Raw genomic sequence first — 144,179 nt, 5'->3', positions numbered from 1 at the left:
TTTATAGAGGAATAATTATTTCTCATTTTGAAGAATAGTTATTCATAAGGAATGACTATTCCTTGTAATAAAAACATAACCAAACTAAAGAATAATTAAACCATAGGAATAACTATTACATTACAGCACCTATTACAGTCTACCAAACATGCCCTAAAGAATAACTAAACTATATGAATAACTATTACAGTACAACACTTATTACAGTCTACCAAACATGCTCTTAGTAAAAAAGTGATTGCAAGAAAATTGAACCTAGTTACGTAGGTCAAACATGAAGTTTTATCAACGGTTTCCCTTTTTGCTTCATTCCATATATTACTACCTTGAATGATAGAAATAGACGGGCACTTGAAATTGAAATGGTTTTATAAGTTTGAAACTTTAGTTGACAAAATTAAAATATATAACCTAATTTAAAATATGGTATAGATGTTAGGTCTTTTATATAATTTTCCTAAAAAGGAAAAAATATATATAATTTTTGAGATTATATATTGTTATAAAATAAAAAGTGATGTTATTAATCATTAATGCAAGAGGGGGAAAAATAGTCTTTCAAAACCATCATCATCCTCTTCACTATATGGTATCTTAGAGCATCTCCAGGAGCTTATCTATATTTTTGTACTGTTTGGACAGTGAACAGTGACATTTATCTTTTACCTACCTAATTTTACAAATATATCTTCCAACAAATTCTCTATCCTTTCTCTATCTCATTTAAATATTATTTCTTCATTCATTATTTATTCATTTTTTAACACACATATTCCCATACCCCATCCCTACTCATTTCTTTGCTAATTTTTTATTTAGTTTTATTCTTTTGTTAATGTACAGTAGCCCATCAGATTTGATGAGCTACTGTTCATGAGCCAAAAAAAAAATCATGATTTAAAGAATCCATTAAAAATCATTTTTTGAGTCTCATTCTCTATATATTATAGAGATTATTTTGCTTTTACCTAAGTTATTGAAGATGCGTTTAGTCACGCATACTATTGAAACTAAAGTATAATATTCTAATCTCAGCAAAAAAAAAGAAGTATAATATTCTAAATAACATACCATGTAAAATTTTCTCAAAAAAAAAAAAAAAAAAAAAAACATGTAAAGATGAAGCCTATATATATTTGATCTTAGAGGAGGTCTATACTCTATAGAGCACCTTTTTTTTTTGGCTATGAGTCTATATAGTAGAGTCTAGAACTAATAATACCCTGTATAATCATAAAGTACAATTAAGTACACTAGATCCAACTGGATACAATATCAATTCAGACCCTTGAATCCCTGACCTCTCAATATCTGTTGAAGAAACTTTTTTAGCATGCACTATTTGGAACCTTTTCTAGAACCCAGGGGCTCTAGCTCATACTTTAATATTACGAAAAAAAAATTACTATTACTTAACAAAGAGGAAAACTTGTCATTGTCCTCTCTTTCTTTTTCTTTTTTTTTCTTTTTTTTTTTCTTTTTTTTACAAGATAGAATTTCTACTTTAACCTAATTTAAGTGTATATGTGTGTGGAGCTCCCTTCTGAAGATTTGAACTCTGACTCTTACCCTCATACCCCATAAGCATTTATACTTGTGGAGTAACCATCACACTAAGAATGCGCAGCCTTGTCATTGTCACACTCATCACTGTTGATGCATAAAACAAAGTAAGTATTAAATTTAAGATCTAAGTTATAGGCTCCATTTATTGCTATAACTGCCAAATTTGTTGAGTTTGGCATCTTAATTAGTGCCATGGACGGTATGGCCAAATTCAAAGTAGGTATTAAATTTAAGATCTAAATTATAGGCTCCATCTATTGCTATAACTGCCAAATTTGTTGAGTTTGGCATCTTAATTAGTGCCATGGATGGTATGGCCAAATTCCTTTGCAAATAGACCTATACACAACACTTTTCAAAGTACATTTTATAGTTGTTTAAGATGACAATTTGTTAATGGTAGATAATAAATCAAAAAGTCTAAAATATCAAATATTTGATAGAAAATTTCACACGGATCCCTCCAATTTTTATTGTGATGAGTTCAAGTGAGGTTAAACATGAGAGAGGTTGTGATTCTACCATGTAAGTTTTGGTAGCTGTGTAAATATAGGAGAGGTTATGATTTTTGTCACAATTATTTTACATGACAAACTATAATTAGCTGTTTGTTAATTTTACATAAGTTAATCACTTTTTCTTCACTACTTATAATCAGATAAATAAATAATTGTATCTTTTTTTTTTTTTGCGGGGATAAAACTCAAATTTTTTATTTAATAATAAAAAATTTTACAAATTAAACAAACTAGAATCTACTATAAATAATTGTGATATAATTTTTGTTACTAAAATTTTTTATGATAATTTGTCCATTTACTAGGGGTGGAAAATATAGTGAATGTACTTCGTACGTGTACATGTCACGAGCATCTTGATGCCTCTTATTCAACAGCCTAGTATGTGTTAGCCTTGTTCATATTCTTGCGGTATTAGATGGTCTAGGTTTATGCAAACTTCAAGGCTAGTACAACTGTTAAAGGCCGTACAAAACTGATGTAGTATATGATTCTCAAAGAGAGTTCCATATTGTCCGTTGGATCTTTTCATCATTATCAGCGAAAGTGAAAAGGAAAAACCAAAGGGAATATATAATATATAATATATTTTTGCACATATCAGGATTTGTATCATAAGTGTATAACCACTGAGAAATTGACAGGTTATGAATCCTACAACTCTGAACCTGTCACCTGTGGCACAAGAGTGTCAAAAAAAAATCTGGTTCTCATTTCCGACTGTCCTTATTATCCATGAATGGCTGCTGGTACAGAAAATGCATGTTAATGTGTCTTAATCACAAATGTTGTTGTCTGAAATTTTACGACAATTTGATTTTTATTTTTTTTTCCTAAACAAACATGCTGAATAGAAGAAGACAAAGATGAAGAGGTGGAAGAAGTTAATCCCTTTAATATGAAGTTCTGCCTACTAAGAATTTAGCTTTCATTTTTTTTTTTTTTTCAATTTCTTAAATTAAAACGAGTTAAATATGAGTCGGGTAATAGCATATTATACTCATTTTTAATTGAGAATCTTGATATATTTTATTTTTGTTAAATTTATATCTTATTTTAATTTGAAGTAAAGTGTACTGTTTTAAACATGATTCATTATGGACGAACGTTTATTATAAATATTAACATTAGACAAAATCTCATATCTCATTTTTTCTAAAGATAAGATTAGAGTAACATATCCTATCAAGAGTTGTCTTGAAAAAATGGAGCATGAAAATGAGAACCTATTGCTTTCTTTTTTCTTTTTTTTTTCAATTTCTTAAATTAAAACGAGTTAAATGTGATTCGGTCAATAGCATGTTATACTCATTTTTAGTTGAGAATCTTGGTACGTTTTATTTGTATTGGATTTGCATTTTATTTTTATTTGAAGTAAAGTGTACCGTTTTAAACATGATTCATGACAGATGGACGTTCATTATAAATATTAACATTAGACAAAATCATATATCTCATTTTTTCTAAAGATAAGATTAGAGTAATATATCCCATAAAGAGTTGTCTTGAAAAAAATGAGCATAAAAATGAAAACTTATATAGGCCATGTGCCCTGCATGTGTAAGCACGTGCATGTGTTGTTCGTAGTTTATTCAGGTATAGCATATGTGTTGGTTGTGTTCCTCAAAATCTTACGCTACCAACTATGTTATTTAACATTGGAGCTTTAGTAAGAGACAGATCAAATTGTTGGTGTGTGTGTGTGTTTTATTGTATTGGACCCAAGTTCTCTTTCACTGGAGAAGTCACAAGGCACTTTATCATATTGTTATGCTTAATTTTCTATGATTATGAGTCTCGAATTTTTTTAATTTGATTTGAGTTTTATAAAATTGAATAACGTAAAATGAAATCCTTCACAATCTTCAGTCATAAAAGCATTGATGAGACCAACTAAAAAAAGTTGAATTAATTCTACTATTTTACGTCCACAAGCATTTTAAACCACCCTAAGTGTAACTTAGACTTTCCCTCAACATCTAATCAGTGGAAAAATGCCATTCTTTCAACGAATTCCTAACAAGTGTTAAAGTTGTTTGGATTGGATGCTTCAAAATATATATATATATATATATATATATTTGCTGCAAGGTCCCTAGGAGAGCAGTGGGGCATACAAAGCAGTGAAGCACAAGCTAGGAGCTAGGTGTCCAAGGTTTTGTGGCTCATGCATTTTCTTGTAGCTTTTGATTCTTTCTTCACCTTCATATATTGTTGTTCAAGAGAGTGATGCGTAAGGTTTTAAGAACTTCATGATTGTATTGATTGTCGTTTTTACTAGACCCACTTCCCCTATGTCTCTTTCCAACTCCACTTCCCTTTGTGGAGGTCATAGATGCTTCTCTTGTCTTAAAATAAGGAGAGAGTAAAAGAATCTTTTCAATTATTATCCTTTCAATCACAAATTTTGTTTATTGAAAAAAAAGGAAAACTCCAAGTTATGAGGTCATTGTGAAATTTTCTGTATAGATCCCTTTGTTAATTATGTAAAGGATTAATTAATTTTTACTAAATTAAGCCAATGAAGTAATTACAATTTAAATTAGCGAATCTCAGCCAAACAAATACCAAATAAAAATAAAATAATAAACAATACACACACATATTTGGGAGAAAATGGGCAAATGCCACTTTCAAAAAAAAAAATCCAACATTTTGCTCTCTTTCCCAAACTAATTAGGGAAATGCCCCTCTTTTGAAACTCAATTTTCTCAAAATCGAGTTATAAAAATTAAAACAAAAAAAATTCTAGAGCCCTATAGTGGTGTTTTAAGGAGCCTATAGTGACGTTTTAAGGACCTATAATGGCGTTTTGTAACTCGATCTCCATGAAGTCGAGTTACATGCAATTTTTTTTCTTTGTTTTACCTATAACTCAAGTTCAAAAAGCTCGAATTACAAAATGCCACTATATGTCCTTAAAACGTCACTATAAGCTCCTTAAAAACACCACTATAGGGCTTAACTCGATTTTCAGAAAATCGAGTTTCATAAGAGGGGCATTTTCCTAATTAGTTTTAGAAATGGGGCAAAATGCTAGATTGTTTTTTTTAAAAGGGCAAAGGCCAATTTTTTCCCACATATTTGGTAACAAAGTGAAAAACCAATGAAGAAGAAGAAAAAAAAAAACTAAAAAAGCAAAAACAATTTGAGAATAACCTAGCCCAATTAAGGAAATTCACTATAGGAAGAGAAGTTACAATCTAATTCAAACTTTTGACCCTGGACACTACCAAGTAGTTAAACTTGCTAATGTGACCCACAATACCTTCAAAACTTCTGAACTCTTTTACATGTACCCCTTCATGAACAACTTGTCCAAGTTCATGACTAAAACATCTAATTGACTTGAAGGAACCTCATTGAAAATTTAAATACTGTTGTGATACACTAGATTGATTAGTTCTATGACTTCAACTCTTGATCACCTAGGCGGCAATACTATTGTGAAAATTCACCTCTTGACCTCAAGGGTTGATTGAACTCTAGGTTTTGATTCTCTCTATAAATTGCACGATTGTGACCTCTCAAACCTTGTGAAGACTTGTTAATAAAGTGTTTTTTAACATATTGTGCATGTCGGACATGAAAACTTAGGCAGCCGACTTCAATAAAAAAAAAAATCCTATTTCAATTGATTGAGAAGCAATTGAAAGGCAGTTGAAATCTTGATTGAAAGTCTTCTTTGGGACAAAATGGGCTTTTGCCCTTTTCGAGCAAATTAATTAGCTTTATACCCCCTTTCCCAAACTAAATAAGGAAATGCCCCTCTTTTAAAACTCGATTTATGATAAATTGAGTTAGAAAAAAAAATTTCTGAATAAATCGAGTTAGAAAAAAAAAATTCTAAAGCTCTATAGTGGCGTTTTAATGAGCTTATAGTGACGTTTTTAAGACCTATAGTAACGTTTTTTAACTCAACTTCAATATAATCGAGTTATAGGCAATTTTTTTTACCTATAACTCGATTTCATTGAGGTCGAGTTAAAAAACGTCACTATAGGCTCCTTAAAACGCTACTATAGGGCCTAACTCGATTTATCATAAATCGAGTTTTAAAAGAGGGGTATTTCCCTATTTAATTTGGGAAAGATGGTATAAAGCTAATTAATTTTCCTGAAAAGGGCAAAAGCCCATTTTTTCCGTCTTCTTTGAGCTACATCTTGTACCTTTAATTTTGGACATTTGACAATACTATGCAGACTCGATACTTATTACAATATCATGAAATTTTTCAATCTAAAACATAACACATTGATTTAAGAAAACAACTTTATTTGCACTTATTGTAAGATAATTAGAGATTGTATAATTTTCTATGATTATTGGTCAGGATATAGGGGGTGGCTAGGTATAAGAAATTAATAATCAAAAGAAAATATTATTGAAAAAAAAAATCATTTGATTACTGTAGGGGGGCGGTTTTGGGGCTCAGGCCCAACAGGCGGGTGGTTCTGGCCCAAAAGTCCCTCAACAATGAATTTGTAGAGAGTAGGTTACAGAACTGGGTCTTTGACAGAGGAAACGTAGTTATGACCAAGCCATACAACCAGCTGGACGTAGGGATATTCCTTCAAACTTTTGGAATAACGGTCCCTGGGGCTGTTTTTTCTGCTTCTATCTCCTTTCTCTTTTTCTTCTTTCTGCTCGCGATCCCCTTTCCATGGGGATTTCCTTCTCTTATATAGCATCCTTCCTAAGATCATGACCCTACACTTGTCAACCATCTGACCCTCTACTTGAGTGCCTGTCTCATAGGTCATCCTTCCTCTTTTCTGTGAGTTGCACTGGCCAAGATGATTCTGCGTTCCTGTCCCTTCCACATTAATGCGGCTGGAAAAGTAGTTCCTTGGCATTTAATGCGGCAGTTGTGGTTGCCCCCCTTCCTGAACGTCACGCACTATTCCTTCGTATTGGGTGACCTTTCACCAGGTATGGAGTGCGAATTGGACACTCACTTGGCGAGTCCGAGGAGGTACTCCTCCTCGGACGCCCCTAAGCAGGCCCGGCCCATCATGGTTTGGATGGGATATCCTACGCCCATGCCTTTTCTTCTTATCGTGGTTGGGCTTGGTACATGTACTATGGCCCAACATCAGCTGACGGATTTTACCCCCCACAATTACCTTGTACCAATTAGGTCTTGTGAGGAGGAGTAATAAATTCAAAAAGTGTTGATTGGTTTGTTTGGATAAAGGAATTTCATGATAAGCATTTGAATTTCAGTTTTCAATTTAAGTGACTTGAAGAATGTAAGAAATGATAGAGTTTATTTTTTATTATTGTATATGAAACATTGAGTTTTATTAATATGTGGATTTGAGATGACTATTACAAATTTTTTTTCCATGATTAAAATCTCTCTAAAATTTACATCATCATAGACTAACATATGTTTTTTCAAATCCTTAAATTCAAACTCAACCTATAATAATTTTGTTAGGCAGACAATTGTACTTTAATTGAATAGAAGAATGTGACAAATCAATGTGGGAGTGTAGAGAAAAAAAATGTGTTAGGAGAAAGGAAATATAAGTAGTCATGCATCCCCCTTTTTCCTCAATCCTCCCCCAACACACACTCAAAGAAAGTTTTAACAATATCTAAAAAAATTTAGGATAGTTATTGCAACAACTTCTTTAGGGTTGTTAAAGGGACAAAGTTGACTTAAGAACAATTTTTGTATATAATGCCTCCATAGGAAATGCACTATAACATGTGTTTATTATTTAGGCAACAATGAATAGTTAAAATTTATATACTCTCAAAACACCTAATAATTCCAAACCATAACATTCAATACTAATTGGTGATCAAGTGTATGAAACTCAACAAAAGAAAGTAGCGGTGTTTATCAAAAACAAAAGAAGGTAGGGTTTTAGCCACCTCCATCAAACTGGTGCATGTGTAAATATTTTGGCAAGACATAACTCCGATCAACAAGAAGATTTTGGCATCTTAAAGAAGTCCCTATAGTTGATGCTTTAATGATTTTGGCTTGTATTGTGGAAGACAGTGGTACTGCGCGCTGTAACATTGTAATTTCATCTTAGTAATAATGAACTCCCCTAGTTCCCAAAAAAGCAATATTGAAAGATCTAAAGTCAATGATACAGCACTACCGTTGCCTCTTTTAGTATTTCTTGACAAATCTTGTTGCCATGGTCACAGTGACATCTGTATGATACAGATGATAACTGTGAAAGTTGGAAAGATGAAATTTGATTAAGGCAAAAACTTTATATTTGATCAACCTTGTAGTATTATTGTATTATCCCAATAACTTTATATTTTGATTGTTTTGTTGAGCTATATACTTGTTTCATGAATTTTATTTTTTTAGATTACATGATATTAAGAAAATTAAGACAATTATTCTCTCTATCGGCATTATATTTTAAACCAAATTAATCAAGATAACATTCTCACATGCTAAAATATTAATGTCTAAATATTTATTTTAATAAAATTTAAATACCCATGGCCATATGCATTTTTTTTTTAAATGTGAATTTAGAGTGTCAAAAAACTGAAAAAGTGAAAAATATGTAGGCTTAAATATCTAGCTCCAAAGACCATGTCAAGTATTAAGATAGGCATAAATATATTTTTAGTCCCTACATTTTGCACTTTTTCCATTTTGGTCCCTACATTTTATTTTTACTACTTTTAATCCCTAAACCAATTAATGCATGACATTTAAGTCCTTATTGTCAGCCAACTAATGAGAAAAGCTGAGGTGGCAGACGAAACACCCTATTAACTGACATGGCACTGATGTGGCGATTAAAATATTATCTAGCATTTTTATATGCCACATTAGAATTTTAATTTTTTATAAAAAAACCAGGTCAGACAATTTAAACCAAAAAAGAAAATAAATTAAAAAACAAAAATTAAATTTTTTTTTTTTTTTTTTTTTTAATTTCATTATTTTTTTGTAAGAACTGAAGTTGTTCTTCGTGTTCTTCCTTAATCCATGAAATAAACCAATCTCCAGCAACCAAATCTACTCCATCAAACACACAAAAAGAAAAAAAAAAACCCATAAAAACTAACAACTCCACGTTCTGAATCTAACCCAACTGGTTCGTGCTTTAGAAGCCACATCTTGCTTACTCTATACACAACAATCGCCCAAAATTCTTTGCAAATCAACGTCCACGATCGACCTCCTCTACCTCCCAAAATTTCAATCTCTTTGTATAAATCCCCTCCCTCCATCCCATTTCTCTCACACATTCTCAAAATTTCAAATCAGAAATCCAATTCATAGTTTCAATCTCCGAAACCCTAACCCTAATTCTCCAACTCCAATGGCTCGTACCAAGCAAACCACTCGCAAATCCACTGGTGGCAAGGCACCGAGGAAGCAGTTGGCCACCAAGGCTACTCGGAAGTCCACTCCAGCCACCGGAGGAGCGAAGAAGGCCCACAGGTTCATGCCAGGGACCGTTACTCTCTGTGAGATCCGAAAGTACCAGAAGAGTACCAAGCTCTTGATTCGAAAGCTCCCATTCCAACGCTTGGTTCGTGAAATCACTCAGGATTTCAAGATCAATCTCTGATTCCAGAGCTCCGCTGTGGCTACGCTACAAGAGGCCACTGAGGCTTACCTTGTGGGACTCTTTGAGGACACCAATCTCTGTGCTATTCATGCTAAAAGAGTCACCATCATGCCCAAGGATATTCAGCTCGCTAGGAGGATCAGGGGAGGGGTTTTTTTGTGTGTTTGTTTCTGAAGAAAAATTCTGGGTTTATGGGTTTGCTAGAGATTGAATTGGTTACTAAGTTTATGACAGTTTTTTAGACCCCTTAAACAATTTATTAAACCTAGTTAATTAGCCAAGTTGTTACTTAGTCAGATTAACAAGTCTAGGTTATCACAATAATAAAGATCAAATCATGCAAAGCAGCGGAAAATAAATAACACACGATATGATCACCCAAGAAACCAAACTGGTAAAAACCTGGGGAGGATTTGACCTAACTATCCTCAAGGTAAACTTGAATCCACTATCTTGAAAGAATCGAAGTTCATACAAAAGGACTTACAAGCACCCTCGCTCGACTTCCTAATGCTACCCACCAGTAGAACTTACTGACACAACCACGTGAAAGCTCCAAATCCACGGACTCCTTCTTTCTTTGGATTCCTCCAGCTACAAGCACCCCCGCTTGTGTATTCTTTTATCTTTAATTGCAGCAACTGTTTTGATCATCAAGGTTTAGAGAATGTCTCTTCCTTGAAAACCCTAAGTTTGTGTAAAGGAAAGCTCCTCTAGATCTCATAAGAGATTTACACAAACCGCAATATGAGCAACACTAAAACGTGGCTAGGGTTTGCCTTTTATACTTAGGACAAATAAGAAACCCTAAAAACGTTTTAAACACATAGGGCTGAGTTGGATGAATCTGCAGAAAAGCAATCTGCCCAACGTTCGATCGGTCGAGCCTAAGCTTCGATCGATCGAGCCAGGCCGAAAGCCATACTGCTTTCTGCTTTACACTCGATTCCAACTTTACATTGACATACAACTTTGAGCTAGCTTTAAACACTTCTAAACACATTGTTTTGATCATGGTTTGCCAACATTACACATTAGAGTTCTAAAATACATAAAGTCCTAAACTTTAGAACCTAACAGTTTATGAGTTTATTTCTTCGATTTATTTATGATTTGGTTTGGTTTCTTGGATTTATTTCTTGTTTTTCTGGATTTAATGGAGTAGATTTGGTTGCTGGATTTGGATTTGGGGTTTGTTGGAGATTGGTTTATTTCATGGATTTAGGAAGAACACGAAGAATAACTTCAGTTCTTATGAAAAAATAATGAAAGTTAAAAAAAAAAATTTAAGTTTTGTTTTTTAATTTATTTTCTTTTTTGGTTTAAATTGTCTGACATGGCTTTTTATAAATAAAAAAATTAAAATTAAAACGCTGATGTGGCATATAAAAATGCCAAATAATATTTTAATTGCCACATTAACGCCACGTCAACTAATAGGGTGTTACGCCTGCCACCTCAGCTTTTCCCATTAGTTGGCTGATGGTAAGAACTTAAATATCACGCGTTAATTGGTTTAGGGACTAAAAATGGTAAAAATAAAATGTAGGGACTAAAATGAAAAAATTCCAAAATGTAGGGACCAAAAGTGCATTTATGCCATTAAGATATACAACTCCTATATGCCCATTTTATTCTAATCTTTTCCCAATATGACTGCTTTCCGTACCATCCTTTCTTTTAGTATATATATTTTTAAAAATTACAAATCAAGTGAATTTTTTAAAAATTAAGCTATGGGGTTTTACTCGCATATGTCTTGTAAGACCGTACTTAAAACAATAATAGATGTAGGGTCTCTCTTTGGGGCCCAGGCCCAACAGGTAGGTGATTCTGGCCCAAGGAGCCCTAGACAATGAATTTCTTGAGAGCGGGTTACAGAACTAGGCTCTAACGAAGTGAGTGTTAGTTAACTTTAGGCCATGCAATGATTGAACGTAAGGATATCTCCTTCATGTCCACTGGATATCCGGTCCGAGGAAACGTGTGGGTGCACTTCTGCTCTTGATCGAAGGCTATGGTCTTTCCCTCTTTCTTCTTTTCTTTTTTCTCCTTTTTTTGATCCCCTCTTCATGGGGATTCCCTTCTCTTATATAGCCTCCTTGAGGTCATCAGAACCTTACACTTGTTGATCATTTGGACCTTCACTTGAGTGCCCGTCCCATCGGACATCTCCCCTATCTTTCTGTGAGTCGTAGTGGCCAAGGTAACACTGTTAGCCTGTCCTCTCCACATTAATGCGGCCAGAAAAGTAGCTTCCCTGCATTTAATGCGGCAGCTGTAATCTCTCCCTTGACATCCTATACTCTCTTCCCTCTCCCAGGCTTGTGGGACTCATCCCTGCTACCAATACTCGTTGGAGTGATTCTTTATTGCTGGTAGGATGCATGTTTGAGCCATACTTGGCACGTTCAAGGAGACATTCCTCCTTGGACCTCCTTTTAAATAATTTTGGGCCATAAGAATTGGGCCGGGAGCCCTTTTTGGCACCCACGCTTTCTCCTTGGACTGGGATGAACTCTATAGGGGGCTCAAGGCCCATTATTTGATCTGGGGACTTCACCCCTACAATAGCCCCTCAAAATTCTGGCTCTTTCCCTCTTATCCGAGGAGAAAATGCGGGATTTTGACATTTATGGGGTCATTTATTGTAAATTCTTATTTCACCTGTGTAGAGGTACAGCCCCATGTGCCTCACTACTGTTAATGGCGTTTCATAACTCACGAGGCGCTAATTATTGCGCTTGACGGCTTTATGTCCTTCTAATCCAACGATGAGGCGCTAGATCAACGGTTGATATTTTTCCCATTTCTCTGGGCGGGAGTGAGCCCGTTCAGTTTCTCCCCGCTATATAAGATTTCCGAAGAGACTCGCTTCCATTTTTTGAAAAAGCACTCAAACGTACCAGAGCACTCCGGCATTCCCTTTTGCAAAGCATTTGAAACTCGACATACACTCCCTCGAAGATTCCCAGCGAGTTCCTCACCTGTAAGTGCTCACTTCCCTTCCGTTGCCTTTCCCGACATTCTTCCTTAAATAAATCTTCTTCGCGTCACCTAGGGTTAGTGGGATGGGTAAGCTTGAGAAACTGGTAGACTCTCCGGTCGGTATGGAAGGCTTCAGGGCTAAATACCGTATTCCGTCGGGAGTAGGTCTAAAGTATTGCTCTTTGGAAGAGATTTTGATCAAAAGAAAGACGGGGCAGGTCGTCATTCCAATGATAGCCTTTGTGGAGGGAGGAATGACGATCCCTATAGGGAGAATAACTAGGGATTATTTGCGTGGTCATAGGTTGGCCCCCCACCAGTGCGCCGCGAACATGTTCCGGATCCTAGGGTGCATAGACGCTCTGAACGAACAGATGAACCTCGGCCTCTCATGGCACGACGTAGTTCACCTATATGAATGTCATAGCCTCAACAAGTCGTACTACCTGAAATCCAGGTCCAACAAGGTGAGGCTGATATCCTGCCTTCCCAAGTCCAACAAAGGCTTGAAGGACGACCTTTTGATCGTCTCCGGAGTATGGCACGACGGTATTCACTGTCCAGTTAGGGCAGGAACACCAAGTGGGGTATTGTAGGGTCAGATTCCATGGAAGGGATCTTAGTCTCGAGTTTTCCTTTCTTTGTTTCAGTTTTGGCTTTGCTTATTTGCCTCCTCGGACTAACGTAACCCTTCCTTTTGACTTTGCAGACAAGGAGCGAACAACTCCTCGGCTGAGTTTGGTCAACGTCCAGGCACTCAACTTCCTCTTAAGGTCTGAAATCTTTGTGAGTGAGGACTGGCAATTGTGTGCTGCTCCTCTAATCTTGGACTACGAGCCCCTTTCGCGCACTCTAGTGGACGCTAGTCAAGCCATCAGAACTGGAAGTCCCCGGTTAGCATGCATCGACGTCTCTATACCAGGTTTTCTTGCCTGGAGAGACTTACCTCCTATCCAACTGCCTGCTCAGCGTGTTCTTCCCGCGGCAGTTGTCCCTGGAGAAGGAGCTGATTCCTCGCACTCGTCCCTTGAGGATCAGATAGACCAATTCCACTTCGCTGAGGAGGGAGAGGTATCGGCCAGGCTTGTAGAGATCTCGGACTCCGATTCGGACATAGACCGTGCCTCAGCGGCTCCCAACCTTGGTTTGGTAATTGCACAAGTTGATACTAGCCAAGAGATCAAGGAAGAAGGCATGGATTTGAAGCCAAGGTCTAGTCTCAGGGGTCTCCTGTCCAACAGAAATAAGGGGCAATCTTCCAGAGATGCCCCTAAGGAGCAGGCTATATCCAAACTTCCTCCTCCTCCTCCCTCCACAACTGACCCAGCGCTACAACCTCTTCCCAATTTGAGGCGGAAGAGGCCAGTGGAAGAGCTAGAAGAGGGTGAGATTGGCCCCGAGAAGGCCAAGCAGCAAAAGAAGGGCAAAGAGCCCAAAGAGAAAAGAACAAAATATGTTGACAACCGAGATGAGGCGGCTTTGAAGAGGGAGCAGCGGACCTGGTCCCCACGCCTGGAGTTGGACGGCGCCCCTATCTCATGGGACGCGACCCTGTGGGAGTCCCAACGAGGACAGGCATCCTATCTGGCTGAGGCTTTGCAGCAGCCCCTTCTCCTGCCCCGTGACATGAAAGGGCTCCGGGAGACTAGGCAGCCAGATCTCTTTATGTCGCTGAAGAGAGATATGGCCATGGTGAACCGAGACTCTTCCCTATTCAGCTTCTTCCTATTGCACCTATCTATTTACCATTTTCTGTTAATCAATTTCCCATTACTCTCATGCAGGTCACCCAACAAATTTTTGTAGCCGAGGAGTGGGCCAAGAAGGCTCGTGAAGACCTGCATGCTGAGGTTCAGTCTCGCATCGCTGCGGAGAAGGCTACCAGCGCCCTCAGGTTGGAAAAGGATCGCCTGAACAACGAAGTGAAGGATGCGCAAAAGGCTTGCGTTAGCGCCGAGGCCGAACTCAAGACCACTACCAAGCAGGTTGAGGATCTGCGCCAACAGTTTCATCTATCCGAGATAAACCTCGCGACTGAGAAGCAGATGGTCTCAAACCTCAAGGCCGAGCTATCAAAGGCCAAAGAGGCGGCTCGCGTGGCTAGAGAGGCGGCCGAGGCTGTGGTGGCAACCTCATATGAACGTGGAGTAAGGGATACAGAGGCTAGGCTGACCGAGGAGGTGGCTATAGTATGTAGGGAATACATTACGATGTCTTAGGGGGTGGCCTTGGACCGGGCGGCAATTCCAGCGGACTCCGATCTCAGGAAAGTTGAGAATATCTTCTTTCCAGAAGATATCTGTGAGATTCCGGACTCGGTTCCTCCTGAGGAGTCTCTCCCTGCGAAGGTCACAACCTCGGATTCCCATGTACCTGAAGCTGAGGAGGTGTAATTGGTTGCAAAGGACAAGTCGCCCGAGGACACTCTCATAATCAGGGACGTTGTCGCGCAAGCCAAGGAGGCTGTTCCCGAGCCCAAGGCAGGAGATGATCAACCTGAGCCATCAACCCCTACAAAGAGTTCTACTCAGGACCAAGCCTAGGACATTAGTGCAGGATTTTTTTTTTTTTTTTTTTTTTTTTTTTTTGTAACTGCCTTCTTTATCTTTTACATTTTGTTCTACTGAAGTTTGTAAAACACTTTTTGGAATTCAATGAATGATGTCATTTTCCTTTGGATTTTTTTGCACTGCTCCCTTCTTTCTGCTTTCATTATGAATGAATGCCTGTTATGCTACTAACTGTTGAGAACCAAACGTTATTCGAGATTTAAACAAGGTGGTCAAGCATGAATGAATGTGTACGAAAAAATGATAGTCAATAATTAGATAAGGCTGCGTCAAGGTTAATTTTCCCCAAGCTTGTGGTCCGAGGGATCAGGTAAGACTTAGGTTCTGTTTAACACTTGGAGAAAATTGCACAGTTGTTAATTTCCCCCAATCCTGTGGTCCGAGGGGCCAGGCAGGACTTGGGTTCTGTTTAACCCTTAGTTGAATTTGGTATAGCAGCTAATTTCCCCCAATCTTGTGGTCCAAGGAGCCAGGCAGGACTTGAGTTATGTTTAACCCTTAGTTAAATTTGTATAGCAATTAATTTCCCCCAATCCTGTGGTCCGAGGAGCCAGGCAGGACTTGGGTTCTGTTTAACTCTTAGTTGAAATAATTGCACAGTAGTGTGGCGCCAAGAATTACAACTTTCATTAATAGTAGTACATTTTTAGGTTATTTACATTCCAAGGGCGTGGCACTACACATTCATCCAAATCTTCTAAAAAGTAGGCCCCTACATCGGCTATGGAGGTGATACGATATGGGCCTTCCCAATTTGGTCCGAGTTTCCCCCACACAGGATTTCTTGCTGTGCCCAGGACCTTCCTCAATACCAAATCTCTGGGTGCCAGGGGCCTTAGCTTCACCTTGGCATCGTAACCTTGCTTGAGCTTTTGCTAATAGTAGGCAAGTTGGACCATTGCACTCTCCCTTCTTTCCTCGATGAGGTCCAAGCTCTTTTCCAGAAGTCCTTTGTTGGCAATGGGGCAGAATGCGCTGGTCCTCTGTGTTGGGAAGTTTATCTCTAGAGGAATGACAGCCTTGGCCCCATAGGTCATCGAAAAGGGGGTTTCCCCTGTGGACCTACGAGGCGTGGTTCGGTACATCCAAAAAACATAGGGCAACTCTTCCACCCATCTTCCCTTCGCATCGTCTAACCTCTTTTTCAACCTATTGACTATAATTTTGTTGATGGCTTCAGCCTACCCATTACCCTGAGGGTAAGCTGGTGTGGAGTATCTATTGGTAATTCCCAACTCGCCACAATATCTTCTGAAAGCTTTGCTATCAAATTGGAGACTGTTATCCGAGATCAAGGTGTGAGGGATTCCGAATCTAGTGACGATATTTTTTCAAATAAATTTCTTGGCATCAACGTCTCTAATGTTTGCCAGCGGCTCAGCTTCGACCTATTTTGTGAAATAATCCGTGCCGACAAGAAGAAATCTTTTGTTCCCCGCTGCTTTAGGAAATGGTCCTAGGATGTCTAGGCCCCACTGTGCGAATGGCCAAAGGCTGGACAACGGATTAAGGGTTCCGCCTGGTTGATGTATATTCGAGGCAAACCTTTGGCACTGGTCGCACTTCTTTACAAATTCTTGTGCTTTTTTCTGCATGCTCGGCCACCAATAACCTTGTGTTATGGCCCTATGGGACAGGGACCTACCCCCCGTATAACTTTTGCAAATCCCTTCATATAATTCCTCCAAGATAAGTTCAGTGGCATTTGGGTGCACACACAGCAAGTACGGTCCTGAGAATGAGTGCTTGTATAGTTTGGAGTCCTCGGACAACCAGAATCGAGAAGCCTTTCTTCTAATCTTGTCGACCTCGTTCTTATCTCCTGGTAAGGTGTCTTGCTTTAAGAATAGTACTAGAGGATCCATCCAGCTAGACTCTGCCCTGATGTTGTGAACCCGTACTGAGTTGGTCCTCGCCATCATTGGGCGGTAGAGATCTTCTACGAGAATAACCCGAGGAAGTGGCTAAGCCGAGGAGGTGGCAAGCGTTGCAAGAGAGTCAGCATGGGTGTTCCCGCTCCTGGACACGTGCACCAGGTTGAAGCGACAAAAATGGGCCCGCAAGCGCTTTGCTTGGTGTGGGCTCTGCAAATTCAGCTACTAGATCCGCAAGAACCTAACCCTTCACGGCGGTGCGAGGCATGTACCTAATGTTGAAGGCGCCCAGAATCATCCCCCATTTTGTTATTCTACCCATGTAGTCGGCACTCCGAAGTATGGATCTCAGCGGAAGTTGGGTTAGTACAACAACAGTATGTACCTGGAAATAGTGGGGGAGCTCTCACGTGGCTTGTACAATTGCCAAGACGGCCTTTTCGAGGGGGAGGTAACGGATCTCCGCCTCGTGCAGCGATTTTCTTACGTAGTAGACGGACCGTTGTATGCCGTTGTCTTCTCGGATCAGCACTAAGCTCACTGCGTGAGGGGCTACAGCAATGTAGGCAAATAGCATCTCGTTGGCCTCAGGACTGGACATAATTGGTGGCCGGGTCAGGTACTCCTTAAGCTGCTGGAAAGCTAAAGCGCACTCTTCAGTCCACTCGAAGCCTTTCCACTTGTTTAATAGGAGGAAGAAAGGCATGCATCTGTCCGCCGAGCAAGAAATGAAATGGTTTAAAGCGGCAATCATGCTAGTGAGCTTTTGGACCTCCTTTGGGTTCCGAGGAGGCTGCAGGCTATAAATAGCTCTAATTTGGTCAGGGCTGACTTCGATGCCTCTGTGGGTCACCATGTAACCCAAGAATTTTCCTGATCCCACCCCAAATGAACACTTGGACGTATTTAGGCGCAGCCTGTACTTTCTCAGAATTCGAAAGACATCGCCAAGGTCTCTAACGTGATTGGGCACTAGTTTGGATTTTACCACCATGTCGTCTATATAAACTTCGATGCTCTTACCCATTTGCTATTCAAACATCCTGGTCATCATCCTTTGGTAGGTTGACCCGGCGTTCTTTAAGCCAAAAGGCATTACTTTATAATGATAATTTCTGACGGGGGTGACAAAAGCCATTTTTTCTTAGTCCTCAGCAGCCAGGGGTATCTAATGGTAGCCTTGGAAGGCGTCCAAAAAACTCATTCAAAGGTGTCCCACGGTTGAATCTACCAATCGGTCTATCCGTGGCATGGGAAAAGGGTCCTTCGGGCAGGCCTTATTTAGGTCCGTGAAGTTTATGCAAACCCGCCATTTCCCACTCTTCTTTTTCACCACGACTGTGTGGGCCAGCCATTCGGGGTAGAATACTTCCTTAATAGCCCCTGTTTTTTTCAATTTGGTAACCTCCTCCCTCACGGCGTCTGCATGCTCTTTCGACGGTCGCCGAGGAGGATGCTTCTTAGGCGTTACTACCGGGCTAACATTAAGGTGGTGGCAAATGAAATCAGGGTCAACCCCAGGGGCCTCATAGGCGTCCCAGGCGAACACATCCACATTCTATCTAAGAAAATCAATTAGCGTCTCCTTTTCTTGGGGCAGTAATTCTGAGCCGATCTGAAAAAACCTCTTTGGGTCTGATCCGACAAGAACTTTCTCCAAATCCTCGCAACTCGCTTCCATGGTTGATCCCCCATTACCCGAAGCCATGGCCGGGGTCGTTAACTGCCATAAGTCACTCTCGGCTGAGGTGGAGGGCTCAGTACTCGGTCGTCGTGAGATTGTTGTCACCATGCATTGCCGGGCCATAGCCTGGTTCCCTATTACTTCTTTCACTCGACCTTTCGATCGATACTTCACCTTTTGGTGTAAGGTTGATGACACAACCCCTAGGGCATGGAGCCACGGTCGGGCTACGATGGCGGTGTAAGAGGAGTATGGATCTACCACTATGAAGTCCACCTCCACCACGTCCGAGTCTGTTTGTATAGGCAGCCTAATCATGCCTTTCGGAGTAACGGTTTTTCCCTCGAAACTCACTAATGGGGAATCGTATGCTGTCAGGTCCTCCGGTTTCAGCTTCAAACCCTTGTACAAGTCAGGATACATCACCTCCACGGCACTGCCCTGATCGACTAGCACCCTCTTCATGTCGTATCCACTGATCCTGAGCGTGACAACTAGGGCATCGTCGTGGGGTTGGAGGGTTCCCACTTTTTCCTCATCCGAGAATCCGATTAGGGGCATGGCCATCCCCTTAGCCCTCTTGGTCTCCCTGTCGTCAGCTTCGAAGGGGAGTCTGCCTACCGACATTACTCTGTAAGGATAGGAGCCGGTCCTCCCCGGTGCGGCGAGAATGACATTTATCGTGCCAACAAGTGGTCTCAATGTGCTTTGCCTTGTTTCAATGTTCGACTGCTCTTGCCATTTGACAGGGTGATGCAGCAAGTGTCACAACTTCCCCTCTCGGACCAGCCGGTCTAAGTGGTTTTTCAGATTTCTGCAATCATCGGTGGCGTGGCCAATCTCTTGGTGATACGCGCAATACAGATTCTAGTTACGTTTTGCGGGATCACCTGCCATCTTGCTTGGCCATTGAAAGAACGGTTCGTTCTTCACTTTCTCTAGGATCTTATGTAATGGTTCCCGGAACACAGCATGGACTGCCTGTGCTCCTATGGATCCAGACTGCTCCGAGTAATCCCTTCTCGGTCGATTGTTGCTGTTAAAGCGGTCCGACCTGAAGTCCCTCCTCTCCTGAGGGACAACCTTCGCTTTGCCCTTTCCCGTCTGTTGGTCTTCTTCGACTCTCTTGTACTTGTCGATTTTGTCCATGAGTTGGCGCACGCTAGTGACCGGTTTCCCTGTCAGGGACTTCCTTAAACCATGCTCTGTCGGCAGGCCCCTCTTGGATGTGCTAATGGCGACGTCATCGTAATTTCCCTCTATCTCATTATACATTTCCCAGTACCTATCTGAATAGGCCTTCAATGTCTCTCCTTCTCGCATGGACAAGGATAGGAGGGAATCTAGGGGCCGAGGGACTCTGCTGCTGGTGATGAAGCGGGAACCAAAAGCCTGTGTCAGCTGCTTAAAGGAATTTATGGAGTTTGGCTTGAGGCCATCAAACTATCTCATCGCCATAGGTCCCAAGCTGGACGGAAACACCTTGCACATCAACGCCTCGTCCTTGGAATGAACGGCCATCCTCTGGTTAAACTGGCTTACATGCTCTACCGGGTCCGTCCGACCATTATATATGGCAAAGGTTGGTTGGTGGAACCGCCGAGGAAGCTCAGCCCCTTCTATCCTACGCGTGAAAGGCGACTGTGAAATGCAATCCAGGGCCTTACTCATGACGTCGTTTGCCAGGCCTTGGTAAGATGGGCTTTTGTGGCCGCGTTTGTAAGGTTATTCTTCCTCATAGGAAAAGGTTTCACTTGGAGGGGTTCTTGATCTCCGCCTGTACTCATTGTCCTCCTCATTGCTAGTGTCCGAGTCGGGTGAAGGACGTTTTCGTTGTGCTCGGCATAACTTCCTCTTCAAGTCGTTGATTTCTTGCTGTAGAGCCTTGTGATCGTTTCGCTTATGGGATGCGTGACCTTTCCCTTTCGAGCGACTTCTGCTCGTGTGGGAAGTGTTTACACTACCCTCTCGCTGCTTGTCTTGATCTTTCTCCCGTTTGAGGTTCAAAAAGTTGTCTTGCCATTAGGAGTCTGTGTGTCCAGTTTGGCGTGGACCTGATTCTTCCATTTCTAACGGTTTCACTTGTCGAGGTACAAATTCTTCCCACAGACGGCGCCAATTGTAGGGTCTCTCTTTGGGGCCCAGGCCCAACAGGTAGGTGATTTTGGTCCAAGGAGCCCTAGACAATGAATTTGTAGAGAGCGGGTTACAGAACTAGGCCCTAACAAAGTGAGTGTTAGTTAACTTTGGGCCATGCAACGATTGAACGTAAGGATATCTCCTTCATGTCTACTGGATATCCGGTCTGAGGAGACGTGTGGGTGCACTTCTGCTCTTGATCGAAGGCTATGGTCTTTCCCTCTTTCTTCTGTTCTTTTTTCTCCTTTTTTTGATCCCCTCTTCATGGGGATTCCCTTCTCTTATATAGCCTCCTTGAGGTCATCAGAACCTTACACTTGTTGATCATCTGGACCTTCACTTGAGTGCCCGTCCCATCGGACCTTCACTTGAGTGTCCGTCCCATCGGACATCTCCCCTATCTTTCTGTGAGTCGTAGTGGCCAAGGTAACACTGTTAGCCTGTCCTCTCCACATTAATACGGCCAGAAAAGTAGCTTCCCTGCATTTAATGCGGTAGTTGTAATCTCTCCCTTGACATCCTATACTCTCTTCCCTCTCCCAGGCTTGTGGGACTCATCCCCGCTACCAATACTCGTTGGAGTGATTCTTTATTGCTGGTAGGATGCATGTTTGAGCCATACTTAGCATGTCCGAGGAGACATTCCTCCTCGGACCTCCTTTTAAATAAGTTTGGGCCCATAAGAATTGGGCCGGGAGCCCTTTTTGGCGCCCACGCCTTCTCCTCGAACTGGAATGAACTCTATAGGGGGCCCAAGGCTCATTATTTGATCTGGGGACTTCACCCCTACAATAGGTATGATAAAAAAGGAAATAAAATAAATATTTCATACATCTCTTACAAGGTAATGACCCATCAATATTGTCTCTTTTAAATGTAACTCTCTAATTTTTAGTGTCTTTTTTTTTTTTTTTGCTGAATCTCTAATTTTGAGTGTCTTAAGAGTTTTATTATTGTCTGATGTATAGCTTACTTATTTCTAATCCGTGGTGAAAAAAATTTCTTCCTCAATCTATGCATGTGTAACGTTAGCGAGAACAATGGGGCATAGATTTTGAGAGAGATGCTTGTATTTGTCTGAGTCTCTGTGAGAGAGAGAGAGAGAGAGAGGGAGTCTCGTGATGAGTGGACATCCATGTTCTTCTAAAAGGATTTCGGAAATCTTTAGGAGCCTATAAGAGAACAACAAAACCTAATACCTAATCTAGAGCTAGCAATGTATGGTCCAGAGAAAAAGGTATAAGTAATTAGCTAGATACAAGTAGAAAACACATTTATGTGCATTTCGATTCCAAGGTCCCCCAATATTTGTCGTGATTTATGTTTAACACATTTATAAATTTCAGCACGAGTTTGTACTACTACACATATTTATTGTCTTAGACACAAGTCCACAATAACTCTAAAAAGTATTCATGAGGCATATTATTATGAAAATCATAAACTTATTGGACATGCTACGTGTTTTTATTTTAAAGCATTCATTTTAAGTTTTTTTTTTAAATTTTTTTTACTGTCAAATCAAAATAATGGGAGAGAAAAAACAACAAACAAATTTTGGCTCTTGCCAAGAGTGGACAACCTTAACCTCAGATATAGATTGCAATTCTGAACCAAATGAAGTGTGAAATGTGGCATGCACAGCTAGCAAAGGTGAACATAGGGCCATCAACATTAATATTACTGCATTATATAATGTATTTTGTGACAACATTATTATTAGTTTTTTGGCCCAACCATATATGTTATTTACTTTATGGCTGGATGGTCTTGTTATCATATGCTTAATAATATATATTTTGGATGCGGCCGATTGACTTGGCATTCCACTCCACTGAAGTTCTGATAATGATGTGAGTAGAAGAAGACAATTTTAAACAAAATAAAAATAACATTATAGCATGCTAAGCCATAAAAAGAAAGATACAGTTTGGAGTGTCCTTTTGAAATTACAATGGTGTATCTTGGAGGAGTCAATTTTGTAATCCACACTTGACATCACGTTCTAAAAGAAATTTTATTATATAAAGCAAGAAGTGAAAAGGGTTCATAGTAAGGTAGTGGCTAGTGAGGTGTTTTTTCAAGAAAAAAAGGAGGAGACAAACATGGAAGTAGGTAAAGGTGCCATTAGAGACTCTCTAGTGCAATGGACATCTCACTTACGAGCACAACTTTGGAGGCAACTAATAATAATAAAATTAATATTGATCTTAATTAAATGGATTAAACAATTGTGAGACCTATACCATCAAATGATGGTGTGTGCATATTTATGTGTCAAAAGAACATTGAATTGGTGACCATTACAATCCAAGAGTTTTGTTTTCTTTTTGTTTTGGGGTTATTTATTTATTTATTTTTATGAATACAGTCCAAGAGATAACTAAATAATGAATCTTGTCTATTTTTCTTACCCATCAAAATAGTTTAGGAAAAAAAAAATTTTATCGATTTTATAATTAAGTACCCGTTTGGATCACGTCCAGCGTGTCCACGTCTGGCGTTTTTGGCTTTTTTTTTTTACCAGCGCCTATTGCATTGTTCATGGGACATGAACAGTGCAAATAGGCAAATGAATAGTGTTTTGGTGCGAACAGTAATTTGGAAATTTTTTTTTTCAGTTTTCAGTAAAACAAGCGGTATCCAAACACACCCTAAATAATTATTTTTTTCCTCTTACAACAAGTGAAGAAGGAAAATTTGAATCTTAGTTCTATTCATCGAGAGAATGCTACCGATTTTCAAGATTCATGATAAAGAAACTTGGATAGAGTGTGAAGTACATACTATCTGAAAAGTAATCCCATTATCAATAACATCCACAAAGTCGGGTCATGAAAGTGAAGTCTCTAGCTAGCTTTCAAGTTGAATATTATTTTTTTAAATATAAAATTCGGGCTAGCTATACCTTTTCTTAGAGAAATCAACAAAAGTAATTGAGACACAATTCACATTCCCTGCCATAAGATGTGTCAATAGCTTTATTGAGTCTCTAGTCAGTTTATTATAAATATTTGGAAAAAATTATATTTTAAAGCTTCTAGTTTAAGAGAACAAATTAGACTCACAATCTATATTAAACCCCAAATACAATATAGTTCCACTTAACTGGGTTAAGATTAGAAATTTTTTTTTTTTTTTACTTTTTGTTGATATTATAGAGTTTGATTTGATACACTTTCAAACTATATGAATTAAAAACAATTTTCCCTAATAATGAACACCATTGTCATGCCACCGTCATGCTAGCATATATAATGGATAATTTCCAAGGTCTTTACTCCATATCTCTAGTATTGTTGATTAGGTACAGTGAGATTAAGTGAATGTGAAGCATTAAAGTTGGGGTAAAGTAAGTACATATATCATTCAGGTGAATGACAAGCATGATTATTAATTTTGTCTAATCAAGCAAAGAAAAGCTGGAAAGAATTTTCTCAGTCTTGTCTTGTTCTCATGGGTTCTAGTTCTTCTTAGTCTGAATTATGTAATACATGACCTCATCGATTATGACCATCGACTGTATTTTATTTACATGAATTTGTGCCCTAGTTAATATTGGAGTTGTTTTAATAGTTGACAACATTTGTCACGCTTTGGGGAATGGATAAAGTGATAAACATCTAGCTCCAGACAACCTTTACTATTAGCATTCAATCACACGTTTTGATAATTTTGCATTAATTGAGTCTCTTCCCTTCCAAATTTGAGCGTTGTTAGAAAATAATAAATTTAATCACTTAACTATAAGTCTAACATTCCCCCCTTATCTGTGGGCCTAAACTTTCCCTTTATAAGTAGAGCCCAATAAGTGGAAATTTAACATTTTTAAATGGGAGGTAGAGTGAAACTAGGAATCGAATTCATGATTTTTTGGTTTGATACCATGTTAAATTACCGATTGTCCCAAAAGTTTAAACTGTTAGAAAATTGTGAATTTAATCAATTAACCATAAGTCTAACACACTCTCTTTATATAAACTCACCGCCTCATCACACTTGAGTTCCCCCTAGAACACAAAGAAAAGAAAAAAAAAAAAAAGTTTATAGAATCTTGTGGTTTTCAACTTATTAGTTATTTCGTAGACGATACGTAAATTTAATCAAAGAGTTTGGGTCAATTTTTTCGATATAGGAGATCATGGAGTCTACACTAGGATTTGATGTATTGTGGAAAATTAATACAACTCGGCTTTGTTGTACAAGTGTCTTATGCCTGAGACATTACACTCGGAAAGAAAATGAGGGGGAGAGAGAGAGAGAGAGAGACTAGACCTAATAAAAGGAAAAGGAAACAATTGCAAGTGTATAGCACTGTAGCTCCATCAAAACAATCAAGTGTACCATGATTCATGCATGAGAAATAACACTGAAAAAGAAAATGAGAAAGAGAGAGGGAGAGAGACTAGACCTAATAAGAGGAAAATAAAACAATCACAAGTCTCACACTTTAAAAGGGTTAGAAGGCTGTGACCAATGGGGTTCACCAGATAAAGAACCATAAGTTACATGTAAAGTCATAAGTCTATCATTCATAATACATAATACTCAAAAGAAAATGAGAGAGCAGAGAGGAAAAACATTACGAGTGTCTCACACTTTTTAAGAATTACAACTTAGAAGGGTGTAACAAAATGAGGTTCACCGGAGTAATAAAATTTAGCTATATGATAGAAAAAATTATGTTTACGTGGTAGTAGTTTTTTTTTTTTTTTTTTTGAGGGGAGGGTGTTTTTGGTATCCTCCCAATAAAGCAAGTTATACGAAAAGTCTTACAAACATGTAACCCAATTGATTAGCACTTTTTGGTTTTTTCAATTGAAATGTCTAGTGTTTAAATTATTGTTTTCTTAATTATATGAATTATAAATAATAAATAAATAAGACAAAGCCAATTGTGACTTGGAGTGAAACACAAAGAGCCCCCACCAGAAAGTGCTTGCCCATCAAAATTTTGCAAGTGGTCCTTCTAAGGTTTCAAATAATTGAATCGTTATGGGAAACCAAATTATATCTGTGACTATATAGGCCCACGACTCATAGAATAGAAGTTAGCATGTTTATATAACAAACAACCAAGCTAGAGTATGGGATATTTGGCTTTTTGAACTAACATTTCAAGCTAGGATGTTGATTGGTCGCTTTGTGTGAGATTCGCATTTCTATACTCAACAAAGCGACTTATTAGTACTAGAAGCAAGTGCATTGCCATTCGATTAGGTGCTTTCACCATAAAAAAAATGAGTGACGCACATGAGTCATTAGTGGTCCAGCTTTACCCAAAATATGTTTGAATTTTGGACTGTGACTCTAAGATCAGATTCATGATTATGATCATCATTTCGATTTTGGATTCAAATTTGACTTTGAGATTAATGGTAGAAACTTAACTTTGTCCCACTTTCAATTTCAATTGTCTATTAATACCTTCCCAACTCTCTCCTGAGTAGAATATTTTACGGAACAATTCTGCAGAGTCACTTTCTCAGAAAATGTGAGATGGGATCACATATTTGTGGATCTTACATGTTGTGACAAGATGATGGGTCTCACATATTGACACGACAACACCTCCTCACCCTCTCTAAACAGATAAAGAGGAAAAAAAAAATTGATAGTTCTTTAAGAGCGTAGCAAAATGCATGCTTTGATTGCCTCTAAACAAATAAAGAGAAAAAGAAATTGATAGTTCTTTAAGAGCATAGCCAATTGCATGCTTTGATTGCACAATTAGTATGAGTGGCTAAATTTGCCATCGATAAATCCTCAATTGGAGTTTGCCATTACCCTCCGAATTATCTCGAATTTTCCACTATTAATGTATACAATATAGGGGTGGCAATTTTTATTCATATTCATGAACCTGTCCATTACCCACTTTATTTGGATAAGTCTTAACCCAACCCATTTGAATATTTGGGTTAAATGGGTAAAAATCCATTTGATTATTTAATTAGATGGGTCTAAATGAATAAATCCACTAATAACCACTAAACCCATCTAAAATTTAAATTTAAATAAACCCACAAAAACCCATTAAACCCTTCTAAAATCAATCACACTTTACCACCTACTTTTCGACATTTCTTACATTTTCTCATCATCCAAACAGACTCGTAACAAACACTACTACTACTTATCCAAACAGCATCTCGCTTGTTCTCCGCAATAACAACTTTCTGTCACAGATATCCAAATCAAAACTCAAATCACTGTCTGCCGTTCATTCTCAAAAACACTGAAACTGAGCTCTAAATCAACTCTTACGAATTGAATTTTCCCTCTCTTACTTTCTCTCCTCCCAAACACAAATTAAGTAAAAAAAATTGTCTTCTCCAATGTACCGCATAGGCTACGCTTTTTCCCCCAAGGATGGGCAACGCTTCATCTAAAATCTTTAATCAATCAAGCCAAACAACGCAGAATCGATCTCATCGAAATCGACCCCACCAAACCCTTAGCTCAATAGGGACCGTTCAATTGCATCATCCACGAAATCTACAACTCCGATTGGAACAACCAAGTGCAGCAACTCTCTCTCCATCACCCAAACATCGTCGTAATCGACCTGCCGAAAGCAATTGACCATCTCCTTGTATTACAATGTCATATCATTTTTAAAAAAAAATTAATTAAAATTATAATATTTAATATAAATTATTTAGTAGATCTATTTTAACCAAAATTAATCCTTGTCGCAAGAGGTCCAACATTAAAAAATTAAAAATTAAAATTAAAAAAAAAAAAAAAAAAAAAAAAAAAAAAAAAAAACTAAACAGTGCATCCAGCATGGTGGGCTAAACCAATCTGTGTGCCCACTTCTTGGGACGAGTAAAGCTGGGCTGAGCTCAAATCTATAAGTCCATAAGTTCTGAGTCTTCTGACCATAAATTTGAATTGATTGCCTCTGCTAGTGGACCATAACTATTTTAACAATATCACTGGTCGCAGTATAAAAAGGTGATAGCTGGCTAGGTTTGGACCTAGTAATTGGACTCACCCAGGTTGGTACATGCACCTTTAAGCTGAAAATTTGGGCCTCTTCAAAAAAAATAAAAAAGCTGAAAATTTTGGGCTAAGCTTAGTAAGACTTGGGCTGATATTTTTGGGGTTTTAGCTGACCTTTGGACAGTTTTTGGGTTACAGCTCGACCAAATTCTTATCATCCTAGAGTGTTATAGAGAAAGTTTCGGATCCAATTTTGCCTTTACTATAGAAGGATGGCAAACAACAGAGGTGATTCAACATTGGGCCGGTCCAACTTTAGATAGGAATCTGTGATACTAAAAAAACAGACACAAATAATCTGGTTCTAATCTCTCCTACACTAAAACCAATTAGTATCTTGGTTTGATAATTAAAAACAATCATGGGATGGAAAACTTAAGTTAGGAATAATATAAATTATTTAAATTGCTTAATTTTCTTTCTAGCTTTATTGAGTGTTGATAGAAGATAAATTTTTAGTAGGAATGGCAATGAATTGGTGCAGTGGGACTGTAAGCTTTGCCACTTCGCCTCTAAACCAATTGGTTATAAGGGAGACACGTACTCTCGCAACTCAAACCCATTACCTTGACTTTGATACCACTTGTCAAACCATGAGTTATAGCACTTTGCCCCTAACCAATTGGAGATAAAGGAGAGACACTTAAATCTTTTATGGAATTCGAGATTGCACCAGTGAGCTTATTTTTAGAGTTGTTGTAGGAGATGAATTGTGCCCCCCAAAAAAAAAAAAAACCCCCTCTAATTATCTTACATATTACCCTATTAATTTTTTAAAATTCCATTCCATTGGTTTATTTGCAAACCCTAAACCCGTTTATATAACTATGAATTGGGTCGAACAAGTTGGTTTAACCTAAAATTGACCTATAAAGTGCATAATCTGACTGGTTTAGTTACCTAAGGTATAAAACCTAACGAGATCACCACTTCTCTTTGTAATGGACTTAATAAGTTTAAAATTCTAAATCCAAACTCTTCTGAAACCCTTTTAAAATTTTCGAAGTCTCACTATCAAAGTTGGGTTGGGTTGAAAACTCCACTAATCCTAACCCATTGTTATTCATGATTTTGAGATATAAATGAAACGAAGCTACCCATTGCAATGAAACTCATGAGTCACTATTACTAACTTTTAACTAAGACGTTTTTTTAATTAAGAATTTAATTGAAAACACCTATGAAAATAGATCTTCATCTATACTATTATTTAAAGGGCTTCCCTTGTTTGGATTCCTCATTTTTTAATTCAAAAATGCCCCTACACCTCTATGTTTAAGTAGAGATAAAACTAAAGGACAATCTGATAAAAATGCAACACTAACTCCCACTAAAATATTGCCTAAAAAATAAGACCACTCTCCTATTAATTTTCAAATTAATTTATTCACTTATAAATTAAATTTTCAAAATAAAAATTATATATATATAAAATAAAAAAACATTATTTTTTTTTCTACAAAATAGGACCACTAACAAAAAAAAAAAAAAAAAAAGACTTGTCGCACGCGCGAAGCTCATGTGATGAGGCTAGTATTGTTTAATGAGTATTATTTCATAAAAAGTTGAAATAATTTCGTAATTTTCATTAATTAACAAGTTGAAACCTAATGATCTTATGGACCCTTTATCTCAAAAAATTTATCTATACTATTATTTAAGGGACTTCTCCTATTTGTATTCCTCCTTTTTTAGTTCAAAAATGCCCCTACACCCCTATGCTTAAGTAGAGACAAACTAAAGGACAATCCGGTAAAAATGCAACACTAACTCCCACTAAAATATTACCTAAAAAATAGGACCACTCTCCTATTAATTTTCAAATTGATTTATTCACTTATAAATTAAATTTTCAAAATATTTATATCTATACTACTATTTAAGGGACTTTCCCTGTTTGAATTCCTCATTTTTTATACCTAAAATACCCTCATCATATCAACTTATAAGTTTTTAATTACCGAGGATAAATATGTAAATTAAAATTCTTACACTTTATGACCCACAAACTCACGTACACTTTGCAGTTTCTATCTCATTTTCTATCTCTCATTCTTCTTCAGATTGAAGACATTTAGTTTAGCTCTACATCCTCCTTTCTTTTTCTTTAGATTAAAGACATTTACTGTCAAATACTCCAATAAATTAATAGGACCACTCTCCTATTAATTTTCAAATTGATTTATTCACTTATAAATTAAATTTTCAAAATATTTATATTTATACTACTATTTAAGGGACTTTCCCTGTTTGAATTCCTCATTTTTTATGCCTAAAATACCTTCATCATATCAACTTATAAGTTTTTAATTACCGAGGATAAATATGTAAATTAAAATTCTTACACTTTATGACCCACAAACTCACGTACACTTTGCAGTTTCTATCTCATTTTCTATCTCTCATTCTTCTTCAGATTGAAGACATTTAGTTTAGCTCTACATCCTCCTTTCTTTTTCTTTAGATTAAAGACATTTACTGTCAAATGCTCCAACAAATTTTCAGGTTCTATCTTTTGCAAGTTCTTCTTTGTTTTCTTTTCTTTTGTTTATGATTGACTTTCTTTGAGTTCTACTTTTTTTTTTCTTTTTATGTGTATCACGTTAAATCTTTTTTTTTTTTTAAATGTAATTTTGAAATGAATGGTTCTTTCATATACTCTACCACTGTACTATTTAATGAATTGTAATTTCATGTTGTAGGTATTGTGATCCAAAGACAGGATTGTTTTATGTTACAAAAGAAGCATTCAAAATCATTCGTGAACAATTAAACAGTATGGCTTCTCTTACCTTCTTTAGTAGCCTTTGTTTAATTTCCTTCCTCATTTTTTTTTTTTTTTTACCATCATTGTATATGTTTTTGGCGTTAAATTTTTTTAGTTTTTTTTTACCATCATTGTATATGTTTTTTACATTAAATTTTTTTATTTAGATATGTAGCAACCTTGAGTTCTACTTTTTTTTTTTTTATGTATCACGTTAACTCCCTTTTTTTTTTTTTTTTTAGATCTCCATTAGTTATTTATTTAAATAGTTGATGATGTGGTAATAAGATTTTAAAGAGTCCATGATAGAGTTAAATTCTAAAAAATCTTTATCTTTATTCTGAACAAATTTAATAGGATTTTCAGGAAAAATAATCTCATCAAAATTTAAATCAAACACAAATTCTAACAAACTTATGCTATTATCTTTAAATAACATGCACGCTAACTTTGGTTTGCTGATTAAATTTTTTTGTTTTTTTATTTAGGTATGTAGCAACCTTGAGTTCTACTTTCTTTATTTTTTATTTTTTATTTTATACTAGGATTTCTTTTTCAATTAGAAGCTTTTGCATGTTTATCCAAATCCAGTTGATAATATAAAAAAAAAAAAATGATAATGTAATAGTTTAAAAAAGAAATGTGGGATAGTGTCTGACACTTTTTTTTTTTTTTTTTTTAAACGTGGGATAGTTTTTCCTTAGTTTATGGGAGGGGTAATTGTTTTCTTTCAAACGTGTGTAGTGGGAAGGTTTTTTTTTTTTTTTTATTTATTTATTTATATCAACGTTGACTATTTAGTGGGTAGTTAATAATCAGTAGGTTTTTTTTAAAAAAAAATTTATCTATTTACGATTTTTTTTTTTTTTTAATGTAGCAACCTTGAGTTCTACTTTCTTTATTTTTTATTTTATACTAAGATTTCTTTTTCAATTAGAAGCTTTTGCGTGTTTATTCAAATCCAGTTGATAATATAAAAATTTTAAAAATGATAATGTAATAAATCAAAAAAAAAATGATAATGTAATAGTTTAAAAAAGAAACATGGGATAGTGTATGACACACCTTTTTTTTTTTTTTTTTTTTTTTTTTTTTTTTTTTTTAACGTGTGATAGTTTTTCCTTAGTTTATGGGAGGGGTAATTGTTTTCTTTCAAACGTGGGTAGTGGGAAGGTTTTTTTTTTTTTTTTAATTTTTTTTATCGACGTTGACTATTTAGTGGGGAGTTAATAATTAGTAGGTTTTTTTTTTTTAATTTTTATCTATTTACGATTTTTCTTTTTCTTTTTCTTTTTCTTTTTTTTAAGATCTCCATTAGTTATTTATCTAAATAGTTGATGATGTGGTGATAAGATTTTAAAGAGTCCACGATAGACTTAAATTCTAAAAAAAATTTATCTTTATTCTGAACAATTTTAATAGGATTTTCAGGAAAAATAATTTCATCAAAATTTAAATCAAACACAAACTCTAACAAAATTATACTATTATCTTTAATTGCCACACACGCTAACTTTGGTTTGTTAAATAAAGTTTTTTTTTTTTTTTTTTTAAATACTTGGTTTAACCCATTTCTTTTATCTCTCTCAGGTTCACGTACGCACAAGTTTTTTGGATTTGCATTGAGGAGTCATTGGAATGGAATATTAGATAAGTTCAGGTGAGAGATTTTACAAGGATTATTATATAATTTAAACCTCACATAAAGTGGTTGTTATCTAAGAAATTGTTGTAAAAAAATTTCTTTTGTAACAGAAACCATATTTATCATTTGTATAATTCTAAGTCAAATTCAATTTAAAATTTTTTCCATAAGTACTAATTTACTACTCCATAAAAAATGTTACGTACTTTTTTCTCAATTTTAAAGGTTGTTGATGTTCTTGATATATTTGAAATTTAAACTCTTTTTAACCTTTGTTATGAATGTGTAGTAATTGGCTAACTTTTAGGACTAAAAAACTAAATTTTTGGATTAAACAAAAATTGATAAATGTTATTAATATTTTTTTAAAAAAAGATCAACATCACCAAAAATATAATGTGTATCTCCTGCAATAAAATTTGAATCAGCTGAGTTTGAATTCCTACCCACTTTATTAACCCATCTGGCCTAAACTTTTCTATATAAAGATTTACTATCACTCCTGAAGTTTTTAGTTTTTGCCACTTTACACTAAGGCATTTCAAACCGTTGATTCTTGGGACGTGATCTATATGATTGGTGTGGAATGGCACATGGTGTTGGACCAGAATCTCAGTTTGTTTTTTATATTAAAAAAAAAAAGTCTCATATAAATCATAATTTCACCCGTGTATTTGTCTGTGTCTAGCAAATTGAAAATTCCTTTTGTAACCGAAACTATATTTATCATTTGTATAATTCTATGTCAAATTCAAATTAAAATTTTTTCCATAAGTATTTATCAACTACTCTATAAAAAATGTTACGTACGTTTTTCTCAGTTTTAAAGGTTGTTGATGTTGTTGATATATTAAACTCTTTTTAACTTTTGTTATAGATGTGTAGTAAGTGGCTCACTTTTACAACTAAAAAACTAAAATTTTGGATTAAACAAAAATTGATAAATGTTATTAATTAAAAAAAAAAAAAAAAAAAAAACAACACCACCAAAAATAACACGTATCTCCTGCCATAAATTTTAAAATTTAAACTTTTATTTACTTATGTTATGGATGTGTAGTAAATGGCTAAATTTTAGGATTAAGAAATTACATTTTAGGATTAGACAAAAAATGATAACTGCCATATATAAAATTTGAAAAAAAGAACAACATCAACAACACCAAAAAAAAAATGTGGATGTGTAGTTACTTAATTTTAGGATATTTCCAAGAGCATTTCCTTTAACAAAAATCTTATTAATTTACTACTTCATAGAAAATGTTATGTACCTTATAAAATACAATATAAGTATTGATAATGATAGTCTGTCTGACAATTTAAAACTCATTGGATACTCACTAATGTAAAAAAATTAGTAGAAGCATCCAAATCTCAATCCAAAAATGCAAGCCATGTATCAGTATGTCCCACGTAAAACAATAATATTTTTCTTTTCAAACTTCGGCACCTCTTTGCATATTTGTTTGATATTATATTTATATCCGGTAAAGTGAGAAATTAAATGTACATTCAAATCCTTTAAATACCCTTAAAGACTTTCATCTTCCTCATCACCTCCACAACTCTCAAATTCTAAACTTACTAAGCCACTTCTTCTCTCTCTTTATTTACACACAGACACAAAGTTACAAACAGACACATTATTTTCTCATCCAAATTAACCAAAATAGCATAGTTTTGTTTTAAAGTGTGTGAAATGAGTACAGAAAATTTAATCTAATTTTAACTATAAATGATTTTGTGAAATAAAGTAAAAATTTTCTAAATTATATTTTCGTCATATTGATATAACAAATCATAACCTAAATTTAAATTGTAAGGACTCAATTTGTAACGATTCCAAAATGGTATTGGGTTCGCACGTTAAGGGCCCAAACAATATAATTTGTAGAGCGTGGGCTTGAAAGGCTAGGCCTTGATCACCGGATAGCGGTTAATCATGGTACTCATACAAATGTGAACCATGTTTGCTCAAGAAATCTTTCTCCTTGGCATGGCCTAGGAGGCTCTGGTTCTTGGCCTTTTTTCCCAGCCCCTTTCTTTGAATTGCTTACTTCTCTTTTTATATTAGCCTTTACCCTTCCTCCACGTTCACGTGTAGGTTCGGCTTTCCAAGGCTGATACTTATCCCATCAGCCCATACCCAAAGTGGTTGGGGGTGGTTGTAAAAGCTGAAAAGCATTGCTCTGTCTAGCGCAGAGTATTTAATTGTAGTAATGGCAGCCTTTCCTTTGTCCTTTGTCGCCATATTATCCAAAGGTCCTTTCTCCATTAATGTGGAGGTGCTCAGCTTTTCCTTAAACTGTTCCTATACCGTACTTGCCCTTTCTTTCAGGAGCGCGTTGGGATGCCGAGGACAGAATCATCCTCGGCTATATCTCTAGGCCATTTAGACTTTCACTGTATGTCCTCGGCTATATTCCTCCTCGACTCGGGCCTTGGGCCCTAAAGCAAAGTGGGACGGGGTCACAAGTTCTCTGGCCCCACATAAATATATTCTCAAAACTTCTACCTAAAATAATAATTTAATAATTTTAAGAAGTGTAACTTATTTCTCCTATTTTACTAAAAGTTTATTACAATTACACATATTATTACAATTCTTACATGTGATTAATTTGTTCAAAATTAGATCACTTTATTGAGGTTTTAATACACCCTATTTGTGACAAGGAAAAATCTATTAATTATTGTGTATGTATGCGCAGCGACCACTATAAATTTAATATAATTTTATATAGAAATGAGTTCGCAAAATACAGCGATGATGAATACCGATGACATAGAATGTCGTCGAGAACGATGGAGATATTATGCTCGCTTGAGAAGACAACGAGAAGACAATGAAACCAGAAATATTCGATTGGCAAGACGTCGTGCTAATTACTCAAGACAAAGACAACAAACTTTGGGTGCTGATCACATTTTAGTGGGAGGCCCAGCAAATTTAAATGAAGAAGATGCTGTACATTCTAATTCAACATCAACAAACCCATCACTAATACCACCTAATCATGAGGCTAGACGAAGTCGTCGGCTTACACATATCCGTAACTTGGCACGTAATATGCCAGCTGAGCATAGGGCTATGCAAGAGGTCGGTGGTGAGATTATAGTTTTGTATCTTTAAACATTTTTAATTGTCTGGAATCTTATTATTTTGAGAGAATCCATAGTTTCTGGCATGTTAGTTATATGTCAATGTATACAAAGATACTAAGTCAATGTTTATAATATTAATTAGGTCTCCCTCCAACCTATCCAACTATAATGGCAAATGACTTTGAGGCTGGACCAAGTCATATAAATTCTAATGTTAATACTGGTAAGTTTTATATAATATATTTATAAAGCTTTAACCATTATTTTTTAAATATAATTACACCAATTGAGCATTTTATATAAATACATTGCAGTTACAGAAATGATTGAAGGAGTTAAAAATATAGTTCAGCAAAACCAAGGGGATGCCTATAGAGAACAAGGTTCATTACTCAATGTCACCATTTTTATCTTTAATTTCATGTTTATATCCTTCTATAAAGCTTTCATCATTATTTTTTATATATATAATTACACCAATTGAGCATTTTCTATAATTACATTGCAAGTGTAGAAAGAACTAAAGAAGTTGAAAATATAAATGATTAAAATCACGGGGATGGCTACAGAGAACAAGGTTTGTTACTCAATGTCACCATTTTAATTACAATTTACATGTTTATCATTATCAATTTTATTATTTGTTAACAAGCTGCATATTCGAAACATTATTAATATTTTGCTTATTTCACAACATAATATTTGGTACAATTTTAATATTTCCTTTCACAACTATCATACCATTCTTTATCACTAATTTTTTCCTCAAAATAAAAATTAGGTGTTGACAACACATTTGATAGTACTGCACATGTAATAAATTGTATGCGAGGCAGATATAATTGTGCAAAGGATTTTAAAGAAGGTATAGAGACCATTAGGTACCAATTACCACAACCAAAGACATGTTGCTTTTGTAATGCCCGTTTGTTCCATTGAGAGACATCCTCAATGTGTTGCAAGGATGGAAAAATATCCTTACCCAACATACCAATTTGTTCTGAATTTAGGGAGCTCATTTGTGAGCAAACACCACGGGGCAGACATTTCAGGCAATATATACGGTTTTACAACAACATGTTTGCATTTACCTCAATGGGTGTGCATGTGGATGAAAGCATGGCCTTGAATAGTTGAGGAATATATACATTTCGTGCCCAAGGTGCCATCTATCATAGAATTGGTAGTCTTTTACCACATACACCTCTAAGTGTGCGGCATCTACAATTGTATATCTACGACACTGATCTTGAAATACAATGTAGAATGTCTTAATCTGTAGAAGCTCACGAAGATATTGTTCGACTTATTCAAAGGATCTTAGATATGCATAACCCATTTGTGGAGAAATTTCGTCAACTATCTCGAAATCCAAATTTACATAAATGTAAACTCCTCATTAAAGAACAACCTCTAAACCAGCCTTAATATTGCCTTCCTAGTGCTTCCCAAGTGGCAACTATCATTGTAGGAGGAGAAGAAGCTGGTCATTTAAGTGGCTGAGAAATTTTGGTTCAAACGTTTGGTGGTAATTTGATCAATGTTCAAGATACAGCAGGATATTATGATCCATTGCAGTACCCAATACTTTTCCCATTTGGAACATATGGATGGGATATCAACACACGCGACGCTAATAGAAATAAAGTGTCATGTCGTGATTATTATGCATACATCTTTCAGGTAACAATTTTATTATTTTCAAATTTTTTTACTTCAAAATGCCACTTACACTATAAAATGACTGAACCTACATCTACTTTTACTAATGTCCAAGATTCGCGACGATGCTCTATCAATGATTTGGTATGGAGGATGCCTTTCACAACAATATGTTGTTGATAATTATGTAAAAATTGAAACACACAAGCTTAGGTGGTTTGAGCACAATCAAGATTCTATTAGGGCAGATCTGTACTAAGGCCTACAAGATGCTTTCCATGAAGGAGAGAGTGATACTGGTAATGTAAACTTTACAATTAAAATTTACATTACTTTATTTATGGAAAATTGGAATCAATATTTATTAATGACCTAACTTTTTCATCTTATATTTAGGAAATGTTGGACATAGAACCATTCTATCTTCATCATTTGTGGGAAGCCCGCGTGATATGATCTAACGATTTCAAGATGCAATGTCATTGGTTCAAAAGTTTAGGAAACCAAATTTATTCATCACAATGACGTGTAATCCAAGATGGGAAGAAATCCAAAATGAGCTTTTACTCACACAAATTGCACAAGATCGTCCAGACTTGATTGCCAGAGTTTTCAAATCGAAATTTGAAGAATTGAAAGATGATATTGTGGTTAAGGGGGTTCTCGGAAGAATAATTGTATATGTGCAGGTTTTTGAGTTCCAAAAAAGGGGTTTACCACATGCACACATGCTTATAATTCTCAATGAAGATGATAAATTGCATAATCCAAAAGATTACGATCGAGTTGTTAAAACAGAAATACCGTGTAAGGCGGAACAATTTCAGTTACATAAAACTGTACTGAAGCATATGATACATGGTCCTTGCAGAGTACAAAATCCAAGATCACCGTGCATGAAAAATGGGCGATGTAAAAAAGGATACCCAAAACCTTTCTCACCAGAAACCTACTAAGGCAATGACTCACATTCTGTTTACAAATGATATGATACTAATAATCCTGTGCCATTGAATGATCATTGCAGGATTATGGTAGACAACACTTGGGTTGTTCCATATAATCCTTGGTTACTGCTGAAATATAATTGTCATATTAATGTTGAAATATGTTGCAGTATCAAGAGTGTAAAGTACTTATATAAATATGTGTATAAAGGCCTAGATCGTGTCTCTATGGAAGTTAGACCAGGCCCAAATTATGATGAGGTCCAATAGTATATTGATGCAAGGTGGGTATGTGCTCCAGAGGCATGTTGGAAGATATTTTCTTTTCCTATGTATCGAATGTACCCTGCCGTTTTTCGTTCGCAAATTCATCTTCCAGATAGACAATAGGTACGTTTTAGACCACATGAACCTATTGCTAATGTTTTGGAGCGAAGTAAAAAGACAATGCTTACTGAATTTTTTTATATGAATATGATTGATCATGATGCACGAAATTATCTATATAGAGAGTTCCCTAAGCATTATTGTTGGGATTATAGAAACAAAACATGGACACGAAGAAGATCTCATAAAAAAGTAGTGGGCAAGATATATACTGTTTCACCATTTGATGGAAAGAAGTTCAATCTGTGTGTTCTTCTTAATCATGTTAAGGGGCCAACAGGATTTGAAAATTTATTGACTGTGAATGGGATAATCTATCCAACTTTTAAGCTAGCAGCTGAATAAAGGGGTTTACTACAGAATGAAAGCAGCATATGACAGTGTCTGCTTGAGGCAAGAGACATTCGAATGCTGTCAGCTTTAAGAAGATTGTTTGCAACAATATTGGTATTTTGTTTACCAATTGGAGTAAGAGAATCGTGGAATGAGTTCTATCCATATATGGTAGAAGATTACCCATCAACATCTGTTACAACAAAGACACATCGTACAAATAAACTTCTCAATGATTTAGAGGCATTACTCTTGCAACATGGAAAGCATATTACAGAGTATGATTTGCCGATTTCAACTAGAGAATGTGGCAATGATTCAGCTGTACTAAGACTTATACAAGATGAGTTAACTATTCCTAATGTAGATGAAGAACTCACTTTAATTGAGAAGTTGAATAATGACCAGAGAGTTGCATATGAGACAATCATGACAGTTATTGATCATAAAGAAAGCATGATATTCTTCGTCGATGGGCCAGGGGGAACTGGGAAAACATTTTTGTATCGTACAATATTGGCAACCTTGAGAAAAGCCGGTCACATTGCAATTGCCACAGCTACATCTGGCATAGCAGCAGCATTACTCCCTGGTGGAAGAATAGCGCATTCCAAGTTTAAGATTCTTTTAACTCTCGATGCCTTATCTACTTGCTCAATAAGTAAACAATCAGACTTAGTTGAACTTATTAGACGTGCCACCATAATTATTTGGGATGAAGCCCCAATGGTAAATTGACGTGCACTCAAATCTTTAGATAGAACATTTAGAGATATTATGGAAGTAAATTTACCTTTTGGTGGGAAGGTGTTAATTTTGGGTGGAGATTTTCGTCAAGTACTTCCGGTTGTTCCAAATGGTACAAAGGCAGAAATGATTGATGCATGCATAGTCAAGTCCCCATTATGGAAAGATGTCAAAGTGTTACATTTGAAGTAGAATATGAGGTCTATTAATGATGAAGAGTTTGCTGAGTATATACAACACATTGGTGATGAGAATGAACCATATAAAATGGATGATTTGATTAAACTACCCCCTTCAATGGCAATGCAATGGGAGGGTCAACATTCTATATACAACTTGATTGATCAAGTTTTTTCAAGTTTGCAAGAACATGCCAATGATGCAAAGTATAGGGTTGATAGGGCTTTGCTAACACCTATAAATGATGATGTTGAACAGCTTAATGCAAAGATAATTTCCCAGTTTCCAGGAGATGGGCTTATGTTATATTCTTTTGATGAGGTTGAAAGAGATACGTAACATCTATATCAACAAGAATTTCTAAATTCTATATCTCCAAGGGGTTTACCACCACATATATTAAGGCTAAAAAGGGTGCTCCAATTATGTTGCTGCGCAATATAGATCCAAAAGCCATATTATGTAATGGTACAAGATTGATATGCCGGGGATGTTTTAACAATGTAATTGATGCTGAAATTTTGACTGGACAATATGTGGGTACACGCATTTTTTTGCCAAGAATCCCTTTGAAGACAACAGAAAATGTACACCTGCCATTTGTAATGATTAGACGACAATTTCCTATACGTTTGAGCTTTGCACTTACAATAAACAAAGCGCAAGGTTAGACAATTCCAACTGTTGGAATTTATCTTCCTGATCATGTTTTTAATCATGGCTAATTATAGGTGGCGTTGTCAAGGGGAGTCTCCCAATCCACCACAAAACTATTGGTGCAAAAAGGAAGAATACTTGAGGAGGAAGGTGTTTACACAAGAAATATTGTGTATAAAGATGTTTTGTTCCCTTCATCATAGATATTAATTAACAATTGAAAAGAACTATCTTACATATAGATTTATTTTAATAATTTACAAATTTTAATGGTTATGCTATCTTCGTTTTAATATTTCATTTCTTGAAGTTTTTTATATATACAATTAATTGGTAAAGGAAGGATGTCCAACTCAAATGTGAGGATTGATCAATGGGAGAAGTGGAAGGATGATCAATCAATATCGAACATGGAGGCCATTGATAACAAGGTATATTTCTTTTTAATGATATCTTAAATCAACATCCCTTTCTATTGTTTTATCAAAATTAATATTGAAAATGTCATGTTGCGTATGGGTTAGATTTGAAAATTGCAAATTTATTTACCTGGTTGGGGATTCACTGTTTGAGCTGACAAGAAAGAGCTTTGGAAAGAAGTGAAACGAGTTTTAGAGTCACAAGAATTGGAAAGGTGTGTTACGTTATTTTTTAAAATAGGAAAATAACTAATTGATAATCTTAATATACAAACATTTTTTTCCTTCATTTTGAAGTTCCAAGAACAAAGAAAAACAAAAAATCACTGTCAAGAGCAATGAGGTTTCCAACATCCATAAGAATAAAAACAAAGGAAAAATGAAGGACGATGTGATCTCTAACACTCATGCCAACAGAGACAAATAGAGAATGAAAATCAAGGACAATGTGGTTTCCAACATCCAAGAGCAAAAAAAGATACGAAGAAAAAAAACCAAGAACGATGCAATCTTCAACACCCAAAACAGTAAAGACAAACAGAAAATAAGAGTCAAGGACGATGCGATAATAAAGCAGGTACAAATCATTACCACGTCTACTTTAAAAAAAAAAAAAAAAAAACTTCATTACATAGTTTTTATATAATTTTTTTATTTAAAATTTGGTAATTAAATGATAGTTCTTCAAGTCTCAAGCTGAAGTAGACCATTTCACATAAATGGAGCTATGCAATATCATCACAAGGTCAGTTCAAATACTTCATTTTACAAGTTTATGTTTGATGTTTATTGTGGTTATCATTATTATGTACATTTTAAAGTCTCTATTAATAACACAAACTAACACATTTTGTATCATAGGTTCATGGCAAATATTGATGGAAAGCAATTAGAATGTGAAACAAATAGCATTGCTCCACCAACTTCTCCACTGTAGCCGGCATAATATTAATAAGTTCACCTATTCCATGTTTCAGATGTAGTGCATTATTTTACAGTTTTACCTGATGTAAATATTTTAGTTTTCTACATTGATCCATCAACTTCTTCATAATAGCTTTTGTAAAGGTCATCACATGTATTTTGTAAGTAGTTTTATTGTTACAATTTTATTATGCATTTTCAATATATGCACTATTTATAAGATTTATTCAGAGGATCTTTTTTTTCCCTCCCCCTAAAGGTTAATACTAAATTATTGCATCATCTTCCAATCAATAACATGTTGATTATTGCATAAAAATAAAATAAAAATCTAGGGGTGTAATTGGAAAATTATTTTTCCACACATGACACTCATTACACCCCTAGGTTTTTTTTGTAATTGAAAAATATAGTAATCTCAAATTATAATAAATGCTCTAAATTAACCCTTATCCAAAAAATAGAAGAGCCTCTGAGCACGTGCGTGACTAGTTCTATTATTTAAGGGACTTCTCCGGTTTAGATTTCTCATTTTTTAGTTCAAAAATGCCCCTACACCCCTATGTTTAAGTAAAAACAAAACTAAAAGACAATTCGATAAAAATGCAACACTAACTCCCATTAAAATATTGCCTAAAAAATAGGACCACTCTCCTATTAATTTTCAAATTGATTTATTCGAGTATCATTTCATAAAAAGTTCGCGCATGCGATGAGGCTAGTATTGTTTAATGAGTATTATTTCATAAAAAGTTGAAATAATTTCATAATTTTCATTAACAGGTTGAAACCTAATGATCTTATGGACCCTTTATCTCAAAAAATTTATTTATATTTATAGAGTTCCAATTTATGAGATTCACTTATAATAATTACCCATTATCATTAAATCAAGACATCGCTGATATCATTTGATTAAGATAAGTGACGGGCATTGACCCAAAAAAATTTATGAGGATTAAAATAGAAACTTAGCGGAAAAGAAAAGAAAAGAAAATTCACCAAAAGCGTCAAAGGCAATCACGCGTTTTCACCTTTCGTGTCTCTCCCTCTCACTCCATTTTATTCATTTTAAGTCTACATTCTCATTTTTGCTTCTCTCTACAACTGAACTGACCGGGAGGGAAAGTCAAGTCTGTGGAAGGTTTCACGAAACGATGTCGGATCAAATAGCCAAAGGAGAAGAATTCGAGAAGAAAGCGGAGAAGAAGATCAAAGGCTGGGGTTTATTCGGTTCCAAATACGAAGACGCTGCTGAGTTGTACGAAAAATCCGCCAATTCCTTCAAGCTCGCCAAATCTTGTACTCAACACTAAATCCCTCTCTCTCTCTCTCTCTCTTACTTATATCAACTATTTATTTAGGATTAAAAATCCTCTATGATGGAATGATTTCATTTTTTTAGTGTTTAGGGAAGTCAAAAATGGAATTAGTTTTTACTATTAATGATAGATGTAAATTTGGAATGTCAATAGTATATTTAATAATTAATGCTAATGTTTTGTCTACTCCAGGGGATAGAGCTGGATCAGTTTTCATTAAATTGGCCAATTGTCATTTGAAGGTAAAGCCATAGATTTGTAATATTTAATGAGAACTATGAAATGGATCAATTTCAAATGGAATGATTATTTTCCTAGTGATTTGTTGGTATTTATATGCTATTTTGTAGGCTGATAGCAAGCATGAAGCCGCCGCTGCTTACGCAAGCGCTGCAAATTGCTACAAGAAAACATCCAACAAAGGTGCATTTTGTGTTCTTTTTCATGATAATTTGATTATTTATATTTGGATGAACACTAGTTGAAGTTTCTGCAGCTGATTGTTTCGTTAGATATGCCCAACGTTTTGTTAGGATTTACGTACATGGTTGCAAGTTTTGATCAGAGTAACATCACTTTCGCATAATTGCATAGGCCTACTACTGACACCATTTTTGTTAATTGTGGAAATATTCTGTCACTAGATTTATTGATCCCACTTGTAGGATGGTACCTTTTTTTTGCGTGATATATTTCCTTTTGTTGTAAAACTTGAGGGTGTTTGGAGGCTTTATAGGTTTAACTAGCTTAGCTTTTGTTCCCCTTGTATGAAATCAAATGTGATTCTTGGTTGTGATAATTTGAAGGGGTATAGAAGTAAACAATATGCTCCAAAGGTTTTCTACTGGTTCTCAAGCTAACTTCCTTTTACCCTAGGAAGCGCGGACACTTCATTTGGGGGTGCTTTATCAGTGTCGTATCCATGTCATAACGGTGTTCTATTTGCTATGTCATGTTATAATTTATCAAAAATTGCTCGTGTTGCCGTATTGTGCTCGTACCCATGTCTGTGCATCCTAGCTTTTACCTGTGTTGAAATGTGGTGGGATTATAAAACCTGGCCTTACTTATATCTGTAACGATTTTAGATATTGATGGATATGTCAAAAATATTAATTAAGCTGAATCAGACGTGTGAGCTTTTTGTTGTGCTTTAGCACTTTTGCCAGATGCAGTTTTGTTCAAGTTTCAGGGAAACTGTAACTTAAATGTAATTAGTTGCATTTTTTACATATTAACATAAGACGTAACCCACTCTTCAGGTCCATAATGACTGTTTTGAAAATCAACCTAAATTTTTGTGTATTGGGTGTTCTGCAGATGCTATATCATGCTTAGACCAAGCAGTGAATATTTTTTTGGATATTGGCAGACACAACATGGCTGCGAAACATTGCAAGGTACAATTTTCAATAATGTCGTTTACTTGATTTATTGTTTAAATATACTGTCCCTTGAATTCTTTAGTGGCTTCTCCCAACTCTGATTCAATCTTTCATCTTGTGCTTATTTTCCTATGCCTCTTCATCTTTAGTGCTGTTAATGTGTACTGTTGCGTGAACATGCATCCATAGTATGGGTTTAGGTTCTGATGAGATTTTATACCATGTCTGCTTCAGGAAATTGGTGAATTATATGAGCCCGAACGCAACATTGAGAAGGCTATTGTATATTTTGAACGGGCTGCTGAATTGTTTGAACATGAAGCTACAACTTCTGCAAACCAGTGCAAGCAGAAAGTTGCAGAATTTTCTGCTCAACTTGAACAGTGAGTAGCCTATGCTAATGTTATGGATATTTGCAATAAAAGTGATGGTTTTTCATCATAATATATAGATGCATTCCGGCTGTAGGAACTAGGAAGTCTTTGCTTTTCCTTTTTGTTGGAAAGATCTCATCTCAATGCATTGCACTTTTTATCTAGTCATGAATTACTTGGCATTGCATTCCAAAGCAGATTGAATGGAGCTTTTCTAATAATGGTGCCATTATATGAATCATATAATTGTGGAATAGACTGAAGTCTTCTTTGTTTCTACAGATATCAGAAGGCAATTGTGATATATGAAGAGATAGCACGACAGTCAATCAACAATAACTTACTGAAGTATGGAGTAAGAGGACATCTTCTCAATGCTGGCCTCTGCCAACTTTGTAGAGGTGATATTGTTGCAATTACCAATGCATTGGAGCGATATCAGGTTCATCTTTTGTTTCTCTGTTTAATTTTCTTTTTTCCCACTGTGTTAGCTTATGACCTTATAATTTATATCTTTAGAAGTATTCCATCAATTGTGCAGGACTTGGATCCAACATTTTCCAGAACTCGGGAATACAAATTTTTAGCTGTAAGTAGTGTCTTTTTATGCAAGTCAAATGTTTCGTCCCTAAAATTATTAATATAAACAATTATTACCTTGATGTTGTATTTGGTTCATAATTGTGGATCATAGTTTCTTTTTAATACCATAGTGTTTGATGAACCAAAGTGTTGTTCACATGTCAGGATGTGGCTGCCACAGTTGATGAGGAAGATATTGTTAAGTTCACTAATGTTGTCAGGGAATTTGATAGCATGACCCCACTGGTACATCTTTTCTGCCTTCAAAATCTGAATTCCTCGGCTTTTCTTTAATCTGGATTCTTAAGTGTGTTTTAGAAATCCTTTGCACCCTGCATTTAGTTGAGTTGCTTTAAGTTCTTTCTTTGATGACCTTATTAAACTTCTTGGGGGAAATTCTCTTCGATGTTAATATGTGGTTGCAGGTGTTGATTATTTTCTGCTTTTAGGTTATTGTTTTCATGTAAGATTATATCCTGTTGTTTAGATGAACTCACATTAGACCTTTAGTTACTGAACCTTGATTAGTTTCCTAGGATTTTAATATGGAATGCTACATTTGCGAATGTTAGTAGTCTGAATTGTGTCTGACTTTGATATTCTGCTCTGTAGGATCCTTGGAAGACTACCCTTCTATTGAGAGTGAAGGAATCTCTGAAGTCCAAAGAACTAGAGGAGGAGGATCTGACCTAAATTGATTTTGCTTCAATGTCTTACTCCTATTGAACATATTGTCATTGGCTTGTGTATATCAATAGCATGGTTGTCAGCCATAATCATAGTCCATTCATTTTTTATCATGCCACTGTTTTTTTACCTGTATTCGTATTGGTGTAGGCTTAGCACTGCGATTGTATTCAAATTTGATCAGGCTATGTTCCCTTTTTCTATTTAGACATTGCTTGAGTGTGACATGGCAGCATTAATGTTCTCAACGTTCTAGTCTAGGATCTTTTTGTTGCCTATCGCAGTCCATTATCTCCTTACTTTGCCCTGATTGTTGTTGAATAGAAGCATGAGATATTGACAGTATCTGTTACAACTTTTCAAGAATGCACTAGATGTGGGTTTCAGTTAGCTTAACTGATAAAGTCTCTAATGGTTATATAAGAGATTTGGAGTTCAATTTTTGTCTACACCAAAAACTGATTGATGTCTTGACTTAATGATAAAAAGCTATCATCAGAGAGGACGCTATAGGTTAAAACTTTCTCAAAAAAAAAAGAAAAAAGAAAAAAGAATGAGGATCTTACGTAGGATCGTGGGAGGTAGGTGAGATCGTGGATCGTAGGATTGGATCGTGGATCATAAGATCCTACATTATTTGAGAAAAAATAAAAAATACACATTGGTATGTTTAATAATTACATAAATTATACATTTATTAATATAATTACCATACATCACTAAATCCATTTGTAAGCATCATTTAAAGATGCCAAAAATCTCAAAATGTGACATTTTATTGAGATATTTTTTATTTGGGTCCAATTGACACTCTCTACATTAGAGTGGAAAAACTTAGTCTATTGAGATTTTATTTTTCATTTGGATCCAACTAAGTCTTCTGTCAAGTTAAAGAAGATTACAAGAAACCAAGATCATTTGGGATCGTCAGAATTGTACGATCCTACTGATCTTGAACGATTGTAAAGATTCTTGAAAGATCCGGATTGTTTTGGGTAAGTGGAATCGTAAAATCATAGGATCGTATGATCTAGATTGAGATTTTGACAACCATGATTATAACCATTAAAAAGGGCGAAAATGCAAATTGCACCTTCTAAGTTTAATTGAAATTCATTTTAGTCATCTAGATTTACTTTTATTCAATTAATTCTCCTAAGTTTAAAAATTATTTAATTCAAGTTTCTTACTTTTTACCCAATTCAGTTAAAAAATTATTGTTAAGTATGCAACTAACTAATGAAAAATGATTTTTGAAAAAGAAAAATTTCTCTCATAAAAAATCTATAAAATATTTTTATTAATTTTTTTTATTGTGAGAAAAATATTTTTAAGGGCAATATTATTAATGAAATTGGATGAAATATCTAAACTCAAATAAAATAATTTTAAAACTTAAAGAGCTCAATAAGTAAAATTAGAAAACTGATATGAATTTCAAATAAACTGAAAATGGTACAATTTTTAACCAACAAAGAACCAACAAGAAAGCACTACATATGGGCATAATGAGTTGTAAATTGCACCAAATTGCCAAGACATCAATTGAAACAACTCAATATTCCTTTTTTTCCTTTCCACAAAATGCGCCAAATATAATCGGGGCTTTCACCAAATATAATCCATTGAAACACAAGTAATGTTAAAAATATAATTTTTTTATAAAAAGTTTTTACAAATTATTGATATGGTGAGTAGTTATTAATAAATGAAAAAAAATAATATTAATAATAGATTAGATGAAAATCAATAATACCACATCATTATATTGTAAAATAGTTTATAAATGAACACATATATAGCCGTTCATGCTTTAGCCTGAGGAGTAATAAAGACTCATATATATATATATATATATATATAAAGCACTTAATTAATTAACCACTACGAGTAGTATAAATAGCATTTGTTCCAAAAAAATCATTTCATTTTCATCCATGGGGAAAGGACAAGCGCCAAAGGCCAATTAGAAGGAAACACTATCAGTTTTTCAGCCGTCCGAAACAGTTTTTTAAAAACATGAAAGACAATCAGCAAACTCCATCACCACTCACCCTCACTCACTCCACTATATATTCACATTCTCCATTATTTCTCTAACTAATCACTCACTCACTCTCAGTGTCTCTCGCTATTTCTTTCTCCAATGGCTTCGTCGATCGCTTACGCTTCCAACCTCGCCTTGCTCCGCGGCGAGAACCACCACAACGACGACGCCGCCGTTTCAGCTTCTTCACCGAACGCTCTCTGTGCTGCTCCTCTGAATTTCGTGCGATTGAGCAACAACTACAGAATCAGAAGATGTTCGCGGAGCGTTGGAGTTCCACGCGCCGCCGCGGCGGTTGTGGATAACCGGATCGCAGAGAAGGAAGAGCAAGCGGTGAAGAAACGTAGAGTTCTTAGAGTCGGTATCGTTTGCGGTGGTCCCTCGGCGGAGCGTGGAATTTCGCTTAACTCTGCGAGATCGGTCCTCGATAATATTCAGGTTCTTTTTTTTTTTTTTTTGGATTGATCATATATTTGTTTATATTCCGTTTGGTTCCCGAGAAAATTAGCTGAGAAAGAGAGGGAAAAGGAACTTAACGTTTATTCACGTTTCTAATTAAACTAGCAACTACTTAATTAGCTAGGCCGAGAAGGTGAAAATTTCAAAATGGTTGTTTGTTTCCCGCTCATTTCTGTTGGTTTTGGAAGCCAAACGGAGTGTTAGTCTTCTTGTTGACTTTTTTTGCAGCATACAGTGCTAATTATATTGGTTTTCTTTAATGTTTGATTGGATGCGCTTGTTTTCATTTTGTATCAGGGAGAGGATTTTCATGTAAGCTGCTATTACATTGATTACAATCTCAATGCGTATGCAATATCCTCAGCCCAGGTTTGTGCGATGTTCATGTTCGTTTAGAATTATGGTTGCTATTGGGCTTTAAATTGTTCACTAAGTTAGAATAAATTGAATTCAAATATTGATTATTGCAAAAAGTTTGTATGATCAAACATAGAAACTCTTAATCACTATGAGAGAGATACGATAGGGGTTAAGTCAAAACTGTGTTGGCTAAAGTCATAAACCTGTTGAGTTTTTGGAAAAATGGAACATGTGAAGGAGATATAAGCTAGGGGACCTTTTGGTTATTTGTTATGTTAGTAATCGATGAATATTCCACTTGGTGTATTTTATCTTTTGAGCTTTAAGGAGTTTGCAGAAGTATTTTGTTCATCTGAATTTCTTATTTTGGTTGCAACTCAACTTGCTAAGATGTATTTTATCACCTCAAATATGCATATGAGATGAAAACAAATTTACCATGCTTATGCAAAATCATTCTATATCACATTTACAGGTATACTCAAACACTCCCGCTGATTTTGATTTTAAACTTGAAAGGTAAGAATGCCTTTCAAATTATGGTTTATGTAATTGAATATGTTAAGATGGCTAATTGTCTTGGTTTTGCAGCCTTGCCCAAGGTTTCCAGTCTCTGTCTGAATTTGCAGAACATCTTACTACATCAGTGGACATAGTGTTCCCAGTTATACATGGCAGATATGGTGAAGATGGTGGCATTCAGGTGTTGTATATTATGGCCCTTTGCATCTCAAAACACAAGCACACACAGATATCAGTGGTATTTTTTTCTCGATGTAAGTAATATTTCTACATATGATGGAATTTTCAGGAGCTCTTAGAAGAATACAATATTCCATTTGTCGGCACAGGATCAAATGAGTGTCGTCAAGCATTTGACAAGGTAAAATAAGCTTTTTGCTCTTGTTAAAAATAATTTAGTCCATATATAAGGTTCCAGAATTGGTTCATGTGTTCTTAATACTCCATATATAGAGGACCTTAAAGAATCTATCTTCATTGAGGGAGCCAATTCTAACATGACATGTTGGCACTTAATTGGAAGACTTCATCTGGAATCTCTATATATTTTACACCATCTTGAAGCATGATGATGTCATTTGGCCAGCATTGGCATTAGACAGGTTTATTGTGACATTGGACCCCAAGATTACACTTGCAAGCTGCATGTGATAGAAACAAGTTATAAGGTAGCTTCATTGTTTATTTTGGGTGAAGGCAAATGTCCTGTGATTAGGCTGAACATACAAAATTTTTTATTCTCATGTTTGCAAACTGTATAAAGATGCAAGTGTAATGTAGGAATTTACATTAGTTACAGTATGTAACCTTAACTATCAGCGTAGATCCGCTTTCCTAATTGCAGATGGAGCCTCAGATGCATAAAGTCTAGCGAAATCATCATTCACTTTGTATAAAAATATCTTCGTATCCCTTCAGTATACCCTTCGACGTTGCTTAAGTCAGAATTGTCTATTTCTTTATTAAGGGGGGAAAAAACTAACCATATGCTCATTGAATAATTGGCAGTATGATGCCTCCTTGGAGCTCAGCAAACAGGGATTCATAACAGTGCCTAATTTTTTAGTGCAGGTATTTATTAACTGAGTTATATCTGTTGATAATTAATCACAATATAATATGCTTTCACATGTATGTTTGTTTGATGATTTATGTTTAGCACGGTTAAGGGTATCTTACTACCTATAGCGGCAATAAAGAGTAGCTTTTGGATGATAAATAGAATTATATGGAATATATTGAACACAAAATAAATAAAAAATGTCATACTTATACCCAATGCACGAAGCTTTCACTTTTATGGGGTCTGTGAGAGGTTATCGGTAGGCAGCTTTACCCCCTTCCCCCCTTTTATTTTTTATTTTATTTTTTGGAGAAGCTGATTCCTGAACCCAAACCTGTGACTTGTCACTTTAGGTGGAAGGCACTTGCCATCACACCAAGGCTACAACCTTTAAAACATTGAACAAGAGCTTCTCTTAAAATTGTAAGCTCCCAAGAAGTAAGACAATATTTTTCAATAGGAAAAAGTTATTAAATTTTTTTTCTATTTTGGATTTTGGAATTGTTGCAGCCCTTATAACTACTGGGTGGTAAAAGCTCCTTATTGCTAGTTACTTTTAATTGTTCTTTTGAGATTTGAGGCATTCAATTGGTTCTCGTTTTATAGTCAGTCAAATTTGAAAACTCTTTTTTTCTTCTTACTTTTGGAATGACAATTAGGGAAATGAAGGGAATGAATATGAATTATCAAAGTGGTTTTTTAGAAATCAGCTGGACCCTTTCTCAGGGAAAGTTGTGGTAAGGCTCATACTTTCATTGTCTTTAGAAGCTTGTGACATGTTTAAATATCAAAGTTCTTTCTTGTTCCATTTTCAGGTAAAACCAGCAAGAGCTGGATCAAGCATTGGTGTTAAGGTTGCATATGGTGTGCTTGATTCTTTAACAAAGGCTGATGAAATTATTTCAGAGGTATGCTGGTTTTCTTGAGATTTGACTGTGAGGCTTGATCAAAAGTTTGCCAATTTAATTGAAAATGTGCTAAAATTGACATCGAAATGACATTTTCTTTTTTGAAAATTCAAGGGAAAACATGTCAATTGAAGCATCTGCATAGAAATGAATTGAAAGTTTTCAATTATGAAGTCAATTTTTTTTTTTTTTCCAAAATTTTGGGCTTGAAAACCCTCCTCACAATACATTTTATCTTTTAAAGATTTTCTCTTTGCAATCTTTGATAGGGAATTGATGACAAAGTCCTTATTGAAATATTTCTTGAAGGAGGGAGTGAGTTTACAGCCATTGTCCTGGATGTGGGGTCTGGTTTGGATTGCCATCCTGTTGTGCTATTGCCAACTGAGGTATGAGCTCTTTCAATGTCTATTTTCCTCAGATTAATTTTCCTTATCATTTAAGCCAATGAGATCCAGCTTAAATGGTACCTCTCCTTGTAAAAGCATGGTGGAAGGTGTACATGTAATTTACCAATTAAAAAAAAAGTTGCTTATCATTTTATGATTTTAATAATCATACAAGCACCAAATATTATGTATATTGCAAAGGCATATTCCAAATACTTACTATAAGGGGGAGGGCTTTATGAATCCTTTTTTCATGATTAATAGAAAAAATTGAATCTAGTTTAATGCTATAGTACCAGTAATTAGATGTACTAATAGCTGGGAACTACACTTCATGTAGTAGGAGTCACTGGTTTGTATCTCCCCTTGATGCCAAAACTCACTTGTATGTACTACTTAGCCATAAATTGTTCACTGAACACACTAATGCTATCCCTTAGAGCTCTGCATTCTAAAATTAAAAAATATATATATATATATGCTTGATTTTATCTCTAAGAAAATTTAGAAGAACAGCCCTTTCCTATATTTATAGTGATTGTAATACATCAAGGTTGAGTGATCTTTTATATTAGTATATTAAAAGGAGCTCGGCTTCATTTCATTCTCCAATTAAATTTCTGAAGGGTCACATGTAGGTTGAGAATTGGAGTTTTAGCTCTGACTATGAGTTAAACCTTGTTTGCTGCAACAAAGTAATATGTGAATAGGAAATAAGCTTAAAAGTCAAAATATTAATTCTAGGTATGGGAGGTTTTGGATATTGATTTTTAGATAAATTGCAGTGCCTATGCACATAAAAATAATTCATGGAATAAATGAAGTCACATCGGAAACTATTATTACTTTTTATTAGGTTATTTTTAATCATTTCCTAATGAATTCTAAGAATTTAAAGCTGTGTTTAAATGACCAGGTCGAGCTTCAATTTCATGGCAGTGTTGATATAACAGAAAAGGATGCAATTTTTAATTACCGAAGAAAGTATCTTCCAACACAGCAGGTACAGGTGTACAGAAGTACCACATCTTGATTAATTCTTGTAAATACATGTATACATAACGCACAGACGCATCTGTGCATATTCGAAGGATTTATGCCAATGATTATTTCTTACGTTACAGTGTGTATTGAGATAATACATTCTGTCCTTTTGTGCCCTCATTTATCTTGTACTACACAGGTAGCTTATCACACTCCACCTCGATTTCCCATAGATGTAATTGAAACTATTCGTGAAGGTGCGTCTTTGTTATTCCAAATGCTTGGTCTACGTGATTTTGCTCGAATTGATGGATGGTTTCTGCCTAATTCTGTTCATATGTCGTCATCTTCTGAGAGCAAATATGGAAGGACTGAATTGGGTAACATTATATTTACTGATATTAACCTGGTAAGTCAAGTCTCTGATTTTTCCTTGCTGGTTTTGTTATCAGTATTGATTCTTGTTAGGTGTTCCATATTGATCTTCATCGTACATATCAGATCAGTGGAATGGAACAGACCAGCTTTTTATTTCAGCAATCTTCAAAGGTAGTCCTGAATCTACTTATATGAAGTAATGAGATAGGAAGCTTCTAAATGGTTTCAGTGATAGGTCATAAAATGTTTTGATGCATGGTCAGAACAACATCCTTATGTTTTTTCCTTTTGTTAATCTAAATTTAGAAGCTAACTTGTGCATTATAAAGCATCTTTTGCAATGTTGCTATGGCAATATCAAGTTTTATGCCTCTATGTGGATGCCCTTGTGAAAGGGGCTTTTGTTGTTTTCCCCATCATTTAAATTAAAAGATGCATATGCCAGAAATCATGTTATGCTAATCATTTAAATTTGTGCATTTTTTATCCTTTTAATCAGTATATTAGCACTCCTTTGTATGCTGCTACATAACTTGAAAATACCACCTCCAATGTCCAGGTTGGATTTTCTCATTCCAACATTCTCCGGACCATTATTTACCGTGCTTGCTTGCGGTTTCCCAATCTTGCATCATTCAGTAGTGGATCAAGTCATTTGCCTAGAAGATCAAAATCTGCCCAGATTAGCAAAGCATTTTCCATCAATGAAAGCACCCGCAAAGTTTTTGTCATTTTTGGAGGGGATACATCAGAGCGGCAAGTATCTCTTATGAGTGGAACAAATGTCTGGCTCAACTTGCAAGCTTTTGATGATGTAAGTATTCAAATTCCGAGAGATTTTGGTATGTGAAGTATTCCAATTTACTTATGGTTTGATGGTGCTATTGCTGAAGCATGAATTACTTGAGAGATTGTCCTATTTAAATGTTTTTTAAACCCTTAATAGATGATAAATCAGTAAGTATGTAAGATGTCAAGGTTTGATTTAAGGTTTGGGAAGTTAATGTTAGGGTTTGTAAAGGATTTGGGAGTTGATGGATGGTTGGGAAATTGAGGGCTCACAACTTAGGTTGTACTTGCTGGAAAATAAGATAACTACTAGCATCACAGTAGCAGGTCCCTAGAAATCAATTCTAGTGAAAGAAAGCATCTCACTTTGAAGGATTTGAGAGGAACTCAAAATTAGCAGTCAAAATTTTTATTAAAAACAAGATACTAAAATCCCCATACAAAGCTTATTTAAGCTTCTTAAAATACCCTCACTTAATCTTGACCCTTGAAATGAACTAATTTAAGCATAAGGTTGTTATGGAATGAAACATAAGTAAAAGACCATAAAACCCCTAGTAATTAGTCCCACAAAATATTAAAATTCTAAATTTCAACAGTGTGAACAATGTTGCTACAGTGTTGTGAACAGTAAATTCAACAAACAACTTGAATTCAACTCCAATGCAGGACCCACACCAGAATCATCCCACGAAATCAAAGCTTGGGATTGATAAATATGATTTTTCTTGTTTCCCTTAAAATTCCATCAGTAAGCATTGATTTGACTTTTGTATAATTTTTTTGTTCTCATTCAAATTTTTTTACATTCACTTCAATTTGAATCTATACATCTGGTATAGGCACAAAATCTCAAAGATGGTTCAGTGTTTGTAAGAGAGGAATATTTCATTATTTTATGAGTCTGCATGAGAGAAATTTCCAAAGGCTAGTCTATAAATTCCCTTGAAATTATTTTTGGTTATTTGTTAATTACCAGGAAAATTTGCTTCTAGAGTTCTATATTGTATTTAAAAGTTGTCATTTCTAGTCTAAGTGCTTTCCAGATGTGATGTATCATCTGAGTTGGCAATTTTGGTGGCTACAGCTTGAAGTAACTCCATGTTTGCTTGCCCCCACAAGTGAATTTATCTCTGGTGTGGATTCAAACAATAAGGAATCTGATGTGAGCTCCAGAACAGTTTGGTCTTTACCGTAAGTGTTGGTATTTTGTTCCTCTCTCTCTCTCTCTCTCTCTCTCTCTCTCTCTCTCCAGAAGAAAGGAAAACGGTCAGTTTAGATCACATTAGCAGTCCATAAGTTGCAGTATATTTCATTGCATTTTTTTTTGTTTGCAAATAATGTGTTTATATAAAGTATTGTATACCTATAAAAAAAAAAGTTATTGTATACCTAAGTTGGCTTCAATTATAATAGCATGTTGCTCTGCATGGTTTACCTGCTTCTCACAAAATGATTTTTGCAATATCTTCTACAAAGATTTGATGAAACCTACAAAATCATTCTATTAAAGTTATGCAGTCTTTTGGAGGAATATTAATGTATGTAATTTTCAGTTAAAACAAGTAGTGTCATAAATGTATAACATTGATAGAGCATGCCAGAGATATATACAGATGACTCTTGCATCACCAAGCTTTTGTAATTTTTAAAGCATGTAGTCTCTTGCTTTTTATACTGTTGTTATACGCAATTCAAAGCTTTAAATCTGTTTATATGTCTACAGTTATTCTCTTGTGCTAAGACACACAACAGAGGAAGTGATTGCTGCGTGCATGGAGGCAATTGAGCCAGCTCGGGCTGCACTGACATCTCAGTTACGGAACAAAGTGATAGACAATCTCATGGAAGGTTTGACAAAGCACAGTTGGTTTACAGGGTTTGATATTGCCGATGAACCACCTAGGAGATTTTCCTTGGAGCAATGGATCAAGCTAGCCAAGGAAGTTCAGGCAACTGTTTTTATTGCAGGTTTTGCTTTTCAGTCATGTATTTTCTAGCGATTGAAAATTTTTACCTCTAATTTTTTGATGTACGGATTTGATATTGATATTTTTTCTCTCTTAAATCAGCATTTATATTATTCTGAATTTGGTCTCCATGTGGACTGTACCTCATGCAGCATCTTTTCATTAATAGAAATTTATTGATGAACCCTTGCAAGATTTTTCTTACTTCCGCTTTTCTAGAGATAATTATATGGGAAACATATATGTCTCACCTACTAGCTATCATTGCATGCGTTCTGGTATAAGATGTAAAAATTCAGTCTTTATGAGGTTTATCTATTATTATTTGTAGTGCATGGAGGCATTGGTGAAGATGGTACACTTCAATCTTTGTTGGAAGCTGAAAGGGTTCCTTATACAGGTCTTTTCTTTTTCTTTTTTTTAATAAACCGTTGCTTTATACAAATTCTACTGGTATCAATTTCTCATTTTCTTTTCTGTTTCCCATTTTCTCTTTCCTATTGAAGGCCCCAGAGTGATTTCTTCAAAGACTTGTATGGACAAAGTTGCAACATCTCTTGCTCTTAACCATGTATAACAACTAATCTTTTTTGTGCTGATATTATTATCATTCCTCAGCATGGCTTGTATGTTTTCCTCCATAAGCACACAGTAAATCTCTCAATTTGTACAGCTTGCAACCAGGGGAGTTCTTACTATAAATAAAGAAGTGTGGAGAAAAGAGGATCTAATTAAGATGCCCATTCTAGGTATATGGCATGATTTGACGTCAAAGCTTCAGTGTGAAACATTATGCATTAAACCAGCAAGAGATGGATGCTCAACTGGGGTTGCAAGATTATGGTAGGTTTATGCCCCTTGTCTATTGCACCATGAATGTGGTCCTGATGATAGGAATGTTGGCAAGCATGTTACCTGTTCAAGTCAGTTCTTATATACCTATGCAATATTGGCATAAATTTTCAACCATATGGCGCTAAATTTTTTGCTCATGCAGCTGTGCCAAGGACCTTGAAGTGTACGTGAAAGCATTGGACGACTGCCTTCTAAGGATTCCTTCTAATAGTTTGTCAAAGGTATATATACTGATTCTTGTGAATTTTTTTCCCACATGGCCTTTTTTCTTCATGGAATTTCATACAGGTAAAAACTGTTTCAAATATCTGTCTTAAATTATGGTATGTAACCATATTGTTACCTAAGGCCCTATACATTTTGTTTGACCAACAATTTTGCATACTTGCTTACCTAAGGCCCTATGCCAAGAGCCTTGTAACCTAGCAGCATAACCTGCTCTCCTTTATTAGGAGAGCTAGGGTTCAAATCCCCTCTCCCCTATTGTACTATCGCATTATAAAAAAAAAAAACTTGCTTGCAAATCCTTTACAAGGAAATGGAAAAGCGGAAGGCAGCATGTTTCTAGAGCATGTAAGACGACTTAAGTGACAGGTTCCTGTCCTAGAAGTGAATGGGTTCTGTGCAATATAAAAGTCTCTTATCTTTTATTCTTTGACACCCTAGCTATCTTAAAAGTCATTCATGTCATCATTATGTCATTTAAGATTATTAAAATTATAGAGTTTCTTGTTTGTTATTCCTCTCCATTTAAGTGATGGGTTTTAGTTACATTTCTAACTGAAATGTGTTTGCAAGTCTTCAAATTCAATTGACATATAAAGTTATTGTAAGTTCACATAAATCATCATTGAGCTTTGTACATGCAGCATATGAAATTCCACTATCATCATCTGAATTTTTGTACACTATGCCTTTCGTTTTTATTAATATACAGGCACATGGAATGATTGAGATGCCAAACCCTCCTCCAGATCAATTAATCTTTGAGCCTTTTATTGAGACTGATGAGATAATTGTTTCATCCAAATCCATGAATGAAAATGGACATCACCTTATGTGGAAAGGACGCAGTAGATGGGTGGAAATAACAGTTGGTGTCATTGGAAAACGTGGATCAATGCACTCATTGAGTCCTAGTATTACTGTCAAGGAGACTGGTGATATCTTATCACTTGAGGAGAAATTCCAAGGTATATCTTTGCCTGTAGTTATTCATTATTGCACACAGATTAAAACCCAGAAGCACATCACTGCTCCTGTTTTCTTCAAGTGTATTGCTTCCATGTTGTTTATAATCAATTTAGGGCAGTGCTGCCTTCATGCTATATCACTTTTGAGCAAAGGTTTGAGGTAATGAGCTCTAACTCAAAAGGCACCTCCTTCCTTTGTAAGGACAAAGTAGAGGGTGAGGTCATGGGTTCAAGATCCATTAAGTGTGTGTTTGAAGCATATATGTTAAGATAAATCCTATTTAAGGGATTTGACCAAATTACACAATGGATGAAGTGTCCCTTTCTCTGTATAATTAATACTGCTCCAATTGGAAATTCAGTGGCAGTGCCCCAAGCCAGATTAAGAGAAGGATAGTGGATATGGACGATGTTTTATTAATCTGTAGTGAATATTGTATTTTTTGTTTCTATGAATAGCACTTTTGTGCCTTACAAAGATATTACTTGCTTGACAGGTGGGACCGGCATCAATCTGACTCCACCCCCGTTATCAATTATTAGGTTTGTTAAGAAACCTATCCATAAGGCATGCATATGTTCAGGTCAATAATGGCACCAGCTTGTTGGTTGAGTTTAGCACTTTTAGATATCATATAGTTTTTTGAAGGGGATGTACTTTCTATGGTTCTAATATTTCTGTTTTATTGATGTATGGTCTCTATACAGGGTGGATTGTAGAACCATAAATGAGTAAGCCGTGTTAAAATATTGTTCATTTAATTTATTTCTAACATGAACTGAGCTTGAGCGCATCTCTAAACTGGATTGCATGTTTAGATTTGGTTCATTTCCTTTTCAAACAAACTCGAGTTTATTAGCAACTAGTTACTTGATTTATTATTTTCCTATATGTAGTAGTACACACAATGACTAAAAGTTTTTACACTTCACAAATTTATGCTTAAATTAATATTTAAATTATAGTTGAAATTATACTATTGAGTTAATTAGATAGAATGATTTTCATTTGTGAACTTATAAAAATTAGATTCACCACTCTTGTATTATTAAAATTATATATAATTGTTACTACGGAATGTACTATTTATATTATCAATAAATCACAAATAATAATTTGATATCTTATGAACTTCTATACAAACTTACACAATCTAATCTTAAGGCTATATAAGTATATTTTTACACATGTATACGTATAAACATATAATATTATATTTATTAAAATCAAGGCTCATACTCACAAGTTTGTTTATGAACACATTATTATGTTTGAGCTTGCCTAGTAGTTGAGTCTAAACTTGGACTTGATTTTGTCTCATTTGCTAAATAAATGAACATAAAGCTTTTTCCAGAGTTGAGTCCAAATAGCTTGGTTCATTTAAAGCCTTACTGCGCTGTGAATATTTGCCCTATGATTATGATTGTGTTTGATGTGCCCTTATCCTTTTCTTTTTTTTATTTTATTTTATTTTTTTTTTATGTATTAAATTTTATATTTGATTTTTCTGCATTTTTTGTTACAGTGAATGTTCGATGCAGGGTTAGGAACCCTTAACTAGTTTATGTTTCACACTGGTAGCAGAGTTCTGTCAAATTGTATTGGTTCTAATAATTCATACTGTGTCATACCCTACTTATTTACTCTCTTCCATTACTCTTTGTACTTTTTTGGAACTACATTATTGTTCTTTTATTTTTTTCTTGAATCAGTAAGGAAGTGTTGGAAAGATGTAAAGAATATATTGAACTGATTGCAAACACACTGCAACTGGAAGGATTTTCACGGATTGATGCATTTGTTAATGTAGACAGCGGAGAGGTATGTTGATTTCCTAGTGCCACAGGACATGCTTTCCCCTTTTCCCTTTGCCATATTACAGGCAAGATGTTAGTATGAATCATTGAATTCTTGGGGCTCCATGTGCATTTCCAAAAGAAATTGTGCCTTCTATGGTCATGAGTAAATAATGCAACACCTGATTGATTTTTGTCACAATTGAAATTTTTAATTACTCAATCAACATCCACCTTTTGCAGGTTTTGATCATAGAGGTTAATACAGTGCCTGGAATGACACCTTCCACTGTTCTAATTCATCAGGTAAATCTCTCTCCCTCTCTAGAGAAATATCCACATCAACATGCCTTCACAATGCTATGTCTTACCAGTATCTTCTATTATAAGTTCTAACTACTTAGATCTGTGAACATCTCAGGCACTATCAGAGCAGCCACCCGTGTATCCTCACCAGTTCTTCCGAATGCTACTTGATTTGGCATCAGAGAGATCCACCTGAAACTCTCCTTTGATAGTTTCTACTACTTAGATCTGTGAACATCTCAGGCACTATCAGAGCAGCCACCCAGGTATCCTCACCAGTTCTTCCGAATGCTATTTGATTTGGCATCAGAGAGATCCACCTGAAACTCACCTTTGATAGTGTATCCTTTGTTTTCTTCAGAAACTTTATCTTTGTAATTGAGCGTGTAATAAATAAGAAGACTAGCCTCTGTAAAATATTTGGTTCCCCCTCCACGGCGAATAAATACTTTATTTGAAAACAAAGCAAGAAGATATACGTCCCTCGCATGAATCTCCACTCGAGCATTTTCAAACTAACCCAAGCATGGCTAAAATTCTCTTGCTTAACATGTATAGATGGACATAATTTTTTTATTATTTGCCTAGTAAGCAATGATATGGACTCATCCTTGCTGAGGAATGTGTCACAGTTTGAATCCTGGAACTATCTTTTGTAAGAAGAGAAGCAAACAAAGTTGCTCACATGCTGGCAATACATTAGACATGCCCAGCACGTTGAGGAGTTTATGACCTGGATAGAAGAAGCTCCTTTTGTCCATGCTCAACTTCTTTTGGGTGTATCTCATTAATTTGGTACCAGTTATATGTTGTCCATGTAACTGAAAACTACCTACAGTTAGTATTCTTACTACCTACAAGCTTTTATCTACTGTTTGGCTGGAACACCAGCCTTTCTCACACAAACCCTTTCAGAAGCCAATAACCTTTCTATTTCTTTTCAAATTTCTTCATGCTAAAAAACATTCTTCAATCCGCCACTATCTTCATTTATATATTTAGAAAAACAATAGAGAAAGAAAAAATTCTGTTTAATTTACTCTCAAACGAGTCACCATTCTCCCTCGACGCCAAGCAATGGGCTGCGGCCGTCATCTGGTCTGTTGAGTCTTGAGACCAATTAGTTATCCAATAATATTGGTTTGAAATCACGGGAATACCTTCCTCAGTTGGACATTCTCATTTTTCAACTAATAAAAACGGATAGCTAATTAGCTGAAATAAAATAAAATAAAGAGTCTACAGCCTATAAGGGTAAGGAAATAGATCATTCCTGAATCTTAATTTCACTATTGTACATTAAAAAACATCCTTCGGGAGGAATGTCAATTATTCCACTTTCATACATTAAACCCTTGTGACTTCTATATTTAGATCTTCTCTTGCAAAAGGCATCTAAGTTTTTATTTTTAATTTTTTTTACTGGAAAAAAATATATATAAAAGCTAAAAACTATATAAAATAAATTGATTGATATATATATATATATATATATTTTTTACTAGGAGGTGGTATATCATGCATTGAATGCATGTTTCCCCCCTCTCACATAGAGGTGGACCTCACGTGTGGGGTCCAATGCATGGTGTATTTTCTCTGTAACTAGGGGGTTTCGGGGAATGTATCCCCTAAAGTAAAATTTTTTGAACATGGGACTCGTAAATAGTAATATTACTGTTGATAAAAAAAGAAAAAAGAAAGATAAACACTAGCATCTTATAAGCTTCTTTTTGCAAGACCTACATGAGACTCGCAAACAGTTATATGAGAATTGCAAACAGTAAGACAAAAAAATGCAAAGAGCTAGCTAACTTCTATAAACTCTTATGGGTAAAAAAAATCACATGATCATCATAACATATGACTAGTTGACCATATTAAGAGGACTCATCAACTGATTCATGCCACTATTATGTGTATGTGAAGAGAAGCTATTTGGTATCAAATGATACCATGTCAGCAGTATCAAAATTCAATAAGTGTAAGACATGTCAGTAAAAATAATTAACCCACTAACAAATGAAAGACATGTGTTAGTGGGCTATTTAGCTGAAATAAAATAAAATAAAATAAAAAGGTTACAATCTATAAGGGTAAGGAAATAGATCATTCTTGAATCCTGATTCCACTATTGTACATTAAAAAACATCCTTTGGGAGGAGTGTCAATTATTCTACTTTCATACATTAAACCCTTGTGACTTCTATATTTAGATCTTCTTTTGCAAATAACTTATCTAGTTTTTGTTTTTGTTTTGTTTTGTTTTTTTTTTAAATTTTATTTATTGAAAATAAAATATATAAAATCTAAAAACTATGTAAAATAAATTGATTGTATTTTTTACTGAATGTACACGGTGTAATTAGGAGGTGGTATACCATGCATCTAATGGATGATATATTTTCTCAGTAATTAGGGGTTTTGGTGATGTATCCCCTAAAGTGAAATCTATTGAACATGAGAACCATAAATAGTAGTGTCACCGTTGATAAATAAAATACAATAAAAAGGATAAACATTAGCATCCAATAAGCTTCTTTTTGTAGGACCTACATAAGACTTGCAAACAGTGATATGAGACTTGAAAACAGTAAGACAAAAAAATGCAAAGAGCTAGCTAACTTCTATAAACTCTTATGGGTAAAAAAATCACATGAATAGTTGACTACATTAAGAGGACTCACCAATTGATTCACGCCACTATTATGTGTATGTGAGGAGAAGGTATTTGGTATCAAATGATATCATGTTAGCGGTATCAAAATCCAATAAATGTGAGAAATGTCAGTAAAAAATAACTAACCCACTAACAAATGAAAGACATGTGTTAGTGGGTATAGCTAATTAGCTGAAATAAAATATAATAAAGAGGTTACAATCTACATGCATAAGGAAATAGATCATTCTTGAATCCTAATTCCACTATAGTACATTCAAAAATATTCTTTGGGAGGAGTGTAAATTATTCCACTTTTGTACATTAAACCCATATGACTTCCATATTTAGATCTTCTTTTACAAATGACTTATCTAGTTTTTTAATTTTTTTAATTTTTTTATTTTAAATTTATTTATTGAAAATAATCTTCTATATATCTCTAAAAGTTGAGATATAGTATTTAATGTTGCTACGCTCCTGTTGAACCACCTCATCAGCCACATCATACTCTTTTTCTTTTTCTTTTTAAATCATTTTCCTTTTATTATTTTTTTAATTTGTTATATAAAATAATTAAATACAGATCATGGACAAACATTACTATTCATTAGATACAAATATTTTACTATTTAGCTATCCAAATTGATTTCAACTTTTCATTTTCTTTTTTCTAATTTTAAGTAATTGTTAAAATTGAATAATTCATTATCTTTTTAGTGGATATAATTAAAAATTCAAGTATCCAAACCAAACTTTAACACCCAAATCTCCAACCCATAGATGCATTAAGTGTCTCTTCACTTATCTACCGTTGCAGTGTTTCCTCTTCCAAAATTTCAATTTTTCACAACCTTATCTCTCTCTCACTCATACATTGATTATTTATTTAATTAAGTTTTACAATGTTATATTATATATACCAATGCACATTTTAGATACAATCACCCGTCATCTACAACAAAAAATTTAGCACAACATTAATTGTTCTCTATATTTTTCAATCAAGTTTTAGTTTTCACCCTTTGAGAAGACATCAATTGTTTTTGTCAAAAACTTTCAAAGTTAAGGCGACAATAGGAAGACCGTTGAGGTGAACAAAACTCACAATAAAAAATGATCTTTTTTTTTTTTTCCCCATTTTCCTTTCTTTTTAGTATTCTTGCATTTTTTGAAGTGACGTTGTTGTTTTCCTTTCCAAAATTTTCAATTATATAGACTTTTGTTATTGTTAATTGGCTTAGAATTGTTAATGCAGTTTTATTTGGCCTACCATTGTTGTGGAAATTCCTAATGTTGATATGAAACATATTGATAATGAACATTTTTTTTTGTGCTTATTTGTAGAGTGTCAAAAAGTATTCAGTGTAGTAATTTTGTTATTTTTGCAACTCATGTGTTTGGTAAAATGTTTTTTAGAAATCTTATGTGTCTTTCTCAAATCCATTTGTTATTTTTATTTTGGTCATTCTATTTCAAATAATAGGCATCTCCACCATTAAATTTTTAGCTAATTTGAGCTTTCTTAGTAAGTTTTTACTTTGCTTAGTTGATCACCTTTAAGGAAAAAGCCAAAAAAAGAATAAAACAAAATATAATTTACTCTAGAGCATCATTATATCATTAATCTTTTTATGTATAAATAAGGAACTTTATTAATTCTTTGTTGGAATTCCTATCATCCTTACGTCTAGCCTCTTAGATTAATCTTTGGGGGTTCAAGTGATAGCTTAGCACATTCTTTATGGTGTCCCCTGTTTGTGGTTCAAACCCCACTATCCCCCCTCCACCACCATCTACATCTCTCTCTCTCTCTCTCTCTCTCTCTCTCTCTCTCTCTCTCTCTATATATATATATATATATATATAATTGGCTGTTCAAATTAAAAATTCTCAAGTGTTACTCTTTAAAGATTTTATTAGATGTATAGATGATACTTTTGGTTTATGAAACAAGATCAACAAAACATGATTTTTATATAATTATATCTAGACTATACTACAATGTCATGATGGATGGATTAGTTTTATTTTACTATAAAATCTAAGTAATCATGTGGTTTATGAATTTAAAGAGTTATATGTTGCGGTATTTGTTCATACGTTCATATGATGAAATAAAGTTTGCTTTTTGCATTATATTTTATATTTCCACTTTATGATATATATGATTTATTGATTGTGATATATTGGATAGTTATCTTTATATACTTTTTCACTTAGTTTCAATTGTGAGGAAGAAAGAGACGTGAATCTATGTTTTGGAGAAAAATATACCTATAAGTGTTGAATCGCATACATCTGTATGGTAATAAACAAAGTATACATGATTACATCTTGGTCTAATAGTTCTCGCATTGTAAAATTAAAAAAAAAAAAAATATATATATATATATATATATTGCATTGTTTTTTCATACATATCTCACTATATATAATACCCAACTGCAAAATATATTTAATTTGTTAGTTGTTACACTACAAAAAATAACTTCTAATTTAAAACATAATTTCAAATAACACATGTAAGGACACGATTTAATCCCAAAGCCCAAATGGATGGTTAATGGCCCAAAGAGCCCAAAACAATGAATTTGTTAGAGAGTGGGCTTGAAACTGAACTTTCAATGAGTTAGGTGGACAATGATCACAGTAGGTTAGTTATTTTTAGAAAGAATAAAGCAAACAGTTTTGAACAAGAAAAATTCTCCTTGGCCAAGTTCGAGGAAGGTCTGTTTTTATTTATTTTTCTTAGACTTATACTAAATTACAGTTCTTGAGTGTACAGTGATTTCTCTCTTGATTTTCTGATGATCCCCTTTGTAATGGGGTTCTTCTCTTTATATTCCCTCCCCTTCTTTCATCTCAGCCCTCCACGTGTAGGTCCGATTGCTAGTCTTCTTAATACTTGTCCTATTAGCATCTTCCTGAAGTCTTTGGGGGTAGCTGTAAGGCTGAAAGTTATTGTTCAGGTATCACTTCCACATTAATGTAGTCAGGGGGTTAGATGCAGAACATTCAATGCGGTGGTAGTAACTTTCTTCTCAGATATTTTCCAACTCTTTTTTTTGTCTCATCCCTCTCTAATGTTTATCCTTCCAAGCAAGATTGCCTGTTGCCCTATTCTTGATGGATGGTCGGACCTTTGACCTCTACTCTGCTTAGCCGATGAGGTATTTCTCCTCGAACAACATCTCCTGCTCATTGTGACTAGACTTCTTCCACGACCCATTAATTTGTATGCCTTTGCTAGTATCTATTTGTCCTCGAGCTACTTGACATCCTCGAGTACGGCCCACGGCCCAATACCTACATCTGGGCCCTTCATCCCTACAAGACATATTGACTTTTAAAAATATACAATCTAATATATTAATTCAATACTTATCCAATAAAAAATAATAATATCAAATTTTCCCGCACATCACGCGGGTTTGCAACTATTATATTTATAAAAGCTAAAAACTATATAAAATAAATTGATTGTTTTTTTTACTGAATATACACGGTGTAACTAGGAGGTGGTATACCCTGCATCCAATGCATGATGTATTTTCTTCGTAACTAGGGGGTTTCGGGGATATATCCCCTAAACTAAGATAGTAATATTAAACATGAGACCCGTAAATAGTAATATTACTATTGATAAAAAAAAAGAAAAAAAGAAAAAAAAAAGAGAAGAAGATAAAAGATAAAAGATAAACACTAGCATCTTATAAACTTCTTTTCGTAGGACCTACATGAGATTCGCAAACAGTGATATAAGACTTGAAAACATTAAGACAAAAAAATGCAAAGAGCTATCTAACTTCTATAAACTCTTATGGGTAAAAAAATTGCATGACCATCATAACATATGACTAGTTATTGAGGGCCATTTGTGAGAAAGAAAGCCCAATAACAAGGGCAACAAAGAATTGACAAAGTAGGCAGCAAAACCATTAGGCCCAAGCGGCAGGAATAATGGATCACAGGCCCAAGAAATAAACAAGTGGGTCTTGAAGAGGCAAATTGGCTCAAAGAAGCCCGGAAAGAAAGAAATAGCATCCCATGAGCAGTGTATGAGGTAGAAAAGCGAGAAAGGGCCACCGCAGGCCCAGTGTAATGTAAACTAAGAAAGTAAGGGGTTTATGGCAGGCCCATAAACCCCCAAGAATGAGAATAAGGTTACTGGGTCAGGAAAGCCCAATGAAGTTAGTAAAAAGCCCATGAGAGTGTGGAATTAGCAAATAGGCCGAGGAAGCCCAAAGAAAGCAAACGGGCCGTGGATGCCCAAAGAAAAGCCCAAAGGGACATAGGAGCACATAAGTAAAAGCAAAACAATGGCCATGTCAAGCCACTGAGAGAAGGAATAAACGGCTGGCCCAAAAGAGACCCAGCAGGATTAAGTTATTACGGCAGGAATAACAGTACAACATTGCAAGAAATAAAGAAAACCAAGGAGTGGGCCAAAGAAATATAAGGCCCATCATCAGACAAAGTCCAGCTCTTGAATGGAGCAGGAAAACAAAGAAAAGCCCACATAAGAGGTCAAAAAATACGGACGGCGAGTCTCCAGATCACGGCAAACACATGAGCAGCAGGCAAATTTTTGGACATATCTGAAAGGAAAGCATGCGCAAGGCCTAGGTACCACCAGCCTGTACCCAGCCAATATGGGATGTGGTGGGGTCGTGGGCTAGAGGTAAGAGGTAAAGGGGGTATGATTTGGTGGTGGGGAGAGGGGAAAAGACCTATTTTGTGGCTCCTACCTAAGCCCTTTTGGGAGGTACGTCCTGTTGGGATGACAGACCACCCAAAAGAGGCAAGGTTGAGGGGGGAACCGTTAGGTGCATGCCTTGAGAAAAAGAGAGAGAAAGCATTTATGCTGTGGTAGGTAAGAGTGCTACAGTGGACTGATGAATGAAACAAACCTGCCTTTGTCTGGCAAGGGTGAGTGGCACACAGACGAACCCTTTGGTGGTCGACAAGTATGCCTAGACCAGACAAAGGCGGTTAAGGTGTAAAGTGGTAAAAAACTGGTCACGACAAGCACTATAAAAAGACCCTTGTGGTGCCCTGAAAAAGGATCGAAAAAACAGAGGGTATTCACAGAGTAAAAGAAAGCAGAGTAAAAGAAAACAAGAGAAAGAAAAGAAAAAGATAAGAAAGAAAACAGAGGAAAAAAGACAGGAAATAGAGGAAAAAAGAGAGATAATACAATTGGCATGCACCAGTAGGTCGATTTCCCTCTCTCCCCCTTCAAATCCTACTCTCTTTCAAAACATAACAAGGATTCCTTTTGGGCATTAACCATTCAGGTCCAACTCCCTTAAAGTCATTAATCCCCACGGCAGGATCTTTTCTTGGGAGATTATTTGCATTGAGAGAAGGCGTTCTCTCCTCTTTGGTTTTGCTTCTGCGGACCAAACTTAAACTTGACTTTATGCTCATTCTTGATTAGTTCATATTACTTTCTTTCTCCTTTACTTTCTTTGTAAATGACATTGTTAGGACTGTAATTATGTTTTATAAGTAGGGATTACTTGGCCATTTTTCATTAAATAGTCAAAGTACTCTATTTTGTTATTATTATTATATCTGCCTGCCGTAACTCATCTGAAACAGTTCTGTTTGCTGTAAGCATACTACTGACAGACGAGGCACAGTTTGTGCACAAGCCGGCCCAAGTTGAGTTACAGTTGGACCAGTCTCAACTCCCTTACTCAGAAACATTCGGGTCCATTACCGCAGGAGACAGCTCAGCCCAACGCAATACACATAAAAGGCCCCTACACCAGTTGACTACATTAAGAGGACTCATAAACTGATTCACACCACTATTATGTGTATATAAGGAGAAGGTATTTGATATCAAATGATACCATGTTAGCGGTATCAAAATCTATTAAGTGTGAGACATGTCAACAAAAAATAACTAACCCACAAAAAAATGAAAGACATCTATTAGTGGGTATAGCTAATCAGCTAAAATAAAATAAAATAAAATAAAGAGGTTACAATCTACAAGGGTAAGAAAATAGATCATTCTTGAATCCTGATTCCACTATTGTACATTAAAAAACATTCTTTGGGAGGAGTGTCAATTATTCCACTTTTGTACATTAAACCCTTGTGACTTCTATATTTAGATCTTCTTTTGCAAATGGCTTATCTAGTTTTATTTTATTTATTGAAAATAATCTATATATTATATAATAATAGGTGAAGTTGAGAGAAATTCAAATTAAAATTCCAAATTAAAGTTCCAATTTTGCGTCATGTGTCCTAAATTATTTATTCTTAAAGAGTTTTATTTCTTAATTTTAGAATCAAATGTGGGACCACATCATAAATATTCATCTAAGTGAGTTATTAAGTACAAAAACCAAAGAATTTATAATAAATGAATCGTAAAAAAAAAGAGGTGCTTCACAATAATTTTTTTTTTAAATGAACAATTTACATTTTATATCTAATAATATCCTTACAAATTTTTTTAAAGAGTTAACAAAATATAAAAAATGACTATCAATAGTATTTAAATTATATATATAGGAATTATATTATGCATCTTATTGTATTTTTTTAAGTGTATCTATGCATATGCATAAAGTTACTAGCTAGTATATATAAAAGCTAAAAACTATATAAAATAAATTAATTGTTTTTTTATTGAATATACACGGTGTAACTAGGAGGTGGTATGCCATGCATCTTATGCATGTTTCCTCCCTCTCATATGGAGGTCGATTCCACATGCCGGGTCCACCTTCATGTGAGAGGGAGGAAACATGCATCTGATATATAGTGTATTTTCTTTGTAACTAGGGGGTTTTGGGGGATGTATCCCCTAAAGTAAAATATATTGAACATGGGACCTATAAATAGTAATATTACTGTTGAAAAAAAACAAAAAGAAAAAAAAAAACTCTAGAATCTTATAAGCTTCTTTTTGCAAGACCTACATGATACTCGCAAATAGTGATATGAGACTTGCAAACAGTAATACAAAAAAATGCAAAGAGCTAGCTAACTTCTATAAACTCTTATGGGTAAAAAATCACATGACCATCATAACATATGACCAGTTGACTACATTAAGAGGACTCATCAATTGATTCACACCACTATTATTTGTATGTAAGGAAAATGTATTTAGTATCAAATGATACCATGTCAACGGTATCAAAATCCAATAAGTGTGAGACATATTAAAAAAAATAACCCACTAACAAATGAAAAATATATGTTAGTGGGTATAGTTAATTAGCTGAAATAAAATAAAATAAAGAGGTTACAATCTACAAGGGTAAGGAAATAGATTATTCCTAAATCCTAATTCTACTATTGTACACTAAAACAAAATCCTTTTTTTTTTTTTTTTTTAATATTATATAAAATAAATTGATTGTTTTTTTTTTTAATTGAATATATACATTGTAACTAAGAGGTGGTATAGCATGCATCTAATGCGTGTATTTTCCTGTAAGTAGGGTGTTTCAAGGGAGGTATCCCCTAGAGTAAAAAAGAAATGGACATGGAACCTGTAAATAATAATATTATTGTTGATAAAAAATAAAAAATAAAAAGAAAAAGAAAGATAAACACTTGCATCTTGTAAGCTTCTTTTCAGAGGAGCTGAGACTCACAAACAGTGATATGAGACTTGCATTCTGGGATTTCAACTCTAGGTAAAAGGTGACAATCTGACATATCAGTGTCTGTTTTCTAAATCGGAGTGGAGGGATTTAGCATTCTGGGATCATTTAGGATTGGCATCAGTGTAGACCGTCCCAGTGGTTTGTAGGCTTTTTGATTTAGAACTTCTGAAATCCTAGAGATTCGTAAAACTCAAATTTATCTGTAAAATGATTCCAACTAGTAATGGGGGAGACTTAATGGAAGTTCAAGAAGACTTGGCCTCAAGTTCGACCCCGTATCATACGGCCAATGGAAATGGTGCTCTTCAAATTTCAACATCCCGAAAGGGACCGCTAAGTGATGAAAATCCTAGAAGAGGGAATGCGGGCAGGTTATCAATTATTCCCAGTAATTTAGCTTCCCCATCAGCTAAAGTTCAGCATATTGCAGAGGAAAATGATGAAATCCCACGATCTGTACCTTCTTCCAGTAGTCAAGGTTTCCAAAAACGTTTCAGAGGGATTCTAGCTAAGAAAATTAATTGGGAGTCCCTGATGACAATCGGTAAAGAATGGATCAAGAAACCTTTAAACATGGTTCTTTTTTTATGGATAAGCTGCGTTGCTGTTTCAGGAGCAATCCTATTTCTCGTTATGACAGGTATGTTAAATGGTGCCCTGCCAAAGATGTCACAGAGAGACACCTGGAATGAGGTCAATAATCAAATTCTCAATGCTCTTTTTACTCTCATGTGTCTGTATCAACACCCAATGTTGTTCGACCACCTTGTGCTTCTGTGCAGATGGAAGCCTAAGGATATCCCTGCACTCAGAAATATATACTGCAAGAATGGCACTTACAAGCCAAATGAATGGGCCCATATGATGGTGGTAGTTGTGTTACTCCATGTTAGTTGCTTTGCTCAGTATGCCTTATGCAGCCTAAACTTGGGATACGAAAGATCCAATCGACCTGCTGCGGGTGTCGATATCTGTCTGTCTGTTGGAATTGCTGCCCTAGCTATAGCATTTGTGTATTACATTTTAAGCCCCCTTGGAAAGGAGTATGTCTCTGGAGTTGATGAAGAAGCACAGATTTAGCCTCTTACTAATGGCACTAGTTGGTCCAGCCAACTAACAATGAAGTCGTTAGAAAAAAGATTTTCATTTGCATCGAGAAATGAGCAGAGGATTATTGAGTAGGCACCCAAATGGAGAGGGGCCTATTTGATATTTGGGATGATATTTCTTTTTTTTTTTTTTTTTTTTTTTTGATAACATAGGAGAACTTCACTCAGATTAGTTGCACGTCGCAGAGCATACTGTACAACAATCCTCATTGTTAATCAAACTCAGATTAGTACAATCCTCATTGCAATATCTTATCTTTCTCTTTTCTGTTGTTTTTGTGTTTTTGGGTGGAATATAGAAAGAGTTGGGTTTGGGAATACGTATGTTCATATTATTAGAAATTAATTTGTAATTTTAATAAAGAAATTTCTAGACGATGGCTGTTAGTATTCCAGGGTGATAAACTGTTGGTGTTCCTAAGTCAGTTATTTGTATCTAGTAGTCTAGAAGGCTATTTCAAGTATAAATAAGTGCTATTGTACTGGTTTATGTAGATCAGAAAAAACCTATCTAGCATTGTGCAGCAGCAGCTCTGCATCGTAAAAAAAACACCTTGTAAACTATCAGTATAAGTTTTCTCGGTGGTAGGACTATAAATGTATAGTCCATAATTAAATAGAGCGTCTTTAAGTAAAAATAAAACATCCAAAGATTCCAGGACCAATCATGTTAAAGAAACTCTGGAAAAATAGTTGATGATATCTCATTGATCCAAAGTCCAAGAAATGAAATTCTTGCGAAGGCAAAGACACAGTAATGCTGGAATGTGTGGAACCACCCGAATATCCAACTCTCCACTCTCTTTTTTTGCTGAGAGACTCTCCACACTCTAAAATATCATTCTAATCCTTTTACCATGTCAATAACATAGTTAAATCTACTCGTAGTTAAGCATAATAGCTTATCCTCTCTAATTGCGTCTTAGATCATAAAGAGACTCTAATCCCTTTTATTGTAGTATGCAAGCCTAGCAGACATACACTGAAGATTGAAGATGGTACTTAAGCTCATTAGTGTATAACAAGGACAAGTCAAATTACACATGCTAGAAGCTATGAAAGTACAAAGATGCACAACAAAAAGGAGTTTATAAAAAATTGACAAGGTATTACCGTATTACATGGATTCCCCAGCACCATAAGCACTATGGCACTTGAGTGTCTACTGAATGCCTCAATGGAATTTCATCTCTCTGCATTGATGATAGATCAGGTGGCTTCATAAAATTCTCTAGACCTTCTGCAGAAAACTCCTCAACCAGGAGGAGCTTTCCATTGGAACTATTTTGATAATTTGAAAGCCTGCTTGGACCTGGGGAGTTTTCAGTCTTGAGTTTAGACAACTAGGGTTATTTGAATGCAAGGAAGTTGGGCTGTCTCATCATCAATATTGATGGCAGCCAAATTGAAGGTCCAAAATGGAGCCATGCAAAAGAGGAAAAAAGTTGCAATATGTGTTGGGGAGATAAATACCTTGAGGAGTTTCCTTGAGTAATTAATATAACATATAGAGACACACTTTAACCCAACATGTCTAAGACCAATAGGTATGTGCTCAATTATGTTATATTAACCATTCATTCTTCTAATATTTATTCAATGTGAGACTTCACTCACACATGTACACCCAATAATCTCCCCCTAACGTGTGAGTCTCTGCCTCTTTATGGGCTTCAAAACCTCTTCGTAGGCCATGAACAAGTCCTACTCAATCCCCCTTACTTAATGAACTTTTTCCTTCACTAGTGTATCATCCATGGGCCTTCATGTGTCAACTCTGCACGTCTTTTATTCTCAACTAGTTGTAAATCCGCGCGATACGCGAAAAAATTTGAAATGATTAATTTTTATTGGATAATTATTGAATTAATATATTAAATTGTATATTTTTAAAAGTCAATATGTGTTATTTGAAATTATATTTGAAATTAGAAGTTATTTTTTGTAGTGTAACAACTAACAAATTAAATATATTTTATAGTTGGGTATTATATATAGTGAGATATGTATGAAAAAACAATGCAATAATTTTTTTTTTTTTAATTTTACAATGCGAGAACTATTAGAATAAGTTGTAACCATGTATACTTTGTTTATTAATATACAGATGTATGGGATTCAACACTTATAGGTATATTTTTCTCCAAAACATAGATACACGTCTTTTTCTTCCTCACAATTGAAACTAAAGGCACATTTGATAAACTGTAACGATAATTACAAAAAAATAAGAATAGTATTACAAGGAATACAAGATGTTGTAATGTAATACTTAGTACTATTCATTTGTTTGATGACAACACAATAATAGAATCTTGAAGACAATGAAATGAAAACATTTTAAATCAAAGCTAAGATATATTTTAGGAAATATTTTACTCATATAATTATATATCCTAAAAAATAATTTTTTTTTAAAAAAATTTGAAAGAGAGATTAGTTAGTTTTTTTATGATTTTTTATTTTCATAATTGTGAAGTGCATATGGAAAGTTTGTTTATTTGGAAATTTATTAATTTTAGAAATTAATACACCTACTAAATAATAGTTATTACAAACCTTTAGGTTCAACCCTTTTTTTTAATTTTTATTTTTATTTTTAAGAGAGAGTTCAACTTATGGTGTCCGCTTCTGATGATAGTTCTTTATCATTAGACTAAGACACTAATTAGTTTTTGGTATAGGTGAGGATTGAACCCCAGATCTCTTATTCAACTACTAGAGACTTTACCAATTAAGCTAACTGGAACACATATTTTGTGATATAAAGCTTTAATTGAAAATGGGTACCTACAGATTATAATAAGAGATGAAATCATAAGATAGAATGACTTAAATGTTGGGAAAAATTCTATATAAATTTGAATAAATTTCAGCAAGTGCAGCGCAAGCACAAACAACATAAGAACACAATGATTTACGTGAAAACCCTTTCTCCTTGAAGGAAAAAACCATTGACAAATTCTGAATAATTTCACTATATTAAATAGAGATTACAACACTTAGTAATACAACTTTAGCAAAGAAAAATTCTCTTTTTCTTTTCACTTGCTGTCATGGTTGTCAAAATCAAGATCTTACGTAGGATCGTGAGAGGTAGGTGGGATCGTTAATCATAGGATTGGATCGTGAATCGTAAGATCCTACATTTGAAAAAAAAAAAAACAAGAAATACACATTGGTATGCTAATTACATAAATTATACATTAATTGATATAATTACTATACATCACTACATCTATTTGTAAGCATCATTTAAAGAGGTCAAAAACCTCAAAACATGACACTCTATTGGAATATTTTTTATTTGGGCCTAACTGACACTCTCTCTATATTAGAGTGGAAAACTTGGTCTATTGGGATTTTATTTTTCATTTAGGTCTAACTGAGTCTTCTTTCATGTTAAAGAAGATTACAAGAAACCAAAGTCGTTTGGGATCGTCAGAATCATACAATCCTACCAATCTTGAATGATCGCAAAGATCCTTGAAAGATCCGGATCGTTTTGGGCAGGTGGGATCGTAAAATCGTAGGATCGTAGGATCCAGATCGGGATTTTGACAACCATGCTTGGTGCTCTCTTCCTCACTGTATATCTTTCACAATTTTCTCTTACACTCTGTATTTTTCTCTTCTCTTTTGCTTGCTCTCACTCACGCAGTACTTTAAGATTGCACCAGTCCTCACTTTCTTTGGCACTCTCTCTCAACTACACCAAATGGCCGAATGCCTTATTTATATTTCTTCATCTTTTTCTTTCTTCTCTAGCTTGTAGGATAGACAACACTCATCCCTTCATAAATGTTGCTTGACATTTGTACATAACTAGTCACAGACCCATGTGATGCGTGAGAATAAATAATTATTTTATATTGTAATATAATGTATACTTTTTTCTCTAAATTATTTTGAAGATAATTTATTCTTCCTAAAAATTAAAACATTTCTATTCAGTCCAATTAGGTACTTCGGTCCACTCGGTCAATTTCAGTCCCCCTTCAATACATTTTAGACTAATTGGGTCTTAACTTGATTCTTTTTGTAGGTTTCTTTTCAAGTTTAGCTCAAAAAAAAAAAAAAAAAAAACCTTCATTTTTGTGTTGAAAAGTATGAAATTTATTATATTTGGGCTAAAATCTTTAGGATATGTTTGGTAACTGTTTTTTCCCCTTATTTTTTGTTTTCAAAAACAATTTTCTATTTTTGAGACTAAAAAACTTGTTTGGCAACCCAAAATGGACAAAAAACAAAAACTGTTCTTAAAATTCAATTTGTGAAGGAAACTGAAAACATGTAAAAAGCTGTTTTCTATTTCTAATTTTCAAAAGTCAATGAAAACACGCATTTAATTTAATGAATCTGTCTCATTTAATGAGTTAGCATTAGAATTCAAATTCTAATAACAACATATTTTAGTATTTTCTTTTTTTTTTTCTTCAAAAAAACTATCTTTTTTTTTTTTTTCAACTAACCAAACATGTTTTTTTTTTCAAAAATACAAGAAAATTGTTTTTTCTTTATATTCCCAAAAAAAAGTTTTTGAAAATAGAAAACAAAAACTGTTACCAAACATAAACCTTAGTTTTGAGTTAAAAAAATAACTAAAATAGACATTAGAAATTAGAAATATGAACCTAAAAATACAATAAAATGATAAATATTCAAAAGTTTAATTCGGTCCATATTGCTTCTATTTGGTCCATTCTGTCCACTTCCGTCCTATTTAGTCCACATTACTCTTATTCGGTTCACTTCGGTCTAGTATGTCCACCTCGTTCCTATTAGGTCCAAGTTAGTCTCGTTGGGTCCATTCTGTCTACTTTGGTCCTATTCGGTCCATTCGGTCCTATTTAGTCCATTCTATCCACTAAAGTTCTATTCAGTCCAATCCATCACATTCGGTCTTATTCAATCTACTTCGGTCTAATTCAGTCCATTTTGTCCACATTCACTCTATTCGGTCCACATTGGTCCTATTTTGTCCACTTCAACCTAATTTGGTTCACTCAGTCCACATTAGCTCTATTCGGTCCACCTTGGTTATATTTGGTCCATTTTGTCCACTTTGATCCACATCAGTCCTATTTGGGCCATTCAGTCAACTTTGGTTCAATTTGGTCCATTTTGTCCACTTTGGTTCTATTCAGTGCATTCTGTCCACGTCAGTCTTGTTCAGTCTACATTACTCCTATTCAGTCCACTTCGGTCCAGTATGTCCACATCGGTCCTTTTCGGTCCAAATTGGTCCCGTTCGCTCCATTCTGTCTACTTTGGTATTATTCGGTCCATTCAGTCCTATTTAGACCATTCTATCTACTAAAGTTCTATTTGGTCCAATTCGGCCTATTCGGTCTTATTCAGTCCACTTTGGTCTATATATTCTACATTGGCCCTATGCGGTCCATATTGGTCCTATTTTGTCCACTTCAATCTAATTCGGTCCACTCAGTTCACATTTGGCTCTATTCCGTCCACATTGGTCCTATTCAGTCCATTCTATCGACTTTGATCCACTTCAGTCCAATTTGGGCCATTTGATCCCATTTAGTCTGATTCGGTCCTTTTTGTCCACTTTGGTTCTATTCGGTCCATTTTGTCCACTTCGGTCCTATTCAGTTCACATTACTCTTATTCAGTCCACTTCGATCCAGTATGTCCACCTTGGTCCTATTCGGTCCATGTTGTCCACTTTGGTCTTATGTAGTCCATTCATTCTAATTCGGTCAACCTTGTTCCTATTGTTGATGTAACATAAATTATATTTACTGTCACATTAAATTATTTTTATTTTGTTAATAAAATTAGTAGTTCTATAACATTTTTTTTTGCAATGACTTTTGGGCCCTCAAATTTCGCCATTGGCCCATTACATTGTAGTGATACCTTGCATGGGCTTAAAGGCTAGAATAGCCCTCCAACAAATGATAGACAAAAAAAAACAACAAATTATATATTTATAATAATTCATGAATTCGACACTTTTATTTGCAACCTATAAATATTGTGGTACTCACAATGGTCTTGTAGTTTATTAGATCTTAAACTACAGAGTTCATGGTTGCTAGAATTGTTGATTTGTTATAAACTTTCTTTTAGTGCCTTTGCAAAACTATATATTATCCAACGATTTGTTGTAACAATAAACACTGATTTGGGGTTTTGGATTGGAACATTGGGTGTCAGTGCCTCATCTTATCATTTTCTTTGACATATTGAACCAAAGATGCATATCTAACGTCGGTTTGAATAGGCTTATTTGTTGCATTTTTTATTTGTTAAATTTGGTTTGGATTTAGGTCCAATGTTTCAATGTATTGATTCAACACAAATAAGAACAATTTTTATTTATTGAATTTAAATAAAATATTATATGTTTAATTTTTAAAAAAAAATGAGAAAAAATATAAATAATTTAATGATATGGAGAATGTTGCTGAATTTAAGTGTTAAATAAAATAGGATGAGAAGAAGAAATAGTAAAAATGAAATGTATAGCGATAAACACCAAATTATTTTAGTTATGCTATGTAATAAAATAACATTATTTTATATACTATTTTTATAATGCAATAGGATAACATTTTATACACAACTAAATCGTATCAACTCAAAGAATACAATAGTTCATCAACCTAAATTAGAGATGCAAGAAAAAAGCCAAAAACTGAATATATATATATATATATATAGAGAGAGAGAGAGAGAGAGAGAGAGAGAGAGAGAGAGAGAGAGAGAGAGAGAATGACAAATTTATAGTATGAGGATAAGAATAAGAAGAGTAAAAACATAAAGGAAGATATAGTGATAAAAAAATAATGATATTAAGTTAGAGAGTAGTGGGGATATGAAAAGTTAAAATGGAATTGAAAATTTAATAATAAATAAGAATAGTTAAAAATAATATAAATATGATATTTTGATTGTAATATAATAGAGTTTTTAATACACTTTAAATGATAAAAAATCATATAAAAAATTGGGAAAAAATGATAATGACATGGTTTTTTATGTGGCTTAACTGGAGCATAGCAACAATAAATGCTATGCTTCAACTTTTGGAGAGAGATATATATATATATATATATAGATTTTTATAATGCAATAGGATAACATTTTATACACAAAACTAAATCGTATTAACTCAAAGAATACAATAGTTTATCAACCTAAAGTAGAGATGTAAGAAAAAAAAACCAAAAATTGAAAAAAAAAAAAATATATATATATATATATATAGAGAGAGAGAGAGAGAGAGAGAGAGAGAGAGAGTGAACCTTTCGTGTGTGAAAAAATAGAAAATTATGCATGGAATGAGAGAGAGAGAATAACAAATTTATAGTATGAGGATAAGAATAAGAAGAGTAAAAAATAAAGGAAGATAAAGTGATAGAAAAATAATGATATTAAGTTAGAGAGTAGTGGTGATATGAAAAGTTAAAATGGAATTGAAAATTTAATAATAAATAAGAATAGTTAAAAATAAGATAAATATGATATTTTAATTGTAATATAATAGAGTTTTTAATTCACTTTAAATGATAAAAAATCATATAAAAAATTGGGAAAAAATGATAATGACATGACTGCTGATGTGACTTAACTGGAGCGTACCAACAATAAATGCTATACTTTAGTTTTTAGATATATATAGATTTTTATAATACAATAGGATAACATTTTATACACAAAACTAAATCGTATCAACTCAAAGAATACAATAGTTCATCAACCTAAAGTAGAGATGTAAGAAAAAAAAAACCAAAAACTGAAAATCTATATATATATATATATATATAGAGAGAGAGAGAGAGAGAGAGAGAGAGAGAGAGAGAGAGAGAGAGAACCTTTCGTGTGTGAAAAAATAGAAAATTATGCATGGAATGAGAGAGAGGATGACAAATTTATAGTATGAGGATAAGAGTAAGAAGAGTCAAAAATAAAGAAAGATAAAGTGATAGAAAAATAATGATATTAAGTTAGAGAGTAGTGAGGATATGAAAAGTTAAAATGGAATGAGAAACGTTGAAGAAAGTTAAGGTAGAGAGTAGTGGGGATATGAAAAGTTAAGTTGGGATATGAAAAGTTAAAATGGAATGAGAAACGTTGAAGAAAATTAAGGTAGAGAGTAGTGGGGATATGAAAAGTTAAAATGGAATTGAAAATTTAATAATAAATAAGAATAGTTAAAAATAAGATAAATATGATATTTTGATTGTAATATAATAGAGTTTTTAATTCACTATAAATGATAAAAAATCATATAAAAAAATTGGAAAAAAATGATAATGACATGGCTGCTGATGTAGTTTAACTGGAGTGTAGTAACAATAAATGCTACGCTTCTGTTTTTAGGTATATATATAAAAAGGATGACTTCAATTCTTCTTTTTGGAAAGCTTCTCCAGCAAGCTCAATTAACTTTGCTGACTTCTTGGCAATTTTTACAACAAGCTCATTTAATGAGGCAAGACAAAGTGTGGGCTGGACCCATGTGATGCAATGCACCCAACATTAACCGTTAGTATGGTTAGTAAATTATTTTAAGAAAATTTTTATAAAAAATAAAAATGTAATTAATTTTTTAAACAAATTTCTCAATTTTTTATAAAAATTTTTATAAAATGGATAATTAATGTATGCTTTTGAAGTATACATTAATCGGATCCATAAAAATACAATGTACTCAATGTTTGAAAGTCAAGCACCATGTAAATTTTTTTCCTAAAAAAAAAATACTATGTAAATTTTCTTTATTTATTTATTAGCTAATTTGATACATTGATCCCTATTATTTTAGAGTACATTCGTTAGTTTTAGGAATACTATTATGGATTAGGATTTAGAAGGTTTCATGATTTTAGAAAGTTTTAGGAATACTAATCTGAAAGTGTCAGTGATGCATAGTATACTTAGATACTTGCTAGATGCAATGCTTTTTCAAAGATGCAATGCCTAAGATTTTAAACAAATTTAGGAAGCTTTTTCAAAGATGCAACACTTCACTCTCATATATTCATCCTTAATTTGTTTGGTCCAAGCCACTATCATTTCTTAGAAAACTATTGAAAATATAGAAGATATATAAGATCGCATTTGGTAGTGCTGAAAACCTGTCTAACTTCACTAATCTTGTTTTTAAGAGCTTCTCTAGCTGCTGTATATTCTAATCATAGCATTCAATTTTGGAAAATTCAAGGTTTTCTTTATATGAAGTAACTTATGTTCTTCTTAGTTCTGCTTGGTTCAAAATTGCTGACTACTGACTTTATAGTTTTGCAGTGCCATAATGGACATACACTGTGTTCTACCTGTAAAACAATGGTACAAAACCAATGCCCCACATGTAGACAAGAGCTTGGAGATGGGAAGACACCCCTAGAAGCATCCGGGATAGCCATAGGAAGGTTATGGACAATCATGTGCATATCCAATGTTTGCAGTTAAGGTATCTCAAAATCATGTGTTGATGCTTGCTACATCTTTTTGTGTCAAATGTACACTAAACTTTCCTCTATTTTGTTGCTGTATTGAACTCCATATTCCTTAAAAATTGATAATTTCCCATGGAGATTGAATCAACATTGTGACAGGTTTGAGAAAATTCCAGCTTGATATTTGAGAAAATTCCGGCTTGTAATTTGTTGCATGCAACAAATAACAAGCTGGAATTTAGTGTGTGACAGGTTTCCTATAGTAGCGTTTGTAAAACATATAGCAACGTTTGTAGACAGGCATTTGCCATTTGGCCTAGGAAAAAAAAAAAAAAAAAAGGCTTTGGTCATGGCTCAGGGTCTCCGGTTCTCTATATATGTTTTCATATTCTTTAGTGAGAATTGGTTTCGCCCTCAAGTTTTTTATTTTTTTTTATTTTTGGTTTTTTGTGTGTTTGTGATTGAAAGAGATGTGATTATTAGTAATGATGCAGGTGGAGGTTGAGTTTTTAATGTAATTATTTGAAAGAGGATTGACAGAAAAAATGGGGAGCTTGTTGAGGTGAGCATTTGAGAAACAGAGTAAATTTAAGAGTGATAGTGGGAAGAGAGAAATAGAGAGCGGAAGTAAATAGAGAAGGGAGTATGTCTAACTGTAAATAAATCTTCAATTTATGATTTGTATAAAAGAGATTGAACCAAAATAGCTATTAAACAATGGCTTTGGTTTACTAGAGATATCAACATAGGGTGTTGTTTTAGCTCGATGGAAATAAAATGCTTTTCCGAAGGATTCCTTCAACCAGTTTGTTGGCTGAGTTTAGCACTATTAGATATCATATAGATTTTTGAAGGGGATGCACTTTCTTTGGTGTTAATGTGTCTATTTTGTTGATGTATGGTCTTTATACAGGGTAGATTGTAGGATTGTAGATGAGCTAAGCTATATTAAAATATTGTTCATTTAATTTATTTCTAACATGAGCCAAGCTTGAGCGCGTCTCCAAACTGGATCGCATATTTAGATTTGGTTTATTTCCTTGTCAAACAAACTCTAGTTTATTTTCAACTAGTTACTTGATTTATTCTTTTCCTATACATAGTACATACAACGACCAAAATTTTTTACACTTCACAAATTTATGTTTAAAATTAATAATTAAATTATAGTCTAAATTATACTATTGAGTTAATTAGATAAAATGATTTTCATTTGTCACTACAACAAATTTGACTTTTTTCAAGGGTCAAAACCCTTAAAAAAAGTATTAAAAAAACTTGAAAAATTTTATTTTAAGAGTCCAATTGACCCTTGATAACCTTCGAAATATATACCGTCAAAAAGGAAATTTTAACGGCCTTCGTGGCCCTTAAAAGAAGTGCTCTAATCTTATTTTGAGGGTCAAGAGACCCTTAAATAACCTTTTACCAAGGTTTAAAAAATTTATATTTACAACCCTTGATAAATAAGGTTATTTAATGGGTCTCTTGACCCTCAAAATAAGATTTTATTTTATTTAAAAAAAAAAAAAACACCACAATCATGCACAAATATATATATATACATACACAAAAATTCATAATTGTATGAATTTATATGATACCAAAAGTCTGATTAACCCGATCAATATTTATATGATCTAATTCAATAGTCAACGCGGGCAAGAGTTTTAAATTGTAAAAACAAGGTTCTTTGCACAATCTGACATGGTAGTAGGTGAACAGAACAAATCCTAATACATCCTATATAAGGCCAAAGGTAATGAAAGGAAATAAAAATCGGTTACATGCACAGCTTTATATACGTGTCCCTTCCCAAATTCTAAATTCTTCACATGTTTCCTTATATCAGCAACCCAAATTAATAGCAAAGCCACCTGAAAAAAACAAAAATGGAAATTTCACAATCAGACTAAAGGAATAGAATATCACAACATTGAACTTTCAACAGATAAATCAGATATACATCAGTACCAGACTTTTTTCTTCTCTGGCCTACATATAAAAGGGTCAACATATGAATTGCATTATAAACCGTAAGATCATATGATCTCAAAGATACACTGTTTCTTTTTCCGGTCCAATCATTGTGGACGCTATTGATGTTTTTGTTGCTGCCACTACTCAAACTAATCCAAAAATTAATGGAAAGAAAATTTAGAAATCAAAGGCTACATTTTACTTTCTATCAAGGATATTTCATTGCTTAAGACTTCTTTTCATTATCAACAAAATATGCATTTCGATTTATTCACAGCTAGACACCGAGTTTTTTAGTTACATTTGAGTTATCATTTTTAAGTTACAAATAAAGTTAGATCTTAGTTTCCGGAGAGCCACACCAATTACCGAGACAACATATGAATTTGGGACCAAGGATATTTTCAAAGATTTTTCAAGATAAGGATTGCAAAAGCAAACTAGTACCAACAGCTCAACAAGTCATTCCAAATTTATCCAATAGTACTAAAACAGTGACTAGCTTGAGATGATCTTCATACCTTAGTGATCACTACTAGATTGGGCTGATTGCGAGGTGATACAACGCAACATTTGCATCATCATATTGTCATAATGTGTTCTTTGTGCTGCCATTTGACTAGCTTGTTGTTCCTCAAAATGTCTTCTTTGTTCTGCCATTTGAATAGCTTGTTGTTCGAGCATGCTTTTGAGGTGCTTTACTTCTTCTTTCAACTCTGCATCAGCCTCTATTCGTTTGTGTTTAGATTCTAAGCGTTTTTGTTCAGATTCTAAGCGTTTCTGTTCACATGTGAACTTATAATAATTAGATTCACCACTCTTGTATTATTAAAATTATATATAATTGTTACTACGAAACGTACTATTTATATTATCAATAAATCGCAAATAATAATTTTATATCTTATGAACTTCTATACAAATTTACACAATCTAAAGTATAAGTATATTTTTACACTTGTATACATATAAACAAATAATATTATATTTATTAAAATCGAGTCTCGTACTCACAAGTTTGTTTATGAACACATTATTTATTTGAGCTTGGCTAGTAGTTGAGTCTAAACTTGGACTTGATTTCTTCTCATTTGCTAAATAAATGAACCTAAAGCTTTTTCTAGGCTGAGTCCAAATAGTCCAAATAGCTATGATTATGATTGTATTTGATGTGACTTTATCCTTTCTTTGTTTTATGTATTAAATTTTATATTTGATTTTTCTGCATTTTTTGTTACAATGAGTGATCAATGCAGGGTTAGGAACCCTTAACTAGTTTATGTTTCAGACTGGTAGCAGAGTTCTGTCAAATTGTATTGGTTCTAATAATTCATACTGTGTCATTCCCTACTTATTTACTTTCTTCCATTATTCTTTATTCTTATTTGGAACTACATTATTGTTGTATTATTTCTTCATGAATCAGTAAGGAAGCCTTGGAAAGATGTAAAGAATGTATTGAACTGATTGCAAACAAATTGCAACTGGTAGGATTTTCACGGATTGATGCATTTGTTAATGTAGACAGCGGAGAGGTATGTTGATTTCATAGTGCCACAGGACAAGCTTTCCCCATTGCGCTTTGCTATATTACAAACACGGGAAAGATTTTAGCATGAATAATTGAATTCTTGGGGCTCCATGTGCATTTCCAAAGAAATTCTGCCTTCCTATAATCATGAGTCAATAATGCAACACCTGATTGATTTTTGTACACAACTGAACTTTTTAATTCCTCGATCAAATTCCACCTTTTGCAGGTTTTGATCAAAGGGGTTAATACAGTGCCTGGAATGACACCTTCCACTGTTCTAAATCATCAGTTAAATCTCTCTCTCTCTCTCTCTCTCTCTCTTTAGAGAAAAGCCTACATCAACATTGTTAGGACATATGTAATTTGATGTTAGGAACATATGTCAACATTTTATGTAATTGGCTAATCTTTTGACAAAACGCATTTTACTTGTAATTGGGTAGATCTAGGATGAGTTTAATACTTCAAGAAACAAGGGTTCAAGTTCAAGTGTTAAAGCCATGCAAGTCTGTCCAAGAATCAAGTGAGAAAGTGCAAGATTTTAAATCTCGACAGCTAGAATCTATCTAGGTTTAAAAGCTGCTGAAGCCTGTGACTCGACAGTTAGCTCGATAGATGACTATCTATCGAGGTTTATGAAATTATGATTTTCATCAAATCCGTGAATGTATGTTTGGGCTTTCTTTTCTCATAACCCTAAACATATATAAGGATTATTTTAAGTGTCGTCAAAAGGTTACGCAAAATTGCATAAGAGCACAATTCCACAAGTGTGAAGAAATGTTTGACCGGAAACCTAGTTTGCCCTAGTTCTTCTTTTTCTTGAAGAAGCTGCTGTGTTTGTACACCATAGGGTTTTGTGACCAAGCAACTTCATGATCTTCATCGTGTGATGAACAGAAGAACTTTGTAGCCAACATCCTTCTCAAGTTGGTAATCAAGTCGCGTACTGGGATCCGCGCAATTGGTTAGTCGCGTACTGAGATCCGCGCAATTGGTTAGTCACGTACTGGGAGCCATGCATTGAAAAGGAGAGATTGTCATTACAGAAAAAGTGTAACGACCCAAAGGAAAAGCCCTAACGAGGACGTTAGGGATTTAAGTGGGGGAGATTGTGATGCCCCAATTTGATTGATTGTGTGATGTGTGTGGGTGTGTGATGAGTCCCACATCAGGTATTTACTGGGTAGATCTGGGTTTTATTAACAACTGCAAGGAGCCTCATTTGTGACTAGTCCTTTTGAGGTAAAGCGCAGCTGTGGCTAGTGCTTTTCCTTGGGTCGTTACAACAAGTCCAATTGGGTATTGGGGTAAGGGTTCAATTGTAGGTTGGTATAAGGTACTGAGATTCCTTTACTTATAACTGTTTGTTTTGATAATAGTGGATTCTCAAGAGTGGTGACCTTAAAATCACTCGGTGGAGTTTTTGCCGTGTAGGTTTTTCCTATTCGTAAACAAATCACCGTATCAATTTATTTTCCACTACATACTTTAGTTAATTGGTGATTTGTTTGTGCTGCCATGTACAATTGCATGTTAATTTGATTAATTAATAAACTTGGCTAATTAATCAATTAATTCATCACAAGGGGTCAATACGTTTTTGGCCTATCAAGTGGTATCAGAACAGGCACACTTTGATTAAGGTTAATTTTTGTTGTATGATCCATTGACCCTTGGTTGTCATGGATAGAGGATAGTCTCTTATTATACCTCCTTTATTTGATGGCACTAACTATGCATACTGAAAAGTACACATGAGAGCTTTTTTGTAGTCTTTAGATGAGAAAGTGTGGCAAGCTATGGAGATAGGCTGGACCAAGCCTACGAAAGTGCCGGCCGACTGGGATGATGCTAAGATCAAGACAGCAAACTTCAATAGCAGGGCATTGAATGCTTTTTTCAGTGCAGTCATGAATCAGGAGTTCAAGAAGATATCCTCCACTGAAACTGTAAAGGAAGCATGGACCATCCAGACAACCTATGATGGAACTAAGGCTGTCAAAAATTCAAAGCTTTAGAGGCTTACTACAAGCATTGAAGAGATCAAGATGGAGGAGTCAAAGGAAATTGACAAAATTCCTTTGACTAAGATGGTTAGAAATCTGCAAACCTATGAGTTAGGTTTGACAAGGATAGGGAAATCGAGTAAGAGCAAGAGCATGGCTTTGAAAACCAAGAGCAGTGACACTGACGAGTCTTCAGACGATGAAAATTCTAAGATGAAATCCTATATCACAAGGCAGTTCAAGAAGTTTATGAAGAATGCCAATGCGAAAGGATATGACAAGGACCGAAAATAATCCAATTCTTCGCAATTCAAGAGTCAAGACAAAGGGAAGAATGATGCTAGGGATGGCGGTCAGTACACTGTACCTTTAGGACCAAAGTGCTTTGAGTGTCAAGGTTTCAGTCATATGAAACAAGAGTGCCCTATATATCGCAAGACTATCGGGAAGAGCAAGGCACTTGTTGCTACGTTGAGTGACATTGAGCTTGAGGATGACTCCGATAATGAGGATGATGGAATCCTAAATGCCTTCACTGCCACTGTAAATCCTACTGAGGGGATTGTTGAAGATGTGGATGAAGAAGAGGAATTGGTAGAGTCTAAGTTTGAGAAGATAGATGAACAAGATGACATCCACACAGTCTATGCAATGTTATACAAGGTTTCTGAAAAGCATGAGAAGTTGTATAGGCTGGCCACCAAGAAGCTTAGTGATGTGGAGCTTGAGCGAGAAGAAATCTCTACAAAGTTTGATGAGGCCAATCAAACTATTGGAGCATTGAGATTTGAGAATAATTTATTGGCTGAGAAGACCAAGAAGCTTAAGGTAGAACTGTTCCAAGTCAGAGCTCAGCTGGAAAGGACTTCAAGTGCTAAGCTCGATGAGATGCTCAGTCTTCAAAAATCGGCTTTCGATCAAACCGGTTTAGGGTATGATTTCTCTTCTCCTAGTATTACTTCTACTAGTACTACTGTTTTTGTTCCTTCTGCTAATAATATTGAAACTGAGAATAATAATGTTAAAAATGAATTAGCTAGTGAGAACATAGACAAGGGTAAATCTATCTTAGGAGCATCCCTTAAGCTTGATAAGAAAGAGATTAAAAACCCTAGGGCTAAGAAGGGAAACTCTCAAAAACCTAAACAGAAAAAGCAGCATTTCTGTCATCACTATGGCGCAACTGGACATACTCGACCTAATCTCTACAAGTGGTTAGCCACTCAAAAGAGCAATAGCATGATCGCATTAGGAGACCAGAATCAGTTTCCATCCTCTTTTGCTCCTCTTGGAGATCTTCTCAAAGCCCTCATGTTCCTTTCAAACTTGAATGATTTTAATTCTTCCCCCTCACCATCGAATCAAGGGTTTGCTAAACGAAAGGTTCTTCCAAAGTGTGGAAGGAAAAGGGCTCCAAGTGATTCTGTCACTTATTCTCTCTCTTCCCCTCGTGTTTTTGTTTTGCATTACTTGTGTGTTTTGCTTTATCATTTTGAGTCAGTCTAGTTTTATGCATTTCTTTGTTTAACTTGTTTTTGTTTGTTTTCTTTTCAGTTTTGGTTTATTTTGTATTTCATATAAAAAAATAAAAATAAAAAATTGAAAAATCAGAAAAATACAAAAACAGTGTGTGTTTGTGTACATTGGTACTTGTGTACCTTGGATGGCCATTGAAATAAAATTTTCTAAATTTTGTATCTTTTGTAGCTTAGATGAGCATCTCTATGCAGAACTAAGCAAGTAAGCTTTGTGGCTCGTATTTGTGATGAGTAAGATTAAGTAGTCTCTACTTAACACTCGTATCACTCTTTTTGACAAGAAGGACTAGGAAATCCTAAGAGAAAGTCATAAATAACCATCTCACCATTGTTGCCCACCAATCATGAAATGACATATGTATGCTTCGGCATAGCAAAAGTGCAATGTCAAAAGCTTAACGTAATTGGGTATTTCTTTTCTCTCTCTTATATGCCTATGCGTGATTTGCTTAAAAGAAAAATATGCAAAGAAAAATAAAAAGCAAAAAGATGAAAATGCTTTATATATGATTGCAAGCGTGTATTCTAGGAGATGTGGGAGTTATAGGATGTATCTCGATGGTGATAGTCCCCATCAAACAGTTATGATTGTGTGAGTTAAAGTGATTTTTTCATATCTCAAATCGTCATAACATGTAGACACTTATGCAATCTTGCGATGTTTTTCACACACAACACATAATATTCTTTGCTACTTTTGATACATGTGCAGGTACAATGTGATTTGGCCCTCACAAGGAATACATGTGTTAATGTATGCTCACTAAACTGTCTTAACTTGTTTTTGAAATATAAAATTGATTAGACTTATTTAGTGTGTGTGTGTGTGTGTTTTGGGATCTATGTGCTTAACATTTTTCTTGTTGAGAGATATTTTTTAGAGATTAAAATGGTGTTTGGATCATTGGTTGAATTGCATGTTTGATTGCATCATGTCTATGTTTTTTCTCTTCTTGAAAAACTGTTTTTAAGCAATGTCGACAGCTCCTCGACACATAGCTTATCTATCGAGCTCTTCAGCTTCCTTTTATCGCAATCTCGATAGCTTCTCGATAGCTCTTTGATCCATCAAGAAAGTTTATGTCTCCTCGATTGATACTTGATAGCTCCTCGATTCATAGAGCCTCTTTTTGCTATGGACACCTCTGGATACCTGCCCGATAAATGCATTTGTCAAGTTTTATGAGCCTCGACACCTCTCGATCTATCAAGATTTAAGAGGTTCTATATATAGTGATCCCGTAATTTCAGATCTCATTTCCTCGATCTCTCTCGACTGTTTCGTGTCTTTTCACCTCTCGACTATTTCGTGTCTTTTCAAGATCAATTCTTTTCTCTGGTAAGACTCCTTTTCACTCATTCTATCATGCATTTCATGTTTTCTGACTTAACTTTTGGGGTTTTTGATAAACTTTGGGGTTGTTCAAAATCAATGGAGTTTTTGTGAAATTTTTAGGATGGGCCTTGTGAAAATGACTTTAAATCATCATGCATTGCATCACATTTGCATTATAACACTATTTCATGCATTATAGATGTATGTTTACTTTGTTGAAATTAATGTATGTTGGTAGGATTGGATTAGGCTGAGCTCATGATGTTTTTACTATTGCATATCACATGCTCATGCATTTTCATGCATACGTACCTTATATTCTCTATATTCTTATATATTGATTGTGTTTGGTGCTTTTCTGCGTGTCTCTTTCTCTCTCTCTCTCTCTCTCTCTCTCTCTCTCTCTCTCTCGTTTATGTTAGTTACGTCATGGCACCTAAACGTAAATCTCCTTCGTCTCGGAACCCTTTGCATTTCGGGGCATCCACTTCTTCTGATCCTACTCCTTCACATGTTTGGTTTCGTGATGATAAAGCCTAACAAGACTTTTCGGAGAACTTTTCTAGACGAGGCGTTCATTCGGAACACCAAGTTATTTTGTCGGACTTCTCTGACACTGACCTACCCACTGTCATTCATAGTAGGGGTTGGGAGTCACTGTGTGATGTCCTGGTCACTTGTCCATTCGAGGTTATTCAGGAGTTCTACTCCAACATGCATGGATTTGATTATTTAGTACCTCTCTTTGTTACTCGCGTTCGAGGTACGCATATTGTGGTCACTCTGGATATTGTATCCAAGGTACTCTATGTCCCGAGGGTAGAGCACCCTAACTACCCCGGTTGTGAGCGTCTGAAGACTATGTCCAAAGACGAGCTTATATCCTCTTTTTGTGTGCATCCCTCTGATTAGGGTGATCGTCAGTTCACTTCTTGTACGGCCTTTGCTAAAGGCCCTAGGTTTCTTAACATGGTTATGACTTTTATTTTGCATCCTTTATCTCATTATAACTCCATTACCGAGCCCCGTGCTCAATTTTTGCTTTCCCTTTTAGAGCATATTACTATAAATTTTTCTTCTCATTTTATTCTTTTCATCATAGATGTATATAGGGATATGACGACCCGTGATAAGCTCATCTTCCCTTCGGCTATCACGAGGATTTTATGCCATTTTTCTGTTCCCTCTCCCGTTTCCGACCACTTCCATGTCATGTGTGCCATAGATGCCGCTACTGTTAAATGGAGCGAGGTGCAGCTATGTTTGAGGCGGTTCGAGACGGCAGCTCCTCCCCTTTCTTCAGCTCCATCCATATCCGCTCCCTCTTCTTCTTCGGGCGGTGTGACTCTCAAGGACATCACGACACAGCTTGTGCGCATGGATGCTCGCCTCGACACTCTCAGTGATGATTTGTGTCAGGTGAACACCCGTGTTGGTCGTATCGTATGACGCCAGGCTGCCATGGGTGGTTACACTGCTACTTCTTCTCCTTCTCCACTAGCATCTGAAGATGAGGACGATGATGGTGATGATGATGCTTCTGATGTTGATGAGGATGATGCTGCTAGCTCTTCCAGTGCTGACAAGATGTCTACTTGATACTCTTACCCTTTGTCACTCGTGACAAAAGGGGGGAGTAGTTTTGGTTATGAGAGTAGTCATACTCTTAGGAGGAGGATTAGTATAGGAGATTTTTGTTAGGAGGAGTGTATATTTTGAGGGATGTAGTGAGGACTTTATGCATCTTTTTCTTTTCTTTCTAATTTAGATACATTGTTCATGTACCTTGAATCTTGTGATCATGTTGTGATAGCAAACCTTGTACTTGTTGATATATATACATTTGAGGTTGTTATTACAGTTCTTTCACCTATCTTTACATGTGTTGTTTCTTTTCTCTCTTAATACACATGTTTCTTATATATTGTATGCAATCTATTATTTCTGTTTCACACTAAGATGCCGTGATGAGTTTTGTTTAAAGTGTTTCAAAAATAAAGGTTGTCAAAGTCTACTTGCCATAAACTCTTTTCTTGCAAAGTTTTTCAAGAATTTGTGTTAGGAAAGATTTTATTGTATTCAACAAGTGAGAATGAGTTGAGTGATTTATGACTTCTCTCATATGTTCATTTGTTTGTTGTGGTTTTGTCATGGATTGCCAAAGGGGAAGATTGTTAGGACATATGTGATTTGATGTTAGGAACATATGTCAACATTTTATGTAATTGGCTAATCTTTTGACAAAACGCACTTTACTTGTAATTAGGTAGATCTAGGATGAGTTTAATGCTTCAAGAAACAATGGTTCAAGTTCAAGTGTTAAACCCATGCAAGTCTGTCTAAGAATCAAGTGAGAAAGTGCAGGATTTTAAATCTCGACAGCTAGCATCTATCGATGTTTAAAAGCTGCTGAAACCCGTGGCTCGACAGCTAGCTCGATAGATGGTTATCTATCAAGGTTTATGAAATTCAGTTTTTCAAGCCGATTTTCTTTCAATTCGTGAATGTATGTTTGGGCTTTCTTTTTTCACAACCCTAAACATATATAAAGATTATTTTAAGGGCCATAAAAGGTTACGCACAGTTGCACAAGAGCACAATTCCACAAGTGTGAAGAAAGGTATGACCGGAAACCTAGTTTACCCTAGTTCTTCTTTCTCTTGAAGAAGCTGCTGTGTTTGCACAGCATAGGGTTTTGTGATCAAGCAACCTCATGATCTTTATTGTGTGATGAACAGAAGAACTTTGTAACCAACATCCTTCTCAAGTTGGTGATCAAGTCGCGTACTGGGATCTGCGTAATTGGTTAGTCACGTATTGGGAGTCGTGCATTGAAAATGAAAGATTGTTACTACAGAACAAGTCTAATTGGGTATTGGGGTAAGGGTTCAACTGTAGGTTGGTATAAAGTACTGGGATTCCTTTACTTGTAACCGATTGTTTTGATAATAGTGGATTTTTGAGAGTGGCGACCTTAAAATCACCCAATGGGGTTTTGCCGTGTAGGTTTTCCCCATTCGTAAACAAATCACCGTGTCAATTTATTTTCCGTTGCATGCTTTAGTTAATTGGTGATTTGTTTGTGCTGCCACGTACAATTGCATATTAATTTGATTAATTAATAAACTTGGCTAATTAATCAATTAATTCATCACAAGGGGTCAATACGTTTTTGGCCTATCAAACATGCCTTCACAATGCTATGTGTTACCAATATCTTCTCTAAGTTCTAACTACTTATATCTGTGAACATCTCAGGCACTATCAGAGCAGGCACCCATGTATCCTCACCAGTTCTTCCGAATGCTATTTGATTTGGCATCAGAGAGATCCACCTGAAACTCACCTTTGATAGTGTATCCTTAATTTGTTTTCTTCAGAAACTTTATCTTTGTAATTGAGCGTGTAATAAACAAGAAGACTAGCCTCTGTAAAATATTCTGTTACCCCTCCACGGCGAATAAATACTTTATATGAAAACAAAGCGAGAAGATATACGTCCCTCGCTAACAATACATGAATCTCCACTCGAGCATTTTCAAACTATACCCAAGCATGGCTAAAATTCTCTTGCTTAACATGTATAGATGGACGTAATTTTTATTATTATTTGCTTAGTAAGCGATGATATGGACTCATCCTTGCTGAGGAATGTGCCACAGTTTGAATACTGGAACTATCTTTTGAAAGAAGAGAAGCAAACAAAGTTGCTCACATGCTTGCTGGCAAGACATTAGACATGCCCAGCACGGTGTGGAGTTTATGACCTGGATAGAAGAAGCTCCTTTGTCCCTGCTCTGCTTCTTTTGGATCCGTCTCATTAATTTGTTTGTTTACTAGAACTAAAAAAAAAAAGAGGTATGGTCACCGTAATCTCGTATGTTATGTTGTCCATGTAACTGAAAACTACCGACAGAATTTTTTTTTTTTTTTTTTTTTGGGGGGGGGGGGGGGGGGGATAATCAAACTACCAACAGTTTTAGTATACTTACTACCTGCAAGATTTTATCTACCGTTTGGCTGGAACACCAAGTCCAACCCCTCCCAAACATAAACCCTTTCAGAAGCCATTAATCTTTTATTTCTTTTCACATTTCTTCATGCTATATATATATATATATATATATATGTAAAACTTAGGGTCTGTTTAGATACCGCTTATTATTAAAAACTGAAAACTAAAAATACTGTAGCAAAATAATTTTTAAATGTGTGAATAGTACCATAGAACCCATTTTTAATGAAAATTTTGTTATAAAAAAAGAGGTTTGTGGATTCTGTAAACAGTGTACGAGACCCATTGACAGACGCAAGCGCACAACGCAAGCGTTGAAAATGCTATCCAAACTCCACCTTAGAGAAAATTCAATTAAAATTTGAAATTATAATCCAATTTTGCACCATACATGTGTCTAAATTTATGTAGCGACCACATCATAATTATCCACTTAAGTTTTTTAATCTTTGTGGTTTGGGAGGATGATATGTAGTGGCAATGCAGAAGAAACCACACCTTTGTGGACTTCAAAGAGCTATTATCATGGCTCATTACCAACCAGCGAGACCTGGAGTTTTTCTTCACCTCATCCTGGCTCATCTGGACTTAAAGGAACCTGCTACGTCTGAACAAAACCACCATTAGCTATCATCAGATTGTTGCAACGGCAAGAGAGTGTCTCGCCAAGTTTGCACAGATTAATCCTATGCCTCCACTTCCACAGGTAACAGCCACTCCCTCTTAGACCAGATAGCGTCCTCCATCACAAGGCTTGGTGAAAATTAATTATGACGGTGCTACTTTCAAAGACCAGAACAAATCGGGCATTGGCGTGGTGATCCGAGACGAAAACGATATGGTTTTGGCTTCAATGGCTAAACAGTTACCACAATTATACACGACATTGGAGATTGAGGCCATGGCAGCTTCAATAACATTAACCTTTGCAACACAGGTGGAATTTCACAGCGGCATCTTGGAGTCTAATTAACTGGTGTTGGCTACGGCGTTGATCAAGAACAACACCTATCTCTCCACGGATGGTTTGTTAATGGAGGATATTAGATTTAATGCTAGTTTTTTTAATCAATTACTTTACTCTCATGTAAAGAGAGAGGGTAATAAGGTTGCGCATAAGTTAGCAAGACATGCTCTTTGTATCTCAGGTTTTTCGGTGTGGATGGAGGATGTTCCACCACCCATACATTCTGTTGTCCAAGATGACATTGTTGGATTTTCTTAATAAAGTTTGATGTGTTTCCCTCTCAAAAAAAAAAGTGAGTTAATGGGTGCAAAATACTAAGAATATATATATAGGTAAAGCTTAGAGAAAATTTAATTAGAATTTGAAATTAGAATCCAATTTTGCACCATGTGTCTAAATTTATGTGAGGACCTGTAGTCAACTCATTCCCCCCCCCCCCCCCTTGTGCCCATAGGACCACATCCAGGTACGGACCCAGGATTTCAAGTTCGGGGGGCCGGAGTATAAGCAAAAAAAAAAAAAAAAAAAAAAAAAAAAATCTAAATAAGCATCCATATAACTAGTGACGATTCTAGAAATATTTTTAAGGTGGTCATTAAGAAACTTAAGTTATGTGAATAAAATCCTAACAATGACGTAACTTGGAACTTGTCTTTGGGTGCGTCAAACAAAAACGAGATTTGTATATATATGTTATATTCATAATTTATATACTAGTCTAAAGTATAATGTAAATACCATTCAATATATAAGTTAATTATTTTATAACTCAACATTAGAATCCAAAAGAATAGTATTTTTTTTTAGAAATATCATCATGAATAGATCAAATAGTTTTTAACTTGCTTATGGGATTAGATTCAAAACTAAATTATTATCCATTAAGTACTTAATGACTAACATATAAAACAAATACTAATAAGTTAAAGTTGCAAAGTAGACAAACAATTCTTGAAATTAAATGCATTAAAAAAATCTAATCAAATAATGATTTGCACATTTTAGTGTTTTATTTTTTATATTATATATTTTTATCTATTTTAAAAGTAGCTTATTATATATATATTGTTAATATGTTATATAATAATATAATTAATTTAATAAAAATCAAGAAAAGTCATACCTATCCCAGTATACCATACACGTGTGTGGTGGTAAAATAAAAGAGAAACAAAAGAAGAAAAAAGAAAGAGCAAACTACTGAAACTAAAACACGTGTACCATGGTTGTAAATCTAATCCATACACGTGGATTATGGTTGTAATTCCTAGAGCAATCGAATCAGTAAGTAAAGAAAAAGACAAGCAAGAGCAAACAGACCAAACTTAGCGAGTTAGGAGACTCAGGACGCCAGAGATTAAGACATAAGGGAGACGAACAGATAAAGAAAAAAATTAGAAGAGTCAAAGGCTCACAAATGTAGATCTTTAATCCATTGAAGGTTGGTAATATCCTTCTACAGTCATCTCCAAAGTAAGCTAAAGATAAATTTTTTCCCAAGATGTTCAAAGTAGGGTGTTCAAAATTTTTTTAGGAAGTCAAGATAAAATATTTAATAAATTTATTATTTTTTAGGTTGAGGATTTACATGAGTTAGCTGGACTGGACTATCTTTATTCTCTCCAATTTCTGTCTCTCGATCTCTCTCTCGACTTCTCTATTTTTTTTTTTTTTAGAATTCAGTTTGTATATAATGTGGGTTAATGGGTTTTTAATTTTTTTTGGGTTGGGTTGGGTCTGGATTGTCTGGGCGGGGCTGGCTAACGGGGGCCAAGGTTTTGGGAGAGAGGGGCCCAACTATTAAAAACATAAAATATACCTAGTAAAAAAAAAAAAAAAAGTTGGGCTAGGGTGGGCTGGCCCCTACCATGTCTGTCGCTGATCACACTATAATTATCCATTTAAATTTTTTAATTTTTGTGCCAAATGAGTTAATGAGTGCAAAATACTAAGAATCTAATACTAATGAATTATAAAAATTATAAAATAAAATAAAATAAAAAAACCAATCACCTATACTCAATAAAAATTACCGCATAACAAAGATCACCACACATTCTATCTTATTAAAAATTAGAAGAAAAAAATTATCATAAGTAGTATTAAATTTAGGTAAGAATTTTAATATGTAACTAATTACGTTTACTTTAAAAAAAAAAATTGACTAATTAATTATATTTTTATGATAAAAATTATATTTAATTTTAAATGTATCTATACGTTCGCATGTGTTGCATATTTTTTTTAATAAATAATTTAACTAATAATTATATTTTTATAATAAAAATTTTGTTTAATTTTAAATAAACTATCTTCATTTATATTTAGAAAACCAATAGAGAAAGGCAAAACTTCTGTTTATTTTACTCTAAAACAAGTCACCCCTCTCCCTTGACGCCAAGCAATGGGCTGTGGCCGTCCTCTAGTCTGTTGAGTCTTGAGACCAATTAGTTATCCAATAATATTGGCTTGAAATCACAGGACTACCCTCCTCAACTAATAAAAGTATTAAAAACGTATAGCTAATTAGCTAAAATAAAATAAAATAAAGAGGTTACAACTTACAAAGTAAAGAAATAGATCATTTTGATTCCACTGTCGTACATTAAAAAAAAATTACTAAAAATAATGTAAATAAAAGTTAAAAACTAAATAAAATATATTGATTATTATTTTTTTTTTTACTAAAAGTAAAAGTACACTGTGTAACTAGGGGTTCCGAAGGATGTGCCCCTTGAAACTAGTAAAATATATTGAATGTTGGACTCACAAATAGTAATGTTAATATTGAAAAAAAAAAAAAAAAAAAAAAAAAAAAAAAAACTGCTAAACGCTAGCATCTTATAAGCTTCTTTTCATAGGCCCTATGTAAGACTCGCAAATAGTGATGATATGGAACCTGCAAACAAAAGAATGCAAAAAACCAGATGAAAATTCCTTCCCAAATGCACACTTAGACTAACTTTTGTAAACTCTTATGAGTGAAAAAATTACATGACCATCATAACATATGACCAGTTTCTCAAAAAAAAAAAAATCATAACATATGACCAATTGACCATATCAAGAAGACTCATTAACTAATTCGCACTACAAGTTTCAGCCAAAAAAAAACTAATTCGCACTACTGGTTGTGTGTATATGAGAGCTATTGAGGTCAATTTGAGGGATATGAAAATTTCAAAAAATAATAAAAGAAAGAATTGAAAACCAAGAACTAGATGTTTTTGTAATTAACCCATACCCAAGGGGTGTTTTTGTATTTAGGCAAAAAAAAAAAGGACGGGTAAAAAAAATAACCAAAAAACGAATGAGCCCAAAGGAAAAGCGAAAGCAAGAAAAGAAGGGGCCCAAAAGGAAAAAAGAAACCCAAAAGCAAAAAAGAAAAGGTCCAGACAGGTAGGCCAGGAATCTTCCAAAAAGTTCAAATTCTGACCATTCAAAAGAAGAACAAAACACAGACGTAACAGTTTCTTTGCAATTACTGAAAGTTGAAAATACTTCAAAATTTCTAAACAAATCAACACCTTGTTACTTTGTGCCGGCCAGACGCGGCTAAGCTCTTTGATTATGTTGATGATGAAGAAGAAGCTGAAGACGAACAGTATCTCTGTTTCTCTGATGAGCAGCAACCTTCAGAGGTACTGTTGTTTTACTTTCTCAACAATTACCTTGGTTTTTATCACTTTTCATTATCTGATTTCTTTTCTGGGTCCACTGTAATGTTTATGTTTGGTTCTGGGGTTGGGTTTTTTTACTGTTTACTTTTGACCAGAATTTAAGATTATGCTTTTTCTTTTCTTTTTTTGTGTGTTCCAACTTCTGGGTTTTGAAGGACTTCTTGTACGGCATGTAATTCATGGTTTAATTCATTGTTGTCTATGTTTCATTGGAACTTTTTACTTTCTATCTATTTAATAAGAATGGTTGCTGTGGGTATATGGGGAGAAATAAAAGGTTGCATATTTATGTTTCTTGTCATAGAATTATGTTGCTTTGTGATGGATTCTGCCAGAAATGGTATTGAGAGTTGAAGCAAGTGTAAATTTGTGTTCTTTCTTTATGGGGTTATCACTAATTCTTGAACTGTTTGTTTGTGAACTAGATCCCTTGCTTTATTCATGGGTTTTTTTACCACCAATTATTAGTTACCTTTTTATTCACGAGCTGTTAAACATGTTTTTTCTTCTTATGTTTATGTGTTTGTTTAATGGGAGAGATTGGAGGGAACTGAGTAACCCAATTGAGGATAGAAACTGTAGGCGTGTTCGAAGAATTTGGCTGACCGAGGTAAAGAATGCATTTAGGAGGATAAAAATGAAAAGTCATGGGACTAGATGAAATCCCCTTTGAAGTTTGGAAGTGCTCAAGAGATGTAGGTGGGTGCTGGTGCCTGGTTGAAAATCTTTTTAAAAAGTTTAGTGTGCTTAGTGAGTAAAGTAGAAGTGCACTTAACACCTATTTACAAAAAGGAGGGAGATATTCAAAACCATACAAATTGCTGTGGAAATAAACTTATAAGTCACACTATGAAACTTTGGGAGAGAGTAATTGAACATAGATTAATACACGAAACAACAATATCAGAGAGCAATTTGGTTAAAGAATGTTAACATAAATAAGGGAAATACATTTATACAAGGAAAGATAAAATTCGAAATGAGGAAATTTGTTTAAAGATAGGGTTAGTTCCTATTGATGAAAGGATGAGGGTGTGTCGCTTGAGATGGTTTGGTCATGTTTAGAGGAAAGCAATTAATGCACCAAAGAGAGAGTGAATTAATTCAAGTTTGAGGAACAAAAAAGGAGAGGAAGAGTAAAACTAACATTAATAGTAGTAAAAAAGGACATGTCAATTAAGGAAGTAACAAAGAGTATCGGGTAGAATAGAATGGCAAAAAAAGCACATGTAGCCGACCCTAATTAGTCTGTTAAGCAAACCCCAAAATGTTAGACTAAGGCCTGGTTATTGCTGTTGTATGTTTATGTTTTGGGTAGAACCCACGTCTTTTTGTTACTACCTTGATTAATTCTTGACTTCTAATTGAAAAATAACAACATCATTGTTGCAAGGCAGCTATATGACTTGCATGCTTTTTCAATCATGTTCTTCTTGGAGTTAGAATTGAAGGTTTTAACATGGATTCAATAAATGCATTTGTTTTTTTCCTTAAATTCTTTCATCAGCTTCCTTTGTTTATCAGAATACTAGTTTCATTCTTTCTATGATGAGCTGGTTACATCTTAATATTTCAACTCCAGGTAAAAGGTGACAATCTGACACATCATTGACTGTTTTCTAAATCGGAGCAGTGGGATTTAGCATTCTGGGATCATTTAGGATTGGCATCAGTGTAGAGTCCCAGTGGTTTGTGGGCTTTTTGATTAAGAACTTTTGGAATCTCCACTGGGACTTTTTGATCTAGAACTTTTGGAATCCAAGAGATCCGTAAAAGTCAAATTTATCTGTAAAATGATTCCAACTAGTAATGGGGGAGACTTAATGGAAGTTCAAGAAGACTTGGCCTCAAGTTCGACCCCGTATGCTTATACGGCCAATGAAAATGGTGCTCTTCAAATTTCAACATCCCGAAAGGGACTGCTAAGTGATGAAAATCCTAGAAGAGGGAATAAGGGCAGGTTATCAATTACTCCCAGTAAACTAAGCTTACTGAAAATCAAGTCAAGTAGTAATTTAGCTTCCCCATCAGCTAAAGTTCAGCATATTGCAGAGGAAAATGATGAAACCCCACGATCTGTACCTTCTTCCAGTAGTCAAGGTTTCCAAAAACGTTTCAGTGGGATTCTAGCTAAGAAAATTAATTGGGAGTCCCTGATGACAATCGGTAAAGAATGGATCAAGAACCCTTTAAACATGGTTCTTTTTTTATGGATAAGCTGTGTTGCTGTTTCAGGAGCGATCCTATTTCTCGTTATGACAAATATGTTAAATGGTGCCCTGCCACAGAAGTCACAGAGAGACACCTGGTTTGAGGTCAATAATCAAATTCTCAATGCTCTTTTTACTCTCATGTGTCTGTATCAACACCCAAAGCGGTTCCACCACCTTGTGCTTCTGTGCAGATGGAAGCCTAAGGACATCTCTGCACTCAGAAAAATATACAGCAAGAATGGCACTTACAAGCCAAATGAACGGGCCCATATGATGGTGGTAGTTGTGTTACTCCATGTTAATTGCTTTGCTCAGTATGCCTTATGCAGCCTTAACTTGGGATACAAAAGATCCAATCGACCTGCTGTGGGTGTCGGTATCTTTCTGTCTGTTGCAATTGCTGCCGCAGCAATAGCAGGTTTGTATTCCATTTTAAGCCCCCTTGGAAAGGAGTATGACTCTGAAGTTGATGAAGAAGCGCAGGTTCAACCTCTTACTAATGGCACTAGTTGGTCCAGCCAACTAACAAAGAAGTCGTTAGAAAAAAGATTTTCATTTGCATCGAGAACTGAGCAGAGGATTATTGAGCATGCACCCAAATGGAGTGGGGGCCTATTTGATATTTGGGATGATATTTCTATATCTTATCTCTCTCTTTTCTGTTGTTTTTGTGTTTTTGGGTGGAATATGGAAAGACTTGGGTTTGGGAATATGTATGTTCATATTGCAACTTTTCTCCTCTTTTGCATGGCTCCATTTTGGATCTTCAATTTGGCTGCTGTCAATATTGATGATGAGACCATGAGGGAATGTCTTGCATTGACTGGTGTCGTGCTTTGTGTGTTCGGTTTACTCTATGGTGGATTCTGGAGGATCCAAATGAGGAAGAGATTCAACTTACCTGCAAATAACTTTTTTTGTGGAAAACCTGCAGTTGCAGATTGCACACTGTGGCTTTTCTGTTGTTGGTGCTCCCTTGCTCAGGAGGTTCGTACAGCTGATTTCTATGATATTGTGGAAGATAAATTTTGCAGAAAACAGAAGGACGAGAATGGCCAGCCGGCACTTTCCCCTTTACCACGTGAAGGTGGAGCAGTTCAATCCAGATACAGTTCAACTTCTTTACATTCAAACAACCCTAGGTTGTCTAAGCTCAGGACTGAAAACTCCCCAGGTCCAAGCAGACTTTCAAACTATCATAATAGTCCCAATGGAAAGCTCCTCCTGGTCGAGGAGTTTTCTGAAGAAGGTCTAGAGAATTTTATGAAGCCACCTGATCTATCATCAATGCAGAGAGATGAAATTCCATTGAGGCATTCAGTAGACGCTCAAGTGCCATAGTGCTTATGGTGCTGGGAATCAATGTAATGCCATGTCAATTTTTTATAAACTCCTTTTTGTTGTTCATCTTTGTACTTTCATAGCTTCTAGCATGTGTAATTTGACGTGTCCTTGTTATACACTAATCAGCCTAAGTACCATCTTCAATCTTCAGCGAATGTCTGCTAGGCTTGCATACTACAATAACAGGGATTAGAGTCTCTTTATGATCTAAGACGCGTTTAGAGAGGATAAGTTTAACTATGAGTTGATTTAACTATATTATTGACATGGTAAAAGGATTAGAATGATAGATTTTAGAGTGTGGAAAGTTGGATTCTCAGGTGGTTCAACAAATTCCAGCATTACTGTACCTTTTCCTTCACAAGAATTTCATTTCTTGGATCTAGGAACAATGAGATATCATCAGCTATTTTTCCAGAGTTACTTTCACATGATTGATCTTGGAGTCTTTGAATGTTTTAGTCTTCCTTAAAGATGCTCTATCCAATTATGGACCATACATTTGCAGTCCTATCACTGAGAAAGCTTATACTGCTACTATCTAATCTGGTGTTTGACATAACATCAAAGGTACAGGTTTAGTAAGAACACTGAAAACACCATTCCTGCATGAAAATGTAAAGGCAGAGAGCATCTTAGTGGTGGCAATACCCATGTACGTTTTATTATCATGCTAGTGTGCCCGTTTGGTACAGTTTAATATTTCAGCTTTTCGAAAATGATAATTGTTTTAAAAAGTTGTACCTTCGGAAATTTAAATTAAAAAAAAAAAAAAAAAAAAAAACAAAACAAAATAACTCTAGTTTGAAAAAAATTGCTTTAGAAAGGTGCTGGACCGCAGACACTCATGAGGAGAAATGGAATATAAAGCAGCTTTGATTCAAACTTTTAAAGGATATGTCCTTGATTTGATAATCACATATTACTTTTGTTAACAAGCATGTAATTGATTATTTAAAAATGGATCCTTTATTAGATTGGAGATTAACAACACCTTAGACCATTATTTTTTTTTTATGGAGTTCTGTATTTCAAAGTTTCCCAATGTGGTTAGATCTCATATATTTTTAGAAGATCCATATATATCTTCATTCTCATTTCAACCCTTTCATCTAAGTTCATTGCATATCATGTTTTGGAACTGAACTGCATTCATGGTTGCCTACAAACACCATCATAACCCAAAAATAAAAATAAAGAGGACCTCTACCCATCGCTCCCTCTTGGTGCAGTGGTTATTCTACAAGTATAAATGCTTGTGGGGTGTGAGGGGTAAAGGCCAAGGTTCAAGTCTCTAGGAGGGAACTTCACACACATATACACTTAGGGCACGTTTGGTAGACTGTAATAGGCATTGTAATGTAATAGTTATTCCTATGGTTTAACTATTCAATAGTTTGGTTATGTTTTTATTACAGGGTATAGTCATTCCTTATGAATAACTATTCTTTAAAATGAGGAATAACTATTCCTCTCTAAAAGGGTTGTAATAGCTATTCCTTAGTAGATGTAATAATTTCTAACATTAATATATTTCCAAATAAATAAACTTTCCATATCCACCTAACAATTATGGAAATAAAAAATCATAAAAAAAAACTCATTTCTCTAAAATTTAAAATATAATATTTTCTAGGAAATATATTTGTATGAATGAGATATTTCCTAAAATAGATCATAAGTTTTATTTTAATATTACAACTCACAACCAAACTAATGAATAGGTTTAGTTATTCCATTACAACACATTTTATTCCTGGTAATAAAGATTACCATTCCTGTTGTAATCCACATTCAGTGTACCAAACGTACCCTTAGATTAGGCTAGAATATAAATTCTATCTTGTATAAAAAAAAAAAAAAATAAATAACGAGGATCTCTCATGTATAATATTGTAGGAAAATATTTATTTTCCATGTCATTGAAGACTAAATCATGAAATTAATTGTTATAGAAAATTATTAGATTACTCAATAAATCAAGAGATTTATTACTAGAGAAAATTGTGGGATTAATACATCAATATAAAATTGAAATTTAATTTTTGTGTGTAATTCCATTACATATATAAAATCCATTGTAATGTAATATCAAGTCAATTAGATTAGATAAGAAAGTAGAACTATTTAAAACTCTTATCCCATGCATGCATGAGGACAGAAAGTTCATCTCTCTTCTCTTTTCTTCCTCATATTATCACCAATTTTCACATACGTGATTGGAGATATTCAAGACAAGGTTTTTTTTTTTTCCCTAACAAAGTCTAGCACCTTCTCTTTTTTCATTAGTTTCTGATAACCATAGCTGGAGTTTGGTCAGAACCCCACCATAACCTTGCATAGGTGTAGCAAAACTGGACAGAAAATGACATGAGATATACATGGTTCTAAAACCTCATGTTTGGTGCAATGACAAACTTGTATTTTAACGGTAGAAAATGAAGTTTGGCCAAATGCCGATTGGCATTGATTTCTCCGACTTAGTAAATGGAACCTGCACCGTATCATTCCAATACAATCCTTATAATTGGAAACACTTTCTTCGAGAAATTTTTTTATCATAAACAATTCCTCATATTGTTCTATTCACATTCGTTTTAAGCCACTGTCAATTCAGTTCTTTATTGTTGTTGATGAAACTTGGATGAGCACGTTACTAATTCGGTGAAAGTTGATTAAAATATAATTGTATTTATAAAAAAAAGTGAGAATTCAGGAAAAAAAAAATTTAGAAAATGAGGCTTTTAAAAACCAACAAAAACAAACAAACTAGAGCAGCTAACAAAATTAACAGTTACTATAATTTACAGTGTGATTGATAGACCGTAATTTCCATTTTCCCAGGTGTCAACACATGTATCTAGTTTTCATCATGGTTCAAGCCATTAAACCAAGCTTACAATTTTTTTTTCTTTTTGAGATAGCTAGATAGATAGTAGAAGAGGGAGAAATGGGTTCGAACACAAACACAAGACACTACAAAAGATTCTATTACCGCTCAACTAACACTTGATACAATTGAGCTTACAACTTACAACCACAATAACCAGCTCTCTACATAGCAATCATAAGGGCTGGCAAAGACCGTTCATAAAGGTCCCGAGGCTGGCTCTGCCACAGTGTGGCACTCTTTTGCCTAACTTCCCATGGCCTCAGTTCCTGCACTGTGAGCCATGTGTTAAAATACTCTCTAAATTTTGTAATTAGACCATCTTTTAAAGTCCACAAGTGAACCCAATAATGTGCTCCTTCCCATCCCTCAACAATCACACTATCATCACCAATAACAGTGATACTCTTAGGCTCAAAAGTGAACTCTTTGTAGGTTGATTCCCCAGTGAGCACACGCATCATGTGGTGGCGTTTTGGAGGTCCATGGAACCACCATTCGAGGTCACAAGCTAGGAGCTTAGTCACAGTCTCAATTTGACCATTTGCCAATGCCTTGTAAAGTGCTTCCACAATTGCCTTGTTTTGCACTTCCGGCTTTGCCTTTGCATCTGGAATGGACTCCAACAATATTATTGGAGATTCAATATCGTTGGAATTGGGGGGTGCCATGTTTTTGGGAAGTGAAAGAAGTAGTGAGGTGGGTTACTAAGATTTTGTTAGAATTGGATTGATTTTTCAGTGCATGGTGTATGGCTAGCTCAGCCAATTTATAGGAGTGAAGAAGATAAAAGGGTATACTGTATTCTGTATAGTGCCAATTATTGTTTGAAGATGACAATAGTGGTGGGGATTGATTGTTAATTTCAATGACATGGAAAATCGCATGGTTTTGATTTGCTCCGAAGACTCTTATTTTTTTAGATACCATTTGGTCCAAAGACATGGGTTACACTTACCTAATGCTAAAATAATCTTTAAAAATTCTTTAATAACCCAATAAGAAATATACTAATTAAACCCAATGCTTTTCTAGGGAAAAACGTTGTGGTTTTGTAATGGTATTTTGGTATAGTGGATATATAGTTATATACAATACAAGATGTCATGATCTACTCTCTATTGTCTACATTTTCATAGAATGACCACCATGCAAGGAGTTTTTTCTTGTTCTTTTTTAGCACTAGAACTAAAACTCACTTTGCCAAAATTGCCATCATAGCATTATTCTTCTTTGTTTTTTTGTGGTATTTTATGCTTTAAATTGACTTTTAGAACTTGTATTTTGTTGTTTCTGAGTCCGAGTGCAGCAGTCTATTTGGTTAGGTGGGAAAAATCTAGAAACAAGGAGAAAAACAAAGCGAATTTTTTAATATGGTGTGTTTATAACTTTATATAAAGGTTTACAGAAATAATCTTTGAATTCTTACATTTATATTGATGCGTATATTCTAAATATGGTGCTCATATGACCATTTGCACAAAGAAAGAAGGAAATCCTGGTGGAGGAGGTTTCAATGGGATATTAAATGGCCGGCCCCCCGTTAGTGTAAACATAATTCTAACATTGGTGGAAATACCAGTGAGGAGGCTTCAATGGAGGGTGGAACCATTTGTGTACGTAAACTTAGTTTCATCTTTGAATTATGTTTGGGAATTTCTAAAGGAATATAATGCAATGCAATAGATAAAATAAAAAATAATGACAAAAAAAAAATTATCCCTCTTAATTTGTTTGGGAGATGATTGAAAATGCTTTTTTTTTTTTTTAAATAAATGTAACAACATTATTATCATGTTATTTTCTTAATAAGAATAGAGATATATGCCCCCCCCCCCCCCCCACACACACACACACACAAAAAAAAAAAAAAAAAAAAAACCAATGATACTATTCGACTTCAAATAAAAGTTTATTAAAACTAGCCTCATCACACGCGCTTCGTGCATGCGATGAGGCTTTTTTAATTTGATTTTAGTTATCCTATTTAGTATTTTGTAGCAAAATAAAATTTTGTGTTCGTGGGTGGTGGTGGTTTACATGGCGATTCAGAACTCCATCACCGATTTAGTCAAGGCAGAGCAACGAGGATGGTGGTGGTGGTTTACTCGGCGAGCAAAGCAGCAAGGTACGGCGAGGAGATTAGCTGGTGAACTCAGTCTCTCTCTCAAAGTTACACGAGTTAGGGATTTGGGTCCTTTGTTTTGTTTTGATTCAGGGGAAGGGGAACGATGATTTTTTTTTTCAAGATTTTTCTTATTTTCTTTTAATTTTGAATTAAAAAAAAAAACACACACACACACACACAAACATGCAAAACTGCGACGTTTTAGTGGTTCTAACAACAGCACTAACTGATCTGTAACGGAGTCCTACATTGATAAAAATTGAAAGAGAACTGAATTGACAAAACTGAAAGTTAGAGGACTGAAATGAAAAAATGTGAAAATTAAAGGGTCAATTTTGCATTTTTGCCTAATTTTTATTTTGAAGATCTAATTTATAAGTGGATAAAGCAATTTGAAAATTAATAGGAGAATTTTCAAAAAAAAAAAAAAAAAGAGAATAATTATATTTTTTAGTCAATGTTTTAATGGGAGTTAGAATTGTATTTTTACCGAATTGTCCTTTAGTTTTGTCTCTACTTAAACAAATGGGTGTAAGGGTATTTTTGAACAAAAAAAATGAGGATCCCAAGCAAGGAAAGCTCCTTAAATAATAGTATAGACATAGTTCATTCCATCCCATTTCTACCAAATTTGGAGGGGTTGAAAATTGAGTTTAATTTTTCATTCCTTCTCCTCTCAAACTCCTAAACGAGAAAAAGAAAGAATAATCTCATAAGCAATTAGTTAAGGAGTCTGATTGCTCCCCAAAGCTCAACAAATTGGAATAGTGAACATTGTAATGCTTATATAAACTTATATGGCTTAATTACATAATGAATCCCATATATATGTGTGTGTGTGTTAAAAAGACAAATAGATGGTGGTTGTGGTGGTAGTGAAAGTGGTGGTGAAACTTTGATCTTAATTATGAAGCAAATCTTAAAGTTTCCATTTTTCTCTTAAATCCTTATTTTTAAGACATTTTTCTTTTGAATCCTAAAGTTTCATTTGTATATATTTAGATCCATCTTATAATGTCATAAATCATTATAATATATATCCTCAGTGCCTCTTTATTACCTAAAAAATAACAAACACTCATAATTTATACGAAAGACCTATTTAGACACATAAAAATCCATGTAAATCCAATTAGAATTTTATTGCAAATAATGTAGGATTTCTCCATTATAGAGATTTTAAAATTTTGACAATTCATTAATATATATAAATAAATGGATGGATGGTATGAATAATACTAAAATGTTTGTTTCTAGAATAACTTGCTTTTTACTTAACATTTTGAAATTAATAGTTGATGCCCTAAAAGACCATTAAGGGTAGTAAAACAAGGAAAATGTTTCTTTCCAAACTAGCTAGTTCGGAGAAAAATCTATCAAACTTCTTCTATATTTTTTTATTGGATGTAAAATTTAAAAATATAATTGTTGGATTGTATGTCTTTATTATATTAGAAAAAATTTAGCTATAATATTAGTAGTAGCCCAAGACTACAACCTTACTTAATATCTTTTTATTAGAGGTGAATTTTAACAAATCCACCATTAAATTACATTTTCTTCTTATATTCTAATGCTTGCAAAATTTCGAAAAGATAAAAAATTAATAGTAATGTCATCAATAAATTGTTTAAATTTAAAGTTTTGTAGTTTAAAATTATACATAAAATATAAGCTTATAGATCATATAGTAAATAATATCTGATTGACATAAAATTTGACATGTATATTAAGAGTGTAAAGAATATACAATTCAACGGTTAAATTTTCAAAATATACTAAAATTTGTCCTATTATATCCTCCATGCTTGGAAATTTTCAAAAAAATAAAATATCAATAGTTATATATCATCAATCAAATGTTTAAATTTTAAGTTTGTGTGGTATAAAATTATGCATAAAAAATAAGTTTATTGATTGAATAGTAAATAATATCTAATTTGAATGAAATTTGAAATGCGTGTTAAGAATATAAAAAACATGTAATTCAACGGATAGATTTCAAAATTTACATCGAATAAAAAAATATTTAAAAAATCCGTTTCCATAAAATAAAAATAAAAAAAAAAAACTTTCAAAAAAGAAAAATTAAACGGATAGTAAAACAACTATAAGCATCAAGAACAAACACTAAGATCAAGACGAAAACACATCGAGTGAAACAGTGCAAGTAACCTAGTAGCCTATTACTACTCCAAAATTTACTTAATTTTATTTGGAGAATCAAGGAATAGATCAACATCCTTGTCTATCTTTATCTTAAAACTCCAAAATTTCTTTTTCACTTGAAGGGAATATAGGATTTGATTAATTAACAATTAACCGGAACAATTGAGGAAGAATTCTGGTTATTTTCGAAATAGAATGGCGGCGGCTCAAAAGATGCTGGGCCTGTTTTAAAGTTTATTGTCTAAATCGTCTTGTCATTTCCGAAAGCAACCAATGGAGGTGGCCACCACATCCAAATCTCTTTCAGTGGGTTGTGTATTATCTAGATCCGCATATATTGTGTCTTGCACTCTTGCTCCAACTTCTTTTTAAGACTATTAAATAAGTAAATATCAGTGTCAAAATTACATGTTGAATCTTAGATTTCACTTCTAGATTCAACCATGTATGTACAATAACTAGATATCTTGTTCGACTTCATGATAATTGAGCTTTACCAAGTTAAGACATTAATTGATTTTTTATGTAAGTAGGGTTTGAACTTCAAATTATTTATTCAACATATAATAAACGATTTTATCATTTAAGATAACTAAAACCCACTTACCATTTTTTTTTTTTTTTTTCTGAGGAGACACTTACCATTTGTTAATTGATCTTATTACTAATTTTTGCATAGACTTACCGTTGACATCATTCTGCTGTTTATTAGATTTGGCTTTTATCCACGAATTATATTTATAATGGGATTTATCGTTCATGTGGAAGTGAGAAAAAGAAATACCGCATACCAAATATTTTTTCTATATTCTTCGTAAAAATAAAATTGATTATTAGAGATTAATTATTAAGTGTTTTGAGAATATGGCGAAGTGATATTTCCTCATTTCACATAATAGTAAGCTCCTCAATAAAATTAATAGTAGGATCCATTATTCATGAATTTCATGTGAGAGAAGGAAATACCACATTACTATATTGGTACCTAATATTTTTTCATGATTAGAAAGAAACATTAACAAAGCCATCGATATTAATGGTAAGCAGACAAAACTTGTAATGCTTTCATTTTCATAAACGGTACATTTTATTTAATTTACTAGTAAATGAATGAAACTTTTTTTATTAAACTAATTTCTTGAAACATACCTATCAAAATTCCTATCTTATTATGTGCCTTATCTCAATTGTTTAATGGAAGGTGGTTATACACTTATACTTGGATCCAAAATCCATTATTTGACAATTTTTTTTTTCATACTTATATAAATAGTGGGGGAGGAGGAGGTGAAATTCAAATCACATACATGAATTATCATAAAGGATGACATTATACTTGACAATTCTAGTTCTTGGGTTTTTTTTACTTCTTTTCTTTATCAATTAATAGGGATGATACAAAGCACCAATACTAGCCAGGAAAGAGAGAAAATGGTTGTGTATGTACAATTTGTGATTTCATGCTATGTTACTCAGGAGTTATTAAGATAGTGGATTTTGACATTTTGAAGCCAAAAAGCCACCACGTTCTTTGGCGGACAAAGTTTTAGACGTTGCTCGATCTTCATTGTACTAATCTATATATCTATATATATAATAATAGGTGAAGTTGGAGAAACTCAAATTAGAATTCTAAATTAGAGTTCCAAATTTGCGCCATGTGTCTAGATTTATGTGGAGACCATACCATAATTATCCTTCCAAGTGTCCATTATGAATAAATTACTTATGGATTTGTCTTGGAAGAGTAGATAAGGATGGTGAACAAAATAAGATAACATTTACTCTCCTACAATCTCAATACAATATTTTGAATCTCAATACAACGTTTATGACTCAATGACCTTGATGTTTAGGGTCTACACTTGGTCATCTTCTCAACTCCTAAACACCCCCCCCCCCCCACCCCCCAATTAATTCTTGGCTTTTCTTTTATAAACAACCGAATGCAGTGGTAGATTCAACCCAAATTTACTCCTCTATTGAAGAAAACTCAAATGTCCCTAGAGATGAATGCACTTTGGGGATTAGCTAGCCATCAAAATTTACCATGATCGATTTCTTCACACAATTGGTAGTTGTTCTTCAATCAAAATATTTTATTATGCAATATTTTTATTGCATTCAACTAGTCATCCAATCAAAGTCATGAACATAAATTTTTTTCTAAGTTTGATTTTTTGATTAACGTCTCATTGATTTGGGCCTACAGGTTGGCATCTATAGGTGGAACATCTTTGAATTCAAAGAGGCCAATTGCATCTTCTTATTCTTCTCCGACCACAGCGAATCCATCAACTATAATAAAAAAATTTCAGATTTTGATTGTTTTTGCTATTGTGGCATTCATTTAGTTTTGGAGGAAATTTGAAAGTAATGGTGTATCACTTCAATGGATTTGGTTTTGATTAAGGTTTTTGGGTTGTTACTTTTTTTAGTTTTGTTTTGGGTATTTTGATTAAATTAATTTTGTGTATCCGTGTATTCTTTTTCTAAAGACAAGTATTTAACTTTATATAATTATTTTTGTTTTTTTTTGTTTTTTTTTTTTGTCCATGTCTACGATTTTTTATGACTGTTCTCAAGTCGTTTCATTTCTAACTTTATTAGGTGAGTTAGGAAATTATTCTATAATTATCTGTTTGTTTTCTTTCATTTCAGTTTGATTGTGTGTGTGTGTATATATATATATATATATATATATTCATTATACCCTTTGGTTGGGATGTTGATAAATGAGAAGTTGAAAAAATTAAGAGAATTCTTGATGGGTAATCTTATTTTGGCTTAAAACTATATCTGTATTAGTTTTATCTACTGCATCCATGACAGTTTTTGTGGTCTAACACTTTGGTGCGTAGATGTAATAAAAGTTGGAGTAGATAAAAAGCAACCCATATATGTAATATTTGTTCTCTTCTGGTTTTTGAAAAGTAAGAAAGACGGTGATTATTCACTTCAATCGAGCCATATAATAGTTATATTAGCTAAGTTTAGTTTTGGTTTGTTAATGATTTTTTTTAGAAAAAAAAAAAACCAATGATTTACTTTTGTAATGCTATTTGTTGTATATATCAGCGTATTTAAGTTTATGGATGTTCAGATTTTGCAAAAGCAAGTGGTTTTTATTTCTAGATACATGCTGTAAACTATAAATTTTTATAAGAACATCAAATCTATTCTTTTCTAGAGAAAATCCATTGAATTTCAATTGTAGTCTAATTTTTTACCATGTTTCATAAAAAATTTTAAAAAAAAAATCTTAATTTTGGTGCTTAAGTATCTACAGTCTACTACACGCTAAAATCGAGGGAACCAATAAAAAAGGCTTGAAAAAATATCCATAACATTCTAAACAAGCATATAAAGATCACATGTCAGATAGAATTAGACAGAAAACTCTTAATTCATATTATTTTCTTCAACAAAGGGGAAAATTCAAACATTGCAATTATGTACAAGAGATTGGGAATGAGTGGTAAGATAATTTGCAAATTTGTGATTAACATCATGTTATCTAGTATAATTCCACCATAACATTTTTGCTATTACAATTGGTAGATTCAATATAATTCCACCATAACATTTTCTTTTACTATTAATAGATGTGACACTACAACTTTTTTTTCTTTTACAATTAATAGATCCAACAAATTGTAGAAACATTATCATTAATATATGACTATAAGTAATTCATAGGTAAGAGTTTAAGACCACTTTATCATCACTGCATACATAAACATAATACAAAACTTTAGCATTACCAGGAATGAGGTACTTTTAAATGTGGATTTCAATTTTGTTTTTGTTTCAAATCCCAATTGATAAACAAACAATTTCATTACTTCAAAAAAAAAAAAATTAAGAGATTGTTATCAACCATAGTTTTTCATGCTATCAAATTCCTTATACAACATTCAGAACAATAATCTACATTTTTTTTCCCTTGAATAATAATAAAAATTTAAATTTTTAAAAATTCAAATGAATACTCATAAAATTGTTCCATTTTTTGTTCTTCTTTATCAATATTGTTCAACATTTTCATGTGTATGCATGGGTTATATGCTAGTTTGCAAATAATAATTAAACTTTTGCATTCTATCAAATTGTTTTGCACTTAGAATATAATCGAGAAAAAGAGGTGATTAAACTGCTCTGAGGTCTAAACATGTTTTTGGGACATTATGAAATTACATGACAAATTCATTATTTATTTCCGTAGCATAAGAAAGTAAACGTTATAATCGAGTCATTACTGTGACCATACATATTCTTGACTTCTTGATTAGTGGGGGAAAAAACTATTATTTATTTGTGGTTTTCTTTTTCTTTTAAATATAGAGTTATTGAGATTCAAATAATAGTTCAGCGCCTTCTCAAAAAAAGTAATAGTTCGATGATACTGACATCATTCATTCATTTATGGTATATTCATAATTTCATACCAATGGTTCAAACCCCATCCCTCTCCTATTATCTATCTGGAAAAAAAAAAAGTCATTGAGAGAAAGAGAGCTAATATACAACTTAAAATGTAATAAAAAAAATATAAAAAAATTGGGCGGCTTTTCTTATTAACTAAATTAAGGCTTCCCTTATATATCATTTTTTACCTTTTTTTTTTTTTTTTTTTTTGAGTATATATCACTTACCTAAAGAAATGTATTGTAGTACAATCATAATGATGTGAAGGTAACCAACATGAAATATTGCAATGGTCCCAATCAAATCATGCGAATTGCCCATATTTGGAGTGGAGCCTGCAAATCAATAGAATATAGTTTAATTAAGGCTAACCATAACATTTTCTTCTTAATTTTTGCTATTTTTTTCCAGTTATATATTTATAATTTTATAAATGATATTCCATAGTACATAGCCATGCATTTAATAGTAATAGTTGGATCCAGCCTAGAAACACTCGTGTACATGGAATTTGGACATTCTTCTAGCCCACACCAACAAAATTATTGAGTGTACAATGAATTGAAAGCTCATATGGATGGGAACTGGTCACTTCCATGCATGTCTTCTTCGAATCATTGCTGGATTTTTTAGTTTTCCCGCCTGGTAGAATGTGTGGAAGATCCCTTAAAGGAGATATGCATTTATGGCATTTATCTTACTCGATCGATCTTCTCTTCTCAGACCCATTTTCATCCACTAAATCCATACATATAATTGAGATAAGAGTCTTCTCATGCTTCCATTGACTTGTTATTGCTTGGGATGTCTAGTGGCTTTCAAAATGCATATAGATCACAATTTTGTATTCAAAACTTGTGCTAAATTTATTTAAATTAGAGGAATGAAACTAGACAAACTAGGGTATTTTATGTTATTTCCAATGAATACGTGTAGGATTTAAATTCCCATTCTCTCCCACTTAAAAAGTTTATATGGTTGAGGTAATTTTAGAAAGCATAAAAATGGGAGAAGGAAAATATGGCAGAGACTGAAATTTTCATCCATTTGGTATAAATGGAAAGTGGAGATGAGTAGCATTTTTATCCAAACCCACAAAATGCAATCTCCAAAATCAAAATGAAAAGTGGAAGAAAAATAAAAATAGGGGGCACAATTATATTTTTCCCCTAAAAATAGTTTTTTTCCCCTTCAAATAATAGGAATATAATAGTAAATAAAAAAAAAAACTATTATTTCTTTCTTTATTTTTTGCCTTCCTACCAAACAAAGAAATTAAGGATATATATATATATATATATATATATTTTCTCTCAATTTTTTTTTTATCCTTTCTACCTTATTTTCCTTCATTCAACTTTTATGTCATCTTTCTCAAAAAAAAAAAAAAAAAATCTTTTATGTCATCTATATATTTTCTGTTCTTCACTTTTTCTTCCTACCAATTAAACAAAGCTAAAATGTATTAAAGAAAAATAAATAGGCATAACGTTGGCACATTTAGAATAACCGAGATAGAATTAAAAAAATTAAAAAATGCTGAACATAATTTGACCAAACTTCTACATTAAGAAATTCCACATCAACTTTTTTTTTTTTTTTTTATGTGAGATATCCATGTAAACTTGACTTTTCTATTTTGACTCACCGAAAACTGAAATTAGAAAAAGATAAGTTTGGTTTTGTTAATTTATTAATTGAACCAAGTTTTGTCTTGAGTTATCATGACTTTTGAGTGGAGCTGTGGTGTGATTTTGTGTTAAAACTTCTTCCCTTCTCCCTTGTGTGTGTGTGTTTATTTTTCAAATTAAAAAAAAAGAAAAAAAGAAAAAAAAGTTTTGCCTTGAGTGCTATTGTTCTCCATTTTGTCAAATAAAATTGAACCAATCGAGGCGTAGACACTACAAAAAAACTCGTCCTACACCAGCATTACTCAAATCTATACACTGGCCCACTGCAATACTCAATTCGTGTGTTGTTTGTTAGAGACTAAGAGTCAGCTTCAAATTTCTGTCAGACCTAAACTTGAGGTGAATAATGAGAGTTCTTTCAAGGATCGACTGGAAGAAGAGAGATTCAAATTGGAGTCAAAGATGAGTTTGGTTCAGTCTCATTCAATGAAATGAAAGGATCTTAGAGCAATGGGATTGGATCATCAATCATGCATGAAGGTAATCCAATGAGTGTGTTAGGTACTGGGTGCCAATCTATTTGGTTGCTAAGTCACATTGCACGTGAAGACCTGATTTTTTTTTATTGATGAGATAGACGTGAAGACTTGCATGATTCAAAGCCATTCGTGATGATAAATACACCCACGAGCTCATTTCCTTCTGATTCGTGCATTCAACTGCATGTTGATTGGTGATGATGACAATGCAAAGGTGAAATATGCATATGAGAGAGAGAGAGAGAGAGAGAATGCCAAAAAAAAAAAATGAATCGAAGAAACCAATAGGATAAGTTCCAATGTAAGAGCTCCCGATACCTAAGTCAGTAAATAACAATATATAGGCCCAGCACTATAGTAGTATGGTGTTTTTAAACTGAATTTAGCTGATTGCTTTATTGTGACCATAATAATGAGAGGCATAATGGCCTCCATCATGGGTCTGATTTTGGATTCCCTTCATTTTGGATGGAATTTTAGGCATGTAATTGTAACCACTGCCCTTAATTATGAGAAGTTCGTGTGATTTTTCTCGTGCACATCACAATCCAAGTATCCAAAGTCAAATTGAAGAAAAAGTTTAATTTTTTAATACACGGATAATAATTTGATTTACTTTTTTAAACTTTTTGTTCTAGAATTCTGGTGTAAGTTTGATTTTGGTCTCTAAAAATTAAAAAATCTATATTTAGTCTTTGCATTTCAAATATGGTATAATTTGATATCTCCAGCTATCTTTCTATTTAGTTTATTAACAAAATGGTGAGACCCCTCATTTTTTAGAAACCAAATTGAATTAATTATTTATTTAAGGGGTCAAGATCGAACCAAGCTCATATTTAAGGGACCAAAATCAAATTGAACCTGTATAAATTGTTCTCTTTTTCAAATTTTTAGGAACCAAATGTAAGACCAAAATTGAACTTCACCATTTTAGGCACACAAAAAAAATCCCTATAATTTACCCTAGTTTTTTCTCCTATCCTTTTCAATAACAATTGTACATTTCAGCACAAGAAAGGTCCAAACGGACCAAACCCAATAAATGCCCCTAGTACAATACACGAATGTTATAACTTATAGGACCCCCATCAAAAAAAAAAAAGGACCACCCCAATAAAACCTAATTGCAACTAGCAGTGACTAGCACACCAAATATAAAAGGAAAAACTTATATTATAACTTTTTCTTTTTCTTTTTTTGAGAAACATTTTATAACTTATATTAGTATAAGATCACATAATTATTTATATATATGCATGCCTCCAAGCGTGTAATGTTCGCTTTCATTCATAGTCAATGAATAGACCTACCAAATGCTAAATACAGCAAATAGACCTTTGACCCAAAAGCTCATATTCGGCCAGCTAATTTCATACTGTCATGATCAGACTACTCCAAACGAAGCCAGAATTTTATTATATTGAAGAATGAAGACTTTGACATATAGCCATATAGGTTATCTTCCTTGAGGTTTTAGACTGTTAAGCTGTTAAGGTATTAGAGCATTCACAGCAGTGGAGTTATATAGGTATAATGCTAAAATTTAGCTCTATAAACATAAAAACCTTGCTGCAGCAGTGGAGCTAAATCTAAAAATTTTAGCTCCATTGCTCCAGTGCACATCTATTTTTAGATGTGCACTGTTCATGAAAGCAAAAAAAAAAAAAATATTTTATTCATCCCACCGATTAAAAAATCATTTCTTTCTCTCTCTCACTCCGTGCCTCTGTCTCTCTCCCAAATCACTCAGCTCTCATTCACTCTCCCAAATCACTCTCAGTCCGTGCCTCTCTTTCTCTCCCAAATCACTCCTCCTTTCCCAAATCACCCATCATCAAGCTCTCATCCTCTCGACCCAGCCGTCCCAAGGCCCCAAATCACTCACCGTCGCTCCTCTCTCACCGTCACGCTCTCTCTCTCGTCTCTCACTCCTCTGTTGACTGGGTTTGATTGTGAGATCGGATTGACGGGGTTTGATTGTTTCATGGTTGTGCTCCGGTGGGTTTTTGTGGTTGTACTCCGGTGGATTTCGTGGTTGTGCTCCGATGGGTTTTTGTGGTTGTGCTCCGGTGAGTTTCCTGGTTGTGAGATCGGATTTGTGGGCTGGTGGGGCGACGGTGTTGTGGTTTGTGGTGGGGCGATGGCCGTTGTGGATTCGTGGTGGTCATAGCGTGGGTTTGTGGAGGTGGGGCTGTGGGGCTGGGATTATGGAGGTGTGGTTGTGGGTTTGGGATTGTGGAGGTGGGCTGTGCTGTGGGTTTGCTTCAGACGAAAGAGAAGAAGAGTCTAGAGAGAAAGAGAAGAACAAATAGAGAAATGAATAATAAAAATATTTAGATATATTATTTTGGGTAGTGGGATATATTATTTTATTGTAATGGTTATATTATTTTATTGTAATGTTTATATTATTTTATTGTGTTGAAAGCTAAAATAGATTCACTGTTGCAGCATGTGTGTAGGTAAAATAGATAAAGTAACTTTTGGTGGAGCGAAATTGCTAAAAATTTAGCTCCACTGCTGTGGATGCTCTTATAGTCCAAGAGGATGATCCTTATTTTAGGTCAATATACTTAATTAGGTCTGTAAGTACTCTCAATTAAATAATTAAAAAATAAAAAATAAAAAGTAAAAATAAAAATTCCATTATATCACATACTAACATTTAACTCAATTAACTCCAATAAGTGTCTAGTATTACTATCAGGGTTCATGTAACAGGTTAAATGATTAGGTTTCTTAAACACGCTCTCTCAGCTGAAAATGAATCAAGCCCGTTGCCTATTTTTCTTTTTTCTTTTATTTCTTCATAAGTATATTATGTATAAGTTTCATAAAACTAGGATGGAAATATGCTATTATTCTATTCAATAAGTCTAAAGTCACAATAATTTTCACAAAATATTCTATGATTGTCAAGGTGTGATCAATAATGAATGATAAATAATAAAATAATGTTCGTGATAGTCCCTAAAAAAAACTAATGAAAACCTACATGCTAACTGTTTTAATAAAAATATTGATAAAAATTGTTGTCTGTTGGCTGTTGCATTACTTTATCCTATTAAATCAAAGAAAGTTTTCAAGTTCAACTCATTAAGCATTTAGCTAAAAAGAAAAAGAAAAAAAAGAGTTCAACTCATTAAGCGAGGACTCTTTTTTTTTTTTTTTTTTTTGAATCTCCTTGTAAAAAAAATAAAAATAAAAATAAAAAAAATTGCCTCAACAAGGCCCATAATCCATCATAGAACAATTTAGGGGCCAACCTGATGGGGCGTTATTTGGGCCAGCATGATTGACTCATTTGAGCCGAGGCTGGCAGGCTTTCAAAGTGTAAATGTACCATATCCTGTTCTCGATGAGTCTATATTAGTTCATCCATGTTAGGCTTAATTGAAGTGGCATGATACCCAAGCCCAATTTTGCTTAGTTCGTATTTGCACTGTATTGCCTTAAAAAAATTATTAAAAAAAACCCTGATATCTAGTTTTCAATGGGAGTTATAAGTAAACGTTGGAAGTTATTAAAAGTGTCCTTTTGAAAAATTATTTGCACAACAGCTCGTTTGTTAGAAGTGGATTAAAGTAATTGAAAAAAAAAAAATTTAAAAACAATACACAAAAAAAAATAAGTTAAAAAAACTAAAAGAAAAAATAGTTGACAGCAACTTGAATGGTCAATTATAATTTTTAATTTTTAACACACATTTCCCCCCAAAAAATTTATTGGTTTGTAGTTTGTCTGCTTGAATTTAAGGCAATTGTATGAATTTTTATTGATATTTAGGTACAATTTAACTTTAATCTTTAAAAAAAACAAAACAAACAAAGAGTCAAAACTTTTATTAAACACACCTTTTATTTCTTTTATGAACTAAAATGGGTAGAGGGGCGCAACTTGAATTGGCGTTCTTCACCTTAGCGTGATTACAGTGACACTCTACCCGCTGGGTCATAATTGTACACCCAGCCCTATCAAGAACTCTAGTGAGCATGAACCAAGAGCATAGAGTAATTTTCCAAGAGCTTCTCATTGCGGGATTCAAACCTAGGACCTTCGCCTCCCAAATCCTTAGGAGTGAGCCCATGAACACTAGAAGCCTATTTGGTAATGTTATTCTAGTAACGTTGTTTAAATGTTGTGAAAATATGTGTAAGTAAAAAAATATTATGAAAATACGTGTTATGTTGTTTAAACAATAAAAACTATTGTTTAATAGACACAACCAAACATGTCCTAGACCACCCAACGGTAACTTTTATTAAACACACTTGTTAGCAACAGAAGACTACTCCACATTCTTTACTACAACCATTCTCTACCATAGTACCATTCTAGGCTCTAACCAGCCTATTTTCAAGTCCATAGACATATATATCATCCTTAGAGCATCTCCAACAGTTTCTCCAAATTTTTGTACGGTTTGGAGAATGAACAGTGACATTTAACTTTTACCTACTCACTTTTTCAAATACACTTTCAACAGATTCTCTATCCCATTCTCTATCTCATTTAAATATTATTTCTTCATTCATTGTTTATTCTTTTTTTACTCATCATTTATTCTTTTTTTAACAACTATATTTTTCAATGAGAAGTGTTATGTTCACAACATTTTACGCAATACTTTTACAACAAAATTTATGTGGAAAGTTGTTATTAGTTCTAATTTTAACCCACCAATGAAATTATTTTTTTACTCGCCAATATTAACTAATAACAATTTATTACTTAAAATTTATTGTGAAAATATTATAAAAATATTGTGGTAGCATTTTTCAATTAGGATTTTTTATTTTTAACTTTTATTAAACACACTTATTAGCAACAGAAGACTACTCCACATTCTTTACTACAACCATTCTCTACCATAGTACCATTCTTGGCTCTAACCAACCTATTTTCAAGTACATAGACATATATATCATCCTTAAAGCATCTCCAGTAGCTTTTCCAAATTTTTGTACTGTTTGAAGAATAAACAGTGATATTTAGCTTTTACCTACTCACTTTTTCAAATACACTTCCAACAGAATCTCTATCTCATTCTCTATCTCATTTAAATATTATTTTTTCATTCATTGTTTATTCTTTTTTTAACAACTATATTTTTCAATGAGAAGTGTTATGTTCACAACATTTTACGCAATACTTTTACAACAAAATTTATGTGAAAAGTTGTTATTAGTTCTAATTTGAACCCACCACTTAAATTATTTTTTTACTCGCCAATATTAACTAATAACAATCTATTACTTAAAATTTATTGTGAAAATATTATAAAAATATTGTGGTAGTATTTTTCAATTAGGATTTTTTATTTTTATATTATTTTTCTTCCTTTCATTTCATTTTCATCCATGTTTCATTTCTTTGTTTCTTTGTTTCTTTTTCTTGTTTTTCTCCTCCACACAAGACACACAGCCCCCTTCTTTTTATTTTCTTTTCCACCTCAAGAACATTCCAGAGCTTCACATCACAGAGAGAGAGAGAGAGAGAGAGAGAGAGAGAGAGAGAGAGAGAGAGAGAGAGAGAGAGAGAGAGAGAGAGAGAGAGAGAGAGAGAGAGAGAGAGAGAGATTGGCTTGGGCCTCCACCGCATGCATCTCCACCTCCGTTCCAGCATCTCCACCGCCGCTCATCGTCCTCTCCACCGATCGGCTTGGGTCAGATCGGCTTGTTCTTTTTTTTTTCTTTTTTTTTTTTTATTTTTTTCATATTTGCTTGTTCTAATTCATCTTTATTTTAAGAATTGGATTTTATTTTGTATTTTGTGTTTGGATTATGTGAGAAATGGGGTCAGATCGACTTGTTCTTTTTTTTTTTTTTTTTTTTTTCATATATGCTTGTTCTGATTCAACTTTATTTTAAGAATTAGATTTTGTTTTGTGTTTTGTATTTGGATTATGTGAGAAACAGAGAGAATGAGATTAAAAAAAAAAAAAAAAAAAGGAGAGAGAAAGAATTGATATAATAGTAGCTAGGATAAATTTTTAAGCAGAAAAATTATTTGGAGTTGCTACAGTGTTCTCTAAATTAAGAGAATCCCTGTAGAAACTTCAAAAATAAATTTGGAGAATTTGGATGTTTAAAGAATCGGCTGGAGCATGAATAGTAGCCTTTGGTGCTCAAAAATAGCTATTTAAAGACGGTTGGAGATGCACTTAAGTTGATAAAGAACCAGCATATAAAAGAGCAGATAAAGAGCAGATATTTGGGGTTGGGAAAAAAAAGTTGAAAGCCTAGAATATATTTAAGCATTACATATAATATAGGAACTAAAACAGAGTGCTACAAAAGTCCAATTACAGCAATAAACCCATCATTTTTTGGGGGGATTTACAATCTCGCCCTGATCTTCTGTTGCTGGAAATATCAACCATTCATCTGGAGAAGTACTTTGATCACTTGCATCAATAAAAGGTGGCTCCCCAAGTTTTGGACCTTCCTGCTGACACTGGCTAAACAATGCCCCCAAAGGGTACTTTGTTTCCTCATTATATTTGCTATCTAATGTCTTCAAAAACCCCAGCCACCAAGTATGAGAAGCCTGGTTGTTCTCTCCCCATTCAAACTCTACAGCTTCCATGCCTGGTTGTGGTGGTGCAGCCAATATTGATGGTGCAGTTGTGGACCAAATGGGTTCAGGAATAGGCATGGTCATGGTCATAGACTCCAATGAATAACAATATTGTGAAACACCAAAACTAGGCCTTACAAAATCATAGTTATTGTTAGTGTTACCTAATAATATAGGCTGTGCATTTGTAACACACGATGATGATGATGAGGTTGATGAGGATCTGTTGATATGCAAGGCATGTGCAATCTCTCTTCTAGCTTTAGCCATGTTGATGGCACAATCTTGTGATGATGATGCTCTTCTTGTACGTGATGACCTTCTTCTCATGGGCTTTTTTAGTGAATTTCTCTTTTCTGAGCCCATAATTTGATTATTTTCCAGGGCTTCAACTGGGTTTGCTTTGTTATCCATGTTCACAAAGACACAAAATATTCTATGAGGTTGAAACTTGAAGGTCTGGGAGGTCTAAAAACTATAAATTAAGTGAAAGGAAAAGATGGGTGAGGCAAAGGTGACATGTATGCTGATTGTTGACACGTGGGAGGTCTAATGGACACATCAAATCTGTTTAAGAAGGGGGACTTGAATCGAGGGAGCTGTTTTAATAACACAAATTAATTCACTTTCTTTCTTTTTTTTTCATAATTTAGATAGGACAAATTATCGTCACGCCATTTTTTTCATCAATTTTACTCTTTTACGTCACAATTATTCCAAAAAGTTGTAAAAAAATTTATATCCCCAAACTTTTCCTATGTCGAGGCAACTCTAAGATCACCTCTATGGTACTCTTTTGCAGGCTTTAGAGAGCAAGTGATGGCAGATTGACAGGCCACCAGTGTCTACTTACTAAGCATCAAGCAACCCCAAGTTCGTGAGATCCTGTCATCATAATTTGTTCTGACACGATAGGGTTAGTGCACAGTTGGATCGGATAAGAAGTCTTTTTTTTTTTATGAACGGATAAGAAGTCATTCACTACAAGCGAAAATGATAAGAAATTATTATTTTTTCAATAATATTAAAACTACACATTTTATCATAATTGTAATTGATAAAAAAATATTGTAAATTTATGTGATAACGACAGAAAATTAATCATAATCTATCACATTTTATTACATTGGACATAAAGGTATAGGACAATAATAGAAAAATGTGCATCAAAATATGACATTAGCATTAATTTCTTTAATAAGGGTTAAATATATTATCGGAAAATTATTAGGTATTCTTTGAGTACCATGAATGTGTATTCCTTCATCTCATATGAATGGTGGATCCATCATAAATTTAATTAGTAGGACCCATCATTTATGTGAAAAGAAAAAATATGCACTTATGATATTCTAGAAGTACACAATAATTTTCCCATATTACCATTTACGTACCCATAATCCTTGCCCCAAGGTCACCAAACAATTTGTGTTTAAGGAAGTTCCAACTCTTCTAAGAAGTGCGGTGGATAAGAAATCATTTAAGATTAACATCTTAAATACAGCACCAAAGTACTAAGATTTTTATTTGCTCAAAAAAAAAAAGTACTAAGATTTTTAATTGAAATATATCGTAAGGAAGTTCGAGCTACGGACTTAGTATTAAATTATAGTATATATTTTTAATAATCTATATAAAAAGAATTCAATTGAATATATATATATATATATAATTAATGACAAGTTGTTCTAGAATTCAAGATCCTTACTGCCAACATATATGAATTACTAAAGACATTTATAGCAAACTCTGAAGAAGAACAGAATAGAAGAAGTTCATCACTAGAACTACAAACAAATCAATTTCCCTAAATTTCTAATAATCTATGAGTTATGAAGCAAAATTGTTAATATATCCTGAAAGATGATAAATAACAAAACTAGGCTAGCTATGTTCAAATAAAACTAATGCCGAAGACCAACATCTTTCACATCAATTTGCCATAACTCTTGAGTGAAATCAAGCTTCCCTTGAAGCTAAAGACTTGTAGAAGATCCATTCGTTTAGAGCCTGTAAGTTTACAAATTTTATACCACTCCACCTCATCACTCCCCAAATTATAATGGGCAACAGTACTAGTACCTCCATCCTTAAAAATTAGACCACTTTCGGAGGGACATACAGAAGATATGTAGCTATTACCGAGGTACATAGAGGGGGCTGCAATATATAGTGAAAATTCTTTCACCCATTGTTTGGTGTTCCAATTCTTCAATACCCATATCACAACACTGGCTGAACATGACTGAGATTCAACAATTGCCAAATCTCCTCTAAGATTAATTAAGTAGCATGGATGAAAAGAGTCAATATGAATGTCAGCTGGATGAGGAGTCAATTGAAACTCTTCCTTGCCAATGTCAAAAGAAACTATCTTGCCCTTCAAATTGTCAATTTCAAATCTAGTGTCAGTAATCCAATGTATGGCTTCATTAACATAAATAGGTTTCCATATAGGATAAGAAGGAATGCTAGAAATCTCTCTCCATGATGTTGAACCCAAACTGTATACTCGAGTTCCTAATTTGTACCTCATGGTGTCGAAATCTATTTCTTTGTAGAACACATGAACAGCCTTGTACATATTAGTTGAAGTATCAAAACCCAATCCATAGCTTTCAAAATTCGGCATAGACTTATATTCCAATGTCACTGGTGGCAGAATAAGACTTTCTTTTCTTAGGGGATTAGAGAGAATCACTTTAGAAAGGCTTGAAATGCAGAGCAAGCCCTTACAAAAACTCTGTAGATAGTATTGTTCTATTCCATTTTCGGTTTCCTTGGACTCTAAATTCAGCAATGGCTGCTTGTTGCTTGTGATGGGCCTCAAAACCCCACGATTATCTTCCAATTCATACAAACTCGACATTTCAATTCTGTCATGAAATCCTAATAGAAGTAGGACTAGTGGTTCTTCATCACCAGCTTGTGTTCTATGCATGTTTGCAAGACATGGGTCGTCAATGATATTGCACCAAAGCTTAGAGACACACCTAAATCGCAAAAGTAACTTTACAGGCAATCTTGAAAAGATGTTGTCCATAATTTCACGAGGGAGCTCCGCCATGATCTTCTTGTTAAACTTGAATTGTAGGAGAGGCACTCTTCTTATTCAACCCCTGTTTACTTGGTGTCCAAGCCACAAAAGTTGTACAGTGTGTTGTGCGATCCTTCTACTAAGTTTAACAAAAGTAATTTATTGATCAAATTAAATTTTTTATTTTTAGATTATTTATCAACAAAGGATGAGTATTTTCATAATAAAGAAATAAATCTTATCCAAAAAAAAAAATAATAATCATTAACATACGAGCTATGCACACTACACAGTTCTAGTTAGCCTACAAAAAGCACTTGCGGCAAATCAAAGTTTAATTTTCAAAAAGTCAAACAATAAACTGAAGGCATTATAAAAACTTCCATAAATAATATAATCCATGCAAAATTCTTTACAAAAGAATCTGTATCAAATTCATCGAATATTTTTCTACTATTAATTTGTTTTTTGATTGAAACTAAAAACAAACAAGAAAAATTAATTAATACTTTTGAAAGCACTGGCTTCAAATCAAAAAAAAAAAAATGTGAAAGCACTCACTGCCAAAATTATTGAGTGCTTATGGTAACCAAGAAGAATCACATAACATAAGCATGTGAGCGAAGAAAAACAAAAAAAAAAAATTAGAGCGAGTAGGGTTAGGGTTTTTGATAATACCTCAGTCTGATTTAAGTAGAACGCAGTGCCTGCCGACTTTGATCAGAATAAAGGGATTTGAAGGTTTCTAGGATTCTATTTGTCTCATCCTCTCCTCTAACTAGTGCAGTGGCTTATAAATAAATATAATAAAAATATATAAGTCCATCTATTAAATCGCCCAAGAAAAAAAAAAAAAAAAAAACCGTATAATATAACGACCAAAAATATGTAAAGATAAGATAACGTTAAAATCTTTCTTTTTTTTTTTTTTTTTTTTTTTTTTTTTTTTTTTTTTTTTTTGGAGAAGAACGTCAAAGTCTAAATTAAAAGTTAAAAGGACATCATTCAACTAACTTAAAAAGACCTCCCTCAAAAAAAAAAAAAAAAAACACTTAAAAAGAGATCTATCACATGTAACATCAAAATCTAAATTATATATTGCAGTCACCAAGCCAATTTTACTAATATCTATTATTCAACTAACTTAATATTGTGGATTTCAGTTAATTCAACTGGTAAAGTCTTTCATAGTTAAATAAGAGATCTGGAAGTTTAATTCTCACTTATACCAAATACTGATTGATATCTCAGTCTGATGATAAAACTTTTTCTCAAAAAAAGAAAAACCTAACTTAATATTTAGCATTAAAACCTCTAGTCTAGCTTTGTTTGGTTGGAATAAAGGGAAGGAAGAGAAGAGAAAAGAATAAAGGAGAGAAAGGAAAAAGAAAGAGAAAAGAAAAAATATATATTTTTGTGTGTATTTGGATATAATAGGGAAGAGAAAGTAAAGGAGAGATCATGAATAAAAATAATAGTAATAAAAGATTATTTTACTACTTTATCATTGACAAATGTCAATTATAAATTAACAACTAATTATGAAGATATAAAAGTAATTTGACAAAAAATTCAAAACTTTCCACGGGTATAAGAGTAATTTTATGAATTATTTAGGAGGGAAATTTAAAAGATAAAAAAATTGGTGGATCCTAAAGAAATAAATTTTCTTTCTGCATTTCTTTTCTCTCCCTTCTTTCCTTCTAGGAAAAGTTTAGGACTACAAAATTTTTCACAATTTCTTATCACAACTTTGAGGTGGTTGAGTGTGATTAGTGAAGAAAAATTGTAGATTTATGTGTAATTGATGGTTAACCACTCATAGTCTGTCGCATCAAAATTGTGACAAAAAAAATCATGAAATAATTTGTATTTTGTAGTCCTAGAACTACTCTTCCTTCTAACCAAACAATTAAAGGAAAATATCACTTATCTTCTCTTCTCTCCTTTTGTTCCAAAACTCATAGTCATAGGTGTGGCAATTTGTATTTGTATGTTGGGTTTATGTCGTGTCAACTTATGAGTATTCGACTATATGGATCAACCCTAACCCAACATGTTTATTAAACAAGTCAGGATTCCTCAACTCTAACACGACCCATTAATTAAATAAGTCAGTCGTATCAACCTATTTATTAGATTTTATCAAAAAAAAAAAAAAAACTAATTTTAGTATTAACCAAATTGATATGAATTATGAAAAACGAAACAAATAAATATTTTTAATATAAAATTTAGAACTAACGAGTAACTGCATCACAAATAATCATTCAAAATTAAAGCATATTTCAATATCACAAATAACTAATCATAATATATCAAAGACAATAAACCACAACAACTAATAAGTTTATATGCCTAGGGTTTGAAGGTTATATTAGTAAAATGTCATTTAATTAAACAGATCAGACAGGTCAAACGAGTTCCATGTAATAGACGCTAACACAACCCATTTATTAAATGGGTCAGTTGTGTCAACTCGAATATGATACAAACCCATTAGGCCTCAACTTAGAACCTATTAATTTCGTGTCATGTCATGTCGGATTCATGAGTCGTGTCCAATTTTGCCACCACTAGTCATAGGTATATTGGGTCTAACATTGCATGGGCTAAGTTTTAAATTTATTTGTTCAGTAGAACTTGGATTTTAATATATGCCAGCCCAAAAGCGAGGACAGAATGCTCTTTTTTTTTTACGGCACGTCGTTTAGTTGGCTAACAAGTATATTTGAAGTCAATCGTAGTGTCGTTTGTCTAGAAGATGGCATTGGTCAGAACACCTCATTTCATAGAAAGAGATAAAATCATAAAATCTTCTACCAAAATAAAAAGTTAGAATCACAAAATCAACAAATCATTGTTACAAAAATGGCATATGATTTTTTTAATAAAAATAAAAATAAAAAGTCCCAGAAGAAAGGAGGCATATAGATTTATGATATATATATATATATATATATATAGGGACAATGGGCCTAAAAGTATATGTTGGGCCTTGGCCTTGTCCAAGGAGGCTCAGTCGTCCGAGGATAGGTCAACAGTAAGGAAGACGTGGGATTTTGAACTTTACAATCTAGTTATGACTAGAAAGGTTGGGAAAGGTAGGCCGAGGAGGATATCTCCTCAACTAAACAAAGGAGGGGTCAAAAGGTGTGTTCAGTATCTAGAGTGACGTTCCAGGAAGTTCTATTGATAAAGATATGCACTGTGAACGTACAGGACAAATGGGAGCTGAGAAATATCTAGGGGAAAGCTGTTACCATCGCATTAAATGCTCTGTAGCTAACTCTCTGGCCGCATTAATAAGGAAGTGATATCTGAACAGTACTTTTCAGCCTTAAAGCTACCCCCAAAGACTTTAGGAAAGAACTGATGGGACAAGAATCAACACAAGCAATCTAATGTCCACGTGGAAGGTAGAGATGAGAAGGGAGATATAGTATAAAATAGAAGGGAGATCTTAAGAAAAAGGGGATCGGAGAATTAAGAAAGAAACACTGTAGCAATCAAAACTGTATTTGTAACCAACTTCAAGTAATACATACAAGAACTGGTCTCCTCGAACTGTGCCGATGACAATTTTCCTTAGATAAATCCAGTCTATTTTTGCTTTATTGTCTATTGGATCCATTGTAACCGTGACCCAACTCATTATAATCTAATTTTCCAACCCACTCTCTACAAATTCATTGTACTGGGCTTTTTGGGCCTAAATGCTTTTATCATTTGGGTTTAGGACCCAAACTGCGTACTTACAGGCAAAATCTATGGGGTCCCAACATGAAGATCATTTTGTCAACCTTGAGTGAAGAAGAGACCGGGAGGTTAGTGTGCATACCACCCATACTAGCAAGAGTCAGTCCTGAAATGGGAGCCACATTTCTCATGAGGAGGATACCAGAGCCCTGCAACTAGAGATTAATCATTTGAAAAGAAAGCTGCGCCACGAATGGCGAAGGCGAACTTCCTCCAACTCTGACTTCTCTTCTGACGATGAAGAGGATGTTAGTTATAAACCTAGGTCGAGGATACCTACTAGTGAGTCCTTCTCGTATGATAAGGACTATCACCATGAACGTAGAAAAGGGAGCTTATCTTTCAAAGGCTTGGGAAATGATGCGATGAGCAGAGCGCTCAACCAAATTTCCAAGTCACCTTTCACGCGCAAAATTGAGGAAGAGAGACTTCCTCGGTAGTTCACTCAGCCAACGTTCACCATGTACAATGGTCAAATAAACCCTATAGAGCATGTGAGTCACTTCAACCAGAGAATGGTTGTGCACTCCAAGAATGAGGCCTTGTTGTGTAAGGTGTTCCCCTTCAGTTTAGGGCCCATGGCCATGAGGTGGTTTGATAGCTTAGGAGTAAGTTCCATTGATTCCTTTAAGGAACTCACTCAGGCGTTTGGATCTCGCCTTATTACGTGCAGTAGGGTTCCTCGGCCCTTAAATTTCTTGTTGTCCCTGTCCATGAGAGAAGGGGAGACCCTGAAAACATATTCGGACAGATATTGGGAGATGTTCAATGAGAAAGATGGTGACTTTGACAATATAGTCATCAGAACTTTCAAGGTCGGCTTGCCTGCCGAGCATGGCTTGAGGAGGTCTTTTACTAGAAAGCCTGCTACTAGTGTACGCCAACTCATGAACCGGATTAATAAGTATAAGAGGGTTGAAAATGACCAACAATAAGGCAAGAGGAAGGGTAAGGTTATCCTTCAAGAGAGGAGGAATTTTAGGTCAGACTGCTACAACAATAATAGACCCCGAAGAGATTTTTCTGGGCAATCTGGGTCTACAGCTCCTCAGGTGGTTAACATGGTGTTCCAAGAGCCAGTACATCAATTCTTAGAGAAAATCAAGAATGAGTCATACTTTAAAAGGCCAAACAAGATAGAAGGAGACTCTATGAGGTGCAACCAAAGTCTTCATTGCTAGTACCACCAGGAACGAGGACACACCACCGAGGACTATAAAACTTTGTGGAATCACCTGGAGCAACTGGTCAAAGATGGAAGGTTGAAACAGTTTTTGTATCAGCCCAATGGGCACGAAGACTAAGCAGGGTCGAGGGTTTAGGGGAATGCTTCTTCAAGGCCCCCTTTAGGTACAATTAATGTCATCTTTATTGCTCCTGGGAGAACTGGCTCACAGCCCTCTAGGGTGATGCCTGTAGCTCGGCCACTTGCCAATGACTCTAATCCAGAGTCAAATAGGGCTAGAGTGGAGGTCCGACCAGCGTTGAGCTTTTCAGATGAGGATAAGGTTGGAACCATACAGCCACACGATGATGCTTTAGTGGTAACACTCAAGATAGGAGGGTATGATGTCAAAAAAGTGTTGGTGGACCAGGGTAGTAGTGTAGAGATTATGTACCCTAACTTATACAGAGGGCTGAACCTAAAACCTGAGGATTTGATAGCCTATAATTCACCTTTGGTAAGCTTTGATGGAAAAGTTGTCATTCCAAAGGGTTAGATTAGACTACCTGTGCAAGTAGGTTCAGAGGTAGTGGAGTTGAATTTCATTGTGGTGGATGCTTATTCTTCCTACACGGCCATTATGGCAAGACCCTAACTCCATGCCCTAGGGGCTATTTTTTCCACCCTGCATTTGAACGTAAAATATCCGTCTATGGACCAAATTGAAGAGCTTGTTGGGAGTCAATCCATGGCTAGACATTGCCTGGTGGCTGCAATTATGCATTAGCCTAAAGCTGAGTTTTCGGCCTTTGCTAAGAGGGACTCATAGTAATCAAGGATTCCGATCCTATCTATGGATGCGGTATCGGAAGGGGCAAAGTGTGAGAAGCTGGAAGAAATTGTTATAGATGGTGATCCGAAAAAATTCTTCCAAATCGGAGCTCAGCTGCCTTCTCGAGAGAAGGAAAAGTTAATAGGGTTTCTTAGAGAGAACGTTGATGTATTTGCGTGGAATGCTTATAAGCTCCTGGGGTGGATCCAGACTTTATTTGCCATCATTTGAATGTCAACCCAGCTGTCCTCCCTAGGAAGCAACCACCTCGGTGCTCATCCAAAGAGCATTCTGACACTGTCAAAGAGGAGGTGAACAAGCTTAAGCAGGCTGGGGCTATTAAGGAAGTTTCCTACCCTTAGTGGTTGGCCAATACAGTGATAGTGAAAAAGAAGAGTGGGAAATGGTGGGTATGTGTGGACTTCAAAGATCTGAACAAAGCTTGTCCCAATGACCCTTTTCCCATGCCTCGAATAGACCAGTTGGTAGATGCCACTGTAGGCCATCCTCGGATGAGCTTTTTGGACGCCTTTCAAGGATACCATTAGATACCTCTAACTCTGTTTGATTAGGAGAAGACAATTTTTGTCACCTCTACTAGGAATTACCACTACAAGGTGATGCCCTTTGGTTTAAAAAATGCAAAGTCTACTTATCAGAGGATGATGACCAGAATGTTTAAGCCGCAACTAGGAAAAAACATTGAGATTTATATAGATGACATGGTGGTTAAGAGTAAGCTGGAATCCGAGCATATTAATGATCTCGGGGATATCTTTGGGTTCTTGAGGAGACACAAACTGCGACTTAATACTTCTAAATGCTCTTTTGGCGTCGGATTAGGGAAGTTCTTGGGGTACATGGTTACCCATCTCGGAATTGAAGTCAACCCTGACCAAATTAAAGCAATTAACAACTTACAGCCACCTCAAAATCCCAAAGAGGTCCAGAAGTTGACAGGAATGACTGTTGTTCTAAACCGATTCATTTCTCGGTTAGCAGATAGGTGTAGGCCTTTCTTCCAGTTGTTGAACAAGTGGAAGGGATTTGAATGGATCAAGGAGTGCATCTTGGCCTTTCAACAGTTGAAGGAATACCTATCTCGGCCACCCATTATGTCAAGGCCAAAGGTGGATGAGGTGCTATTTGCTTACATTGCTGTGGCTTCCCATGTAGTGAGCTTGGTGCTTGTACGAGTTGATGGTGGTATACAGAGGCTAGTTTATTATGTGAGTAAGCCACTACATGAGGCCGAGGTCTGTTACCTACCACTAGAGAAGGCCATTTTAGCAGTGGTGCATGCTACGCGTAAGCTTCCCCACTATTTCCAATCCCATACAATTGTTGTTTTAACTCAACTTTCGCTTAAATTACTTCTTCGGAGTGCTGATTACACTGAAAGGATTGCCAAGTGGTGTACAATATTAGGGGCTTTTAATATAAAGTACATGTCTCGCACCTCTGTCAAGGGTCAGGTCCTTGCTGCTTTGATGGCCGAGTTTGCTGAATCCCCATTAGAAGAGGAAATGGAAAAGCAGGACATGGATGGAAAATCGGTTGGGTTAGTCTCCTTACAAGAACCTTTATCCTGGAGGGTATATGTTGATGGTGCAGCGAATCACAGAAGATCTGGAGTAAGGCTAGTTTTGATATCTCCCGAGAGGATCATAATTAAGAAATCCCTGAGATTAGGCTTCTCGGCCACAAACAATGAAGTTGAGTATGAAGCTCTGTTGGTAGGAATGACCATGGTTCAGAAAATGGGTGGAAAAGTAGTGGAAATATTCTCAGATTCAAGACTGGTTATGGGCCAAGTTCAGGGAGAGTTAGAGGCCAGGGACATGAGAATGAAAGAATACTTAAGTCAGGTTAGGCATTTACAGTCAGGGTTTGAGTCTTTCAATTTACAGCACATTCCTAGAAGTGGAAACACCCATGCCAATTCTCTGGCCATGCTTGTAATCTCCTCAGCACAAAGCCTGCCTCGGGTTATCCTTGTTGAAAATTTTTGTAAGCGTACTGAGATGAAGAATGAGGTGGTCCATATCCATCAAATTAAGGTCGGACCTAGCTGGATGGGCTCTATAGTATTGTTCCTAGAGGATATCTTACTTGAAGAGAAGTTAGAGGCCGACAAGGTGCGAAGAAAGGCTCCTCGGTTTTGGCTGTCCGAGGACCAAAAATTGTACAAACGCTTTTTTTTTGGGGCCATACTTACTATGCGTACATCTAGAAGCATCAGAGCTACTCCTTGAAGAGCTACATGAAGAGATTTATGGAAGCCACACGGGAGGTAGGTCTTAGTCTCACAAAGCCCTTACTCATGAATACTAGTGGCTAAACATGCAGAAGGAAGCACAAGAATATGTGAAGAAATGTGACCAGTGCCAAAGATTTGCTCCAAACATTCATCAACCAGGGAGAGTCCTTAATCCTCTATCTAGCCCTTGGCCTTTTGCTCAATGGGGCTTGGATATTGTTGGACATTTCCTTAAGGCAGTAGGGAATAAGAGATATTTACTAGTCAGCACGGATTACTTCACCAAGTGGATTGAAGCTGAACCATTGGCAATTATCAGGGACGTGGATGCCAAGAAATTTGTTTGGAAAAACATTGTCACTCGGTTCAGGATCCCCAATACCCTCATCTCGGACAATGGTCTCCAGTTTGATAGCAAAGCCTTCAGGAGGTACTGTTGTGACCTAGGAATTATGAATAGGTATTCCACCCCAGCTTATCCATAAGGGAATGGACAGGCTGAACTGTCAACAAGGTCATAGTAAATGGACTCAAGAAGAAATTGGACGATGTAAAGGAAAAATGGGTGGAAGAGTTGTCATACGTCCTTTGGACATATTGAACCACACCTCGTAGGTTAACAGGGGAGACACCCTATTCAATGGCTTACGATACCGAGGCTGTTATTCCTCTGAAGACTGGATTCTCAACACTAAAAACGAGTTCTTTACTCCGAGCAAGAATGATGGGCTGTTAGGGAAGAGCTTAGACTTAATTGAAGAGCGAAAGGAAAATGTCATGGTCCAATTGACCTATTATCAACAAAAGTTCAAGCAAGGGTATGATGCCAACGTGAAGCTAAGGCACTAGCACCTGGAGACTTGGTATTAAGAAAGGTTTTAGGTACTGCCAAGAACCTAGCCTGGGGAAAGCTAGGGCCTGATTGGGAAGAGCCATATCGCATCACTTCAGTGGCTGGAATATGTGCATATTATCTTGAAAATCTAGAGGAAAACGTTGTACAATGCTCCTAGAATGTAAGCAACCTGAGAATGTATTATTATTAATGAAAGCTTTTTTCTTTACCATATTTTGGTTTATCACATTATGCGTTACACGTTCTACTATTTGTTCGAATATCAAACAGAATCTTGGTCATGCCTGGCTCCTTGGACCACATATTTTGGATAAATTGATATCTTAAGTCATTTCACTAAGTATTAAACAAAACCTTAGTCATGCCTGGTCTCTTGGACCACATACTTTGATTAAATTAATACTTCAGTTCATTTTACTAAGTGTTAAACAGAACCTTAGTTATGTCTGATCTCTCAAACCACATACTTTGGGTAAATTAATACTTCAGTTCATTTCACTAAGTGTTAAACAGAACTTTAGTCATGCCTGATCTCTCAAACCACATACTTTGGGTAAATTAATACTGCAGTTCAGTTCACTAAGTGTTAAACAGAACCTTAGACATATCTGGTCTCTTAGACCACATACTTTGAGTAAATTAATACTTCAATTTATTTCACTAAGTGTTAAACAGAACATTAGTTATGTCTGATCTCTCGGACCACATACTTTGGGTAAATTAATACTTCAGTTCATTTCACTAAGTGTTAAATAGAATTTTAGTCATGCTTGGCCTCTCGGACCACATACTTTGGATAAATTAATACTTCAGTTCATTTCACTAAGTGTTAAATAGAACCTTAGTTATGCCTAGTCTCTCGAACCACATACTTCGGGTAAATTAATACTTCAATTTATTTCACTAAGTGTTAAACAGAACTTTAGTCATTCTTAGTCTCTTGGAGCACATACTTTGGGTAAATTAATACTTCAGTTCATTTCACTAAGTGTTAAACAGAATCTTAGTCATGCCTGGTTTCTCGGACCACATATTTTGGGTAAATTAATAATTCAGTTCAGTTTACTAAGTGTTAAACAGGACCTTAGTCATGCATGGTCTCTCGGACCACATACTTTGGGTAAATTAATAATTTAGTTCAGTTTACTAAGTGTTAAAACGAACCCCTGGTTATACCTAGCTCTTTGGATCACCTGCCTTAGGTAAGTTAATATCCTTGATTATTTGCTTGAGTATTGAACAAAACCAAAGCTATGTCAAGTCCCTAAGATTTCTTTTTCTACTAAGTGTTGTGTTCATCTCCATGAGGATTAGCCTTCCTTGTGGGTGGCCCAGTGCCCAGTGCTCAGTGCAAACATGTGATCATTTTCTTTACTATTTATACGTGTTTCATTTATCTAAATTAGCAGCAATGCATTATTGTTAGCTTTTGTTAAAGTTCGGGTAGTAACAATTTGCCACTGTTAGCAACCTTATCAATCCTAAGTCTCATCAGAAGACAAAACAGTAACTACACCAATCAGAGAATAAAGGTCACAGGGAAAAAGAAAGATTCATGAAATAAAAGTGAAGTCTTTTCATTGATTAAAAGGAAGGTACATTATAAACAGTGGTGAACTACCACACATCAAAAAAAAAAAAAAAAATGAGAGAGAAAAAAGTACAAAGAAGTAAAGGAAAAAGCTCGTATAACTATTCCTTAACACGGGGAGGGTCCTCTTTGGGGTCGGCTGTCTTGGACTTGGGGTCATCTGCTTTGGGTTTGGACTCAGCTTCCTTGGCCTTGGAGGCCATATCTTTGATCGTGAAAGCATCCTTAATGTCCTTGGCATTGGTCGAGGGTCTGACCTCCTTACCCTTATCCTTATCCTCGGGCTAAGAACCCTCCTTGACGACCTCCTTACCCTTAGCCACCTCAGCCCCCTGGCTTTGGTCACTAGTCTTGCCAGCCCCTTTTGAGACTTCAGTAGAGGGAAGAGGGGTCTGGGTGGTGGAGGGCTGCTCAGGAGGGGGAAGAGCAAGAGCAACGGAAGGAGGGAGCATCACTGGAACTTCTCGGATGTCTTCTGGATAGAAAATGTTCTCAGTGCTCCTCCACTCAGAGGCAGTAAGGACTCCTACCCGGTTGAGCGCTTCTACCCATACCTCCTTGCAGTTAGGGATGTCCAAGCAGACCTGGAACCCGACCAACCCGTCCGACCCACCTGACCCGGCCCAAAACCTGACGCCGGCAACGGTCGGCGGCAGGTCTCCGCCCATAAAACCCGAGACCGGCGGGTCGGTTGATGGGTTTAAGCATGAAAAATCGATTTTCAACTGACCCGACTGGGAAACACATTGGAAAATGGTTACTATCTATTCTTCGCCGATTTTACACTGAGATCTCACCGGATCTCTTCGAGATCTGGCCTGATTTTGTTGAGATCTACCGAGATCTCTTCAAGATCTAGCCTAATCTCGTTGAGATCCGCCAAGATCTCTTTGAGATCCAGTCAAATCCAGCAAAAACCAAAGATTTCGGCGAAATCCGGCGACGATTTCTACAAAACTGAAACTGACCGGCAAACTGCTGACATCCGACCACCCGAACTGCTACCGTCGGTGGGTCGGCGGCGAGTCCAGGTTTAGGAGACCCAATCTGGTCGGGTCAGTCCCGGGTTGGGCACAAACCCGACCCGACCCGACCCGAACCGACCCGTGGACAGGCCTACTTGCAGTAGTCCCTGCACACCTCTGCCAACTTATCTGCCAGCCGTATCTCTATTTCCTGCACCCCACGTTGGTAGGATGCCGTCTCTGCAACCACAACAGCTTCCTTGGCCTTTTGCAGCTCTGCCTTTAGCTCCAGGACCTGTTGCCTCTAAGTGGCCAGCTTTATCTTAGTAAGATAAAGCTTTTTACGTTGGTCCTCGACTTGGTCCTAGGCATTTTGCAGACTGGCCTCAGCGCTCTTTCATGCCCTTTCCTCCGTGATTAGATTGGCTTGGAGCTCTTTATTCTTCTGTTTAGCAGCTCCTAATGCCCTGTTAGCCTCTGCCCGAAGGTTGGCCTCGACCCTAGCTACATTCCGGGCGACCTTGACCCACTCCTTGGCCACAAAAACCTCCTGGATAGCCTGCACATAAACAACAAAGGAGTACGTTAAAAACAAAAAGAAGAGAAGAAAAAAAAAAAAAAAAAAAAACAAATGAAGAGTGCCTAGGGGCTTACCAGGGCCAAGTCCCTTTTCAGGGACAGGAAAAGCTCTAGCTGCCTTACTTGCTTCAAGGCATCCATGTCCTTGGGAAGCAAGAGGGGACACTTTAGAGCCTCAGCCACGTGATGGAGTTCCAGGGTAGCACTGCGCCATCCAACTCCAACCTAGGGTTCCAAGTTGAATGGCGCACATTAGCCAAGTGCTCGGCCTCCCTACTCTCCACCGAGGATTCCTGCATTCTTTCTTTAGTTATTTTCTGTTGTTTTGGGTCCTTCAGTGGGGCAATCTCCCCCTCATTGGTCTCTTTCTCTTTCCTCTTCTTCCTTTGCAAGTTCGGATAGGGGAGCAGGCCGAGCGGGGAAAGAGGAGGGGGAGGTGGAAGGTTAGGGGGGAGCTGAGTCTTTGGGGCCTCTTTGGATGACAATCCCTTACTCCTCTCGACGAGGAGATCTTTCAGACCTTTCCTCGAGTTCAAGGACATATCTTCTTCCTCCTTAGAGCTGTTATCCACCCGGGCAATTATAAGTCTAGGGGAGTGAGCCGCGGAGGGTTTGTCAAATTCACCCTCAAAGTCCAAAAGCTCCACGGGCCTTTCTTGCGCCTCTCCTTCTTCTTCGAGGCGAAACTAATCAATCTCAGCCTCCAGGGATAGGCGTGAAGAGGCTGTTTCTCCCTCGGGGCTGCTACCTCACGAGGAGAGCGGTGTAAAGGCAGCTCAATGAGTGACAGCTCTTTTCAGGCTAAGAAGCGGGGCACTGAAACGTTTATTTGGGCTAGCCTGGGATCACCGGCTCTTATGGCATTGCCCACGTCCTGGAATATAGTTGACAAGGGCTCAAAGTCAAGGATAAGGCGGACAGCTCGCAATTGCCTGTCTTCATTCACGAACACTTCTGACCTCAGCACTTTGTTATGACCGTCGAAGTTGACAAGGTTGTGGTTAGGACCTACGTACCTTTTATCTGCAAAAACATCCAAGTAGCAAAAACACGGTTAGGATAACAAAGCCGCTATCAAAAGTAAATAGGATACTAAAATAAAAAATAAAAATAAAAAAAAGAAAAAAAAAAAGAAAGAAAAGGGATAGTGGTGAAATTGTCAGACTAATGCCCATGTAAAGAGAAAAAGGGAAACCTAAGTCTAAGGCACCCCACCTAGCTCTCCCTCCCGGACAGGACAGTGAAGACCATTATGTTAATCCCCTGAGGCTATCAGGTAGTCATCCTTCATACCTTTGTTGGATTTAGGGAGGCATAAGATAAGCCTAACCACCGAGGATCTAAACTTAAGATAATATCCTACCTCTCCAAGCAGGTGGCACTCGTACATCCAGATGACGTCGTGCCAAGTAAGGTTTAGCCCCATATGCTCGTTGAGAGCATCTACACTACCCAGGACCTTAAATAGGTTGGGTGCACACTGGTGAAGGCACAACCTATAATTGAGTAGGTAGTCTCGGGTCACCCTCCCCATAGGAAGCATCATTCCTCCTTCTATGAAAGTGATCATAGGAATGACAACCTCCCCATCTTTTCTATCTGTAACTATTCGGTCTGGAGCACAATACCACAGGGCTATTCCCTGCGGAATGTGGTACTTAGCTCTGAAGCCCTCCATATCGGCGGGAGAGTCTACTAGGTGCTTAAATCTACCCATCTAGGCAAGCTAAAGGGATGCGAAAGAAGATTTCAAGAAAAGGAAACAAAGAATCGAAGGACGAGAAGATTGGCCGAGGAGAAAAGAACCTAAAGAAGAAGGAACTTACGAGAATAAGCACATGTGTTGATCCCTGAACCTCTTAAAGATCTAAAAAAAAGTGTTTAAGAAAAGGACTTAGAAGCTTTGGAAACTTGGGAAGCCTTAAGGGTTTGAGAGTTTAGAACCTCTAGAGGGCTTGAAAATTTGTAAAATGAGGAGAAATAACTTCCCCCAAGCGCCTTATATAGAAGGCAGAATTGATTGGGAGTTATCCCGCTCAAAATTCGAAGAGAAACGCCAGTCGTAGGATCTACATCTCACCATAGGATGCAAAGAACAAAGCGCCACCTGGAGCATTTAATGAGACATCGCAGGCTCCAAAGCGTCAGAAATAGATACGGGACAAGCAAAGCAATGTTCTCACGTGTGGAAATCAGATAAACAATTGGATTTAATTCTCCAAAGTCAAAACCCCATTTTTCTCCTCAGAATGGAGGAGAAAACCAGAATTTTAAGGGGCTATTGTAGGGACAATGGGCCCAAAAGTATATGTTGGGCCTTGGCCTTGTCCGAGGAGGCTCAGTGATCCGAGGATATGCCAACAGTAAGGAAGACGTGGGACTTTGAACTTCACGAGTTAGCTATGACTGGAAATGTTAGGAGAGGTAGGCTGAGGAGGGTATCTCCTCAACTAAACGAATGAAGGGTCAGAAGGTGTGTTCAGTCATCCAGAGTGATGTTCCAGGAAGTTCTGTTGATAAGGATATCTATTGTGAACGTATAGGACAAATGGCAGCTGAGAAATATCTAAGGGAAAGCTGCTACTACTGCATTAAATGCTTTGTAGCTAACTCTCTGGCCACATTAATGAGGAAGTGATATCTGAGCAGTGCTTTTCAGCCTTATAGCTACCCCCAAAGATTTCAGGAAGGGACTGATGGGACAAGGATCAACACAAGTAATCTAATGTCCACGTGGAGGGTAAAGATGAGAGAGGAGATATAGTATAAAATAGGAGGGAGGTCCTAAGAAAAGGGGGATCAGAGAATTAAGAAAGAAACACTGTAGCAATCAAAATTGTATTTGTAACCAACTTCAAGTAATATATACAAAAACTGATCTCCTCGGACTGTGCCGAGGACGATTTTCCTTAGATAAATCCAATCTATTTTTGCTTTATTGTCTACTGGATCCATTGTAACCGTGACCCAACTCATTAGAATCTAGTTTTCCAACCCACTCTCTACAAATTCATTGTACTGGGCTCTTTGGGCCTAAATCCTTTTATCATTTGGGCTTAGGACCCAAATTGCGTCCTTACTATATATATATATATATATATATATATATAACCAAAGTAGAGAGAAAATCTAATTAAATTCTAAATTGGAGTCTAATTTTGCGCCACATGTCTCATCTAATTTTAAAAATTTTTGTGTCAAGTAAATTATTAGGTACAAAAATAAAAAAGTCTAAATTCAATTAAATTTTAAATTGATTTTTAATTGGAGTTCAATTTTGTGTCCCATCTAATTTTTTAATCTTTGTGGCAAGTAAATTATTAGGTGCAAAAACCGAAGAGCCTAAACCCAATTAGATTATATAAATATATATTATATTATATATAATTGTGATTGTTTTTAAATGTACCCATACATATACACAGAATTACACACTATTTACTATAATTCATGAAAAATGCGTGGAAATCATTCATCCTCAATACAAAAGGAAAGCATTAATTCATGAATCATTGATGACTAGTTACATGTTGTTTGACTCGGAAAATACTTAAAATTTTGCTTGCTTGATCACATTTTTTGCATTAGAATCATATTTATTTTTTTATTCTTTTTTTTTAGAATCAATTTTTATTATTTAAAAGCTTATTTGTTGAATGTAGGTAAAAAAAGAAGAAGATAATTATACTTAGAAAAAAAATAAGAAATTAGAAATGCTATATAAATAAATAGAGTAAAATACAGCTAGTACTCCTAAAGTTTTGGCTAATGCTAAGTAGGTCCAAAACATTTCAAAAATAACCAATTTGGTCCCTAAGCTATATGTCGTATTTAACATATTATTTGTGGACCAAATAGGTTATTTATGAAATGCTTTTGAACCTGTTTAGTATTAGCCCAAACTTCAGGAATGTTCACTATATTTTACCCACATAAACAAATTACTTCAAAACTATAAATAATTCCTAATACAAATCATCCTTCCATTAAAAAAAAAAAATCACGTTTTTTTGTCTTATTTTCTAGAAACTAGTGCATTTGTTGTAATAAATCTTGAGTATTGTTTTTCTTGTTTTTGTTTTTGTTTGTTTTTTTTTTTTTTTTTGGAAGATAGTAAGATGGTGAAAAAAAGAAAAGTGACCAAACATAGAACATATGTCATTATCACCGATCAACCACTGTAGTCGCTTTTTCTTTAATAAACTTGACCCCAATCTTGAGTGATCCTATGACTACTATTAATTTTAATATATCCGACAAATTGATCTGTCTAATATCTTTTGGGTATCTCTTGCTTCGAAATAAAGATGGATTCTCTAACTTTTGTTGTGCTATTGAGCTAATAAAGGCAAGTGATAATAATAATGCCTTTTTGAGATTCAATTGTCGAAGAATAGAGAAGTTTTTTAGCAGTAAAAAATGTAGCACAAATTGGAAATTACAGGGAAGCCAACTCTAGAATAGATGTCCTCGCTAAAGCTGGATGTGTCCCACAACTGGACTTTTTCTTCCCATTACTCCTATCCAGGGCATATCTTGGAGGCTTTAAATTCTCACTATTATGACACGAGTAGTTCTACAACTTACAATCATAGACTTTTCTATAATATTTTACAAACTATTTATATGAAAATTTTTTTAGGGATTTTTATATAAACTCACCATTAACATTACTTTCTTACTTACCAATAATCTTCACCATATCAACCATTTATAAAAATAAAAAAAAAATTGTAATATAATTTGTAACTTTAGCATTTTTCTTATGATATTATATGTGCTTGATACTCTTAGTCATGTAACGTGTTTCTCAAAAAAAAAAAAAAAAAAAAAGTAAGTCACGTAACATGTGGTAGATGTGGCACCAATCATAATGTCAATTTATAAATATTTTGTAATAAAAATATTATAGATTTAACATTTTTCATTTTTTTTTTCCCTGAAAGATTTTTATAGTAAATCATTGATTGGTCAAAGCATAAGCTTCCAAATCGCGCATATCCCGCAAAGTTCTATAAACAAGCTTTGCCATTTTTTTTTTCTTTCACTTTCTTAGTTTCTTATGCTTTTATTTTTTTTCCCTTTTTAATTAATTTTTAAAATGAAAATTTTGTGGCTTTCAGTTCCAAGAGGTTAACACTTAGCCATCGCATCAATTTTTATATGACTTTATATGACTTGAAAACTGCATTGACAGACAAACAAAGGAATCCTTCAACTAAGTTATATGAAAGTTTTTGATCCCAGACAAAAGTTATGATTCAGCTTTGAACTAAATGTATCTTTTGGTCTCACAGAACAAGCAATTTCTTATACATTACATGATAAGACCATTTCGTTACTACTATTAAAATGTGTATTATAAGGATCTGACACATTAATCTCTCTAACATATTAGATTATATTCGATATCCAAATCTTTGCTGGATTGAAACACTGGTATATGTATAAATATGAAACTTGTTCAACAATGGTTGGTGGATTTAATAGTAATCTAGTGAATATGATTGCAGTCGAGTACATACGTTCAACCTGATACGAGTATCTTCTACTTTCTTTTCTGACCCATGCCTAGTTGCTCCAAGCTGCCGGGACCAGTGAACCATGACTCTCTCTCTCTCTCAGTCCTCAGGCAGAGAGGCTAATATTTTACAATTACTCACATCTTGATGAGAATATTTTTGTACAAACAACATACACCCTGTACGGCACCATATCTTGGGTAATCTGTCAATAATATCAGTAAAAAATATGGTAAAGTTATTATTAATTTTATCACAAAAAAATTTACAAAGTGAGTTACAATAAATGTGATTGGTAACATGATATTTTAACAATATAATAAATGAATAAAAATTTTAATTATTTTTTGTTATACATTTAAAATTTAATATATCAATTTGTAAGACTTTGTAAGACTATTGCAGTAAATTATAGCACCATTAGCAATACTATATCTTAAGGGGAATATTGTAATTGATTGGGCACTTGGAATGAACAAACAACTTACACCACGTGTACGGCTTCAGAGTTTGGATAATATGACATTATTATAAAATGAAAAAAAAAAATCAATTTTACTATATAAAAAAAAATGTAAATCACTTCCATAACATATTACATAAATGCCTTAATTAATAGTTTCGTGATTAATTACACATTACTTGTTTGCAAGATTTACGTGATAAAAATTGGCTAAATATTTAGCATCATTCTTATAAAATGGTTTTTGTTATAAGTTTCAGTTAACTCAACTAGTAAAATTTTTAGTAGTTAAATAAGAGATCTGGGGTTTAATCATTACCTACACCAAAAATCAATTAGTATATTAATCTGATGATAAAAAACACAATTATCAGAAACGTACACAGTTGAAACTCTATTAAAAAAAAAAAGCTTTTGTTTTCTATTTTTTTGATATTGAATATTAAAAAACTAGTTGCATGAATAACGTGGTTACCTCCCTTTCATGCAATCCGATGCTGATCACATGGCTTGGATGATACGTCGAAAGTTTATTGGACATGTCGGCTTAGGTCTTTGGTGGCCTCCACTTCGGATGGGAACTCAATGCATTTCAGATATTGGAGCCCACTGTGCCTCAAATTTTAATTTAATCACAGTTATTAAGTGATGGAAGAAGACAGAGAATAACAACTCACGGTGCAGTTATATTTGAACATTGACAGCTTCCAAGTTTAAAAGGGTTTTCTCAACGTTGAATTCCAAAGTTTGATTGAGGATTGAGCTGTCCTTGACGACCTTTCAGATATATTTATAAAGTTTGAATAGTGCAAGCCAGTAGAGAGAGAGAGAGAGAGAGAAAGACCATGCTCTAACCAAAAAGTTTCATAGCATATTGACCTTTATTTGGTAGGATTTGGAGTTTTTGGCCGTCTAAATTTTGACCTACAATTTTATTTGGACCTTTGCCAAGCACCCATTGAAAAAAGCTTGAGTTGGGGATTGAAATTTCGTTACTTCTAGGAATATTTTACCATAAAAAAAATGCACAAGCAGCCTCTTTCACATCAAAGTAACAAATCATGATAGACGGTGAAAAAGATATGGCTGTTTATATGCATTGCATTTGACAATACTATCACATTTTCAAGAGCATAATCACACCAATTGGTCATGATAGTTGTACGGTAGTTCTAAAGTTCTAAGACATCCTCACACAAAGTAACAAAAAAATTTTGTTTTAGAGTAATACGGAAAAGTTATTTAGACATGGACTAAAAATCACCACCTC

General features: G+C 34.8%; 9 protein-coding genes and 1 pseudogene across 17 annotated transcripts; 8 read left to right on the top strand and 2 right to left on the bottom strand.

Moving 5' to 3' along the window:
• The first annotated feature begins 9,139 nt into the window (after positions 1 to 9,139).
• LOC126692498 (histone H3.2-like) lies at positions 9,140 to 9,877 on the top strand (annotated as a pseudogene).
• A 27,738-nt stretch (positions 9,878 to 37,615) lies between these two features.
• Positions 37,616 to 39,700, top strand: LOC126691082 (uncharacterized). The gene is made up of 3 exons (XM_050386163.1): positions 37,616 to 37,783; positions 38,810 to 39,490; positions 39,569 to 39,700. The coding sequence occupies exons 1-3, from the start codon at positions 37,616 to 37,618 to the stop codon at positions 39,698 to 39,700; spliced, it is 981 nt and encodes a 326-aa protein (XP_050242120.1).
• Positions 39,701 to 42,706: 3,006 nt separating this feature from the next.
• On the top strand, positions 42,707 to 46,263 carry LOC126692497 (alpha-soluble NSF attachment protein-like). The gene is made up of 9 exons (XM_050388125.1): positions 42,707 to 42,990; positions 43,203 to 43,252; positions 43,361 to 43,433; positions 44,331 to 44,410; positions 44,630 to 44,778; positions 45,052 to 45,211; positions 45,311 to 45,358; positions 45,517 to 45,597; positions 45,964 to 46,263. The coding sequence occupies exons 1-9, from the start codon at positions 42,846 to 42,848 to the stop codon at positions 46,042 to 46,044; spliced, it is 867 nt and encodes a 288-aa protein (XP_050244082.1). The 5' UTR covers positions 42,707 to 42,845; the 3' UTR covers positions 46,045 to 46,263.
• A 1,696-nt stretch (positions 46,264 to 47,959) lies between these two features.
• LOC126692494 (uncharacterized) lies at positions 47,960 to 92,840 on the top strand. Of its 8 annotated transcripts, XM_050388119.1 has the most exons (25): positions 47,961 to 48,523; positions 48,842 to 48,913; positions 49,380 to 49,423; positions 49,496 to 49,607; positions 49,716 to 49,787; positions 50,435 to 50,497; positions 51,149 to 51,226; positions 51,305 to 51,397; positions 51,667 to 51,786; positions 52,703 to 52,789; positions 52,970 to 53,179; positions 53,272 to 53,319; positions 53,708 to 53,962; positions 55,025 to 55,131; positions 55,664 to 55,908; positions 56,239 to 56,307; positions 56,414 to 56,478; positions 56,581 to 56,750; positions 56,905 to 56,983; positions 57,700 to 57,955; positions 58,453 to 58,498; positions 59,669 to 59,777; positions 59,996 to 60,058; positions 60,174 to 60,196; positions 60,325 to 60,530. In XM_050388119.1, the coding sequence occupies exons 1-25, from the start codon at positions 48,185 to 48,187 to the stop codon at positions 60,380 to 60,382; spliced, it is 2,883 nt and encodes a 960-aa protein (XP_050244076.1). In that variant the 5' UTR covers positions 47,961 to 48,184; the 3' UTR covers positions 60,383 to 60,530. The 8 variants fall into 8 exon arrangements, 7 of the variants coding, with proteins under 7 accessions (XP_050244080.1, XP_050244076.1, XP_050244077.1 ...); XM_050388120.1 differs by lacking the exons at positions 60,174 to 60,196; positions 60,325 to 60,530 and adding an exon at positions 92,553 to 92,840; XM_050388118.1 differs by lacking the exon at positions 60,174 to 60,196 and having other exon boundaries at positions 60,302 to 60,530.
• Positions 70,344 to 71,596, top strand: LOC126692496 (uncharacterized). The gene has a single exon (XM_050388124.1). The coding sequence runs from the start codon at positions 70,565 to 70,567 to the stop codon at positions 71,435 to 71,437; it is 873 nt and encodes a 290-aa protein (XP_050244081.1). The 5' UTR covers positions 70,344 to 70,564; the 3' UTR covers positions 71,438 to 71,596.
• A 4,876-nt stretch (positions 92,841 to 97,716) lies between the features above and the next one.
• On the top strand, positions 97,717 to 101,663 carry LOC126692493 (uncharacterized). 2 transcript variants are annotated; one of them, XM_050388116.1, is made up of 2 exons: positions 97,717 to 97,917; positions 99,590 to 101,663. In XM_050388116.1, exon 2 carries the CDS (start codon positions 99,750 to 99,752, stop codon positions 101,508 to 101,510), a length of 1,761 nt encoding a protein of 586 aa, XP_050244073.1. In that variant the 5' UTR covers positions 97,717 to 97,917; positions 99,590 to 99,749; the 3' UTR covers positions 101,511 to 101,663. The 2 variants fall into 2 exon arrangements, with proteins under 2 accessions (XP_050244073.1, XP_050244072.1); XM_050388115.1 differs by having other exon boundaries at positions 99,539 to 101,663.
• Positions 101,664 to 104,328: 2,665 nt separating this feature from the next.
• LOC126690850 (wound-induced protein 1-like) lies at positions 104,329 to 105,159 on the bottom strand. The gene has a single exon (XM_050385975.1). The coding sequence runs from the start codon at positions 105,072 to 105,074 to the stop codon at positions 104,568 to 104,570; it is 507 nt and encodes a 168-aa protein (XP_050241932.1). The 5' UTR covers positions 105,075 to 105,159; the 3' UTR covers positions 104,329 to 104,567.
• An 18,648-nt stretch (positions 105,160 to 123,807) lies between these two features.
• On the bottom strand, positions 123,808 to 125,038 carry LOC126691081 (F-box/kelch-repeat protein At3g06240-like). Its single transcript, XM_050386162.1, has one exon. The coding sequence runs from the start codon at positions 124,945 to 124,947 to the stop codon at positions 123,808 to 123,810; it is 1,140 nt and encodes a 379-aa protein (XP_050242119.1). The 5' UTR covers positions 124,948 to 125,038.
• A 4,099-nt stretch (positions 125,039 to 129,137) lies between these two features.
• On the top strand, positions 129,138 to 129,611 carry LOC126691080 (uncharacterized). The gene has a single exon (XM_050386161.1). The coding sequence runs from the start codon at positions 129,138 to 129,140 to the stop codon at positions 129,609 to 129,611; it is 474 nt and encodes a 157-aa protein (XP_050242118.1).
• A 1,784-nt stretch (positions 129,612 to 131,395) lies between these two features.
• On the top strand, positions 131,396 to 133,418 carry LOC126691079 (uncharacterized). Its single transcript, XM_050386160.1, has 2 exons — positions 131,396 to 132,811; positions 133,023 to 133,418. Exons 1-2 carry the CDS (start codon positions 131,396 to 131,398, stop codon positions 133,416 to 133,418), a joined length of 1,812 nt encoding a protein of 603 aa, XP_050242117.1.
• Positions 133,419 to 144,179: the final 10,761 nt, after the last annotated feature.

The sequence above is a fragment of the Quercus robur genome, chromosome 7, assembly GCF_932294415.1.
Source record: "Quercus robur chromosome 7, dhQueRobu3.1, whole genome shotgun sequence".
Classification (NCBI taxonomy): Eukaryota; Viridiplantae; Streptophyta; class Magnoliopsida; order Fagales; family Fagaceae; genus Quercus; species Quercus robur.
Note: the sequence above shows the minus strand (reverse complement) of the source record. Positions and strands in the feature narration are given on the sequence as shown.

Coding starts and splice junctions, on each gene's coding strand:
- LOC126691080 (XM_050386161.1), top strand. CDS start 129,138: ATGTACAATGGTCAAATAAACCCTATAGAGCATGTGAGTCACTTCAAC.
- LOC126691081 (XM_050386162.1), bottom strand. CDS start 124,947: ATGGCGGAGCTCCCTCGTGAAATTATGGACAACATCTTTTCAAGATTG.
- LOC126690850 (XM_050385975.1), bottom strand. CDS start 105,074: ATGGCACCCCCCAATTCCAACGATATTGAATCTCCAATAATATTGTTG.
- LOC126692494 (XM_050388120.1), top strand. CDS start 48,185: ATGGCTTCGTCGATCGCTTACGCTTCCAACCTCGCCTTGCTCCGCGGC. Junction 55,909..56,238: donor GGCAACTGTTTTTATTGCAG/GTTTTGCTTTTC, acceptor TATTATTTGTAG/TGCATGGAGGCATTGGTGAA. Junction 56,751..56,904: donor ACTGGGGTTGCAAGATTATG/GTAGGTTTATGC, acceptor TTGCTCATGCAG/CTGTGCCAAGGACCTTGAAG.
- LOC126692493 (XM_050388116.1), top strand. CDS start 99,750: ATGATTCCAACTAGTAATGGGGGAGACTTAATGGAAGTTCAAGAAGAC.
- LOC126692497 (XM_050388125.1), top strand. CDS start 42,846: ATGTCGGATCAAATAGCCAAAGGAGAAGAATTCGAGAAGAAAGCGGAG. Junction 44,411..44,629: donor TGGCTGCGAAACATTGCAAG/GTACAATTTTCA, acceptor TGTCTGCTTCAG/GAAATTGGTGAATTATATGA. Junction 45,598..45,963: donor TTGATAGCATGACCCCACTG/GTACATCTTTTC, acceptor TCTGCTCTGTAG/GATCCTTGGAAGACTACCCT.
- LOC126691079 (XM_050386160.1), top strand. CDS start 131,396: ATGGTGGTTAAGAGTAAGCTGGAATCCGAGCATATTAATGATCTCGGG. Junction 132,812..133,022: donor AGAAGTTAGAGGCCGACAAG/GTGCGAAGAAAG, acceptor CTAAACATGCAG/AAGGAAGCACAAGAATATGT.
- LOC126692496 (XM_050388124.1), top strand. CDS start 70,565: ATGATTCCAACTAGTAATGGGGGAGACTTAATGGAAGTTCAAGAAGAC.
- LOC126691082 (XM_050386163.1), top strand. CDS start 37,616: ATGACGTGTAATCCAAGATGGGAAGAAATCCAAAATGAGCTTTTACTC. Junction 37,784..38,809: donor GAATAATTGTATATGTGCAG/GTTTTTGAGTTC, acceptor AGCATATGACAG/TGTCTGCTTGAGGCAAGAGA. Junction 39,491..39,568: donor TTTGGGATGAAGCCCCAATG/GTAAATTGACGT, acceptor TTTGGTGGGAAG/GTGTTAATTTTGGGTGGAGA.